The sequence below is a fragment of the Salmo trutta genome, chromosome 1, assembly GCF_901001165.1.
Source record: "Salmo trutta chromosome 1, fSalTru1.1, whole genome shotgun sequence".
Taxonomy (NCBI): Eukaryota; Metazoa; Chordata; class Actinopteri; order Salmoniformes; family Salmonidae; genus Salmo; species Salmo trutta.
In genome coordinates, this window is record NC_042957.1 from 48,730,143 (window position 1) to 48,858,622 (window position 128,480).

A 128,480-nucleotide genomic window follows, 5' to 3' on the forward strand; every position below is an offset into this window, starting at 1 on the left:
CTCTCCTCAACTTTGAGCCAGTAGAGATTGACAAACACCGTATTGATATTGGCCCTCTATGTACATTTAATGCCAGTCGTGCTACTCTGCTTTGAGCCAACTGGAATTTGCTTGTGTTCTTTTTTGTGGCACTTGACCATATAACTGGGCAGTAGTCCAGGTGTGATAAAACTAAGACTTGTTTTGTTGATTGTGATGTCAAGAAATAAGAGCAGCTCTTTATCACAGACAGACCTCTCTCCATCTTCGCTACTGTTGAATCAATATGTTTGTTTGCAATCTAGGGTTTCACCAAGTAGTTTAGTCTCCTCAACTTGCTCAACTGCCATATTACTCATTACAAGATTTAGATGAGGTTTGGGGTTTAGCGAATAATTTGTCCCAAATACAATGCTTTTAGTTTTTGTTATATAATAGGACTAGCTTATTACTTGCCACCCATTCTAGAACTGTCTGCAGCTCTTTGCTAGCTGTTGCAGTGATTTAATTTGCTATGCTAGCTGACGTGTATGATGTTGAGTCATCAGCGTACATAGACACACAGGCTTTACACAATATTACTGGTAGGTCATGAGTAAAAATTAGCAAAAAAGTTGAGGGGGGGAGGGTGGGGGAAATATGGGAAGGGAGAATGAAGGAAATTAGGGAAAAACGGCAAAGAAAATGACTTTCTGCCGCTAAATGGTTCCAATTATCTGTGCCATCTATTTGGGAAAACACTGGGGTTTGGATGTACTGAGAACACTGGAGTTGTGCAGATCATTAGAGGTTAGTTGTGTGTGATGAGACTGCACATATTAACAAGCCACTTCATGCACAGTTCATTACAGCAAATGAGCCAATGATTGAAGAATATTTGTTTTTTAAATTGAGTCTGAACTAAATTGAGTCTGAAACGCTCTACTAAAATGTGTTTATGTATGTACATTTAACAGTTATAGGTGTTTCAGAATCTAAAGTAAAAAAAAAAACGAATGTTTAACAGTATGTGCTTTTGGTGTTGCGCTGTGTGTATGAGTTTGGACCTGGTGTTGTGCTGTGTGTATGGGTTGGACCTGGTGTTGTGCTGTGTGTATGAGTTTGGACCTGGTGTTGTGCTGTGTGTATGAGTTTGGACCTGGTGTTGTGCTGTGTGTATGAGTTTGGACCTGGTGTTGTGCTGTGTGTATGAGTTTGGACCTGGTGTTGTGCTGTGTGTAGGAGTTTGGACCTGGTGTTGTGCTGTGTGTATGAGTTTGGACCTGGTGTTGTGCTGTGTGTATGAGTTTGGACCTGGTGTTGTGCTGTGTGTAGGAGTTTGGACCTGGTGTTGTGCTGTGTGTAGGAGTTTGAGCCTGTTCTGTAAGTGTGTGTTTGTGGGAAATTAGGCCAGGGTTCCTAGGGTAGCCATGCAACATTTCAGGCTTGATGATACCTCTGTGTGTGTAATGAGAAGAAATTAGGGTCGACTGGCGATGTTAACCCACTTATAAAATCTGCCTCCCTTTAAAGGGTGTTAGAAAACCACAATTACCCCCCTGACATTTTTTTCTGCATGATTTATGAAGTGAACATTGCTTCCCCCTCCTCTAGCCCCAGCCCCCGTTTCCCCAGGGAGAGCAATAAAGGGAAGTTAAGGGACAGTATTGATCAAGAAAAAATTGTCTTTGATTTGCCTGGGAGAGAGGAGGGCTACTGATGAGTTTCTCTCCATCCTCCCCACCTAACCACCACCCAGGGCCGTGTCTATCCTTTTGGGGGCCCTAAGCAGGCAAAACATTTTAGTGACCCTCTTGATAGTGGAGAGAAAATGTACATTTTAAAGTGAATTTCCTGCAATACACATTTTTCCTTGACTTATGCCATGTTAATGATATCAAAGTGAGAGTGACTAACAAATCAGTGGTGGTCCCCTGGAGGTCAGGGCCCCTGGGCACGTTCCCCTGCATTGCGTAACCGGTCAGTATTAGGCCATGATAGGTGGCTAGACTAATTTACCAATCTAAAAATTGTTAGCTGACATGGCTAATTGAGTGACTGACATAACAAGAGAAATTGCTGATGCGCAACCAAATGTTGAACTTTAACCTTGTGTATTCTACTATTAAAACTCAAATTTTATTTTTAATTTCACCTTTATTTAACCAGGTAGGCCAGTTCAGAACAAGTTCTCATTTACAACTGCGACCTGGCCAAGATAAAGCAAAGCAGTGCGACACAAACAACAACACAGAGTTACACATGGAATAAACAAACGTACAGTCAATAACACAAGGAGGTAAGGCAATAAACAGGCCATAGTGGTGAAATAATTACAATTTAAAATTTAAACAGTAAGTTGAGACGCTGACTGAGTACCTAAAAAATACGAATAAAACTTTTTTGGGGTTGAGGGCCCGCTAGCGGCATGGGGCCCTAAGCGACAGCTTATGTCGCTTATACCTGGAGCCGGCCCTGCCACCACCACCCACCCCTTCTTCCCACTCCACCTCCTCCCTCTGGCTGTCTGGCCACCCGCCACGTGTGAAGAAGCTTTCAACTCAGATCATCGTCTCCACTTCCACCTTTAATTGGCCATATGTGTCACCACTACCCTGCTGTTATTGGTGGAGAGGAAAAGGGATGGGAGGGCAGAAGGATGTGACAGGCTGTGTGTGCAGACTTATTTGGTTATTACAAATGCTTGTCTGCATCCCAAATGGCACCCTGTTCATAGCCGCAGGAAGTAGGGGTGCTGAGGGTGCTGCAGCACCCCCTGAAATGTTTTTTTTTCTCACAAAAGTAGTGCACTATGACACTATTTGCTTACATAGTGCACTAATGTTGACCATAGCCCTTGTGGAACCTATTCAAAAGTAGTGTACTACTGTAGGTAAAAGTATGCCATTGTGTGCAGACCTTGACCGTAGGGGAGGGGAGGTGTGTTACAGGGATGAATAAATGAATGAATAAAGGAGATGGGGATAGAGATGCTCTAACTTTAAGTGGTCTCAGCAGACATGATCTAGAGCATCAGTATGAATGGCACATACTGGTACTACAGTACAATACCCACAGAAGCAGCAACACATTCCTCATGACATTCAGCAAGCATTCATTAACATGCATTAACCTTTACTCCTGATCACAGGAAGTGAAGCAGCAGTTACCTCTAAATTTTAAGGCAGGCGTTTATTTTCCTGTGCAGTGAGGATACTGAGAAAGGGTATTTGAAAAACAAACACACGAGTTGAAACAACAGCTCACATTCAGAACAACCAGCATGACGCGGTGAAGTGCATATTGATGACATCATCCGAGCTGGGTTCGTTTTTACCCAGTGTCAGTTATACTGTACTGTCTCCAGACATGTCTGTGATGAAGGAGAGAGGGATAGAGGGAGGAAAAGTCAGGGGGTTTTGGATAAGGGTCCACCCTCCTTCCCTTCTCTAAATGGCAAATGTCACAGCCAGGAGATAGAGATGAGAGAGAGAGAGAGAGAGAGAGAGAGAGAAGGATGATTGGCTGATGGGAGAGTGGTGGAGCAGGAGCTTATACAGAAGCCAATATCTCTCTGCAGTGGGGGTGATCAACCAAAGCCAAGCAGTGTGGCTGGCAGAGTTCGCAGAGTTGGCAGTGCCAGGCTGCTGGAGGGGTAGCCTGCAGGGTCTAGGGACACATGGTGGAGAGCACATGCAAATACACATACAGTATAGTGACCTCAGCCCATACACACCCCCTACCTCACCCACTAGTCCTGCAGCTGACACACATCAAACCTGGGTGGGAGGGCTAACAAATCTCTTGGAAACGATTTCAAGGTTTTACTGCTAACCTACAAAGCATTACATGGGCTTGCTCCTACCTATCTTTCCGATTTGGTCCTGCCGTACATACCTACACGTACGCTACGGTCACAAGACGCAGGCCTCCTAATTGTCCCTAGAATTTCTAAGCAAACGGCTGGAGGTAGGGTTTTCTCCTATAGAGCTCCATTTTTATGGAATGGTCTGCCTACCCATGTGAGAGACGCAGACTCAGTCTCAACCTTTAAGTCTTTACTGAAGACTTATCTCTTCAGTAGGTCCTATGATTAAGTGTAGTCTGGCCCAGGAGTGTGAAGGTGAACGGAAAGGCTGGAGCAACGAACCGCCCTTGCTGTCTCTGCCTTGCCGGTTCCCCTCTTTCCACTGGGATTCTCTGCCTCTAACCCTATTACAGGGGCTGTGTCACTGACTTACTGGTGTTCTTCCATGCCGTCCATGGGAGGGGTGCGTCACTTGAGTGGGTTGAGCCACTGACGTGGTCTTCCTGTCTGGGTTGGCGCCCCCCCCTTGGGTTGTGCCATGGCGGAGATTTTTGTGGGCTATACTCGGCCTTGTCTTCGGACGGTAAGTTGGTGGTTGTAGACATCCCTCTAGTGGTGTGGGGGCTGTGCTTTGGCAAAGTGGGTGGGGTTATATCCTGCCTGTTTGGCCCTGTCCGGGGGTATCATCGGATGGGGCCACAGTGTCTTCTGATCCCTCCTGTCTCAGCCTCCAGTATTTATGCTGCAGTAGTTTATGTGCCGGGGGGCTAGGGTCAGTCTGTTTCATCTGGAGTATTCTCTTGTCTTATCCGGTGTCCTGTGTGAATTTAAATATGCTCTCTCTAATTCTCTCTTTCTCTCTTTCTTTCTTTCTCTCGGAGGACCTGAGCCCTAGGACCATGCCTCGGGACTACCTGGCATGATGACTCCTTGCTGTCCCCAGTCCACCTGGCCATGCTGCTGCTCCAGTTTCAACTGTTCTGCCTGCGGCTACGGAACCCTGACCTGTTCACCGGACGTGCTTGTTGCACCCTCGACAACTACAATGATTATTATTATTTGACCATGCTGGTCATTTATGAACATTTTAACATCTTGACCATGTTCTGTTATAATATCCACCTGGCACAGCCAGAAGAGGACTGGCCACCCCTCATAGCCTGGTTCCTCTCTAGGTTTCTTCCTAGGTTTTTGGCCTTTCTAGGGAGTTTTTCCTAGGGAGTTTTTCCTAGCCACCGTGCCTCTTTCACATGCATTGCTTGCTGTTTGGGGTTTTAGGCTGGGTTTCTGTACAGCACTTTGAGATTTCAGCTAATATACGAAGGGCTATATAAATAAAATTTGATTACAATTAGAGAACATTTTCAACAGTGCTCTTACTGCAGAACGTTTTGATATGTCAAGATTTGTTTAGAATGTAACTGTTACACTGTCAACGTAGGATCCATTAATTATAGATCGTCAAGTAGGCTCTGCATGTCCGAGTTAGATCCCTTATACCATGGCAACAACAGAAATGACGACACACGCCAATTTATCTGGCAGGGATCTGAATGTCCAATAGCTAGTAGAGATAAGACACAACAGAATGAAAATCAACAGTAGCCTAAAGATAATGCTACAAATAGCTGGAATTCCAGTAAGCTAGATATTAAACCTTTGCCAAACAAAGGCAACTCCCTCTATCAGCTTTTAGCGCCAATGTGATAAATGTCTGGGGATGTGACGTAAACAACTCCATTTTATAAACAGATGACAGGAAGTATAAAAATAGCTAAAAATAAACACTGAAATGAGTCAATGCAGGCCGAACTGTACCACCTCTTAGCTAACCCTCTTGACACTCGGGCCAGGTTTTAATCAGATCAGCGGTAATCCACAGTAACTGACAAACGCATATCTTGTCATTGGTTTTGTTTAGGCGGTTTCGGATGTTCTAACTGCATTGGAGCTGTCAAATCCACAAGTGGCTCCCGTCGCTGTACCTATTGCAGACATCACCAAGTCACATTAGTAGAAATCCACTCCTGCTGTGTTACACGTTCTAACACTGGAATGTGGAATGTACTCTACACCTTGATTAGGCTGATACAAATCCTTATTATTAAGTTAAAAGATTTTGAATTTGAGAGTCATTATTTTTATGTAGCCTTTCTCTTTCTGAACTTCTAACGCAGTTAGGATATAGGGACGGGTGTGGTTTCATGGCCTAAAGAGACGCCGCTCACCGATTTGACAGCTCTAGCGCAGATATACCTCCAACACCCAATGAAAAGCAACGTGTTTGTCAGCTGAGCAGGGTTAACGCTGATCTGATTAAATCCTGGCCCAGATCCACGGGTAAGCACATTTCAGCCAACTGCTATCCTTTATTTGTCTCTATGTACATCTAGGTACTGTAGAACCAACCCATCAACACCTGGAACTACCCAGTAGAAGTTTCTAGAAGCAGGCAGAGGCTAACAGAGTCTGTCTGTGTGGTGGCATTGCTCTCCTGTGCAGGGGCTTATTGAGACACAAAGGACCTTTGGAAAGACAGGGTGCCATATGATGTCCATCTACCATTGTCCGTCTGTTCGTCTATCTATCCATTCGTAAAATAACGGTGTTGAAATAACATTTACTGCTGGTTTGGTATGGATTTGCTGACACACAGAGTAAATGGTCAACTTTTCATTTTTTGAATGCAACCCTCTCTAATTTAAAAAAGGTCTGTCTGTCTGTCCCTCCATCCATCCATCCATCCATCTGTCTGTCTGTCTGTCTGTCTCCCTCGCTCTTCTCACCACTGTCTCCTTCTCTCTGACTCGCCCTGTGTCTGGGCTGTCTGGGCTGCTGATAGATGAGTATCTGCCCTGGGATTATGTACTGCGAGCTGCTAATAATGTTGAAGAGCCTCCTGGGCTCTCAATCCCTGAGCAACGGCGCAATAAAGCCGGGAGCTGGGAAATACATGGCTATTTAATAGAATCGCCTGTCCAGGAGCTGAGGGGAGCTTCAGTGCCGAGCTATATTTACAGTTAGCCCCCATGCCTCTTCCGTGTCCGCCTCGCCTCGCCTGCCAGCCCCCTCAGAGGACAACAGGCATCTTGCCGCTCCGCTCGGCAATACCTCGATGCTTCCTCCCACCCACGCCACGCGCCACCGCCACGAGCACACACTCTGCTCACACAGCCAATAAAGTAAAAGGCAAAGAGTATAGAGTCAACCAGTCACGTGTCGGAAGTGGCAAAAGTCAAATGGGTGACACGTGATGGAGGTGAGATGAGCTAATGCTCCCACGAAAGCTGTCAGATAGACAGTGCCACTTTGTTAACAACAAAGTGGGTTGTTCACTTTTGGTTGCCGGCGCCGCAGTTGTTACGTCTGTCTTTTTCCAGACCTTGTCATTAATTTGCACCATCTGTCTCACACCGAAGTCAAAAACAACTGTGACACGATGCGCCGCTTCTTCCATCTTCTCTTTCTATTTATACTGCGATAACGAGAAATCAGCACAGGGATGGCATGGCTCTGGCTGCCTCACGGGCACACACCTCCATCTTCCAGGGCCATATGGCTCATCAACAGCAGGGGGGACGTTGACTCCTCTGACTCTGGGGCGCGAAGGGGCTCAGACCTTTACTTCATCCAGTCTACAGATTTGACATCGAGATCCACAGCGCCACATATACTCTATACTGAACGCCCTAACATCAATTCAACTCACTGTGTGTCTCCATGATAACCTCTGTCTCACATCTCCTTGTAAGTGTTATAGCACAACAACTGACAGGTGGGGTGATTGTGTGAGAGCGGTGATGATTCGTTTCGTTGAGAAAGTCGTTGGTCTCGCAGGCAATACGAGCCGTGTTTCTGGCCTCCGGACATGCTAGGGGTCTTGGTCGTCCTTCCTCCATGCGGGACGCTGTGTCCACACGCGTTGACTCCGGCACTGGGCTTGTGTGTGCGCAGTGTGTCAGGACCGAGAGCGAGCGACTCCGCGTGACTCATTACAAGCTCTTGGACTGTTTTAACGGACACAGATTGACAGCCGAACACATGCTATTTTTAAGGCAGCATCCCGGCACGAAATCGTTCTAATCTGGTGTCAGACCCGCTCCAGAACAGCAGGCATTGGCACAGCCAACTGTCTTATATCCCCACAGTAAGATACACACACATAGTCTCACATACAGTACACACACACACACACAAACAATCGCAAACAGACATACAGGACATAGAAAGCTATGCATGCAGACAAACTCCCACACTCACACACACAGCAGTTCCTGATGGTCGGGAACACATCGCCTGGCCACAGCATAGTGACTCTTGATTCTGGATTCAGTTGAGCACTTCCCTTGCCTCAGTCGGCATTCTGATCTCTGTCTCAATTGATTCCTTGGAGGAGGTGGGGAAGCTCAGCTCTCTTTGTTCTGGGTGGAACTTACTTGCCCTCCATTGTGCACAGGGTTGACAGAGGTTAGTAATTGAAAGCGACATCATTACGCAAAGCTTTGTCATGCTTCCCGCATCCATTCCCAGAACCCTCTCACTCTCTGGTCGCCATCTCGCAGGCTATTGTCTAGGTCAAGCGCTGGAACACAAAACGCTGCACCGAATCACCTCGGCCGTCTTCCTCGAACCCGACCAATCCAACATTTCAAACAGCAGTCAACTTGTTTTGTTTTCCTTATTTCTTCCTTCCCCTTGGTCTTCATCACAATCAGCAAACATTTAACCAGCCTATTCAGTTCACAACTCAGGCCATTGTAGATAGGCATGGCTTGAGTCATGCAAGTACTATACAGTCCCCACTGTGTGTGTTCTAAGCGTCCTTCCTACACACACTCTGGCTTTTGTCAGGGAAGGCCGTGTAGAGGTTTGAATTTCTGGGTGTTTAAAAAAAAAATGAATTTCACTTTTGCAACCTTGAGCGACAATAATAATATTACTGAAAGAAAGTTGAACTACAGTATTGGTTAACACTTTATTTGGATAGTCCATCTGTAGATGCTCTACAGACTATCAGTACAATTTCAACTAACTATCTACTAACACTAGTTCTAACCATAAACCTTATCCTAACCCTAATCTTAACCCTTACCCTAACTCTTATTCTGAACCTAATCCTAACCCTTACCCTAACTCTTATTCTGAACCTAATCCTAACCCTAACTCTTATTCTGAACCTAATCCTAACCCTTACCCTAGCTCTTATTCTGAACCTAATCCTAACCCTTACCCTAGCTCTTATTCTGAACCTAATCCTAACCCTAACTCTTATTCTGAACCTAATCCTAAACCTTACCCTAACTCTTATTCTGAACCAATCCTAACCCTAACTCTTATTCTGTACCTAATCCTAACCCTAACTCTTATTCTGAACCTAATCTTAACCGTAACCTTAGCAGGTATTTGTTGTCAACGGATAGTATGATCATCTGTAGAGTATGGTGTGAGTATGGTGTGAGTATGGTGTGACCAGTACAATGGCATAGACAGTCATCTTTTCATGATTTTATATCGACAGTAGGTTAACCAAACCTACCAAGGCTGAAGCAAAATAAAATATTTTGGGGGCAGAGTAGATAAGTGGATATTGAAAATGTTAGATTTTTTTAAACAGTCAGACAGAACCCATGACTAAGGCAGGAGATGAGCACCACGACTTGGAATGCCCAATTTCTACTGTAATGTTAAGAAAAAACAGAAACCCTGTGTACAGCAGTGAGTCAAGATAAAGTGCTGGTTTTGGCAGGTACAACTAGTATTCAAAAACATGTTTTTTTACAATTGTTTTGTGTACAGTAATATACTGTACTAATGGTTACTATAGTACAGGATTAACTAGGTTGGGCTAACTCAACTGACTGCACGTTCCCCTTGCTCTCCCGCAGGGTATGTCTGGTAGTGACCCGATCCAGGGTCCAAAACCCAGCTGGATCCCAGCTCTGGCAGGAAGCCCAGCCCCACACTGACTCTGGCCCTCTGTTTCTGGGCCAAGACCAACACCAGCAGACACGAAACAGTGACCCCCATGGAGCACCAAGCTGACGGAGCAGCCAGCTGACCATGCAGGGTTCACTGACCACGCTAAACACAATGACCACGAGGCATTGACCAAGAAGTAATGTCCAGCAGAGATATTCTTATGACACAGCCAAAGTCAGTTACTCTCATTCTGATGGACCCCTTCAGTCATTTCATAACATCGCAGTCTCCCTAAAGAGAAATACAGTTGTAGTCGGAAGTTTACATACACTTAGGTTGGAGTCATTAAAACTCGTTTTTCAACCACTCCACAAATTTCATGTTAACAAACTATAGTTTGGGCAAGTCGTTTAGGACATCTACTTTGTGTATGACACAAGTACATTTTCCAACAATTGTTTACAGACTTACAGTGAATTATAAGTGAAATATACAATTGTTGTATCACAAGTCCATTGGGTCAGAAGTTTACATACACTAAGTTGACTGTGCCTTTAAACAGCTTGGAAAATTCCAGAAAATTATGTCATGGCTTTAGAATCTTCTGATAGGCTAATTGACATCATTTGAGTCAATTGGAGGTGTACCTGTGCATGTATTTCAAGGACTACCTTCAAACTCAGTGCCTCTTTGCTTGACCTCATGGGAAAATCTAAAGAAATCAGCCAAGACCTCAGAAAAAAAATTGTAGCCTCCCACAAGTCTGGTTCACCCTTGGGAGCAATTTCCAAACGCCTGACGGTACCACGTTCATCTGTACAAACAATAGTACATAAGTATAAACACCATAGGACCACGCAGCCGTCATACCGGTCAGGAAGGAGACGCGTTCTGTCTCCTAGAGATGAACGTACTTTGGTGTGAAAAGTGCAAATCAATCCCAGAACAACAGCAATGGACCTTATGAAGATGCTGGAGGAAACAGGTACAAAATTATCTATATCCACAGTAAAACGAGTTGACATATATCGACATAACCTGAAAGGCCGCTCAGCAAGGAAGAAGCCACTGCTCCGAAACCACCATAAAAAAGCCAGACTAGGGTTTGCAACTGCACATGGGGACAAAGATCGTACTTTTTGGATAAATGTCCTCTGGTCTGATGAAACAAAAATAGAACTGTTTGGCCAGAATTACCATTGTTATGTTTGAAGGAAAAAGGGGGAGGCTTGCAAGATGAAGAACACCATCCCAATCGTGAAGCACGGGGGTGGCAGCATCATGTTGTGGGGGTGCTTTGCTGCAGGAGGGACTGGTGCACTTCACAAAATAGATGGCATCATGATGAAGGAAAATTATGTGGATATATTGAAGCGACATCTCAAGACATCAGTCAGGAAGTTAAAGCTTGGTCGCAAATGGGTCTTCCAAATGGACAATGACCCCAAGCTTACTTCCAAAGTTGTGGTAAAATGGCTTAAGGACAGCAAAGTCAAGGTATTGGAGTGGCCATCACAAACCCCTGACCTCAATCCTATAGAAAATGTGTTGGCAGAACTGAAAAAGTGTGCGAGCAAGGAGGCCTATAAACCTGATTCAGTTACATCAGCTCTGTCAGGAGGAATAGGCCCATATTCACCCAACTTACTGTGGGAAACTTGTGGAAGGCTACCCAAAACGTTTGACCCAAGTTAAACAATTTAAAGGCAATGCTACCAAATACTAATTGAGTGTATGTAAACTTCTGAACCACTGGGAATGTGATGAAAGAAATTAAAGCTGAAATAAGTAATTCTCTCTACTATTATTCTGACATTTCACGTTCTTAAAATAAAGTTCTGATCCTAACTGACCTAAGACAGGGAATTGTTATTGGGATTAAATGTCAGGAATTGTGAGAAACTGTGTTTAAATGTATTTGGCTAAGGTGTATTTGTATTTACTGTGTGTCTATAAGGCAAAGTACCATTCATACTCGTGTTCAGACGTGTTTATAATCCTGTAGAGTTTCTCTGGATAGGCCTGAAGTGTTTGTTCTCCTCTTGGTCCTTTGTTACTTTCCAGAGGCATCTCTATTGATCTCAGCCCCACAAGGGAAAGAGCATTGTGTTTGTACCCGGTGAATCAGACACTTTCCCTGGGCAAGGAGGCTTTGAGTTACCCCTTCTATGAACCCAAGTCCCTTCTTCATCAACCATTCCTATCCATTCTATATTGTTTCTCTATATCTTCTGAGAGAACTCTAGTTTCACACTGTGCTATGGCTTCTGACACGTTAGGCTATGGAGGGTCATAATAGAGAGCCTCTGACAAGTTAAGTATGTGTGTGTGTGTGTGTGTGTGTGTGTGTGTGTGTGTGTGTGTGTGTGTGTGTGTGTGTGTGTGTGTGTGTGTGTGTGTGTGTGTGTGTGTGTGTGTGTGTGTGTGTGTGTGTGTGTGTGTGTGTGTGTGTGTGTGTGTGTACACGTTTTACTATACTTGTGAGTACTAGAAGTCCTCACAAGAATAGTAAACCAACTAAAATTCAGAGAAGTAAGGACATTTGGCTGGTCCTCACTTGTTAAAGGGCTATTTTAGAGTTTGGTTTAGGGTTAGAGTTAAGGTTAGGGGTTAGGATTTTGAATGGGAATCAATTGTTGGTCCCAAAAAGTCCTCACAAGTATATTAAGACATAGATGTGTGTGTGTGTGTGTGTGTGTGTGTGTGTGTGTGTGTGTGTGTGTGTGTGTGTGTGTGTGTGTGTGTGTGTGTGTGTGTGTGTGTGTGTGTGTGTGTGTGTGCTCTGTATATATGTGACACCACAGAGACCTGAGGAATGACAGACTGCAGGGAGTACGTCACTCCTCAGGTGATGCCCATGCGGACCGGAGACAGATCATGGCATTGTATGAATTATACACACTCTGGGATCCGTCTCCACTCAGGGTCGTGTGAGAGAGGAGAGGAGAGCAGCAGCCAAGGGGGACTGAGAAGCAGGTCTCGTTGCATTGATCCTGCCAGAGCAGCAGCGTCGGGCTCCAGAGCGAGGCGGAGAAGAAGCACTTTTCCATTTAGCGCTTGACAATATCCAAGCTTTCTATTCATTTCCTGTCTTTCAGGCCAGAGGAAATGAATCAAAGGGCTGTCAAGGATAGGCTCAGGAGTGCTCCTGCAATATGAGGTGTTGAGGAAGAGAAAGTAACTTTGATATTTAAGGTTTATTAACTCTTTATGGACTCTAGGGCTATGATATGGGACCACGTTGCTACACTGTGGATACTAAAGCTAACAGAGCTTCCTTCTGCCCATCTCTTTCTTTCACTCGCACGCTCTCACTCTCTCTCTCTCTCTCCCTTTGTGTCACTCCCATTTAATCACAAACATCAGGCTATTGATTCTTGGTTCAGGCTTCTTCAGAAAATATCACTTGACTGACATGGCTTCAATGACCAAAACATCATTATCTCTGTGGATGTGCACACACACACACACACACACACACACACACACACACACACACACACACACACACACACACACACACACACACACACACACACACACACGCTTAGTTATACCAAAACAATGTGGACATGTGCAACATATACAGGTATACAGTGTACATGCAAGTGCTGTCATGACATTGTATGTGTATGCTTACATAGGATGTATTCGGGTACAGTGCAATATGTACGCAGAGGGATCTGTGTACAGATGGATTTATTAACTACAAAAACACGTGTTTTTATTTTAATGCCTTAGCCACTCTGCACACACAAGCTTGTTAGCTGGTCCAACATTTTGCCAATTCTCTGAAGTTCAAAGACATTCAATGTCCCTTCATCGAAGCCGCTCCTCCTGTGGGCCTAATTCGGAAAATGCATGTCATAACAACAAGATGCCTACACCCTCTCTCTCTCTCTCCCCACCATCAACATTTCAGTTGCATCTCGCGCCCTACACGGTCCATTTCATTTAAATAGCTTGCTCGCTCCATAGCAAGCTGCTGTATCTGCCCTGTTTGGTGATGTCGAGCTAATTGTAAAAAGAGGTTTAAAAAGGAACAGAAAGGAACAATATAATCTGTTACTTTTTGGGGTTGGAACTTTATTTTGCTGTTTGGAACAAAAAAAAGAATGCTTCTGTTCAGAACGAAACGATTGGGAACTAATTTTGGTTCCAACCCCTTTCTTGTTAGGGTATATAGAGGAAAGGAGACAACATTGTTCTGAGTGAGAAGGGGGTCACAAGACCGAGGGAGACCAAACAAATAAAATAAAAACTCACACAACTGTGATTAATTAGCTGCCCGTCACAAGAGCTGCAGATAGTGGGGATGGATGGATTGCCTATTAGGCCTGAATAGAAGAGATGGGGTTGCAGCCAGGTAGCTCGTCTGGAGTTGACACCTGAAGACAATTCACAGAGAGTGCATCCTTCCCCAGTCAGCCACGGCAGAGCAGAGGAGAGGCCCCACTCCTATCTGTATTCTCCATCCGTCTTGTCTTCGCAACTCTCACCTGGCAGCCCATTAATTGAAGGAGAGTGAATGGACTGGGCCGTGCAGCTCTGACGCCCTATCTCCCATTCAGACTCACTGGAAGACTTAAAGGGGCATTCTGGGATTTCTACATCCATTTTTTGACTTCTATATTAATGGTATACATTATACCCACTGATTCTTGAAAGAAATCTTTAAAATGCCTTATGAGCTTAGTTCAACTGTCGTACCCCATCAGAACCCAAAATATGAGCTTGTTTTACCCCAATGTTTGTAAACAATGTAAATGTAAACAAATACTGTATAGCCTCAAAACATGGTTCAAACTATAATGTTGATACCAATGATGGTCAGTCCTTGCATCCAGAGCTCTGTCTTTGAATTTGACAGTGGTTGCATTTCTTCAGCCCCATCCCTCAGCTGGTTTAGAACGTGGGCTTTCTCTACACTGGTCATGGTGTTGGCGGTGATGATGATTGAATATTTGAGAAGTGCATTCTCATCTTTTATTGCTTTGGCATTGGTTCATTACTGCCTAATGTGCATTGGACATTACTGAACTATTAATGGCAAAGTCCTATTTTGTTTTGACTAGTTTGACTATTTTGTATGGAGAAAAAACACAGTCAAAACCGAAGGTCTCCATCAATGTCAAGCTGTCAGAACCTAGGTGCCAAATAACACAATCTCTATCTCTCCGTCTCTCTCTCTCTCTCGCTCTCTCTCTCTCTCTCTCTCGCTCTCTCTTCTGGGGTGTTGCTGTGAGACCTTAATCAGGGACCCACTGTTGTTGCTCTTCTCAACCTCTCACAAACAAAGATATTTTAAGGTCTGCCAGCTGCAGAGGTGCCAACACAGAAACAGGCTGTAAGTTTCCCTGTCTCCAGATCAATCTGATTATTCCCCAGGTTCCTCTCACTGGCAAGACAGCCCCATCCACCCCCACATACACACTTACTGACTTTCCCCCCCAACGTGACCAAAACAATTACACATCCAAAGTCATTCAGTTAAAGCAGAGGGCCTTTGGGGAAGTTCGGCAGAGATTAAAGCTAATCGGGGGAAATAAGTCAATCAAATGTAGTGTTTATTTTCCAGCTACAGGCATTGACTCGTTTTTTCTAATTCAGTAAAGACAAATCTAATGTACCCTCACTTGGCCCATTCAAAGGCAATATAGGTATCATGTTCCCATTTCAGTCAATCTTATATTGATAAATGTTACTGTTTCTCTCCAGAATGTCAAGAGCTTCCTTTGATGCTACTTAATATGGCTGGATCAATCAATCATCTCTTCTAGACACAACAGTAACTGTATCATTATGGTTTGGGTGATATAACGTGGGCTGCTTGGGATATTTTTAGCTCAGTGGTGATGACCGCTTCAACAGAATGAAACCCTCTTCCCCCTCTTGGCCTTTCAGTACAGTCACAGCTATTTTCTCAAAGCCAGACTGAATGTGACTTTGGCTGGGTCTTCAAACTGCTTTTGTGTGTAGATAGATCCAGACAGATCTACCATTATCCTCAGCTGACCCATCACTAACGACAAAGCCTTAATGGTCTCTGTGTTTCCCACCATCCATATCTCATCCTCACAATCTCCCTCCATCTCTCTTTCTCTCTGGAAGAACAAGCATCCACGATCCACATATCCAGACATCTTTCTGTATGTTTCATGGAAGTTATGAATGATCTCCTTAACAAACTGTCTATTTTTTTTACACCCTTTCTCTTCTTCTCTTGAAGCTCAGTTATCAGAAAGAGGCTAATTGGCTTTTAACTTCCCAACGCCTTCCCTTTCTCAGAGAATTCCCTTGAATGTCAATTGTCATCTGTCTCTTAATTGCTGGCTGCTTATTCACTGCTTATCTCTCTCTCTCTCTCTCTCTCTCTCTCTCTCGCACTCTCTCTCTTTTTCTCTCTCTCTCGCTCTTTGTCTCACTCACTCACTCACTCACACACTCACTCACTCACACACTCACTCACACACTCACTCACTCTGTCTTTCTCTCTCCCTCTCCAGAGCAATTCTCTCACTGTTTCTGTGTGCTGTTAGGTCACAGTACTAATGGAAAAGAATGCTTATAGAGTTAAGAGTCTACGTTAAGATCAATAGTCTGGTATCCTCTGGGCTAAAGAGCGGGCTGATTATTGCTGATTGGGAGCCTTAGTGGATCAATGCTCCTGATTGGTCCTGTCGTTGTCTGATGGATACTTTGTCCCCCCGCTATTGGGCAATCAAGCCAATAAAGAAGGGAAACCGATGTTGACCAACATTGAGTGTTCATGTAATCTAACATTCATACACATGCTAGAGCTTCAGGTTCCTCTGTGTCCACATCACTAAGGATCTATCATGGTCCACACACACTAACGCAGCCGTGAAGCGGGCACGACAACGCCTCTTCCCCCTCAGGAGGCTGAAAAGATTTGGGTCCTCAGATCCTCAAAAAGTCCTCAGCTGCACCACTGAGAGCATCTTGACTGGCTGCATCACCACCTGGTATGGCAACTGCTTGGCATCCGAACGCAAGGCGATACAGAGGGTAGTACGTACAGCCTAATACTGTACATCACTGGGGCCGAGCTCCTTGCCATCCAGGACCTCTATACCAAGCGGTGTCAGAGGAAGCCCTACAAATTGTCAAAGACTTCAGCCACTCAAGTCATAGACTGTTCTCTCTGCTACCGCACGGCAAGCGGTACCGATGGACCAGGTCTGAAACCAATAGGACTCTGAACAGCTTCTACCCCCAAGTCATAAGACTGCTAAGTAATTAGTTGAATAGTTAACCAAATACTGTAGCTACCCGGACTATCTGCACTGACCTTTTTGCACTACCTTTTTTGGACTCATCACATACACTGCTGCTACCGTTTACTATCTGTAACTTTATTCCTATATCTACCTCAATTATCTCGTACTCCTGCACATCGACTCGGTACTGGTACCAAGTTATCGTTACTCATTGTGTATTTGTTATTAAATATTAATTTTATTATTACGTGTTTCACTTTTGTATAATTTCTCTATTTTCTTTCTCTCTGCATTGTTGGCAAGGGCCTATAAGGAAGCGTTTCGCTCTTAGTCTGCTCCTGTTGTTTACGAAGCATGTGACGAATAAATAAAATGACATTTGATTTTAGTAGGGTATGCCAGTGTGACGGCTGTGGCCACATCACAATGTCACTCAGACAGACAAAAGACAAACCCCAGACGTTATTGAGTCACTAGCTACATATTGAGAAGCTCCACCAGGGATAGAGCCAGTATCTAACCTACAAATGCTTGAAAGAGGAAATAAACAATGGAATTAAATTGCTCAGTGGATAAACACACATGAAAGAAGCACTCAAGGGCCTCTCTGTGTCTCTGAGCAGGTTGAGTGTCATTGCGCTCTCTAAACGCAGCATGTTTGGAGCACACTTGACATTCTGTGAACTGGCAAGCTGAGCTAGGGAGCTACAGAGAGACAGAGGAGCTCAGTGCACCTGCCTGCCTCTCCGTTTGGCCAATGTCTGGCTCTGATGTTAACACCCACTATTTTGGTTCTACCTCATCCTCCTCCAATGGAGAGTGAGAGAGAGAGAGAGAGAGAGAGAGAGAGAGAGAGAGAGAGAGAGAGAGAGAGAGAGAGAGAGAGAGAGAGAGAGAGAGAGAGAGAGAGAGAGAGAGCGAGAGAGAGAGAGAGAGAGAGAGAGAGAGAGAGAGAGAGAGAGAGAGAGAGAGAGAGAGAGAGAGAGAGAGAGAGCTGTATTATGGGAATTATTTTTCATTTATCGCTGTCTCCCTTTGTTGTATAAAACCCACCTTAATGAATCAGGCACTCAAGGGTCCTCTCCAAGTAGCTCGATCGCCATGGATGGCAATCATGGCAGGCAGATCTGTAAACGTTTTAGCACCCACACTACACTGTTCACAGGCTGCCTCAAAATGAGCTTGTTTCTGTTGGAGTGGGATCATACTCATCCCTCTTTTCTCAAGTTTTCTTGAGTGGAGAGATTTTTCTTCTTTTTAGAAACATGCACCTGGCATTGTTTTTGTTTTTTTGGGGGGAGCAGGCTTCATTGTTTTCGTTTTTTGGGGGGAAGCAGGCTTCATTGAAGCTGAGCAGCTGTGTCAACAGTGATGATGGATTTCTCAAGTTTAAGGGGTCGTTGGCGAGAAGGAGAAAGCAGGAACTTTGACCTTCAGCCTCTGCGGATGCCAGGTCATCAGCAATCAATAAACAATAGATGGTGTTAGGGGTAGAGAATGATTCAATGTCCCTGTCTTCAGATATAATCTGGTACATTTCTCTTACCATCTCAATCATGTCTACAATTTCACGCGACTGCTACGTTTGCAATTACTATAAGTGATAAACAAGAATAGACATACTGTGGCAACTATAGAGAGCAGTGTCTTAAAACAAATTTGAATTTCACTCGATAAATGATAATTAGGCAAGTGAATTGGTTACTATACTGTATTAGAAAAGTGGGATTATTTCCCCCTTACTGACGGTTAACCAAGAACTGAAGAAGACAAAAATCACATTGATGGAATGATCACCACTCGCCAGTCTCAATTACATGAAAATCACATTTCTATCAAATGATAGCAGTTTGCATAGCCCATGAAGTTTACTGTGCTCTATTAAATTAGATTTGACAGATGTATTACCGAACGGGCCTAGCATTTCAACATGCCTGAAAGGTTTTCCATTTGAATGTGTACAGGCTCATACTGCATGTATCTTCTGTGCTCATATTCCAAAGTATGACATTTAAATATCATTGAAACGTTTGTTAGAATAATTATGCCATTAACCTCTCCTTCTGGTGATTCAAAAGCAGGTCTCGAGAGTTGAGGACCCTTTCTACTTCAGTGTGAAGCAAAGTTTAAAGGAGAAGTTTACCCAAAATCAAGAAACTCCCAAGTGATTCCATAAATTGAAACTAGTTCAGTGGCGTTTTCCCTCTCCCCTTCTCGCTCCCTGGATTGCAGAACTGAGACAGCTGCAAAAACGGGCCATATGATACGTGCCATAGTTGGACCCAGTCCTCGCTCTTCTCCGTTGTTACTGAATGCATGATTCACAAATCTGCAAACTTGACAAATTCATTATTTTATTGAAAGCGGTCAAATGAGCTATTTTTGTCAAACGTAAAATGTGTACTTCCCACCTAAAACATTTGTGATTATTTTATATACGTATTTTATGTAGCATGGGTGACAACTGTGTGCGACCTATGCGCAACTATGTGCGCCGTCCTGGGGGGACTCCCTGCTCACGATATGTCCTTATATGGTGCTTGATGTCACAATTTTACTTTTGGGAGAAGGAGCTGGTGCGAATGTTCATAGAGTGAGCCCTATGACAAGTAAAGTTAGTTATGCAAAGTGGAAAAAGAGATGGTAGCAAGAGCAGGCTGGTGTTTGCTCCCTGGCTGCACTTTATACAGGGAATAAAGGGAAGAAGACACAAAATGTCACAGTTTTCCGGTAAAAGATAGAGATGCAGAAGATGGTTAGTAGCAATTAGAAGTAGTAAATACGATGTACAAACTCCTGCAGCGAACTTTACATCGCTGTGTGTGTGTGTGTGTGTGTGTGTGTGTGTGTATGTAGCAAGCACTTCAGCGACGATGCAAATGAATGAGATACGTAATCTGAAATGATGGGGACAGGAAACTGAAGGGTACTAAAAGATACAGCTCTTTCTACTGTATTTCTACGGACTGGATCTGGCACAGTGTCAAAATACAAAGGTGTGTTTGAGAAGAGAAAGCAAGCGTTTGGGTTTATGTGGCCTGATCCTTGACGTTTGAGGTGTTCTTATTGTGTTCTTACCATTACACCGTATCATACCCCGTTCAAAGGCACTTAAATCTCTTGTCTTGTGCATTCAACCACCAGACTGTGTTGATCCTGGGGAAGGGTTTCTAAAACGGCGGCTGCCATCTGAAGTTCAATTTGCCTACATTTTTTTTGGTCAGAATAGGCTCGTCTGGCTCAACTAAATAAGGTTCGACAACGTCAACGTCCCTCTAGTAGGCTACTCTTCCTCCTGACGTCGTCAGACATGTCCTTGGTTGTTTTTCTTAAGAGGACTATAATGCCACTGTGCTGTCTTCCAGGTGAAACGGAAAGCGTAGAAATAGTGCACGATCTACTGCTTCTTAGACTTGCTTTCAATGAGAGTGACAGATCTATAACCCTCATTTATTTGATTTTTTTCTGGTCACCCCAACATTTACATACTGCATCTTTCAATATCCTCACTAGTTCTACCCCCCAAAAAAACATGTGACACCAACCTCCATATAAGGGCATATCATGGTGCCGTTTCTAAGTCGCAGGGTGTCCCCCACGAAGGTGCTCATGTGCAGTTGTTACCCATCTCCACTGCTGTGGCAATCTGCTACATAAAATAATGATTAAAAAAATGGCTAATATTTTAGGTGGAAAAGTATACATTTCCTGACTCAAAACTGATAGTACTTCTAACAAAAATAGCATATTCATCTGTACACTTTCAATAAAACAATGAATTTGTCCACAGTTTGCGGATGTGTGAATCATACAATCACTGACTGCGGAGCAGAGTGAGGCCTGCAATCAGCAACGTCACGAGTCACGTGACCCATTTTTGCAGCTGTCTCAGTTCTGCACTCCAGAGAAAGAGGGAGAGAGGGGATACTCCACTGAACTAGTTTCAATGTATGGAATCACTTGGAAGTTTTTGGATTTTGGGTAAACTTTTCCTTTAAAGGATCGGTGGGTCCCCTGCGGGATGGTTGAGCTTACGTAGGCTAATGTGATTAGCATGAGGTTGTAAGTAATACAACAAATTCCCAGGACATAGACATATCTAATATGGGCAGAAAGCTTAAATTCTTGTTAATCTAACTGCACTGTCCAAGTTACAGTAGCTATTACAGTGAAAGAATACCCTGCTATTGTTTGAGGAGACTGCACAGATAATGAACTTGAAAATCAAAAGCAATTAGGCACATTTGGGCAGTCTTGATACAAAAAATGTAACTGAAATGCAATGGTTCATTGGATCAGTCTAACACTTTGCACAAACACTGCTGCCTTCTAGTGGCCAAAATCTAAATTGCGCCTGGGCTGGACTAATACATTATGGCCTTTCTCTTGCGTTTCAATGATGGTCCAGAAACAATGTGCTCTTTGTATTATCTTTTACCAGATCTAATGTGTTATATTCTCCTACATTAATTTAACATTTCCACAAATGTCAAAGTGTTTCCTTTCAAATGGTATCTAGAATATGCATATCCTTGCTTCAGGTCCTGAGCTAGAGACAGTTAGATTTAGATTTGGGTATGTCATTTTTGGCAACTTTTTTTTTAAAGGGGCGGATGCTTAAGATTAAGGGGACCTAAAGAGAGGGTTGAGACTGAGTGTGAGCAAACATTAATTATTAGATGATTAAAGTGTTTGTTAGTGTTTGGGTGACACAATTGGACTTGGGTTGGGTAGACTCTTTTCAGGGCCCACAGCCTTCATGCTGCCCTGCTCCATCTCAACCAATGGCATCCGTCCATCAGTACAGCTATCACAGCTATCACACTATGACTGACACTATAAAGACAGAAGGAACCGTAACTAGGGGTGATTCAAGGAGGAGAGAGACACTCAACAACAAAAAAACACACCCTTTTTGAGAAAAAGTAACACATACTCTCTCCACCAAATACACACACAGGTGCAAAAGAGATAGCCCAGCTCATCCAGTGGGAAAAATAACCATGGAGACAGGAAAAAAAAACATCCATTGCCTCGTGCCCTTTTAAACTGTCAACTCATGATTTAGGATGAGTCTGAGGCACATGTCGCCCTTTCTTCAAGCCAGGTCCCATCACTTCAGAGAGCGGGAGTGAGGAAAGTGGAGTAGTGTGGGAACGCAGGGAAAAGAAATCCATATTTACGCCCGTTCCGTCGCTCCGAATTCATCTGCAGTCAAAAGCAAAATGTCACACCTTTCATCTACCCGCCCTCTGCCGCCGCTTAATTGCACAGGAGGAACCTGGAGTGATCGAAGGGAATATGGCGTAGGAACAGGGGTCACGGGTGCAGGAAGGGCAGTGGGGGTTGGCCAGGGATGGTGGCAGATAGCAACAAGAGAGTAAAGCAATAAAACTGATAAATGATGCCAAACTTCTCAGAGGCTAGATGTCCCCCCCACCCACACCCCCCTCCACTACCTCCATCAGAAACACACCTATCCACTACAGCAGTCGTTCCCTCCCTGGGGTGCTCAGCGCCTCCTATTGAGCACCAGTCTGTTTACAGAGCAACACTTCCCGTCGGCTTTTGGGTCAATGGGATTATATTTCTTATAAAGCAGGATGGAGGACTGAGCGAAGTGGAGGAGGAGGGGTAGGAAGGAGGGGAGGGGACGGCTTGTGTTTGTAGAGGGGACTTGAGTGGCAGGGCATGGGTTGGGTTGGGGGGATTTAAGAGAAGGAAAAGCCATTGCACAGAACAAAGATGGTATGGGCAGTGATTTGTATTGATCTCCTGTCTGTCTTGCTGTCAGAGGATCAGTCCCAGACAGAGAGCTGGCGTTCATCATTTAGCCAATGTGAGGATGAGAGAGCACAGTCTGAGGATATGGAAATACACAGCAACTATTCAATAGAACCTTTTCGCTTACATGCAGATCGTGTGTAAGTGTTTAAAGGTAATTCAGTAAATGGCCTACGCAAGCCACTAATTACTAAGTGTATAATGTCGTGTATTGGTCTTGCAACAAGGAAGAGGAGAGGAGAGGAGGAGAGGAGAGGAGAGAGAGAGAGAGAGAGAGAGAGAGAGAGAGAGAGAGAGAGAGAGAGAGAGCGAGATGTTGAGTCCTTTTACATGGACTATGGAAAAACAAAGATACTCCCAGCAGAGCCAGTGTACAGTATATTTGAGAGAAAGACAAAGAGTGTGTTTGTGTGTGTGTGTGTGCATTTTTGTTTTTGTTTTGGCATAGTTAATAATTAAGCAGAAAAGATCTGTGCCCATTTGAAAAAGATTAGCCATTACTCAAATGAGGGTGAAAAACACATATGGGAGGAGGGTGAGAAAAAAGTGGATGCTTGCCAAACATTAGATGGAATATGCTTACTTGAACAATGCTTGTTGAATATATTTGCATATTTAGACAAATCAAATGCAGGAGCTTCAATAGTTACTGATTCCTAAACTGCCAATTTGAATTTTCTCTTACTGAGTTCTAACAGATTGAAATCACATTGGGAGGGATGTGGACGTGAAATAGAGCTGTTAGTATTCGATTTGAAATATGTTATGTCTTGTTATGCCTGTCACTAAATGGACTGAAGACAGTTGGGCCTATGATTTTAAATTCCATATTGAACTGGTTTTGCTCCCAATGCCTTCTTACTTGCCCAGGCTTTCCTCCCTGGATCAGCACTGATCGTTTGGAAGGTGTGGGTTTTAGTCATTTTGATGTGTGTTGTCTAAACCCATTTCCTGAGCAAGGTTTCCTCTCCTTGTCCCCTCGGCAGGCAGTGACACAAATGTATTCATACAGCACAGCGCTATTGATTTCTCTTTGGAGGGGGAATTAATCCATGCTGAGCACAAATAATCTTTAAACCAGGCATTTATTCACACTCTCACTCCAAGTGCACCACCGTGGATGCTTTTAATCGCTCCGTAATTTGAGAAGGGGGATGCACTGGCATGCCCTGTCAAGTTAAAGCCTCCCTATCTTTAGTCCTCCTCTTCTCGCCCTCTTGAAAACACACGCAGGTCTGCAAACACACACACACACACACACACAGAATAAATGAGATTAATGTCAAGGACTTTTCCCCTCTGCTGAGAATTCTAACATTTGTTAGAGGAGATTTACAAACACACAGGCAGCCATGCACCTGGACTGTTCAGGGTTCTCTCCCCCCCCCCCCCCCCCCCCCCCCCCCCCATCCCCTCATCCTTTTATTATCCCTTTTTCAAAGTGGCACCAAGTGTAATCCCCCTTAATGGACGTTTAATATTTATACTTATAGCATAATCACTTAAACATTCATTTACGGGGCCATATTTGGTTGTTCGCGGGCCCTGACAGCCTATTCATCAAAAAGGTAACGTGCAGAACCTTGCGCCCCCTGCGGCAATCAATCAGCACGCTCCTCTCTCTCCTCTCTCTCCTCTCCCCGCTTTACCACCATCACCAGAGATAGGTCTCAGGCCAAAATGAATCACAAGCTGAAGTTTACATAATCCCCCTCTCCTCCCGCCTCCTCCTCCACCCATTACCCCATGTTTGAGAACCTTTACCTTTTACAGACTATTCCGATGGCTTGAAGGATTCATCAAAATAGTTCATTCACAGAGACCTATGCATTTATACGACTTCTGCACAGCCATAATATGATATGGAAATGGTGAATTTGCATACAATCATTGGATCACAATCCTTGTTGATTAGACAATTTAGCATTTCTTCTATACTGGAATGAAGCATTCAATGTGTAACTGGCGGACCATTAAACATGTAGGCCCACTGACTGACTGGAAAGTTACATTACAAGGATAGTATAGATAGATAGGGTTTAGATACAGGAAAGATTGAACGTTTCCTGAAAATTGAATGCTTAGTCATTGGTAAGTGCCAGGTAACGGCAGGCTGACTGGAACTGTTCGCACTAAGTTGAAGTTCACAGACAAAACAAAATACATATTGTTTTTAAACTCTTGTTTCACATGAACTACATGTTCACTCATTACATGGTTCTCCAATAGAACATGTTCCCGCAAATGAATACTTAGGCATTTAGATTGATATTGTCGTGTCTTTGGCATCATTAAATTGAAGACTGTTATTTTATCAAATCAATTCTCTGTAATTATTATTACGTGATTAAACTAATCATGTAAATGTAATTAAGTAGGAAGTCGGGGCACCAAGGATAATCTTCAGATTACAAAGTTATAATTTTCCTAATATAACTCTTCAGATATTTTAAAATCTGATCAATTAGTCTTCTAATTAATGAATTATTCTTTACCTCACGTTAGTCTCATTCTGAACGTCTTAAATCGTTGGTTATCTGCACGAACCCAGCCTTTACTTTGAATCATCCATGCATCAATTGTCTTAATCATTTATTTACTAACTAACTAAATAATCACAGAAATGCATAAACAAACAAACAGTAGATATGGTTACAAGGAAATGATAGGGGAGGTTCCCTAGTGGGCTAAGACAATATGACGGCTTGGTGGACAAAGGGAAGTGGGTGTGGACTGAGAAGGGCGGGAATAACAAGAGTCACTACACAGTTGATAATTATTAATTGAAATGCTAATCCTTTGCACATGAACGCTCACTTATTCGGGAATCATTGCAATCAATATATATTTACGCTCAGTGTGTCGTCAGAGATCTCTGTTGGAATCGTCCGTCTTTCTGTTGTAAAGTTCATCCGAACATCTCTCTCCTTACCTGGAGTCTTTTGTGGTTAGAATGGATACTTCAGAGTCCCATTCTGAAATGTTCTTATAGAATAGATTGTTTTGGCGGTTGTCGGTCTTCGCATTCCATGGTACATAAATCCTAGCTGCAGGCTAGTAACTAGTATCGAAGATTTGCTCTTATTCTGTCGGTATCAATATTTTCAGAGTTTCAACAACCATTACAACCTTAGCTTCTACTGAGGTTTTTTTGTGGTCTCTACTCAACCTTCGCTCCCTCAGCTGACCGAGGTAGGCATGGTCTGAAAAGGATTCCTTCAGGTGGGGGTTTTATTCGGAACAGTAGAAGAGGGCTGTCCCATGATGCCAGATCAATGTCTGTGCTCACGGGGGTGGGCCAATGACTTAGTTAAACTTTGAAGGGAATTTCACAAATAGTTTCATCTTTACTCATTCATTTTATATAATAATTAGATGCAAACCTCATAACGGAGGCTCCTGTATAAACAGAATTATGGTAATGTGGCCGTATTGTCTTTCCACAATCATAAAACAAAACGGACCGGGTCATAGCTGGCTTCTCCACCGACCGTTTACACATTCTCCAAAACATGGATATTGTTCAGTTCTCAAGTTCTGTGATGTAGAACAAGTTCCTTTGTTCTACTGTGAAACTCTCTCTCTCTCTATACTGCCTGGTCCTGAGGAGAGTCTCCTCATGGAATTTACGACCTGAGATAACAGAACCTGGGTGTAGGGGGAAGAGAGAGTTGGTGAGAGAGAAGGGGGAGGGTACTCGCAATACCAAAAGAGGGCCACGTCATGACAATATGGATTTGACGTTTAAAAAACATATAGATGAGCCGGTTAAGAAGCTAAGATTTAAAGTTGGCTTTTCTACAGAGACAGATGGTGCCTTTCTCTAAGCAGTAGGAAGCAGATGATTCAGTCAACCTTTTTATCTATTCTTGACTATGGTGATATTATTTATCAAAGTGCAGCTGCTAATAGTCTTAAACCTTTGGATTCTCACCACCAAAGTGCCCATCGTTTTGTTACAGGTGACAGTTTTGATACTCGTCACTGCATCCTGTATCAAAAGGTTGGCTGGACTTCACTAAAAGACTCGTAGATCTCTACATTACTCCCTTTTTGTGGGCCCTACATCATAAACTTCCGTCTTATCAAACTTTGCTGTTGAAGTATAGACACTTGAGTTGCCTAACCCATTCACAGGATTGGTTAACTCTTGAGGTTCCTATGGTATTTTAGTTTTTATGCACCATATTGCTTGAACAAAATTACAAATGCATTTAATCTTGATGTTCTAGTGCCTTTCGGGCAATTTAAAGTATTGACTGGAGAATTATTTGTCGAGGAATGTAACTGTTCTTCTGGGTGATGTTTAATTTGTGCTACCCATGACTGTGTTTTTGTATTTTTTTAAATATGTACAGTGAGGGAAAAAAGGTATTTGATCCCCTGCTGATTTTGTACGTTTTCCCACTGACAAAGAAATGATCAGTCTATAATTTTAATTCTAGTTTTAAATGAACAGTGAGAGACAGAATAACAACAAAATAATCCAGAAAAACGCATGTAAAAAATGTTATAAATTGATTTGCATTTTAATGAGGGAAATAAGTATTTGACCCCCTCTCAATCAGAAAGATTTCTGGCTCCCAGGTGTCTTTTATACAGGGAACGAGCTGAGATTAGGAGCACACTCTTAAAGGGAGTGCTCCTAATCTCAGCTTGTTACCTGTATAAAAGACACCTGTCCACAGAAGCAATCAATCAATCAGATTCCCAACTCTCCACCATGGCCAAGACCAAAGAGCTCTCCAAGGATGTCAGGGACAAGATTGTAGACCTACACAAGGCTGGAATGTGCTACAAGACCATCGCCAAGCAGCTTGGTGAGAAGGTGACAACAGTTGGTGTGATTATTCGCAAATGGAAGAAACAAAAAAGAACTGCCAATCTCCCTCGGCCTGGGGCTCCATGCAAGATGTCACCTCATGGAGTTGCAATGATCATAAGAACAGTGAGGAATCAGCCCAGAACTACACGGGAGGATCTTGTCAATGATCTCAAGGCAGCTGGGACCATAGTCACCAAGAAAACAATTGGTAACACACTACGCCGTGAAGGACTGAAATCCTGCAGCGCCCTGCTCAATAAAGCACATATACATGCCCGTCTGAAGTTTGCCAATGAACATCTGAATGATTCAGAGGACAACTGGGTGAGTGTTGTGGTCAGTGTTGTGGTCAGATGAGACCAAAATGGACCTCTTTGGCATCAACTCAACTCGCCGTGTTTGGAGGAGGAGGAATGCTGCCTATGACCCCAAGAACACTATCCCCACCGTCAAACATGGAGGTGGAACCATGGAGGTGGGCAAATGTACAAAATCAGCAGGGGATCAAATACTTTTTTCCCTCACTGTATGCATATATACAGTACCAGTCAAGAGTTTGGACACACCTACTCATTCAAGGGTTTTTCTTTATTTTTACTATTTTCTACATTGTAGACTTCAAAACTATGAAATAACAGATATGGAATCCTGTAGTAACCAAAAAAGTGTTAAACAAATTTGAGATACTTCAAAGTAGCCACCCTTTGCCTTGATGACAGCTTTGCACACTCTTGGCATTCTCTCAACCAGCTTCACCTGTAATGTGTTTCCAACAGTCTTGAAGGAGTTCCCACATATGCTGAGCACATGTTGGCTGCTTTCCTTCATTCTGCGGTCCAACTCATCCCAAACCATTTCAATTGGGTTGAGGTCGGGTGATTGTGGAGGCCAGGTCATCTGATGCAGCACTCTGTCACTCTCCTTTTTGGTCAGATAGCCCTTACACAGCCAGGAGGTGTGTTGGATCATTGCCCTGTTGAAAAACAAATGATAGTCCCCACTAAGCGCAAACCAGATGGGATGGTGTATCGCTGCAGAATGCGGTGGTAGCCATGCTGGTTAAGTGTGCCTTGAATTCTAAATAAATCACTGACAGTGTCACCAGCAAAGCACCCCCACACCATCACACCACCTCCTCCATGCTTCACGGTGGGAACCATACACGCGAGATCATCCGTTCACCTACTCTGCGTCTCACAAAGACACAGTGGTAGAAAACAAAATGTTCACATTTGGACTCAGACCAATGGACAGATTATAAAAAAAGGAAATGCCTGACAAACTAGTCTGACATTCCAGATATACTATAGATGGATGTGACTGCTAGTATCAGTCTTGGATATGGTGCATCAGGGATGGGGCAAGATACTGTCTCTCGCTGTCTGCCTCTTTCTCTCTCTTTGTTCTTTATTTCACTCTTATTTTTATCTATCCTGATGCCTAGTTACTTTACCCTGCCTTCTAGTATATATCTACCTCAAATACCTCATACCCCTGCACATTGATCTGGTACTGGTACTCCCTGTATATAGCTCCACATTGATCTGGTACTGGTACTCCCTGCATATAGCTCCACATTGATCTGGTACTGGTACTCCCTGTATATAGCTCCACATTGATCTGGTACTGGTACTCCCTGCATATAGCTCCATTCTTGTCTACTTTATTTAATTCCTTTTCTGTTATTATCTTATTTTTCAACTCTGCATTGTTGGGAAAGGCTCATAAGCAAGCATTTCTCAGTAAAGTCTACACCAGTTGTATTCAGCGCATGTGACAAATAAAATGTGAATTGATCTCTCTCTCTCTCTCTCTCACTCTCTCTCTCTCTCTCTCTCTCTCTCTCCCTCCCTCCCTCCCTCCCTCCCTCCGTCCCTCCCAATCTATATTTTATTCCCAAGGTGTGTAGTGTGCAATGTGTAGAACATTCCATAGCAATTTGCCATCAACCAAGCAGAGCACATGATTGTCTTTCATCAAAAGATGTGTACAGTAGGTGTGTTAGGTCAATAAGAAATGGTTCTATATACAGAACTACATTTCCGAAACTTTGAGCTTCTTTGCATGAGTAATAATAGTGTAATATGCAGTTCTTCAGTCACGGATGAACTCCAGCGACAAAGATAAAAGACAATCAAGGCGTAAACTATAACAATTACTGTGACCGACTATTGGATGTTCACTGCATCTTGTTGAATGTTTATCATGTGTTCAGCTCTTATCCGGTTGTGGTTTTTAGTTTTGGGTGTGTAAGTTTAAAGAGGACTTTGAATGTAAATAATATGACTAATATGATTAGGTTGAGATTTTTAATTAACATATCCCATTTACACAAACACAATTACCAAGATGCATTTAACATTCTGACTCATTCATACAGAAACAATGCCTTATTCTAGTCCTTATGGCTGAAGGTTGCTGTGTGTCCTGTGTTCACAGCAGTGGAGGCTGCTGAGGGGAGGATGGATAGTAATAATGGCTGGAATGGAGCAAATGGAATGGCATTAAACACCTGGAAACCATGTGTTTGTGGTATTTGATACCATTCCACCAATTCCGCTTCAGCCTTTACCACAAGCCCGTCCTCCCCAATTAAGGTGCCACCAACCTCTTGTGATTCACAGTTATTGTTATTGACCATAACATGAAATTCAGAGGAAATTACTGTACTGTAAAGTACTGTATAAAATCTGTGCAGGAATAAATGTTCATTTCTGATATTGAAAGGTCAAAGGGGTAGGTGTGGTTTATTGTCAAAATACAACACAGAAGCAGCGGTGCATTTCTGAAAGCATTGCGACCTTGGTAAAGCAAGTTCCGTTTGTCCATAAGGCTGACCATTCAAACTGTAAATGCATGTTTGGCGCCATCTGGTGAAGTCTGAAATCTGGCAGCACTATTACCGCAGTCAGCAACGGTCCAATTACACCAGCACATCTCACAGCATTTAGTGTGTCCCAAACGGCACCTTACTCCATTTATAGTGCCCTACTTTTGACCAGGGCCCATAGGGATCTGTTCAAAAGTAGTTCACTATATAGGTAATAGGCTGCCATTTGGGATGCATGCAACCTTAGATAATTACATGGGTTTCCAAAACACACATTTGTAGCTCTTGTTCATTCAGTTGCCATTCCCAGCCACCAATAACCAACAGACGTTCTGGACATCCAGTATCCACTGGGTTTCTCAATTAACGCTGAGTAATTATTGCCCCACTCAGTTTTTACAATTAAAGAAGGGTGTGTTTCTTTTTCCATTGACAAGTGTGAGTGAGGGAGAGGTTTGTGAAGCTGGGGTGTGTCCAAGGATGTGTCACAATGTATTGCTGTGATAGGGTGGTACCTGGCTGTGAGGAATTTGTTACAGGTCGGTACATGCATATGTACAGATGCAGAACCCACATCTTTCCCAGACCTGCAGTGACAGCAGCAGCAATTTTTTCAATTTGTTCTCCCTCATCATGTCAGAGCACAAAACACAGTACTACGGAATGTGCTATGAGTATTGTAGCGCTGGCTGTATGGATAGCATTTATTACAACAGTCTCATTGGCACAAATCCCTTACACTTTATTTTTCATCTACAATATCTCCTATAGTATTTGATGTAATAGAACTAGCAGCAGCCAGTAGAACACCAGCAAATACAGGAAAAGTCAAAACTATTACATTGGTATGCAGTATTTCCTGTTCTTCGTTCAAAAGTATGCCTCATTTTCTGTGTTCCGTGCCACACCTGTGTTTGTGCACGGACACGCAAAAGTGTAATCAGAGTAGGTGTGACTTCAGCCAATTCCTCCTCTCCTCCACCAGTCTGGGGAAACACGAACCTACTCTACTCTGCCTGACACAACTGGAGTTTTCTGAACTTAGAAGGTGAATATCTTTACATTGTCTTCATCATAATTCACATCTTCTGCCTGCTACAATATTTAGCAAGCAATGCATTGGGATCAGAACGGTTTGTTCGCTACCTTGCCTAGACTTTTAGAAACATGCATCTGCCTACAAACCGTTCTGAGGTTCGAGTTTGAAAGGGAAGATTAAAGAGATTTTTAATGAATGTTATTTTGATTGTGTTGGCAAAGCAACTCTCATGAGAGAAATATTATGTATTCAGCTGTCATTATCTTTACACTCCAGACGTACTCTGTTTCCACTCATCTAAATACCACTGGGCAGCTTTTTTTCCTCTCTAACTCACTCAGACCAGCCAAGATGCCAGAGAACGCAGAGGCCGTTTCAGCCACTCTAACCACCAACAGGAACTGTACTATAGAGCTCACCAATGTCACCACTGGTTACTGTCTCATCAACCCCAAGTATGTTGGCATTCAATACTCTAATCTCCTTACATTTCATACAGTATACCACTATGGAAAATACATTCATTAGCCAAATAACAAACCAGCTGTACATCCCCAGATTGTTTGTTACTTTTCGGTGGAATTTCCCAGAGTAAATATATTTTATGACAGGCTTCTCTTGGATGGGTGGTTTTCATGTGTAACGTGGCTTTGAGTACATCCACCTATCCATCATGAAGTGACACAATGTGGCTCATTGCACACTGCATGCTGGCTCCCTCTGTGTTGCTTACGAATCCATAGCAGCACTCACACTCCATCTATCAGCACAGAGTGGCTGGACAGAAAGAAAGGAACAGTGAAATGACTAAAAGTAGAGGGACGGTGATCGTAGAAGTTAAAAAGTGTATTTTCACACAACTTTAAGTCCAGTTATAAGGTTTAGCATTTGATCAGCAACATGAATGTTCAGATAATTCATTTGAACTTTAATGACACCCCATTCCCATTACTAACCCCCCAGGGTGTATATGTATAGTGGTTACTGCTACCACCCACCCCAGCCCACCGTCCGCACCCCCAAGACAGAGGTGTGCTCCTTCACCAAGGATGACGACACAGCCACGGGCGCCGTGGGGGTCCTGACCTACGACCTTTTCCACATTCAGAGCCGCGTGTGCTCAGAACGCATGGCCATCATGTTCTCCGTGCCCTACGACTACAACTTCTACAAGAACTGGCTGGGGGTGGGCGTCTTCGAGGTGGCACGCGCCTGCGACAAGCAACTGTACAACCACATGTACAAGGAGAAGGACTTCAGCAAGTTTGTCCGATCAGAGGCCAGTGGGTCAGGGGTGGAGTACAAGGCCCAACACGTAGACCTGAGGGCCACCATGTCCACTGTTGGGAAGTCCATCATTAAGGTGGAGCTCTATGATAAAATGGGGCACTAATAAGGGTAGACAAGCTGGTAGCTGAGCCATTTTACCCAAAAGCAGGGAAAGAGTTTATATTTATACATAATCATGTACTAAATATAATAATGAACGAATCAACTAACTTAGGTGGTTAATGTTATCCAATTCATAAATATTTATCAACTGGAAGATATTACTGTCTAATTGTTCACAATACTTGATTCAGTGTCTTTTTCTGCACCTGTACATGTTTGTTTTAATAAAACATTTAACAATGAATTGGTGTAAGATGTTTTAGTGATAACCTTTAACATGTACTTGCATACCTGATCTACTGAACAGTTTCATGTATCATTAATATTTGCCATTAAGAATAAATGATTGTACATTGAATTCAGATTCCTAGAACTGTCAGTTTGTAATGAATCATAAAGAGACTTTATACTAACCAAAATACAATAATCCCATGTGATTCAGTGACTATTGGCTCAGAATTGATCATTATCCTGTCAGGGTTCATATGGTTATTGGTCTCTTGCCTTGTCCATCGCCCTGGAGAACTGCACCATATAAGAGATGAGCGTAGCTTCAGGGGTGCATGTATTTACTTGTTCAGCTTATTCAGTGCCTCTGTTGCACAATGCCATTGCAACGAATTACCCAATTCCTCCAAGTCAGTCAAGCATCCAGTCACACACAATCTATCATGAGAAACGGAGTATGCTGCAGAGTGACTGCTCCCTGCTTACATAATGGGCCTTTATCCACCAGGAACCATCTATTGTTCTGGTCTGCCAGCTCCAACCCAGATTAGGGTGTGGTACGAACTCGTTCCCACAGAGCTAGACAACATAATGTTGGCTATAGACATTATACTGTACTTTAGTATGAGCCCCAAGATGTAATGGTGGCAGTGTGTGTGGGAGGAGGGTGTTTTTTTGTTGGGGGGGGGGGGTTCTGAGGGTGTTTGACAGAGTACTGAAACTGTTTCCTGGTTTGAAAAAAAACGGTCCCTCCTTTCAGGTGCGTTTTTACTAAACTAAACTCTAGAGCTGAGAGAACACGCTGAGAGAAGTCTTTTACAGGTAAGATATTACTCATTTTCATGACCACTATGAGTATTACTGGAATAAGTAGAACTAGAGGTTATATAGAAATTGTAAGGGTGGCAGTATTCCACCTACATTTGATCACTTTCCATGATCTATTTTTTAACACAAATCTTATTTCCATTTGGTTCTCCCCCCGGTAACCATTGGTATGATGACAGTTTATAGATGCATTATTGGGCATATGTGAATCTATTAGTGCAGTTTACATGTGAGACATCCGTTTGATTTGTAACCGTTTCCCTGCAAATGAAAGTGGAGATGATTTTCCCCAGGTTTCCCCTCTCTAAACTGGTTATTGCACGGTTACTTAGTAGTGTAATTAAAGAGCCAGGCTTCCTAATGAGCCGAGCAGAGTGAGCAGCCGTTCTGTTATCGTTGAGAACTGCCTTGAAATATTCCTTATTACACACAGGCTCTCAGGCTTTTCTTTCATCTCCCGTTCTACACTGGCTGTTTAATACCTGTGTGTGTCGTGTGTCAATCAGGCAAACGGCCAACAGAGGAGAAGAAATTGCTGTTGAAATCTGAAAAGACTGTTCTCTACTGTATTTGATTCTGAGGAAAACCTCTTGACACTGAGCAGGGCATGTCGTAACAAAGAGGGAAGGGTTTCAGAGGGACACTTACAGTAACTGTATTCCACAGTATATTTTTGGACGGAATTGGATCAGATATGAATACAGATCCTCTTGGCATTCCAGGGGGTCAACCACAAATATATTTCTGCATAGCAGTCTAACTAAAAGGCTTAACCCTGCTAGTCTCTGTATTGTAGAAATAAAGAGGTACATATCAGAACCCCTCCAAAATGGCAGAGACAGCAGAGGCCGTGGTAGCTAACCTGAGCAGCAGGAGGAATGTCACCATTGAGATCACCAATCTCACAAACAACTACTGTCTCATAAACCCAAAGTGAGTACACACCTTACCAAACGATTGTTATTGTCACACTGTACATTCAAGGAAATGTTGAGAGCATAACGTTGTGCGTGTGTCCTCACTAGGGTATTCCTGGAGAGTGGGGATACCTACCACCCTCCCCAACCCACAGTGCGGCCCCTAAAGACCGAAGTCTGCACATTCAGCAAATCAAGCGCCAAGGCAACGGGCAGCTATGGCGTTCTGACCTACGACCTCTTTGAGAGGTCCCGGAACGACTACATCGAGACGGTGGCCCTCATGTTCGGTGTGCCCTGGGACTACAACATCTACAAGAACTGGTTCGCCGTGGGCATCTTCAACAAGGGCCGAGCCTGTGATGTGTCACTGTATAAAGAGATGTACAACGAAAAGAACCAGAAAGGTTTCATAAGAGAAGAAGCCAATGGCTCAGGGATCAGCTATGAAGGGAACTACCTGGACATCAAGGCCACCATGTCCCCCATGGGCAGGGCCATCATGAAGGTGGAGGTATGGGACAAGCTGTTCACTCCCAGCCAGCAGGCCCACTAAGGGGAACCTCCAGCCTCCACCCTCTCCACCAGCACTACAGTATACCTCTGCTGTGTCGTACCTCTGTAACCAATCCATCCACCAATAGATATTACTATCCTGCCGTACTGCTACTGTTTGTATGTTTTGTTGCTTTCATGTCTGAATTTCAAGACATCACCTTTCAGTAAATCTGCTTAAGATCAGTTTAGTTTGCTTACGAATCCAGGCAGAAGCGATATCCGCTCTTTTCAGTAGAAGTCACTGTTCTGTTCATCTCTCAGTAGCATCCTCTTTCAACTGGCATCTTCTCTAGAAATGTAAATCAAACAATGACTCACCAGAGGACGAGGGTGCATAGCTTACTTAACAACACATGGCTCTGTATCTTCTTATGGCAATACTAGTCTATGGAATAAAGGTTGTTTTGCTAAAGCTATTTGTGTATGATGAGTTTCTCTCTATTTATTGAGCCTGGAAATATTATGCAACACTGCCCCTGAAGGAAAATTATACTGGCCTTTAATGGATAGCTGTGACGTTCGTCGTTAAAGGTAGACCAAGGCGCAGCGTGAGTTGGGTTCATCATACTTTATTTTAAATGTGAACCAGCAAAAACAATAAATAGAAAAACAAAAATCTAGGCGTGCAAACATATGCAACACCAAGAGAAGATCCCACAACTGACTGTGGGGAAAAAGGGCTGCCTAAGTATGATTCCCAATCAGAGACAACGAATGACAGCTGCATCTGATTGGAAACCATACTCGGCCATTTAAAGAAAAACCAACATAGACATACAACACATAGAATGCCCACCCCATGTCACACCCTGACCTAACCAAACAGAGAAAAACGGCTCTCTCAGGTCAGGGCGTGACAATAGCTAATACTGATATGAAGTCTTCAACTTCTGAATAACATTATGCATTGCATACCATGCAGGTTATGTGCAGTGGTGGAAAAAGTACTAAATTGTCATACTTGAGTAAAAGTAAAGATACCTTAATAGAAAATGACTCAAGTAAAAGTGAAAGTCACCCAGTAAAATACTACATGTGTAAAAGTCAAAAAGTATTTGGTTTTAAATATACTTAAGCATCAAAAGTAAATGAAATTGCTAAAATGTACTTAAGTATCGAAAGTAAAAGTATAAATCATTTCAAATTCTTTATTTTCAGCAAACCAGATGGGGCAATTTTCTTGTTTATTTATTGACGGACAGCCAGGAGCACACTCCAACACTCAGACATAATTTACAAACAAAGTATTTGTGTTTAGTGAGTCCGCCAGATCAGAGGCAGTAGGGATGACCTGGGATGTCCTCTTGATAAGTGTGTGAATTGGACCATTTGTGATCCGATTCAGGAGATTCAGGAAACTAGGCGAGTCACAAGTCATGACTTCACAGGAGAGCCGTTTGAACTTAAAAAATAATGTTTTATCAAAATGCGTTTTTTTGGCAGAAATGCCTTCTCGAACATGTGAACTTTTATGTGCCTTAATAACAAACTTGTATGCCATCTGTAAATATGAATAAAATTGTTACGAACCTTGTTGGTTAAGCCACAGAAATGTTTCCCCGTCTAAATGTAACGAGTACTTTTTGGTGTCAGGTAAAATGTATGGAGTAAAAAGTACATTCTTTTCTTTAGGAATGTAGTGATTAGTGCAAGATGAGTTTCTCACAGAGTTGCGGTGAGTCAATGGCCATGCCTGGCACACCCTATTCCACCACAATATGCTTTCCTAAAGTGTTTCAAGGCGTAATGCACAGTTTGCATTATAGTAACCCTTGAGAAGCACAACCACGTCAATATTAAACCTCTATTGAAAACAAATGTAGCATTTGAAAGGCTCTTCAGAGGAACAGTAGGCCTGCCGACTGCTTCGAGGGCCTGACGGAAGAGATGACAGCCAGTGAATAGGAAGTCTATTCCCCCTAACAGCTATCATTCACTAAATACCAACACAGAGAAGAAACCACTATCACTCCTACTTACAGTCTAATTCTAATTCCCTAGGCCTATAGGCAGAGGCATGGGTATTTCTCAAAAAGCTATCAGACCATCAACAATACTGCACCAGCCCCACAATGGGAGTGACTTACACACATCGAGTACACACTTATTATGCTAATAGTACTGCTACGATTGGAGGGACGCAATCATTAACCTTGTGAAAATGAGGGCACTGCTAGGAGAGAGCGCTGCAGAAGCTCTTAAATCACATCCCAGCCAGATGTTATTGCGTTTCTAACAGCAAATCCACTTACAATTCCAACTCTGCATTTCTAACTCTGTTTCCCCCCGCGCGGTAGATTCATTCTGCTTTAGCTGCGTTAACTGGTTACCGCCACAAAGAGGCCCTGATCAAAGGTTTCTCTTCCCGCTGTAGCATTTACATAATATAGAAGCATAAACTAGCTCTATTAAGGCTCAATCTCAGAAGCATTGTTGAGTGGTGCATTGAAACAGCGACAGGCACCGCCGCCTATAACAGATGGGGCCACTCGGCAGCGCTAAGCAGGGCTTTTTGTCTGTTACATCTTTGAAAGAGGATAAACTCCCTCACTCCTTTCACATTCTCCCTCTTTCAATCTCCCACATGTATTCACTCATACACCTGCATATACTTATGCATGCTTTCATGTATTGTGTTGTATGTGATTGTGTTTTGTGTGGGTGCAGGCGTGCAGGCGTGCGTGACTACATTCGTGAGTCTGTTCGTGTGTGTGTGTGTGTGTGTGTGTGTGTGTGTGTGTGTGTGTGTGTGTGTGTGTGTGTGTGTGTGTGTGTGTGTGTGTGTGTGTGTGTGTGTGTGTGTGTGTGTGTGTGTGTGTGTGCATAGACTCATACAATAGTAAGCTTGGCATTTAGTATATTTCCTCAAAAACAGCCAAAGCACAACAACATATACATAAGCCAGTATCACAGGAGTCATTTGGTAGTCAGCTAAAGTCCCTGCTGATTTCCTGTACTTTTACTCTTTGATTTGAGGAGAATCCGTTGATTAGAGCTGAGCATTCTCCTGTCACTGGTGTTACACATAACACTGGCAAGATAATAATGCACCTTCACCTGCTAAAACATTCCATGGCCTGAATTAACTTATCCTAGTGCTCTGTATTACTGTAAAGTGCTGAGAGCCATCTTTATCTGCTTTCAAAGACTGCCACCTAGAGGCTGTCCCAGGTAATGACTCACACTGCATTACAACAGAACACTAGGGAGCATTTATCTAACTAATACTGGGCACAATATGTAGAGGTTCATCTAACTTGATGGTTAGCTGCCATTGAACAAAAATGAGGAGAAAATAGCAGGAGAAAGTTCTGGAAAAATCCCAAATGTCAGCACAATGAACCAACATCTCATGATAACAGATTGCAAAGGACACAATATCCTCAAGACAGCCTTCATCAGAGAGGAGGAGGACTGATGTCGTACAGAGAGTCAAGGGGTTAGAGTTGAGAGGCCAGCTCACCCAATGTCTCGTCCCTTCAGCAGCCTGCGGTCTTGATGTCCAGCCGGGCCTGGTACTCCTGGGAGCTGCGCTCTGTGTCTGCCATGATCTGGGTCAGCCGGCTCTCCAGACCTGTCACTGACGCCTGTAGGCTCATCATCATAGCTCCGTAGCAAGCTTCCATCTCCGCAAGGTTCCCCTCCATAGAGCCTTCTACAAGGCCAGGGCCACAGACACACTGTGAGAACTGAGCTAACTCTGATTCTTCATTCCTTTTTGGTTAGGTCTGACTTGGACACTTTTTTTCTGGAGGTCATTTTGCATTTTATTTTCCAAATAGATGTATGTTCAATCTCTACAGCAGACAAGTAAATGGGCAAGAGTTGTGATGTCTTTAGCTGAAGTGATCCTTGGAACTGTAAAAATCATTTGTGGCTTGTTCTGAGTAACATGATGCATGATGTAAATCATAGGGTCCAAACTGAGAGTTATAATGTGATAGGTAAATGAGAAACTAAAGTGCTTCTATCCAAGAAGTTCTAAGTCTGCCGTGCTGGGTGTGCCACCTTACCATGGAACTCTACATCGGTTGTGTTGGGAATGCCACTTTACCACAGAGTGGGGACACTGCAGCTCCAGTTCCAGGTCTCTGGCGGTGGACTGGCCGCTCTTCAGCTCTACACTGGTGGTCTGCAGGACCTCGGTACTGGAGCTCACCTCCTGCTGCACCACTTCAGCCTGAGGGAACCAACACACACAGGTCAAAATCATGAACTCATGAATAAACGTTTCATCGGTATAAGACATATATAAAATAGATGATATGAAAACATAATAAAAAAAGCCACAGAAGTATTCATTATTGAGCATCGGTACTGTTATTTCTTGAATAGAAATAATATTCTTGAAATGTTATGTATTCAGATCCCTGTAGTCATACACTATGTCTGCATCCCAAATGCACCCTATTCCCTACATAGTGCACTACTTTTTACCAGAGCACTACGGGCCCTGGTCAAAAGTAGTGCACCCTACAGGAATAGCGTGCAATTTGGGACGTAATCTATGTCTGTGTGTTTGTCCCCTTGCCTTGTTCTTGAACCAGGCCTCGGTCTCTCTACGGCTCTTTGACACCAAGCCCTGGTACTGCTCTCTGATCTCAGTGATGACAGTGTTCAAGCCCTGGGCCGGGGCCGCGTCCACCTCCACCTGCACCTGACCACTCATCGGGTCACGGAACCACATGGTCTTCTAGGAAACAACAACATCAACAACAACATTACAGTAGTATCAGCATAGGAGTTGACTAGACAGCAGAGACAGATCTGGGACCAGGCTACCCTACAGTACTACGAGACCCACCTTCTTACGGTTCTTCTTGAGGTAAACCACCTCCTCCTTCAGGTCCTCCAGCTGCATCTCCAGGTCGCTCCTGGCCAGGGACATCTCCCCCAGCATCGTCTGCAGCCCCCGATGTCAGCCTCCACAGACTGGCGCAGGTCAAACTCACTCTCAAACCTTGTGGTTGACACTTAGTTTGGACTCCAGTTGATCAAATTATACTATAAATATATATCTATGATATCTGACTTTTCAGCAATTGTAATGCTATGGAATAATGTTGTTTTATTCATTCCTGAAATATTCAGATCAATCTTGAGTAAAAAGGGTAACTAATTGCTAATAGCTTATATGTCAGACTCACTGGATTCTGAAGCCAGTTTGGTGTTATCCACCGGTAGGGCCAATTCAGCCACCACAGTGCTGGTTGCCAGGAACTTCACACAGAGAAAAGTATCAGGTTTCAGGTTAGATTATCTCACGGCACTGGAGACACCTTTCAATTTCATCATTAAATAGTTTGGCATGACGCCAATGTTATTTTGCATACGTCACAATATGTAATGAATGCATCAGCGCTCAGTAAATGCAGAAACGAATTGCAGACACTCTAGTTAATCCTGTGCATTGTAAAAGTCTTGGCTGGCGGCTGCTGTAACCTGGGAGTTTAATGAATAAAGGCGACCAGCACTACACAAATTATATTCATGCCATGTACAGTAACACAACAAAATCTATCAGTATTTGTGAGTTTTCTCCATCTTAATTCATGCATGTTTTGGCCATGATAGTAAACCTACAAGGAACATACCTTGGAGCGGTGCTCGTCGATGGGTGCTGATGTCCCTGGTGTCGACCTTGACGTGGCTGAGCCCCCGCTCCCTGAACTGCAGCTCTGGCTTGGTGTTGGCCTCGTCCAGGGTGGCAACCCTCTCCAGGTATATACCCAGGCGCTCCTCTGCCTCCTCCAGCCCCACCATCCATGGAGAAGCCACCGAAGATCATCCCTCCACCACCTCAAGAGCCAAAGCCCCCACCCATGGAGGTGAATCGGCCCCCACCAGCAGAGGAGGAGGCTGTAGTGGAGGAGATGCCAATCCCCGTACCCCCGGTCCCTGTGTACACACTTCCAGACCTCCCGGAAATCATGGACATGCCCATATCAGAGCATGAGGAGTTGAAGCTCCCGATGGAGGCTCCTGAGCATAGCCCGACTCCAATGCTAGAGAAGCTGCTGCCGCGATTGGAGAATGTGGCCATGATGACTTCAAAGAGCGCAAGAAGCATGGTCTCTGGTGGGAGATGCACTGCAAGCGGGGTGCAGTTGTGGTCTCTCTGTGAAACACTGTTATTAATGGGCATTTGGAATGTGCTGACTTGGGTCTGCCTTGAGCGATCTCTGTATTTTCATGTTCACGATCACAGGGTCTCTCTCTCTCTCACACACACACACTCACACACTCACACTCACACACTCATACACACACTCATACACACACACACAGACACTCTCTCTCACTCTCTCTCTCTCTCTTTTTCTCTATCAGACATACACTCTGACCCTGCTGGGAGTATCTTTGTTTTCCAGAGTCCATGTAAAAGAGCTATGAAATAAAATAAATCTGTTTCCCTTTGCTTGCTATGTGTTCTGCCAACTTGTCATATTGGGGATGAGTAACATCTCTCTTTCTCTCTGCCTTTCCTCTGCCCTCCCTCATTGCAAGGCAAATACACTACATTTCACAATTACTTATTAGTGGCTTGTGTAGGCCATTTACTCAATTACATTTAAACATTGACACACGATCTGCATGTAACTAAGCAAAAAGGTTATATTCAGTATTTCGCTATGTATTTCCATAGCTCTCTCATCCTCACATTGGCTAAATGATGAACGCCAGCTCTCTGTCTGGGACTGATCCTCTGACAGCAAGACAGACAGGAGATCAATACAAATCACTGCCCATCCCATCTCTGTTCTGTGCATTGGCTTTATCTTCTCTTAACCCCCCCAACCTAACCCCACCACTGCGCACACACTGGTTGAATCAATGTTGTTTCCAGGTCATTTCAATGAAATTGAATAGACGTTGAATTGACGTCTGTGCCCAGGGGACATGCTCTGCCACTCAGTCCTCTCTGTCAGCTAGTCAGCCCATCTGCAGGATGTCCTCTAGCTCTTTCACTCACAAACATGCCACTCCCTCCCCTCCTACCCCCTCCTCCAAATCTTGCATGTCCAGACGTGCAAACAAGAATGATAGGGTCATAGGTCAGCACTACTTAGTGGAAGCTGCTGAGGGGAGGACGGCTCATAATAATGTCTGGAATGGAGTCAATGGAATGGTATCAACCACATGGGAACCCCATTGTTGATGTTGTTCTTCCATGTGTCCATTCCACTGACACCATTCCTCCCCTCAGCAGCCTCCACTGACAATACAGTACAACTGCAAACCGCAGTAACTGCACATTTGGTCCAAATTTAGTTAAAACCGAAGTCAGGTTTTGTAGTATCTGTTTTATCTTGTGTCCTGGTTCAATTATCTTCAGTTTCAGAGAAAATACTGTAGAGTGTCAAATTTCCAGTAACTACAAAATCCAAATAAAACCCAAGGCAAACAGCAGTAACTTAAGTTGCTAAGTGAAGTTACTGCACTCTGGGTTTGTTCCACTGTGTTTTGACTGCAGTTACTGCAGTTTGCCTATTCTATCGAGTTCAGGCCATCCCGATCGTGACACACACACTCACCATAAGACAGGCAGTGATCCAGTTATTACCAAAATAAACAGGGCACAGACCAATTATGGCTGAACTCGCATTGAAATGCAAATACCCAGATAATGTATACATTGTTTGTGATCTTGTACCTACCTATTTAGTCACAGATTTTGTTCCCTAATGCAATTGGTAACCTTAATGTCATCATTTAAATATTGCATCCAAACACATTGTTGGATCTGTTTGGATGTGTTTACAGACTAAGCTTCTTCTGCCTTTAGGTTATCCCACCAATGCGAAATGAAAAGATTTGAAAAGCATAAATGAATCCAAGTATATGTCAGATATGACTGGTGTTACGTAAGTGAACGGGTCCACAGAGGGGTGTGTACACCATATGGATGAGATGATTAATGACTTGAGCCAGCTAGCTTGACAAAACATTCAGAAGTAACTTCATGTTTTTTAGAAAGATGCCCTTCGAATGGGCATGGTCTAATTGAATCAACAATCAAATATACATATCTGGGTTGAGCTTTCTTAATGAAACATCAAATCTATTGTTGTTTTGGGTTGTTGATCAAAGTCAGCTGGCTAACTTATTGATCCTGCTTTGTAGCATAACCCTCTGGTCCTTTCCCAGGGAGGGAAGCAGGGAGAAGAGAAGAGAACAGCCGCCAGCAACATGTCTATTTCATCCCGACCTTGTCATAACACAACTGATTGGCTCAAACGCATTAAGAAGGAAAGAAATTCCACAAATTAACATTTAACAAGGCACACCTGTTAATTGAAATGCATTCCAGGTAACTACTTCATGAAGCTTCCTATGGCTTACGCGAAGTGATAGGCCACATTGGGACAGCCAAGTGCTGTCTGTCCTCTGTTGCAACAGTCACTACTGAGTTCCAAACTGCCTCTGGAAGCAACATCAGCACATGAAATGGGTTTCCATGGCCAAGCAGCCGCACACAAGCCTAAGATCACCATGCGCAATGCAAAGCGTCGGCTGGAGTGGTGTAAACCACTGGAGCAGTGGAAACGCGTCCTCTGGAGTGATGAATGACGCTTCACCAACTGGCAGTCTGACGGACAAATCTGGGTTTTGCGGATATCAGGAGAACGCTACCTGCCTGAATGCATAGCACCAACTGTAAAGTTTGGTGGAGGAGGAGTAATGGTCTGGGGCTGTTTTTCATGGTTCGGGCTAAGCTCCTGAGTTCCTGTGAAGCATACAATGACATTCTAGACGATTCTGTGCTTCCAACTTTGTGACAGTTTGGGGAAGGCCCTTTCCTTTTTCAGCATGACAATGCCCCTGTGCACAAAGCAAGGTCCAGAAATGGTTTGTCGAGATCGGTGTGGAAGAACTTAACTGGCCTGCACAGAGCCCTGACCTCAACCCCATCGAACACCTTTGGGATGAATTGGAACGCCGCCTGCGAGCCACGCCTAATCACCAAACATCAGTGCCTGACCTCACTAATGCTCTTGTGGCTGAATGGAAACAAGTCCTCTGTTTCAACATCTAGTGGAAAGCCTTCCCCCCTTTGAGATGTTCGACAAGCAGGTGTCCACAGTGCTGGAGATGATGAAAATGATGTTGAAAAGAGGAGGAATTGCCCTTTAACATCATGCTGTTATTGTTTATGCGTGTAGATTAATCTCATATCAAGTGTTTGTTTTTGCTGTTATATGATCAAAAAATACACAAGAAGATCTCTGTATGAAGAGCACTGTGTTAAGGGTACAGTTGGTTTGATTATGTGATTTTGAAGAATAAAGAAACAAAAGGTTTTACAAAATGTTGTTCTCACTCCCTCTATCTAGCAGATGAGTTGCTCCTAGAGACACTAGAATCCACAAATGCAAGCTCTGTTTTGATATAAGGCATATTCACTGGAGTGTTGACAACTCAGCTGTTGGGATTGGTTATTTTGGAGTATTGTTATTGATTGATCTGTGACGCTATGATGGAGCAGGTAAAATGTATTTGGGTGCCTGGGCTGCTGGAAGTGCAACGATAGCAGCCGTCCAGAAGATCTCACCTATGCTTGAGGCAGAATCCACATTAGGGGCTCTGATGGGGCCAGTTTGGGCAGCTGGGGTGTCTCGTGTTGCAGCAGGAATTGCAGGAAGAAGGTTTGGAGTAGGAGCAGCAGGAGCAACTGGGACAGCAGTATGGGCAGCACTTATTACTTTTTTGTCTGTTGGAGGACAGGTGAGAACGTAGAGGATGTTACTAAAGTTGGTCTGCCGCTGAGATTCCACTCATGACGGCCTATTGTGTCAGAGTGAACTGAGTACTTTGTGAAAGAGAAATGTGCTCAGAGAACTATCTCAAATTGCTTACATTATTGGTATCGAATTAGTTTGGGATTCAGATTAATCATGTATGTTTAATGACATAATAGTTAACTATACTAACCAGGAATTTAGATATACCTGGTATATGTATCAAAATGTATCTAATATTTATCATCTTGAATCGAATGAATGAGGGACTGAACACAGACCCAAAGTGTCTTTGCGTTTCAAAGGGTTTCAGTCTTTGATGTTAAATGACATATGTAACTTTGTTTATTTTTTTTTAATTTAGAAATTTGCACATTTAAACTAAATCAGATTAATTTAAGTGTCAATAAGTCTCAATCATTTTGAAGGTCTGGATGGAATAGCTTTGAAATGTTATTTGAGAGACTAACCTCTAGAGGGCAATGTTTTGCAAGAAGAAAGAAATCACTTTTTTCAAGTAGTCTAGCCAAGCAAGCCTCTTAAATGACTCCTTACTTACTTTGCTTAAGGTAGTCCATCGCATTTGATGATGACATCCACGACTGCTTGTGGGTTTGCTGATGACTGTATAATCTGATGTGGTATGCCCTGTTTGCCACAGTCAGAGCACACAATGACCTGTTCAGTCCTTTTTTCCGCAGCCAACTGCACACCTTGATGGCAGAGCCCACGCCATGTGGAATGATCCGTGGCAACAGTCTCGAGGAAGGCAGAGTTTACCCCACACTTCTTTAGTGAGTGTCTTCAAGGGATCCTTTAGAGTGCTTTTTCTGCCCAGTGCGACGGCCCAGTTGTAGCTGTCTGTACTGCATCCTTCCAGGAAAACGGTCCTCTAGCGTGGCTGAGTTATCTAAGCTGCTGGTGTGTGATGGACACCTCAATGCTCCTGCTTTTGTTTCTTTGCAGGATCTCTAAGTATGAAACACGGTCCTGCCAGGTCACTTTCAAAACGCGTTGGAGGCATTTTATGTGAAAGGATTCCAGTTGTTTTAAGTGTCGACTGAAGACTGTCCGTGTTTCACATCTATGAAGGACTGTAGATACACACGCTGCCTGATAGACTGAAACATTGGTGTCTAGGTGCAGGTTGCTCTTGTTAAAAACTGCTTCCAAGGTATTTAAAGTGTTGTACAATGGCAAGTGAGGAGTCTGAGAAGAATGTGGGTGGTACAGGTGGAGGATCACATGACCTGACATAGGACCTCTGTTTTTGGGATGTTAACAGACGGCGCCATTCTGCTGTATTCTCTCACAGCTGCTGTGAGGGTGGCTTGTAGAGCTTCTAGGCTATGAGCGCAATCGTTCTCCAATCATCCGCCTACTGAAGCTCATGTCTCTTTAATGACCCCTACAACCGCTGACACAAACACACACCTCACCAATGGCTTGGTGTTGGAGCAAAAACCTTAGCAAAGGTAAAAGGAGGAGAGGTGGGAAGCCAGCCGCTGATGTAGATCTCTACATGTATTATGAGATCTCTGCATATTGGGTCCTCGCAGAAACATGGGCAGCTCTAACTGGCTGGTCCTGCATGGTAAGGTGTGCTATGACCATAACACATATAGTTCACAGAATGCCCTCTGACCATGGGACACAGAGTATGCCCTCTGACCATGGGAATGTCCATTCTAGAAATTCCAATTCTATGATTCTGACCCACTGGGACCTGAAGAGTGACACTGGAAGTGGGTGAGGTCACTAGGAGGGCGGGGGTGAGGATGACCTGACTTCTGGAGAGGAAGTGGGTCATCAAACACACTTTCCCACCCCACCCAGCCAGACAGACACAGAGATCCACCCAACAGTCTTGTCTACGCCAGATAAGGGTGGAGATAACACAGCTGCTGCCGCTTCTTCCTTCGAGAGGAGACCTCACACAGAAACACACAAGCAATGTTCTGTGACTAAAACAACTTCAATGGACTCTTGCAGGACTGCAATAAAGAATGGTGGAAATGCCACCCATGCAGTCACAAGACAGGGAAAATACTTTTTTATTTATTATTTTTGTATCTACAAGAGTTCCCTATAGGGTGAAGAGGCAAAGGGTCTATTTGGAATTCACAATAACACCCATCTCTGCACTGGGTCTGAATGAGTAAAAACCTGATGAATCATCCATGGCATTATCAGCTGTGCATTCCACTAAGGCAGGGGGTTTAAACCAATTAGATCCAGTTAGGATACTTCACTTTGGACCTTCTGCGAATTTCACAAAAACACAATACATATCTCTGCAATCCCTTTCCGTAGCGTACAAAACAAAGTCAAGCGACTAGGCATTTGGCTTTAGCATATTTAATTGCAAAATAGAATTATATACAGTACATTGCGTAAGGAAAGAGGCTATGCTTTGACTAAGACCCACACCCCTCTCACAGACAGTACAAAGTCCAGTAAGTGTCATGACCAGAGTAAGAGCAGAAATACAATACATAAGCATACATATTTCTTTGTTTCTGAAACTGAATGCAATTCAGTGCTTTCAGTGTCATACACGACAGCATAATAAAAGGGGAAAGATAGACATTTGGTTTTTCCTTCTGTCTTCAGTCAGTGCTCATTGTTACACTGAGCCGGGGGGAAGACCAAACGTCTGTAGTCTTGATCTAATGCTTGATTCATCTCTCAGGCAAGCGTCAACTGGCTCATCATGGGCGACAGTGGGGACCGTCATCGTCAAGAAGGGGAGAGAGAGAGAGAGAGAGAGAGAGAGAGAGAGAGAGGTTGAGGCGCTGGGCCCTTAATGCTGGGAAATAGACAATTCCTGGAAACAGATTTCATGGACTACATGTTGGGCGTAGGCTACTCACACATTGTGTCTAGTCCCTGACCCTAACCTTCCTCACAGACTAATGCTTGGCCAAACCCCTTCATCGTGGCCCCATACTGCATACATTCTAAACCCTACACTCGGGGGCAAAGAGGGCTCTCCAGCAGCATCATACAATTCCAATATACACAAAACCCATTCAAGGACAGGAAAGCTACCAGGTGAGAGGGTACATCACATTTTGTTCTGTAGTTACATACAGAAATAAACATAATGGAGATCCTATACGGATAACTACACTCTTAGAATAAAGGGTTCCAAAAGGGTTCTTCGGCTGTCCCCATAGGAGAGCCCTTTTTGGGTTCCATGTAGAGCCCTCTGTGGAAAGGGTTCTACTTTCAACCCAAAGGGGTTCTATTAAAAGGTTTCTACCTGGAACCAAAAAGGGTTCTTCAATGGGTTCTACGAGGACAGCCGAAGAACCCTTTTAGGTTCTAGTTAGCACCTTTTTTTCTGAGTGTACAGTAAATGGAGAGTTGGAATTCCTCAAACAGAATGCCTTTGTCATTGGTTATCAACTCAATTGGAATGTCCAGCAATGTGAGACTCACGTTTTCCCAGCCAGAGGGTAGGAATTCCACTAACAAAAATCGCTTTTCCGCCATCTTAACAAGCTTGACAGCTTCTGTCATCCTCCCCTAACCACAATAATTCCACAAATGCTGAAGAATATCCTGACTTTTGCCATTCTTTAATCATATATATATATATATATATATATATATATATATATATATATATATATATATATATATATATATACACACAATTAAAATATTGTAAAACATGTAACCATAGTCGCTGTCAGGGTTCACATCTGGGACAGGATGGAGTGTGTCATGGAATGGATTGTCAAGAATGACATAAGTCCATAAACCCTACTATCTTACATACTTTCCTAAGGTGTGTAGGGAGTCGAAACGTTTACATGGCTGTCGCCACTTTTGGTTAGAGGAGCATCGAGGAATGTGGAGAAGATGAGTTTTCAAGAAGCAACCCAGAGGATGTAGACCTGACACGCTACACAACACAGACGGACCCTTTCTTGAACCCCTGTATCCTTGGACGATGCCGATGTGGTACTACTCATTCTGTACCAGTGCATCCAAAAAGGTCATGTGTCAGGTGTTTGGGCTGTGAGATTGTTTTGATAGGACTCCACAGAGCTAAGCCAATCATCAGTGGGTGGAAGACAATAAGCAGTTCTCTGTAAAATAGTTGAGTCAATGGCCCTAGTGTTGAATCCTCGGGGGATGGAGAGAGTGAGTCTGAACATGGAGGTGAGACAGGGTGGATGAGGACTGATCCAAGACGTCCTATCAGGAGCTGCCATCTCCGTTCTTGGTCTTGAGCACCACCAGGACCACCATGATGGGGATGAGGCAGATGGGGGTCATCACCAAGGCAAACACGATGCTGGGCGGGGGGTCGCTCAGCGCCTCGTTGGGACAGTCCCGGAAGAACCTGGAGTGGATGTTTACAAACTCATTCTCCACCATCCTGTTGGGCCAGGGGATCAGCAGACACTCTGCTATCTCCTCCGTGCACATGGTGAAGGTGTTATACTTCCTACAGGGAGGGATAGGAGGGTTACTATTAGTACAAGAGAGGGCAACGTTTTGTGCTCTGAAAGAGATTATTAAGAGTTTCATGGTATGGACGTGCCATTAATGAGTGAGTTAACTCTGATTTCACTAGACTATGTGTTGGGTTTCTCAAAACTACTGTTTGAACTAAGCATGTGATAATGCAAGACCAATGGCATGATAAATTGGATCAGAAATAAGTTAAACAGAATAATAAGTGGATTAAAATAAGCATTTAGGCCTACCTCTTCACATTGTTCCAGTTGCACCAGTCTGTGTTGTTTACTGACTCCATGGCACCTACAAAAGGCCTGTAGCAGATTTCCTCAAATAAGGCAGCGTAGCACTCGATCCTTCTGGGAATATACGTACAAATGACACAGTAGTGTTCACAGTCAACATACGTATTCCCACAACCTGTACAGTAAGAGAAAGAGAGAGAGAGAGAATACTGTAACGTTAGAAAATCAGTTCTTTAAAATTATTCAATCATCTAAAATGAATCCATAAAATGAAGGATTAGAAGAATGTCTAGAAGATTCATGGTTACACATTATTACTAACAAGTCCCAGTCTAATCTTATGTTGATTTAACAGCAAGCAGAAACAGCAGCGTCACCTCTGATTAAACACTATTAACTAGCCTACAGGTAGAGTCATAAAAGTAATAATGGCCCACCTAATCCACTGGAGAATCCGCTCTCTTCGAGGCTAACATCTAAGAAGAGAAAAGGACAATACATGTGTATACATTTGACTGACCAATGGTTGTAATCACAACAGAAATGTCTGAACAGCTGTGTCATTCAACATCTTTTTAAAGAATGAACAAATCTTCTGAAAATGTTTTTTTTTAATGATCAATGTAACATTTAAGATCCCAAACAAAACGAAGCATGCAATAAATGTTATCTTTACTGCCGCACATCGCGTCAGCAACTCAATCTGACTGTCCAGCAACGTGAGACGTGCGTTCGCTGCCGCCCGGGGCTGAGCCCACACACTCACCAGAAAGAACAGAGAGGAGCATCCCAAAGAAAACAAGCGCTCCCTTCATGTCAGAGAAAGTGAACATAGGAGAGTTTCCCTCACTGACTGACGACCATCTAGACTGAGCCTGAACTTCTAACACCGAGCCCTGCAAGGCATAACAGGAAACTAGACATCGGTGGAAGCAGCTAGACGCGGCATTACCCTCGGTTACCAGATGTCAGATCGGTGTTACCCGCGGTTAGGTTACCAGATGTTCCTCGAGGATCTGTCTGCCCTGCGCCTTGGCAGCAAGCTCTTCCCCTCTCCAGTGCATTTCTTTAGGATTGTCTTGCCTTTTAAAGGGGTGGGCTCAAAAGATTGTCCTCTCTCTCTCTCTCTCAAATTAAAGGGAGCACACCCAAGTTGGGCTGGACTCACATCTGAAAACCTTTTACTCTTTAACTCTCACAAACTTTTTAGTCTCCATTTCTCACAGTCAAAGGCCTGGCTGACTTGCAGCTTGTGATTTATTTGCCTTGAGGGCTGCCTCTGCCAAATCGGAAACATAAGTAAACATTTAGGACTAGGGCGTTTAGGGTGGAAGTAATCATGACTCCGCACGGTGTGCTATGCAGACAGCTGTGGATTCATATCTGGGTTAATGTGATCATATCTGGAAGATGTTATTAGAGTCAGCCAGCTGTTTGCAAAGACCAACTCTCTATCTACCCCACAGCCACAGGCAAGTAATGCAAATCTCCAACTCACTAGGACTTTCAGCGTTCACACAATAGGATAAGCCTGGGAATATGGGTGGACTCCTCCTGGATCTTTATGTAGTACCTTGAGCCATGTGGAGCTGCATGACTGTTACCTCAGCAGACTACTGTCTCCGTTTCATACTGCTTTTCAAAGACAATGCATTAGACCACTTCTTCATCCTCACTAAAACGATTATTCATATCTCAAGCTCCTTACCAAAAAGGTTTTCAAAGTTTTTCAAAATAACAAGTCTTTGTCGATTACTGGGATGAAATAAAAACATTTAAAGTGACTTTAAAAAGATTTAGAAGATGTATTCTCAGGACAATCTATGCTACACAATGGGGTTGGGCCCCTGAACACATCTGTTTGCTGAGCAACGGTTTTGATTTAGTAATGACATCAAGAAATGTGTCTTTTCAGCAGAGGAGGAGCTCAGAGTTGGAGGGGAGCGGAGAGAGAGAAAAAGGAAATCGTAGGGTGAGGAACAGTGAAGGGGAGCTAGCTGCTCCAAAGTTCCAGTTGTTTCACAACTCTAGAGTTCATGTGTTGAACACAGCCGTCACATGGGGCGAATGGTGAACAAATACAGGAAGTGCAGCCCAGTTGGGGGGGGGGGGTTGCCTGTAATGAGGTTTCAGTTAACCTTCGGCCCCAGACAATTATGGGCCTTGTGTCAGCTGCTGCTGACCCACCACTGGTGGGGACCTCCCCACAGGTTTGTCTTGGCTTCACGTTATGCTAGAAGCCTAGGACTCTTGGCAGAGAGCTGCATCTCGGTTGTCTTTATATTTTTTTAAGAGGTTGGCGAGTTTTGTTCTGAACCCATGTGTTTACAGTGCTTGTCCAACAGAGTCCCCAATGGATTCAAATATAATTTCACATCAAAGTGTTGCGCGATAGCGATGACGAAGGACAAACCTCAACGGTAATGTTTGTTTAGAACATTAATGGGGTGTTTCACCTTTACAAACATTTCAAACATAATCCATCTATGATCATTATGTTTTGTAATACCAATATTGTGAAATAGGTATTAAAATGTTGCCTAAAAAGTTTTAAATGAATCTGGTAACTTACCATGGTTTTGGTCGTTTGCATTTTTTGTTGAGTCATGCCGTGAAGTGAAGCCTAATTGATGAGAATAACATACTGTTTAATCAAAGTATTGATATAAATGTAGTTATCATTACATTTACATCTTATCCAGAGTGACTTGCAGTAGTGAGTGCATACATTTTCGTACAGGTCCCCTGTTGGAATCAAACCTACAACCCTGTCGTTGTAAGCGCCATGCTCTACAAACTGAGCCACACGGGACCTCAATGGGACCCCAATCAAAGTGAAGACAGTCTAACAAAAAAACATTTGTTGTTGTTCCTTTGGTCTAGTTGACATTGATGAGTTGTGTTAGTTGATGTAGAGACCATGTGAAGAGGACAACAGTCAGTTACCTGGTGTGGTAGCTTGTGGCGCCTCGTAATGTCCTATCACACCAGTTGCTGTAGAGCTCAGTGCTACAGGGACAGACACGAAACAGGGCCAAAGTCACCGGAGAGTTCTTTACAGAAAAGTGTGCACTCACATTCTCACACGTGCACAGTCAGAGAAATAGACAAAGACAAACACAAGCAAGTAGAAATACAGAAATGAGTTGACAGATGTGTATTTTTTTACATATAGAAGACTGATGAACAAATAGGACAGACAGAAAGAGAGGAGTGTGGGAAAGAGAAACAAATGAAGAGAGAGAGCTGGTCAGTGGCAGGGAGTGTATCCTCCCTTTGTTCTCTGAATAAAGTCTGAAACAGTTCAGCCATTTCCTCAAACACAAACTATTTAATGTAGTCTTTGGATAACTTGATTTGTTTTTTGTTTTTTGAAGGAGAGTGATCTAGTCTGGGAAATTGAGTCTAAAGTTGAGGTGTTCCTTATTAAACGGTTATTGTGACATTGTGTTCTGTGAAGACTGTGATTATCTCAACTACATTATCTTATGTATTTGTTGGTAGAAACAGATCCTCTAGATTAGAACAACAATCTGCTTAAAATCTTCAAGAAAGACACCAGATCCATAACATCATCATACCTATATTTAACCTCTGTTTCTTCACCATTGGAGCAAGAAAATGTTTTTAACAAATCAAAATCACTAAGTTTAGGCTACTTAAAAAAAGTATCTAATATTAGATCTGCCAAGCTCTTACTACAATCCCTTACTTTACTGTGCGCTTCTAAGCATTCCACTTTCTGTAAGAGGTGAAATCTAGGGCAATATTGTATATACTTTTTCCCTCAGTAATTCAACATACTTCTCCATACCCCTGGCCCTTTTTATATACATATAGTACTCTGTAAATCATCTACTTACCCCAGAGAAGAAGAGGTAGAAAGCAGCAAGAAGAAGAAAACACGGGAGACGGATTAGGGGCTTTCATTTCTGCCTGACACTGCTCTGTTCCTCTTCCCTGGTGGACCCAGATTACATATCTCAACCTTTCTGCAGGAAAGCTCTATAAAACAACAGGAAGCTCTCGTTTCCTAGGATGGGCGGCTTGGGCGGGTTCCCACAATAGGGCAGACAGCCCCAGATAAGGGGAGAGCTACTGTAGCCCACTACCACTTACAATACAATTCATCTCTCTCCTACTCTCTCTCTCTCCTCACTCGACTGCTCTCTCTCTTTCTTGTGCTCCCTCTCTCCCTCACACTCTTTTTCCTAGTTTCTCTCTCTGTCTCTCTCTCTCACTTCTATTCTTTCTCACACTCTATCAGACGTTCAGTTTGGAAGGAACAGACATCTATCTGTACAGTGGTCACTAAAGGTCTTCGTTTTGAAAATTGACTGCTGACAAGCTGATGACTCTGTACCTTTCTCACTTGCTCAAATCCTGTGAGTAAACTGATTTGCAGATCAATATGTGTTCCAATAAACTGTAAAACCATTTTTTCTCTAAATGTGTTGATTCAACTTAAAATACTCACAGCAACCAGCTGCAATGCGATTTCCAATTTGTTCAACATTTGGGCATATTATCGACGACGTTGAAATGTCAGTTGGAGCATAACTAGAGTATGTGACTTTCTTTATGTTTACATATTAGCTAAACCAACATAAATTCTCAAGTTGAATTGTATGTTCGCTCAACTTTACATTTTAGGTTGAGGGGACATACAATTCAACTTGAGAATTCATTTTGGTTCAGCTACAATAATATGTCCAAATGTTGAGCAAACTAGAAATCACATTGCAGCTGAACTATTTAAGCTGAACCAGTGTAGAGAATTCAGGCATAGCAACAACCAGGACACAAACCCTGGTCCAATGACTGTCAACCCAATACCTTAGAAGTTACGCCAAGAGATCCGAAGTTGGGGGAACTATAATATAGATGATTGTTCAACTATGGAAATTATTTTGTTATAGACAGATGGCAGTTATATTTCTTATTATGGTTGAGTAACGTATGTTAATGACATAGAGTCCCCATTGACTCCTTTCCAGTTTCAGTCATGTTTCAATTAATGGACCAGACAGTGGATTATTTTAAATCACCGCAAACCAGATAAACAGGTAAAACAATCTCAGTAATGGTTTGAGAAAACAGTGTCACGTCCTGACCAGTATAGAGGATATTTTGTTATTGTAGTTTGGTCAGGACGTGGCAGAGGGTAGTTGATTTATGTATTACTGGGTTTTTTGGTCACTGGATTATGTTTGTATTACTATGGGTATGTTCTAGGTTAGTTTTTCTATGTGTAGGTTGGGTGCTGGACTCTCAATTGGAGGCAGGTGTTTCTAGTTGCCTCTGATTGGGAGTCCTATAAGTAGGTGTGTGTTTTGTTTGTCACTTGTGGGTAGTTATTTGTTAGCACTGCTTTTGTTGAGCCTGCTGCTCTGTTCCTGTCGTTAGTTTGTTTATTGTTTTTTCGTGGTGTTCTCATTTTTATAATAAAGATGTTGAGCACGCAACCCACTGCGCCTTGATCCCGTTCTATCTTCCACGACAGCCGTGACAAACAGACTAACTTGTTTTGCTATATGTGGTTTAATGCATCATATTTCAGCCTCTGAAGTAAATGGTTTAGTTGTAAACTGGTCCCTCAAATTCAACTGACAATGACCTAAAATCATTGGGTTAGAGTAGTATCATGCCAGCTCAACAATTTACCAATTCCAAGTCCAGTCAGAATGGATATGTACGCTCCGGGGACATTTTTCTGATTTGCATTCTTTACACAGATATCTTTCTCTGAAACACAAAAATACAGCATTCTAGACTTCAGCTGTCAAAAAGGTGTGGGTGTTTATTCATAATGACTGGATATACACTGAGTGTACAAAACATTAGGAACACCTACTCTTTCTATGACATAGACTGATCAGGTGAATCCAGGTGAAAGCTATGATCTCTTATTGATGTCACTTGTTAAATCCACTTCAATCAGTGTAGATGAACGGGGTATGAGCGGAGTATGGTAGTAGATGCCAGGTGCACCGGTTTGAGTGGGTCAAGAACTGCAACGCTGCTGGGTTTTTCACGCTCAACAGTTTCCTGTGTGCATCAAGAACGGTCCACCAGAAGAACATCCAGCCAACTTGAGACAACTGTAGGAAGCATTGGAGTCAAGGTGGGCCAGCATCCTTGTGGAACACTTTCAACAACTTGCAGAGTCCATGTCTCAATAAATTGAGGCTGTAGGGCAAAAGGGGGTGCAACTCATTATTAGGAAGGTGTTCCTAATGTTTTTACACTCAGTGTAGCTTGCTTTAAGTGGAAGACTATTTTTAAGGTGTATCCTCAGTGTTGATTCATCGTAATTGAGATAACAAAGGCTGAAATGAATAGCTTCAACATGCTCTTTGACAGCACAAACTGTCAATAAAACAATGTGATGCTATTTTGTTATGTCTCAAGGCTAGAGCTCCTCGTGAGAAACAGACGGAGCTGAATCAAGTTTGTAAGGAAACTTACATCAACTTCACTTTGTTCGTAGGGAAACGTTTATTAACTTAACACTAACAGTGAAGTGTACATCAGTCAAATACGATTTGGGTTTTCTGTCACTGTCAGCAGAAGGAGTGTCGGGGAGGTCCCAGCTGGTGACGAAGGGAAATATGTTTTTGTGTTTCTGTATTTATTGTGTGAGGTAATGGCTGATGACAAATCTCTCCCCCCAGCAGTAGTTCCGTGGAATGTCTCACCCCCTGCAAGGCTGTCTTTGGCATATCCACAGTGCTGCTGTAGTACATTGAGACACTGCTGGGCCCTCCAGTACACACAAAGAATGACGCATTCATGATGCATTCATCCACGTCACTGATGTACTGTCTGCCTCAGCTGGGACTGAGCTTGCTAGGACTCTGGGACAAAATTACTTCCACATTTCAACACAGAACAATGATTTGTTTTCTTTAAACAACTGATTGAATAAACCTCCAACGTTTAAGGACTTGAGTACATTAGCTCATCTGAAGCTGCGCAGAGCCATCAAGGGATAATGCAACACATGTCATCTGTACGATTGGTGCCATCGTCGAATTTTCCCCATAAACTCAGCTGCACTTCTTCTCTCTCTAGCGCATCAGCTTCTACCGAACGATTCCATTGGGAGGCTCAAATAAATGTTCAATGGGCTACAGGACACAAGCATATTTTGAGGAATGGCGAAAAACGCTTAGCTCAGCACCTCAATGAGAGAGTTATTTGAGATGATTAATGACTGTGTAATGTATTTCACCAGCTGCACTGATAGGCAGCTGATATTCTTTAACTTACTAGTATAAACTCGCCACGGCCCAGATCAAGCACCAATGGGGATGTGCCAGGAAAGAGAGAGAGCGGGCAAAGAAAAACGCACCGTAGAAGAGCACTGTATGTGACACACTGAAACAGCCTTACTGTCTGCAGTGTCAGAATTACAGATCAGGGGCTGTATGTATAAACATCTCAGAGTAGGAGTGCTGATCTAGGATCTAAAAGGCACGTTAGCAAGTCAGCGCTCCTACTCTGAGATGCTTAATGGCCCCAGGAATACACAGCCAGTAACTATGAGTGAGAATCAGAACTAATTGTACACAAAAATGATGCCATTGTAGGTGGACCGGCCATACTGTGCTAAATGTGAATCAATGATCAATAAATGATCAATAAGGCCCGATGATACACAGTAAAGACTGAGCATATGGTTTACGTCAAAAGACAGCAACTAGACACGTTTTGAAGATTATTTCATTACTTAATCACAATTTTATTCTGGTTGGGCCTGGTGTTTTGAAGTAGATTATGTTGTCCTTTTCCATCCTGTTGCTTATCATTCGGCCCACCCCTGCTCTATCATTTACACTATCACCCAATGGCCCGATCATAGACTTGTCATTCTACACCCTGGAAGAAATATAGGCCTAATATAGTGATATTGGTACAACTGTAATATAATGGAGAACTTTAATAAAAGTAGCCCTACAGTGCCATCTTCTGTATGAAAAAAAAGACAGCAGGGTTCACGTTCACCAGCAGTTCTGTTAGTTTTCACTCCTACCTGCACAGAGCTTCATTTATAAAGCATTTACATTGCCATCATGATGTAATATGTCTCTATTAACTGTTTCTAAGGTATTTATGAACACGCTATAATAGATGATGCTTTGCATAGAGTATTTTCTTTCTATCTTCCAGACAGTTATTCGCCATTTAATTTAAACAGACATAGTGTATCATAAAAAGCAGTACGTCTCTAATGCTAGGCCAGGCTACTGTTTAATGAGCGCTGACTGTTGAACACAGCTAACGTGGGCCTGGCTGGTCCGCTGGGTTGTCTGCGTTACTGGACCAGGCGAGTTCTCCTTCCTCAGAGAACCACGTGACTGTGAGTAGAGTGCCACAGCCCCAGCTCGCACTGCGCACCCGCCCCTTGAGAGGAGGAAAACAACATGCGCTAGACTGGAGGCTGGAGGCTTCCTCTTCCATGATCAGCATGATATTCATCTACCATGAATGACGGAGGAACAATACTCATTGATAATATATGTTTATTATTACCCCTGTAGAAATCTGAATGACATGTATACATGAATGATGGAGAAATACAACAGGGTACCTTACCAATAGACAGTATGAGAGCAAAGGTTGTTGGTGATGAACTAATGATACACTAACCTTCCCAAATACCATCACCTGACCCTCATATTAAAATGCATTACATCCATAGAGGATATAGGAAATCCATATAGGCATTTGTTATATTTTCCTTTTTTTTAATGATATCTCATTATATGAACAAATAATAAACATTAAACATCATTATTATGACTACCTATCAACTGTAGCATTTTGATAAATTAGTATTATCCACTAGTTATTAGTAGCCTATAGTAGCTTAGTCGCCTATGTAATAGTTGACTAATAGTAATAGTATTCTGTTAGTAGTAATAACGTTAGTAATAGCCTTATACTAGGCGTGTAGCCCTTGTGAGTAGAATCATTCATAAGCTACATGTGGGCTATCCAAATGTCCATATACTTTCAAGTCGCACGCTTTTTTTACCCCAGTCCAGCTACCAAGCACGGTGTGATCACTATAAAGACGTCACTCTTTAACTGAGCCAGTTAAGTGCGCAGCTTTTAACTGTACAACTTCAATTTCAGCATGCTTGCGGACGACATAGGAATCTTCGGATCCCATCGGCGTGTGAACACAAATACACGGACCCTATTATTTACTTCGCGTCCGTAGCGAAGAAATCCGTATTTTATGGTGGATTTCATACGGGGAGTTCAACGCTTTAGTGGCGAGCACAAGTCGCTACAAATAAAGAGGACACGAGGATCCTTAAAGGTATTTCTAACTGCGACACTGTATCAAAACTGGACATGTGTGCGCGCATCCCAGAGAAGCACATTAGAAATATCACATTATAATGTTATTGGTTGGGCGTGAAAGCTGTCCATTGCGTAAAACGAACACAATTGAAACGGGTAGGCGATGCACCAGCGTATGTGACTTCTGTTATCGACTGTTGGTGTAGGATTCTCAGGGTGTATGATTCGAAGGAAGGCTAATGTCTGGTACGGTTAATACGACTCATTTGCCCTGAAAACGAAAAGCCTTTACGCAGCGCGACATTTATTTTGTGGGATTGGTTATAGAATTCTGCGGAAGATGTTACGAAATCCTGGAAAAGTGTACTACGCACTTAGCTGCTCTGTTTTCATATTGGCTTTCAGAAGAGAAACGCCCACTTTTACTAATGTATGTGCAGGGGAGAACGTGTTTTTCAGACTGCCATTTCGTCTGGGTATATGACAAGTTTGACGTGCTTGCGGTTTCACTTTATTATAGGCCCGTTATTTTATGATTCCGTTGTTCTAGTCCCACACGATACGATTACGAATGGCACATTATAGCGCTGACCAGGATGCACTGGAAGGTGTTTTTTTAAAAGCCTTTTTAATGCAGTCCTTGGTGCTTTTGCTAACAGAAGGGGGCGGTGGTTCGCTCACGCACACGCATGCAGAAGTTTGAGTCATGCGTTTCGTTTGGCTGCGAGAGTGTGTGTGTGGTGGGGGTGGGGGGGGGGGGGCTGAATCACTTCTCTTACGGGAAGCTCTTGGAAAATTACTTTTCCAATTGCCATTGATGTTATCACATCCCAGATCCAAGTAAAACGTGTTTTTGGAGTTAGGCACAACCAGTTCACACACCACATTCACACGAACAGTGATATCCTCCTTTAATACTACTTTTAACAACACACAAATGGACCCTTAGGAATTGGTGAAATAGAAAAGTGTTCTTTAGCATGATTGACCAGGGCACTTCCATGTGTTTCGTCTTTGTGTCAGTGCCAGTAACTCCAGTCATTTCTATCATTGTGCAGGACCATGGAGGAGGCCCCAGAGGTCCCTGTCTCATACCCAGTCCCGGACCCGGCCCTAATCCTGACCCCAACACCTTGTCCCGCCTCCAACATACACTCCCGAAGCCTGTTGGAGTGGAGGAAGAGGGTGAAGTCTGAGTACATGCGCCTCCGTCAGCTGAAACGCTTTAAAAACGCAGAGGAGGTCAAGGTAAGGATAATGAGAGAGAGAGAGAGCGAGAGAGAGAGCGAGATTGTGTGTATAGGTATTACCAACTCTTCTTACATTTCCTGTCTTTTCCAGGCCTTGTTCATGTCCAACCGGCAGAAGATAGAGGAACGTACCAACCTTCTGAACGAGGAGTGGTCCAAGCTGAGAATCCAGTCAGTTCCCCTGTCTACCCCAGGTGGAGCGCTACCCGGCAAAAAGGTGAGAGAGAGAAAGAGAGAGACAAAAGGATCAAGAGAAATACAGTAGGAGGCGACGCATCACATTTTCTGGCCTATCCAGACAAAGCAACGATTTCCTGTGCCAGTGAACCTCGTAGCTGCGCTTGCAATAGCTCTTACGAAACGGGAGAGTCTAGCAGATGCAACAATAGCAGTTTCATCTCCCATTGATGTTCTCAGATGGATTTATAGCTCTCAACAGGAAAAAATCCAAAATAATTTTGTAGAATTGAAACAAGACCACTTTCTCTTGGTCACAGATGGACAAAATCACTTCGTGCTTAAAAATGAGGTTGTAACGAGTCTGCACCAAATACTTAAATATGTGTAATTTTGTCTTTGAAACATTTAATTGAAATACTTTAGAATTCATTTCATTCCTATGGAGGACTGCTCCGACTGTGGAGTGCCAATATGGCCGACCGGTTGCTTCAAAGCCTCTCAATGGCCAATACATAGCATCAGCAATCCAGGGTTTGTAGACATTGTTGGTCTGCACACATTTGAATGGTGTCTCTGGATTGCCCAGAGAACGTTTGTGTGATCACATTTATTTTACAATTATAAGAAAGGTGAAATCTTACAGTAAGTCGTTTATAATTTGATTGTTACTATATTTAGAAAGCATTTCAGTAACTTCAATCCCTGTTGTGCCACTTTTGTTGAACAGGAAAAAAAGAATATCCGATTTTTCATAACATTTGTACTATGTACTTGAGTTTGTGTCCTCAAAGGGAGTACACCTCAGCAATTTATAAGAAAGATACGTTCTAGACCTTTCAAAAATGTTGCAGCACTACCAGTTATTCTCTATGGCCATCTCATGAAGAATATTTACTTTTGTGTATGTGTATTTAAGGGGAAATCTACATTTTGGCCATGAACTAGCCCATTCTGGCTCCTGCCTCCTCATTAACCAGGCCAGGGTCTGCTCTCCCATCAGGCTGACAGGACTGTGATGTTTCATCCCTTTTCAGGGAGATGCTAAGCTGCCAAAAGGGTTCATGAGACTGCCTTACTGAGGTCAATAACTAAACTCTCTCAGAACCTATGATGAAAACAGCCTGGAGGCAGACAGAGCAGCATCTTGTGTTCCTGAAACTCTCGCTATGCTCTTCTCTAGTGTCTTGGTATTTGTTTCCTAGTTCATTTCAGAGTAGTGTCAGTGGATATAGCATTGTCTTTATTCATTTGGGTAATAGTAGCCTACCTGTTGGTTATAATCCAGTGCTGGTCTGTCCTCCTTTGTCATACTCACCCATCTGTCTCTGGTCCAATCACAGTTGTGCATGGTGGAGTTTGGCTTCCCAGCGTTTAAAGCTCAGGCGGTTGCCATGCGGCCCCTGACAACCGTGGCAGGAATCCCCTTCATGTACTCCTGGTCCCCTCTGCAGCAGAACTTCATGGTATGGGGCTTTCCCGACAACACACACACACAGAGAAACACACACGCACACACATTCAGTATACACTACTGGTCAAAAGTTTCAGAACACCGACTCATTCAAGGGTTTTTCTTTATTTTTACTATTTTCTACATTGTAGAACAATAGTGAAGTCATCAAAACTATGAAATAACACATATGGAATCATAGTAACAAAAAAAGTGTTAAACAAATCAAAATATATTTTAGATTTGAGAATCTTCAAATACCCACCCTTTGCCTTGATGACAGCTTTGCACACTCTTGGCATTCTCTCAAACACCTTCATGAGGTAGTCACCTGGAATGCATTTCAATTAACAGCTGTGCCTTCTTAAAAGTACTTCTTTGGAGTATCTTTCCTTAATGTGTTTGAGCCAATCAGTTGTTTTGTGACAAGGTAGGGGGGTATACAGAAGATAGCCCTATTTGGTAAAAGACCAAGTCCATATTATGGCAAGAACAGCTCAAATAAGCAAAGAGAAACGACAGTCCATCATTACTTTAACACATGAAGGTCAGTCAATATGGAACATTTTCAAGAACTTTGAAAGATCCTTCTGCAAAAACCATAAAGCGCTATGATTAAACTGGCTCTCATGAGGACCGCCACAGGAAAGGAAGACCCAGAGTTACCTCTGCTGCAGAGGATAAGTTCATTAGAGTTACTAGTCTCAGAAATTGCAGCCTAAATAAATGTTTCACAGAGTTCGAGTAACAGACACATCTCAACATCAACTGTTCAGAGGAGACTGTGTGAATCAGGCCTTCATGGTCAAATTTCTGCAAAGAAACCACTACTAAAGGACACCAATAATAAGAAGAGACTTGCTTGGGCCATGAAACACGAGGAAAGGACATTAGACCAGTGGAAATTTGTCCTTTGGTCTTGAGTCCAAATTGGAGATTTTTGGTTCCAACCGCCGTGTCTTTGTGAGACGCGGTGTGGGTGAACGGATGATTTTCACATGTGTATTTCCCACGGTAAAGCATCGAGGAGGAGGTGTTTTGGTGTGGGGGTGCTTTGCTGGTGACACTGTCTGTGATTTATTTAGAATTCAAGGCACACTCAACCAGCATGGCTACCACAGCATTCTGCAGCGTTACGCTGTCCCATCTGGTTTGGGCTTAGTTGGACTATCATTTGTTTTTCAACAGGACAATGACCCAACACACCTCCAGGCTGTGTAAGGGCTATTTTACCAAGAAGGAGAGTGATGGAGTGCTGCATCAGATGACCTGGCCTCCACAATCACCCGACCTCAACCAAATTGAAATGGTTTTGGATGAGTCAGCCTGCAGAGTAAAAGAAAAGCAGCCAACAAGTGCTCAGCATATGTGGGAACTCCTTCAAGGCTGTTGGAAAAGCATTCCAGGTGAAGCTGGTTGAGAGAATGCCAAGAGTGTGCATAGCTGTCATCAAGGCAACGGGTGGCTATTTGAAGAATCTCAAATATAAAATATATATTTGTTTAACACTTTTTTGGATACTATATGACTCCGTATGTGTTATTTCATAGTTTTGATGCCTTCACTATTATACTACAATGTAGAAAATAGTCAAAATATAGAAAAACCTGTGAATGTGTAGGTGTTTTAATACTTTTGAACGGTAGTGTACATACACATCAGGAAAAACACACGTCCTTATTCCACTTGTGTAATAACAATAAACGCTCAACCCCATCTCTATGCAATAACAAAGTCATTTCTCAATTACTGTGCAACAACATGATAGGTCGCTTCTAACGTTACTACGTTGTTATTACACAGGTATCAAATCCCTAATATGAACATATGCACACAGATTTTATTCATGTACCACATTAACACACACCCAGCCAGATGTGACAATGTGTTTGTTGAATTGGAGTCCCATAGGGCGGGGAACAATTGGCCCAGCGTCGTCCGGGTTTGGCCGGGGTAAATAAGAATTTGTTCTTAACTGACTTGCCTAGTTACATAAAAAAAAGACAATAAAAATGGTTTCCTAGGTGGAGGATGAGACGTTCCTCCATAACATCCCCTACATGGGAGACGAGGTGTTGGAGCAGGACGAGGCCTTCCTGGAGGAGCTCATCGACAACTATGACGGTGTCCATGGAGACAGAGGTGACCTGCCTACCTACCTAGACTAGGGCTATCATCCTTTCTGTCCTGTTTCGATTATGCACACTGTCAGTCTGATCTATCACGGAGTTATATTATTGGAGACGTGGGGGTTAGGCGTGCTCCAGGATGTCATCGGTACAGTACGTGCGTTGATGTGTGCTGCTGGGGCAACCTAAATTGTTTAGGGGATATGTGCTGACGTATATTGCATGATGTCATCAGTAGGCGCTGACATGTTGACTGTGGGGTTTGTCTCCCAGAGGGAGGGTTCATCAACGATGAGATCTTTAAAGAGTTGGTGGAGGCCTTGAGCCAGTACTCAGACCAGGAAGAGGAGGAGGCGGCGGAGGAGAAAGGGGGGAAAGAGGAGGAGGAGAAGGGGGTGAGGAAGAGCGCTGAGGAAGGGACTGAAGAGGCCAAGGTGGGGCCCACAGCCTTCTTCAGGAGGAAGAGGAGGAGTGTCATAGAGGGTAAGTGTCCTCCAGAGTCTTGACTGGAAGATGTAACCACAATTAACCTAGATGTGATTGGATGCTTATCTAACAAAAGGCAATACGTGCTGTTTTCTATATGAGAGTCACTGGTTTTACTATGCTGGACTATCTGAAGTGAAATGTGCATGCTTATTTGTATTTGCTATAGACTTGTCCTCCTACTCTTATCAGTGACATGAGAGAACAGAGGGTACAGGTCAGGTTGATCACTGTGACTCTACTGTACCCCATGTTGTACAGGAGCCAGCAGGTCGCTCTGTCCCAGCACGGTGGCACTGCCTGGCATTGTTTACCTAGAGACTGTCCCAGTCCCAGGGACAGACTGGGTGGATGGGGAACATGTTTGGTCATAACACCAATACAATACGGCCAGGTTCTTGTTACAAGGCCCTTTGACCTCTGGCACATAGAGAGCACCAGGGATTATGGGGAGGGGGTGTGACACTCACATAGAGAGATATTGTGTCATCAGACACTGAACACATCAGTATGACACACCCATTGGCACTCTCTCAATACACAGAGCACATGGACAAACAGTCCTTCTCAATAGGATCGGGACTTTGCAATCGTTCCAATAGATTGCTTACATGGCAAAAAGTGCAAATACAATTACATCTCAATGGGAAATTGGAACTAGAAAAGGGGTGGTTGAGTTGCTAATTATCTGCTCTTTGCTTTTCTTTTCACTACCTTTCTTAGTGAGGGATTTGCCTGCCAATAAGAAGATCCCGCATGATAAGATATTCACGGCCATCGCCTCGATGTTCCCCTACAAGGGTACGACGGAGGAGCTGAAGGAAAAGTAAGAAAAGTGCCCAACAACTGTGCTGTGCTTAGCCGAGCGTTGCTTAGTGTTCACCATGGAGATGGGAGCTCGCAGGGACATGCTAATAATGCTCTCTTCCCTCTCTTCTCGCGCTCAATAGAAAAGTTGTTGCATCCCCATCTGAAAGGCCTTTTTCTTCGAAAATACCGCAAACTTAACACTCCAAATCCACCTGCAAATGAGCATAGGCCAGGGGTCGGCAACTGGGCCCCGCAAAGTTTTTAGTAAAACAAAGAATAATGATGTTTTGTTTTTCGTAAAAAAGAAAAGGACTGTAAAATCACCAGGAATTCAGCAAAATATTTGTTTCATTTAGGAAATCTGTTCCCAAGTATTCCCACAAATACATTTTTTTTTACTTGATCGTGTCTCAATGTAATCAAGGTATGAAATTATTGTTATTTCCAAATGCAGGTTCTTTTTGGGCTTAGTTGTGGTCTATTTGCAATGTACAAATTATTATAATTATCTTCCGGCCCCCCAACCATCCGCTCCGACAAAAATCGTCCCGCGGCCTGATCTAGTTGCCTACCCCTGGCACAGACCTACTTGAGTCAGAATACAGCTACTTACTGTAGTTTCCCACTTCTACTGTATATCATGCCATATACCATGCTCATACAAAATACAATCCTAATACAAAGTTATATTATGCATGGTAAGGCTATGTTTTGTTTTATCCCCTTCTTCCCCAAATTACACCTCCCTAGGTACAAGGACCTCCTGGAGCCCCCCAGCCCGGTAAAGCTGCCCCCCCTCTGTACCCCTAACATAGACGGGCCGTTCGCCAAGTCTGTCCAGCGGGAGCAGTCCCTACACTCCTTCCATACGCTGTTCTGCAGGCGCTGCTTCAAATACGACTGCTTCCTCCACCGTAATGTGTCCTATGGGTTTACTCTTTTCTTTCAGTTTCTGTATCTCTCTAACTCTCTCTCTCTCTCTAACTAACTCTCTCTGTGTTTTTAACCTATTGACATCTGTCAACATGTGGCTTTTCCTCTAGATTTATGTTTTTCTTTTTTCTCTCTTTCTTTCTCGGACTCTCTTGGAATCTCTAGTGTTATAATAAATGCATTATTACTAGCCAGGACAAACATATTTTCACGATTTCACTAATATCATCAAAATCAATGAATCGTAGCACGTTTTTGGGCTCATTCAGTAGTTTTTACCTGATAAAGTAGAATTCAGTTTAAAAATCATTTTTAAAGTACCGTTTGTATTCCTTAAAAAACATTGAAAATGTTTTAAATGTCCAAATTCATAATCAATATGCTGAAATACTTGTGATATTTTGAAGACCAATACATAAAAGTTACACGTGTCACACATGTTCAGAATACTTGTATTTTACTAAATGGTTAGTGCGTCGGGCCAGTAACCGAAAGGTTGCTGGATCGAATCCCCGAGCTGACAAGGTAAAAATCTGTCATTCTGCCCCGTTCTATTTTTGCTTACCCAAAGTGCCTACTATTTAGAACGCAAGTATGGGTATTTGGACACTGCCACTGGTACTAAACCAAAGATCTGTTTTAAGCGATCGATTTTGTGAGATCATGCTGACTATAAACTGTAATACTAACATCACCAATCTGAGGTAAAAAGTATGTGTATTTCCTGCAATTCTTGTGTGGTGAAAACATTAGTATGTGTAATGTAGTATCACGTTCTGTCCACCATTGGGGAATTAGCATAATGTAACCTAATTAAATATGTCAAAGTAATTCAATATTTTTATATATGATAATAGTAAATGTAGCAGACTCACACATTTTTACAACAATGACATATATTTCTTCCTACTTTAACCATGGAGAGAATTTATATGCTCCTAAGCACAGTTTAACCAGGCGCTCTACACTAGAGTGTCCATAGGGTCTGTGCAGCAGGCGAAATGTTTTACGTCCCTAGTATTACTGTTCTACTAACATACAGTATATTGTTACTATCAGTATACTAATAGTATGTGTCTTTCCAGCTTTTCACGCTACGCCCAATGTTTACAAGAGGAAGAGCAAGGAGATTCGCATGGAGACAGAGCCTTGTGGTCTGGACTGCTTTCTGCTACAGGTGAGCTCAGGTCCTCTACATGTCCTCTGTGTTTAACTGCCCGACAACAGACAGACAAGCCAATGATGACGCTCTGATCCATTCATCCCTTCTTTAACACTTCTATCTCTTCATTTCTGTCCCTCTCTTCCTCTCTCCCTCCTCTAAAGAAAGGGGCCAAAGAGTTTGCGGATCAGGAGATGCTCCGCTCCCAGAAGTCCCGGCGGCGGCGGCGACAGCCACGCCCTCCCAGCTCCAGCTGCCCTGGCCCGTCAGGCACCACCGAGGAGGCCAAGGAGGTGGATAGTGACCACGAGACCACCAGCTCCTCAGGTAGCTTGGGGAAACACTAGCATTATAAGGGACAAGACAGACCAACACGAACGCCAGCGGTGCACAGTACAGCACCTGCTGGGTGTCGGCAAACGGTGGCGATTCAACATGTAGAATCGTTGGGAAATGAACAGAAAATGACGACCGATGTTCTGTGGTCAGAGGCAATAGGACAGCCACCCACTGCACACGGCCGATGTTCATGTTAGTCTGTCTGGTCCGTAAGTACTTTAAGAGACAATTATGGGAAAGACTAGCTTCTAAGGTACTAGTCATAGGTTGCACCTCCGTCACTCGGTTGTGTCATGCCATTGTTATGAACGTTCTCAAGGCGCTCTCTACCGGGCGGTGCCATAGTGGTGCCCTAAAGTGGTGATAAGCCCAGTCATTCTGGACGGAGGCTAACGACTGTTCAGTCTAAATTACACTATTGTGCCTGGAAATACAACAAATTGACTTTAGACAGATGGCAATGTTGTCATTAGCTGGCAAAGTTTTTTAAACATAGCTATCAATGCTAACGTAGCTAGCTAAAATCCGCTGTCCTCCCCTCAATCTTAGCTAAATAGCTAACGTTATACTGCATCTAAAGTCAATCTGGCGACATCAAAATGATGACAAAAGGTTTTTATTTATTTGCCTTCTTTTTTAATTGCGTTGTATTTCTAAGCCACTGTAATTCCCCAGCTAGCGATGAGGAATCGGCCCAGAAGCAGTCCTCTTCCGGGCGGCCGGAACTGATTGAATTGGCCCGGAATTGGGTGTCAGACTCGGCCCGGAATCAAAATGAATGACTGCCCAGAATCGGCCCAAGTACATCGGGCCATTTCCGTCTACCAGAATTCAGCCGACTTTGCCGGCATCTTACCAGAATCCACCCAGAAGCAGCCCGATGCAAGTGTAAATAAATGTATACAAAATTACCTGATTTAGTCATTTTAAATATTATTATTTTACATTATATACATACAAATTATACCCATCCACAAAAAAACATTTTGTGTCAGAGGAAACACCTGGGAGTCGCCACGGGAGTCGCTACAGAGCGATGGGACAAGGACATCCCGGCCGGCCAAACCCTCCCCTAACTTGGACGACGCGGGGCCAATTCTGCGTCACCTCATGGGTCTCCCGGTCGCGCCCGGCACGGGTCTCGAACCAGCATCTGTAGCAACGCAGTTTGCGCTGCGATGCAGTGTCTTAGACCGCTGCGCCACTCGGGAGCTCCATCCACAAAGTTTGTAATGCTTATCAATTGCCTTGCACAAAGTATCAAAATACTACACAGGACTCTTAAAGAATTTAATTTAAATGTTAATTGTATTTTTGATCACAGAAACAATGAGAAAATCTGGAAAAATAAATAATGAAATGTTCATTCTATAAAGCAGCCCGTGTAATCATCTGCCAGAGAGTAGCCCCAATCGGCCTGAGCCCCAAGTAATACATTTGGGCCAGATAATCACACCGGAATCGGCCCAGATCCACTGTGCTAGCTGGGGAACTTTTAATTACATTTTCATCGGCGCTCATTGACAATACATTGAGTAGGATGCTCAGTTGGGCATCAGTCGAATGTTCAAAACAATATTGTGATGGAAGATGCAACCCATGAATAGGAGACTACCAGCTTCCTGTCTTCTCAGGTAGGAGAACACTAATGCCTCAGCTGCTACGGTACTACAGTATATCTGTCATACCTCAGTGTATTAATGACGAAATGGATCGACTAAGTTCCCCATAATGCTCATCTGCCAGAATGGATCATCTGTGCTGAATGCAGTTCATCAGAAAAGAGAACCTTGGCTGAAGATGGTTATTATTATTTTTAAACTATTCACTCTCACTCGCTCTCCAAACACAAGAATCCAATCATGGGTTTCAGCCCCAAAACCAATAGATCCTTCACTCAGCCTCTCTCCCTGCTTTTCCTCTTTCTGTTGACAGACTCATGTGGAGAACAGTGGGAGGGGAGAAAGAGCACTCTCCTCAGGCTCTCGTTTTCTCTGTCTTAATCATTCACTCACTCTCTCTGCTGTCGCTCTCTGCTGTCGCTCTCTTGCATTCAGTTTGGAAGGAACTAATATCTGTACTGTGATGTCACTGCAGCTCTTCATGTTGAAGACAGACTACTGACTTAAGCTGGTGGCCCAGAGGCCTTCCCCACTAGCTCAAATCATGTGCAAAAACAGATTGGTGAGAGCGGACTAATAAGCATTCCCCAGTCATAGCATGTGGTCACAGTAACACAGCGTTGAACCTGTTGCCAAGCAACATGTCGCTCTCTGCCTTTAGCAGTGGGTGTATGTACGTGAGTCTCAAATGCCCCCCTCTCTGTGCCGTGTGTCTGTGTGCGTGCGCATGTGTGTGTTTTTGCGTCCGGTCAGAGAGCAACTCTCGCTGTCAGACCCCCACCAAGCTGTGTCCGGGGGAGGAGCACGAGGAGCAGGTGGAACCTCCTGTCCAGTGGAGTGGGGCTGAGGAGTCTCTGTTCAGAGTGCTGCACGGAACCTACTACAACAACTTCTGCTCCATCGCTCGCCTCATCAGCACCAAGACCTGCAAACAGGTGAACCACCAAGATCCTACACCCACCAGATGTTCATATACTCTATTGATACGCCAGTTAAAGCTAGTCTCCTGGCCAACACACTAATGACCAAAGCAGATTACAGACTAGTACAGAACCGACAAGATAACAACGAAGTGGTGCTGTGACTGTGTTGCAGTGTGTTGGCATTGATACAAGTGTCGTAACTCATAATACTGTGTGGAAAATTGGGATGATTACAAATGGAATGTAAACAACACGCGGAGTCATAAATTAGGACTTTTACGACATGACATCTTTGTTATTCTCCGAGACTCCGTCACGGTCTCCGGGCTCAGACGGCTTATAGCAAACGGATCCCTTCCTAGCTGAGGTATTGTGGGGATGTTATGTGTCTCTACTATGGGGGAGTTATGGGAGTATTGTATGGGGAACATATTAGGCCTTCTGATCAGATTTACAAAGCTATTGAGAGACACGTTCCAATCCTTCAAAACAAAACAGAGAGACAAAGACCGAGAAACAAAGAGGGGGAAGCGCGACGACAGAGATCCGCCGCAGACATCGCAAAGTAGCTTTGCCCCCTGCAGCAGCATCCCGTCCCCCAACACAATGCCAGTGTGACTCTATAGCATGGCCCTGTTACCCCTCAGAGAGCCTGTGGTTTGGCTGGATGGAAACGCCGCTGCTACGAGCTTCCCAGTCCCTCCTTCTGCGTAATGTGTCTATGTCTGTTTTAGGGAGGAAGCCAAATCTGTTTTCTTTGGCAGGCAGAAGTGGTTTGGGGCTTTGCGGGTGTGTGTGGGGAGTGGGATGGCGGGGAGGTGTGTGTGTGTGCGTGTGCGCGTGTGCGTGCATTACGCTGAGATGGTGGTGGGTTCTGATAAGGGAGGAGAGGGCCGGGTGTTTTATGGAGTACTCACATGCAGCGATGCGCTTCCCAGCTTAATTTGAGAGACACTCAACGACACAATGGGACCAAGTCCAGAACCACACAAGATTCTGCATAGTTGTGTATAGTTGTGTCATATCTGTGTGTATGCGTGGACAAATGTGCCTGCATGTGTGTGTGTTTAATGTGTGTGTTCCCTCGCTTCTTCAGGTGTATGAGTTTGCTGTGAAAGAGGTCCTGATCCATCGTGTTCCGTTGGAGGATGGTGGCAACTCCCCTCAGAAGAAGAAGAGGAAGCACAGGCAAGATGGCCGCCGACTTTTACACTCACTCACTCCCAGTCCCTGTTGCAGCATGACCTCATAGGAATGTAGTGAGAATGGACACTGATACACAGATCAGTGGGAGAAATAGATGAAACCTTGCAGAAAATGAAAGTTACTGTTCTTTTTCAAATACCTTTGTACAGAAATAGTCATGATTATTGAAAGTGTCTTTAATTTTTTCTGTAGGTTATGGGCAAAGATACAGCTCAAGAAAGGTGAGTTCTTCACTTGACTGAAGTATTGAAATAGTGAAATTAACATTGTCAAATGCATTTCTTATACACTAATTCAGAATGATGTATTTGCTCATTGTATAATTAAAGCCTTTGTCCTCTCTAGATAACTTGTCCAATCAGGTGTACAACTACCAGCCATGTGACCACCCGGACCACCCATGTGACAGCTCCTGTCCCTGTGTGATGACCCAGAATTTCTGTGAGAAGTTCTGCCAGTGTGAGCACGAGTGTGAGTGTCATCTTACCCAAACACACATCCACTGCTACCACCATGTCCTAACACACATACACACCACTTCCCAACTCGGACAGACCCTTTGCAGAAGTCCAAGACATATCAGTATAAAAATATTTCAACACATACTGAACATTCCTTCCACTAAACTGGCTGTGGTAAATGTTTACTACAATTACCTGTACTGACAGCGAGAGGTTTCACAGCTCAACTCTGTAATGGGAATAGGAATGTGTTCACAGGACAATTCTGCTGAAGCCTAGCTCTCTTTCACTCGGTGGATAAAAAGGCCCTTTTGACAGGCCATAATAGACAGTGGAACAGTGTGTAAGGCGATCCTCCTCGCTGTGTGTTCGCAGGATAAGCTGTCCTCTGGCAGGCAGGGTTTGGTTAGCTGCATGGGCATCTGTTCAGCATGGGGCTGTGTTCACAATCCTCTGACACATTCATCCCAGGAGAAAGGAGCCAGAACCGCTGGGCCCACGCACTTCCACAAATGGCCACAGGGCGGAAGGAATGTTGAGAGAGAGAGAGAGAGAGAGAGAGAGCGCTTGGCTCTGAATTCACAGCTTTGGCTCATTTTGTGTTCTAATAGAAATACAGTTCTCCCTCCCCCCCTTCCTGGTTCTGACAGGAAGCAGCGTATGGAGGTTTTTATGTGTGAGCTCCACAGCCCTGGAGAGGAATCAAAGAGATGTGACAGGCACGGTGCCTGAGCTACAACATCCATCCCTACATTTATACGAGACAGACCGCTACGACTGAACACTGCTCGGTGATGCACACACAGCCACACAAACTGTAGGGAGGAAGACTTAGGAAGGAGGAGAGACAAGACTAATGTTACTGCTCTGGTTATGGAGTATTGTCCTCCAGCTAAACCTGTTGGAGAGGAGAGGGACGTTTTAAGTTGTCTGCTGCTCGTTTTCCTTCTTCCTCTGCCCGGAAGGCTTTCCATTACTCTCAGCACAGCTGTATTTCAGCATAGCTGCCAGCAGAGGTCAGTGATTGATGAGTTACATTACAGAGCAGCAGCTTTTTTTTACCGTTGAGGCAGCGTTCATTAATGAAAATGCGGTTGCCGTTCGCCACACAGCCACAGAGAATTCTGTTACAAAATAGTTTTCTAGTCCACTGAGGCATATAACTCATACGGCCTCTCTGTTACAGCAGTATGTTTCTATGCTGTTTCTAAAAGCGACTATAAACCTCTCCGCTGAACGTTCCCCTGTCTGACTCTGAACACTACCCTGGGGTGTTATGTTGTTCTCCAGGCCAGAACCGTTTCCCGGGCTGCCGCTGTAAGACCCAGTGCAACACCAAGCAGTGTCCCTGCTACCTGGCGGTGAGGGAATGTGACCCAGATCTGTGTATGACCTGTGGAGCCGCGGACCACTGGGACAGCAAGGTAGTCTCCTGCAAGAACTGCAGCATCCAAAGGGGGCTCAAGAAGGTAGGCCAGCGGGTCATGTTCCAGTCCAAAGGAATAGAAAATAGAAGCTGGTTTTACAGGTAGCTTGATAGTTGATGATGTGCTGTATCTGAATTCAGGTCAGAGTCAGAACCCATATTAACATGCTTATGACTTGCTGAGGAATAAAAGGCACAGTTGTATTGTTCCAGTGTTGTCTTGGCATTTTGTGTAAATGTCAGCCAACTTTAACCTCTGACCTTTCCCAGCACCTCCTGCTGGCCCCCTCAAACGTGGCAGGGTGGGGCACCTTCATCAAAGAGTCAGTTCAGAAGAATGAGTTCATCTCAGAGTACTGTGGAGAGGTGAGGCTACGTAAAACTGTTGATCGTAGCTTTCTTTATCATGTAATGGGGTATAGTTGGGTGTGGGGTTTATACGGTATCAGTATGCGTTTGTATGAACGTCTTTGTATTAATGTATAAAACATTTAGTCTGACCATCACACTCTGAAACGGTCTGTGTCTGCAGCTCATCTCGCAGGATGAGGCGGACCGACGGGGGAGGATCTACGACAAATACATGTCCAGCTTCCTCTTCAACCTGAACAATGGTAATAATGACTCCTCAACACTCTGACGCACAGTTAACCCTTTACAGGGCATCACAGTCGCTGTGTTCTGTGATCGCTGAGCCGACACTGTTCCTGTTATGTCTCAACAGACTTTGTGGTGGACGCCACAAGGAAAGGGAATAAAATCCGATTCGCGAATCACTCGGTGAACCCAAACTGCTACGCTAAGGGTAGGATCACGTAGAAAATTACAAAGCCTTGTGTTGTGGGATGATTTGGTTTGGTGACGTGTACAAATCAGTGATGTGATGGCTGTTGTTGTTGCAGTGGTCATGGTGAATGGAGACCACCGCATCGGGATCTTTGCCAAACGGGCTATCCTACAGGGGGAGGAGCTCTTCTTTGACTATAGGTAGAGCCTTGTGACCATGGGAACACTGGAGCCTCCGATACAATACGGTATCGCAGTCCTTCTTTGGTTGTCTCTGATATTTGTGGGATGACTTGCATGTTTTTTTTTTTTACACTGACGCTTCACACTGTCCTGACTCTCTGTCTCCTGCCCCTTACAGGTACAGCCAGGATGATGCCCTGAAGTATGTGGGCATAGAGAGAGAGGTCGACGTGGCCTAGCATTAACCTGCTGCATTTCAACCACCCGCACTGACCCTTTGCTGACTGACCCCCCCCCCCCCCCCCCCCCCCCCCTCCGCCACCTGGTAACGCTTCTGCTCCTCCCCACAACGCCACAACAAACAGAAGCTCTATTGGCCTCTGTGAAACATTCACCATGAAGGAGAAGAATTAAAATGGCTGATCTATGTTACTGACAATGGGGGCATTGACAACAGTGCTGTGACTAAATGGTTTTCTTCTCCCTTGGTGACAATTTCCTCCTGCTACCACATCAGTGAAATCACTTCTTCTCTGTATGACACACTTCCCCACTGCTTTATCACTCACCTATCGAAACTGTGTACGGGAAGCTTCTGGAACGAAACAAGCAATTAGAATGGCAACAAAACCTACTATCTACAGTATATATTCAATGTATCGCTTATACTGTACCATCAGCCTCACGGCATTGTTGTTATTTCTAACATGAAAACATGCTGTGTGTTATTCTCTCTGTATTTTTGTTACTGTACTCACATCTATTAACTATTGCTTGTCCTCTCAATGAGCAACGCTAGCTTTTAGCCTACAGTGTATCTATTAACAGTGCAAGACAGCGCACGTGTTGTCTTTTGGTTTAAAATGAACTGTAAGCACATTAGCAAGATAATTAGCTTTTATTTTCAAATGCAGCTCTATGGAGGAGCTCAATATCCTGTCATGTTACCTTTCCTGTTACTCAGAAATAGCCTCTTCCTGGTAGCTTTTGGAGGCAATGCTAAACTCATGATAATGCTTAAGCTCTGTATCTGATCTGTCTCTGTGGCTATAGCATCAACACCACCCCTTCATACATAATGAAATAACTTGTGCATTTATATCAATGTTCTTCAAACAAATATGCCCTACCGTACGAGAAACCGACTAACTGAATGTGAACTCTGAAGTGGTGGTTGAAGGGAGAGCTCATTCCTCCTTTAGTTTGACAACTCTAGTCACCGGTGCCATTGGTACTCAGTGATATGTATACTTTATGAAGCATTTGCCATTCAGTTTACATGAGCGTCAGCTCTCCTAACTCCAAAAAGACTATATTCGTATGTAAGAACCATGAACACTATAGTCTTCCCTGAACTAGCTGTGAGTGCCAAATGAATCTAAACTGAAAGAGAAGGGTTGTCATTATGGTGTTTGTATTGTATATAATGGACAGGACTGTGTTACAGGTAACCATTTTACGGTTATACTCGTCACGGGAAAATGAAATAGGAAAAATAAAGTTTTTTTGACAATTTCAATTTTCAGGTGCCCCACCTGGATGTTGTGTACGTACAACCATCCATCTGATCATGTTGTCACACTATATAAAAGTGAATTGTGGAACTGACATCCAGGTCTGATATTCACCCAAGATTTTATCCTTAAGTCCAAAACATTTACACCCACGACAAGATGAGATCTTTCTGCACAGAGATGACTGAAACAATATGGAATTTATCATTATGTACAACTTATGCCTATGAAAATAAAACTTTAACTTTATACATTATTACTATATGCATCTTGTCGTTGAGTACCATTGTCAGTCAAAGTGAGGGAGCGGGGGAGCGCTATTTCGGGGGGGTGGGGGGCTAGGATGAGTCAGGGTTGAACATACCCTAGTCTCAACCACCACCCTAAATGTAGCCTCAACCACAGCCCTAACCCTAGTTTCATGTCCACATCCCGGTTCAACACTAATCCTCAACCATAACCCTAGCTTCTTGTCCATATCCTGGTTCAACACTAACCCACAACCCTAGCCCACACCCTAATTTCATGTCCACATCCTGGTTCAACACTAACCCTCAACCACAACACTAGCCCTAACCCTAGTTTGATTTCCACATCTCAGTTCAACACTAACCCTCAACCACAACCCTAGCCCTAACCCTAGTTTCATGTCCACATCCCGGTTCATCACTAACCCTCAACCACAACCCTAGCCCTAACCCTAGCTTCTTGTCCACATCCTGGTTCAACACTACAGTCGTGGCCAAAAGTTTTAAGAATGACACAAATATTCATTTTCACAGTCTGCTGCCTCAGTTTGTATGATGGCAATTTGCATATACTCCAGAATGTTATGAAGAGTGATCAGATGAATTGCAATTAATTGCAAAGTCCGTCTTTGCCACGCAAATTAACTGAATCCCCAAAAAACATTTCCACTGCATTTCAGCCCTGCCACAAAAGGACCAGCTGACATCATGTCAGTGATTCTCTCGTTAACATGGGTGTGAGTGTTGACGAGGACAAGGCTGGAGATCTGTCATGCTGATTGAGTTCGAATAACAGACTGGAAGCTTCAAAAGGAGGGTGGTGCTTGGAATCATTGTTCTTCCTCTGTCAACCATGGTTACCTGCAAGGAAACACGTGCAGTCATCATTGCTTTGCACAAAAAGGGCTTCACAGGCAAGGATATTGTTTCCAGTAAGATTGCACCTAAATCAACCATTTATCGGATCATCAAGAACCTCAAGGAGAGCGGTTCAATTGTTGTGAAGAAGGCTTCAGGGCGCCCAAGAAAGTCCAGCAAGCACCAGGACCATCTCCTAAAGCTGATTCAGCTGCGGGATCGAGGCACCACCAGTACAGAACTTGCTCAGGAATGGCAGCAGGCAGGTGTGAGTGCATCTGCACGCACAGTGAGGCGAAGACTTTTGGAGGATGGCCTGGTATCAAGAAGGGCAGCAAAGAAGCCACTTCTCTCCAGGAAAAACATCAGGGACAAACTGATATTCTGCAAAGGTACAGGGATTGGACTGCTGAAGACTGGGGTAAAGTCATTTTCTCTGATGAATCCCCTTTCCGATTGTTGGGGGCATCCGGAAAAAAGCTTGAAGACGAGGTGAGCGCTACCATCAGTCCTGTGTCATGCCAACAGTAAAGCATCCTGAGACCATTCATGTATGGGGTTGCTTCTCAGCCAAGGGAGTGGACTCACACAATTTTGCCTAAGAACACAGCCATGAATAAAGAATGGTACCAACATGTCCTCCGAGAGCAACTTCTCCCAACCATCCAGGAACAGTTTAGTGACAAACAATGCCTTTTCCAGCATGATGGAGCACCTTGCCATAAGGCAAAAGTGATAACTAAGTGGCTCGGGGAACAAAACATCAATATTTTGGGTCCATGGCCAGGAAACTCCCCAGACCTTAATCCCATTGAGAACTTGTGGTCAATCCTCAAGAGGCGGGTGGACAAACAAAAACCCACAAATTCTGACAAACTCCAAGCATTGATTATGCAACAATGGGCTGCCATCAGTCAGCATGTGGCCCAGTAGTTAATTGACAGCATGCCAGGGCGGATTGCAGAGGTCTTGAAAAAGAAGGGTCAACACTGCAAATATTGAGTCTTTGCATCAACTTCATGTAATTGTCAATAAAAGCCTTTGACACTTATGAAATGCTTGTAATTATACTTCAGTATTCCATAGTAACATCTGACAAAAATATCTAAAGACACTGAAGCAGCAAACTTTGTGGAAATTAATATTTGTGTCATTCTCAAAACTTTTGGCCACGACTGTACCCCTAGCCTCAGCCACAACCCTAACACTAACCATGGAGTATTGTACTATATCCTACTTTACTCTTTGAATACCATGAGGTGCTGGAGCTTGGCTTCAGGTAACACCAACTTAATTTCCCCACTGGTTTCATCTGCGGTGTTCCAATTTTCCCTATACCAACATGGATTTATTATGACTGTACACTAGACAGACACATTGTGCCTTTGTTAACAGGTAAAGGGAAAATACACCATTTGAATTTCCTTCAAGATTCTTTATTGAAGTGTCAGTTTGGTTTTGCTTTGATTAACATAGTTATGGTCATTTACAGTGAAATTATTGCAAAACAAAACCAACATAACAGAAAGGGAGAGAAAAAAAAACTCCACGATTTCAGTGTGGTCACAAACACAAAGTCCTGCAGTCGGTCACCACCTTCAGCAGGGTTTTAAGAAACCTGAAACATCCGGTTTTCAGGGATACAGTATCTTCAACCTAGCTTCTTTTCCCCCTGAAAACCAGATGTGGGGACCCCGCTCAGGCATTTATTTTACACCTGCTACATTAGGTCATACAGTCACTAACTGTCTGGTGCCTCCTCTTGCAAGATTCTATAGGGTAGCGACCCACAGAGGGGTCTGGCCCTCTTAGACTCCCCTGCCTGCTCCTCCCTCTAGCCTGGCCCTAGCTCTGTCTGTAGGCCACGTCTGTCATATGATGACACCCTGCTTGTAGGACGGAGAGAATCCTCGTCTCCTTCACCCTTGTGCCCACTGCCTCAACCCCTTATTACGTGTGTCTCCTTTACACAGAGAACCTTAGCTGCTCACCCTGGCGGTCACCCTGTAGGGATGGCCAAGTTTAAGTTGATATTCCACTCTTGCTATATAGAACCATAAAGGGTTATTTGGCTGTCCCCATAGGAGAACACTTTGAAGAACCCTTTTTGGTTGCAGGTAGAACCCTTTTGGGTTCCAGGTAGAACCCTTTTTGGGTTCTACATGGAACCCAAAAAGGTTCTCATATGGGGACAGCTGAAGAACCCTTTTTTCTAAGAGTGTAAGGTAGGGAACTTGCTATAGACCGCCAATCAGCACAGATCTAAGAGCTGATGGTGTCATACAGTGTAGTAAAGGTTGTGGTCATATGGAAATCCTTAAAAATACTGATATTTTGACCTGATGAAGATCTGGTTCAGATCAAAACATTGTCAATAAAGCGGTGAATTGGGAGCATAAACAATGTTCTGGTCTTCCTGTTCTTTTCAGTGTAGTCACTGATTACCAAAAGCTGTAGAGCAACATCCGAGGAGGGAGGAGCCTGTCCGGACAGCACCCAATCACTATCTGCTCACTGTTCTGCTATTGGTGGACAACAACAAGTGAGTTGGATCATTCACATCATCAGTGCAGAGACTATCCTCATCATCAGTAGGGAGGGTTAGGTGACAAACATAACTGTGAACACACAAACCAACACGTCTACTGTACATTCAAGCACACACACTCCAGGGACCACGCATGGATGGACTAGCTAAGGTGTGGCATCGCAGTGATGCTAGGCAGGATGCGCATGTACTGTAGTCCATTTCAAATAAACGCATAGCAGCGTAGACATTTACATAATATATCAATAAGTCGACTATTTCCCTAAAAGGCTTCAAAGCACATTTGACCCAGGTTGTTGACTGGTTTAATATGAACTCTGTAACAGGTGATTGTACATCTCTGTACAAAAAAAAAAAATCCTATTTCTCCAGAGGTGGAACATGTTACTACTCTAATTGCCCAATGCTAACATTTATACTATTGAAAATGGTACATTCTTACAAATATGGCTTGGGAAAAAGCCAGGCATTGCCAATTCTATCTTATAATTGATTGTAATTGTAATGCTTTTTACAATCTAGTCTTAACCGGTTAAACCAAAGATGTTGAAATATGTCCTGTGATGTTTCTACTGAAACGTCGGGAGGGTACTGTATTGTCCACATCCTGAACATGTGAGAAAGCTATGCTGAATAGTTTTCTGTTTAATGAGTGTACATACCATACAGAGCACACACACACAGAGGAGCAGAGCAGGTCTTGCTGCAGAGCCTGTCCATATTACAGGGTCATGATTAGGATTTACATTCAAACCTCTCAGCCTCATTTTCAACTGTTTCATACAAACCATAGGAATGAAAAAGTCGATAAACACCTTATTAATATATTCACATATACATATTATGTCTAGGATCCTAACTGCTGCAAGTTGCTGCGAACGGAACAGACACAAAAAAAATATCTTTAGGTGATCTGCGCTGGAAGCGGCTGATTTTATTGCATTTCATTGCAAGGTGCGATCATCATGCTCTATATATGCATAGCTTATGATTTTCTCTCTTTTTTTCTATGATGTATTACTGCTTTAGCTTCAAAGGGCGCTGGGTGATGATGTCAGAGACCTAAGCTTTGGTTACCACGCCACACATTACATGGGTCCAATGGCATTTCACCTACTGGGAACATCTTCCCTGACCGTAACCTCACCCACCGTCTAACCTGAAATCGTGACTTTCCAGACAGGGAAATATCATTGGACCTAAAGGAAGAGAAGCACCATAAGAAGCACCTACCCACTGGGCACAGACGTCAATTCAACGTCTATTCCACGTTGGTTCACCGTAATTTCATTGAAATAATGTGGAAACAACGTTGATTCAACCAGTGCCCAGTGGGTAAGAAGCAACAGCAGCGGGGGCGGCACAGCACAGTACTGTCCTACAGAGCAGTCAGATGCAATAATAGTCTAGTGTGGTGAGAAGAAGTACAAGACTGGCATTGACATTGTTGTGGTCCTCTATACAATATGCCAGTGTGTGTGTGTGTGTGTGTGTTTGCATGTCCGGATGTTCATGCGGAGCAGCTCTTTTCCTGAAAGACATTTGTAATGATTCCTGACCAGGCTGGTCGACAGGGCTGCCACGCCAGGGCCTCTGAATCTGAAATAGCACCCAGATTTTGGCTGCATTTAAAAAATATATATATATTAAAAAAAAACGATTTTGGCTGCATGTTCACTAGCTACTGGAAGTCAAACAGAAAGTGAAGCTTGGAATGAGGATTAATAGCAATAAGGAGTCCTGTCCCTGGTTCGGTTCAACACCTCCATTCCATTTTCTGCAGTGCACCAACGGTCAGTATCACATTAACACGACAGCACTACCGTTGGGGAAAAGTCAAACTACCACGGCCTCTGAGCGCTACCCACCCATTTCATATGTTACTCTGAGGATTCTGAACAAGAATATGGCGATCGTCTTATATACCCAGCCAAATGTCACATGTCTTCAGTGTGTTTTGTTGGTCGTACATGACTGCTTAATTGATTGGTTGGGAATCGGTTAGGAGTCGCAGAGCATACTGTAATTGGCAAAGCTGCTATCTAATGAAACTAACCATTAATACATATTCCTCTTTTGTATAGGTATGCAATTTCATAGGCTGCAATACAACAAATATATGTTTATATACCTTCCGTTATTCTTTAGATATGTCATCTCAAAGCTTAGAGCTCCATGCTTTTTATAGTTTCTTCAATTGGTGTTAAGCAGGAAAGACTGTTTGCAGATGCCAGATTGTGCTTGTTGTTGTTGTTGCTGTGGTTGCAGCATCTCTCTGTGGTGAATCCTGGCTCACTAGTCAAAGGATGGGGCGAGTGGGATAGTTTGGATGTCTTTATCAAAATGGCTGCAAGAGTGGATTGTCGGAAAGAGTTACACAGTAGATGGCATTGATCTATCAAGTGATCTCAATAACAGACCTAAAAAACAGAAGAGGCTGCTGAATACGTGTTACTGCATGTGAGGATATTAGTAAGATGTAAAAATGTCACAATTCAACGTGACCTGAAATCTAATTCCCTCAGTTTATGTCTCAAATCCTGAATGAACTCATGGGGTTATTTCTGATCTCGTTTTGCTCTGTCGAGGCACTTCAGTTGGTCAACCCTTCAATACAGTGTGAGCTTGGTCGGTCGTCACTCACGCAATAAGGGCTTGATTTGATCTCCGAAGCCTGCGAAACTATGAACCCATCAGAAAAACAACACTATGTCGAGCACCAGGCTTAAGATAACACATGCCTGGGGAAAGGAAAACAAAACCGAAAAGTAAATCAAAAAAGTTAAAGGAATTATAAAACATAAACAGGTATTGTGGTTGTTGTAAGCCCCAAAACCTCCCCACTTCAATCCCTCCCACCCCCTCCTCCCTCCCACCATTCCCCAGCCTGAGGCTAGTCACTCCGAAAGTCTTCCTCTATCTCTGGAAATCGCTTCTTCTCCAGGGTCCCTGTCAGGGGCCTGGAGCTGCTGCCTCCAGGGGACTCCAGGAAGTTCTTGGGCTCGTTGGTGTGGTAGCTGCCCTTGTACCGGTACAGATAGATGTAGATGCTGTACAGACCTATGAACAGCAATATCACGGCCGCGATGACGACAACTAGAGGGAGAAACACACACAGTCAAGGTGTGGTTAACAAAGCAAACAGCTGAAAATCCATTGTTCGTCACAGTAGGGTTCTATGACTCACGTTGGAATTGTCACTGTGAAAAGAATATACCTGTATCTCGATGGATGACACAAATATCCCTTTCAATCAATATCGTTATGACTCAGTTGGCTCTCTGCCAAACTCACTTAACTTCACTTTAGAGACAAGAGGTATCATTTCTTATACAGCCACATATTGTTATGGAGGGAGCCATCCATCTCAAATGATGTCCAATAACTGGAGGAGGTCGGCAAGGGGACAGCAGGACCGGCCCAGACATCAGAAATCAAACTCAGATGTTCTGCGTTACCATAACACCCCTGTACAGATTTATCCAGTACATTAAGCTGAAGCATATATCTGTGATGAATAGTGGAGGGAGGAGCAGCTCTAAATATAGTTGATCCAGTGAGGATCTCAGACAGGGATAGAGTACAGACTACAGACTCTCTGAGCTTCTGTCTGGTCCTCGGCTTCCTTCGCCTCTCATATTCAGCAGACACGAGAAAATATCCTTCTACATTCCAGCATTTGTTCTGGTACACGTCACATTTTTTTGCTTTTAGCGTGAGGACGTAAAGCCTATTCTGGAATCTGATAGTCTCAGATTTTAGGATTAGGGGATTTTAGGAAAATAAAAATGAGAATTTCAACTACCGCCGATCTGTGTCAGTAGGGGAGAGAGAGAGTGAGCAGAAGAAAAAGAGAGCGAGAGAGAGAGAGAGAGAGCGGTAGCAAGAGGAAGAGAGAGAGGGAGAGAGTGAGAGAAGGCTTAATCTGAATCTAGAGGTAAACTAAGGTCAGGACTCACAGATGGCAGACGATAGATGAACACAGTAATAGATTTCACAAAAATCATCAAAGTATAGTTTCATGAGAAATGATTCACATTATTGTGAATCGTAAGCAGTAAAGACTTACCTGTCAACCAAAACAGGCCTAGGTCATCGTGGATATAGATGTATTCTGAAATGAAAAAATACATCAATGGTGTTATTATGGGGAACGTATACTATCATCACTAGGTCATGATTGCTGATGGGATATGTAGTCCCGTGTAAAGTAGATCTACTGAAGGCTTCTGGGATATGTCGTCTCACCTATAGAAGTGAACCAGTGGTCCGCCTCCCAGGGGACATATCCATGGACAGGAGGGAAGGCCCCACAGTTAGACTCGGAGACGAAGCCCTGCACGGTGACCGGCGGTTCCGTCTCGTTCGGCCGGAAGAGGGTCTTAAGAGGGGCGTAGATGTTGTACCTCACCCCAGATATACAGCCCACCAGACCAGGACTGTTATGCCTCTGGATCTCATAGTCAATGTCACCCACCTCTGAGGGGGTTAGAGAGAGGGACAGAGGAGTTACAATGTGCACATCCACCTCAGCTAACTCCCAAACGTACAGTGGGGACAACTGATACCTTACTTCCATGGGTAACAGTTTATTTGGATAGTCCATCTGTAGATGCTCTACAGACTATCAGTAACATTTCAACTATCTACTAACCCTAGTTCTAACCCTAACCCTTATCCTAACCCTAAACTTAACTCTTACCCTAACCATTATTCTAACCCTAACTGTAACCATAACCTTAGCAAGCAGTTGTTTATCAACAGATAGTTTGTTGATAGTATGACCATCTGTAGAGCACCTACAGATGGACTATCCGGACGATTCAAATAAAGTGTGACCAAATCAATTCTCAAGAGGGAAGCAGAAATGTTTCAGCTGGGGGGGGGGGGGGGGGTGCAATGTATTCTTACCCATCACTCTCCCCAGGAAGATGTTCTTGGGCGAGTCAAACCTGCCGTCCTCCACTAGGGTGATCTTCTCCACTATCGGCTCCATGTAGTCCACCTAGGAGTTACACACATCAACACAAACACATTGATATTCACACACAACCATAAACCTGTCAACATGAACAAATAAGTCAAAGACTGAAAATACACAAATGCACACAACTTACGAACCAAGCAATGTGGTACCAGACAATCCTGATTTGTGATTGACTTTTAAACTGTGGTGAAGGAGGTAGGTAGTGTTAACAGGTGTACACATTTGGGGTGGAGCATCAGCGCACCTGTGTCTTGATGGTCCTGTTGTGTCTGGTTATGTTGACGTAGTGGGGGTATCCATCTGCCAGGTTCCTGAAGGACAACTGGTACTTGTGGGTAATCAACCCCAACCTATACCTCATGTCTAAGGTTCCTGTGGAGGGATGGTGCAACAATACACTCCACAGTTCATAATGTAAGGCATTGTAGTATGGCTTGTGGCTGCTTTGCGTGATGCATCGTCGTCTCTACCTTCTTGCCCTTTTTGCTGTTGTCTGTGCCCAATAATGTTTGTACCATGTTTTGTGCTGCTACCATGTTGTGCTGCTGCCATGTTGCGTTGCTACCATGTTGTTGTCATGTTGTGTTGCTACCATGCTGTGTTGTCATGTTGCTGCCATATTGTTGTCATGTTGTGTTGCTACCATGCTGTGTTGTCATGTTGCTGCCATATTGTTGTCATGTTGTGTTGCTACCATGCTGTGTTGTCATGTGTTGCTGTCTTGCTATGTTGTTGTATTATAGGTCTCTCTTTATGTAGTGGTGTGCTGTCTCTTGTTGTGATGTGTGTTTTGTCCGAAAACAAAATGTTATTTAAAATCCCAGCCCCTGTCCCCGCAGGAGGACTTTTGCCTTTTGGTAGGCCGTCATTGTAAATAAGAATTTGTTCTTAACTGACTTGCCTAGTTAAAGAAAAAATTAATTAAAAAGATTGTAAAGTACAGTGATATATTTTTGTCCAAGTCCTATTTTGCTTTGTGTTTCCACTCAAATAAATGGGATGACTAAAGAACATACCAAAGGAGGTTGGTGGCACCTTAATTGGGGAGGACAGGCTCGTGGTAATGGCTGGAGCGGAATCAGTGGAATGCCATTCCATTTGCAACCTTCCAGCCATTATTATGAGCCGTCCTCCCCTCAGCAGCCTCCTGTGGAACATACAGTAATCCAACTTCAATCAGTGACAGTAAAATCTTCATTCAAAAGCCAGTTCAACCGAACACACTCTGCCTTGAATCTTAACCATAATAACCATAATGTTAAAGCGCTCCTCCCTGCCGAGCGTTCCTACCATCTTTCTTCAGGATGACAGCCATGTAGTCCTGGACGAAAGAGCTGATGTAGAGCAGTACAGCCGGCGTCTGGAAGGTACTGAAGCTGAACTCTATCTCATCACTGGTGTCGTTATAGCCCAGGCTGAAGTTGTGGTAGTGGGGGTCCAGCCAGTTAGCCCACCACTCCTCATTGGTCGTAGGCTTCTTTCTGATGTTGTAGCGCAACCACGAGCCTATCTCAAAGTAGGCCCCAATGTCTAAGGGGGTACAAACAGGATCAGGTTGAGCTAAATGCATATTTCTATTATGAGACTTTGTGGTTATCGCCAACACTGTCAAAATAAATCAAGGTTTTTGTTACTGTAACCCAGTATGCTTAAGGCAGTCTTAGTGATTCTGGGGCTCCATGAATAACCGAGGTAACCCAACCTGTGTAGAGCTCACCTTTGTGGCAGTAGAATCCGTCGAAGGCAGTGTTGCCGCAATCACAGGTGTAGGCCGCGTAGCCCTCGATACACTGGGCAGCGTTTCGACACGGTATGGTTGCGTTCAGACACTGGCCCGTACAGTTCCGCCGTATACCCTGTTCCTCATTCGCTTTGCCTTCCAAGTCAAGGGTTACACCGTTCATTCGTAACCCTCGGAGACAGCCCAGGAATGGCCACAGCGTGCGATTGGCTGCGCCTGGATGTATTGAGACACCATCAGTTAATCATCACATTGCAAAGTTTAGCATTTTGGATTAAGAAGAATAAATAAGTGTTCGTTATAAGAACAACAACAACAAAAAATGTCTGTTTCCCGTGCTGTAGCGCTCCCATTGGACTACATCAACCAATGGGAGAAGTCCAAAATCCTTGTGGACCACCACCCCGCCCTCCCCAGCCCCAGCAGCCAGGTGACCTACCCACGAGGAGAGGGTGGGTGAACTCCATGGTGACAAAGGTCTGGCCAGGGAAGCGTCTCACAGCCCATGGCTGGTAGTCCACCTTGATCCTGGCCAACTTGACGTTGAGCTCTGCCTGGACAAAATGCCACTCGTTGTCGTTTAGAGGCACCGGCGAGCGTAGCGTCACGTTGAGGATGCCGTCTCCCACCATGAATATGAAGACCAGGTTCTGGGTGGCTGGGAGAAGAATGAAGAAGAGACAAAAAACAGAATGAGGGATGAAATATATTATAGAAATAAATACCGGAAAATATTGATAATATCATTTGTAAACCTTTTCATTCATTCAAGTTATAAGTTTCATTGCAAAAAAAAACATTTCGGAAATTGTAATTCAGTAATTATGTTTCTTGCCTTTGTCCTATGTGGCTCAGTTGGTAGAGCATGGTACTTACCATGCCAAAGGTTGTGGGTTTGATTCCCGCTGGGGCAACCCTTATGTAAATTGTATACACGCATGACTGTAAGTCGCTTTAGAGAAAAGTGTCTTTTAAATAGTGTATATTATATGCCTATATATGAGTAATTTCCTATGATTCACACTAGGTAATCTGTGGTAATTTACTGTTGAGCTCAATGCGTATGAAGTTACGGAGCCAGTCGTCCGAGTTCTCCAGGAAGACTCCGTGAGGGCGGTAGGTTTTAAAGTGGAAGGAGATGTCGACGGTGCTGCCTGGCCTGAAGGTGGGGAACTCGATGTAGGTGGGCTTGGTGAACGATATGGTATTCCAGATGCTCCCTGTGAGGACAAAGAGGCCATGAGATCCAAACCAGAACCACGATCAAAAATCATTTGACAAATGATATACCGCAGAATGGTTTTACTACAACTCACTGTCGCCGTGGCAACGTAGGGGCCCGAGGCTGATGTGGGCCTTTGACCCGGTCCTGTTGGTGTCCCCTACCACCACCTTCCTCACTGGGAGGTGGTCCTTCCACATCAGATAGCCCTTGTCTGAGTACCTGCACAACAGGTTCCATTTGTACAGTAATGTATATCAATCTATGGAAACACTTTTCTAAAAGTTATAGAAAAGAGTTGTTCAAATCCTTTCTCTCTCACCATTGGCGATAGTCAGCGTCACAGTTACAGTGAAACCTGGCGTCAGTGCAGGTCTGGTTTATAGCACAGCCACACTTCCCACTCTCAGGGAAAGCCCCGCCCCAGTACTCGTGACTCTCGTTATTTCGACCAATCCAGAAACTGTACGGTCTCCCATCTGAATGACCTGACAACAGAGCAAAGGAATGTGATTATTATGATTTAATCATTGAAATGTTCTATGATATATATATATACAAATAGGTACAGATTCAGGTGCTTTCAATAGCTACCATTGCCCATAGGCCCTAACCACTCCTACTCACTGGACGTGTTGAGGATGCGTGACTTGTAGCAGGAGTAGTCGATCCACTGTTCACAGTACATGGAGGTGTTGGCCAGTGCTGTGACATCGTCCCAGGAGGCATTCCAGTAGTTGACGTCCCCTATGTAAGGACGGTCCACCGTGCTACCGGTCACCTTGATGCCGTCGATACGGTCGTGCATCACTATCGTCCATGCCTTGTCGGCTTTGTCAACAGACAAGGAAGGGGTCGACATGAAAGGGTAAAAATGTATGATTGCGTAAGTGAGAAAGAGAGAGAAAACTAGCGAGAGACAACGTGAGAGAAAGCACATCTACTACTGAGGAATCTGTTTTTGTGCCATGCTGTGTCCAGAGATCTGATATTAATCACAGACAACTCTAACGCAGTAGACCCTGACTAATCTAAGGGATTTACATGGAACCTACAGTAACAGGTTTTGGTTAATTGGATAGGGTTGGATGGAGAATACTCTGTCCCCACAACCAATTACTGATCTGGCCCCAAACTGGTTCTCCACTGTCCTTGTTGGAGTTCATTATTACATGATCAACATCCAACAGATGGATCTGCTGTCTCCTCTGCTGCTGCTGTTGCTTTTTCATTCCTCATGGAACATAGAGTCAACATTCACCTCAACCTGAACACAGTTTAATATCAGGGTCTCTGCCTCAATACGTTCAAGAAGAGTCCATTTCTAAAAGGTACTGTAAGCGCTGACTACCGTTATGTTCCATATGCACCATGGAGTCATGTTGGTCAGATGGTATAATATCACTGTATGCTAGTACATTTTATGAATGTAGAAAATACATTTGAAAAGCCAGTTACTCACATTTCATCGTGCAGTACACCTCGAATGGTTTCAAGGGTCCGCTCAGGTCCGGGTCTATGGTATAATTCCCTGACCAGGATTTGCCAGTAAGTCTGTAGGCCTCACACGACTCTTTGTAGACCGCTGTTGGGGAAGAGAGAAGCAGAAGTAGTGTTTTAACTTACTTAATGATGACATGGGTCTGTCTCACACTACCGCAGGATATAGGCCTCAACAAACTGGTTGTTACACTGGTGAGGTTACGACAACATGCTGTCATTAGTACTCGCAAACAACATTAGGCTCTCTCAGGAAATACTCACACATATGGCACACCTCCCCTTTGTAGCCTGTGTTCTCGCATAGACATATGAAGTCATCCCAGGACTGGATGCATCTGCCCTCATGTTCACAGGGGTTTGGAGTACATCTAGAGAGCATACCATGCAGGAGTGTGGGTAAAAGGGAAATGGGGCATGTACAGTGCATTCGGAAAGTATACAGACCCCTTGACTTTTTCCACATTTTGGTACGTTACAGCCTTATTCTAAAATGGATTAAATGATTGTTTTCCCTCAATAATCTACACACAATACCCCATAATGACAAAGCGAAAATATTTTTGGGGGACATTTTTGCAAATGTATTTCAAATAAAAAACAGAAATACCTTATTTACATAAGTATTCAGACCCTTTGCTATGAGACTCAAAATTAAGCTCTGGTGCATCCTGTTTCCATTGATCATCCTTAAGATGTTTCTACAACTTGATTGGAGTCCACCTGTGGTAAATTCAATTGATTGGACATGATTTGGAAAGGCACACACCTGTCTATATAAGGTCCCACAGCTGACAGTGCATGTCAGAGCAAAACCAAGCCATGAGGTCAAAGGAATTGTCCGTAGAGCTCCGAGACAGGATTGTGTTGAAGTACAGATCTGGGGAAGGGTACCAAAACATTTCTGCAGCATTGAAGGTCCCCAAGAACACAGTGGCCGCCATCATTCTTAAATGGAAGAAGCTTGGATCCACCAAGACTCTTCATAGAGCTAGCCGCCCAGCCAAACTGAGCAATCTGGGGAGAAGGGCCTTGGTCAGGGAGATGACCAAGAATCTGATGGTCACTCTGACAGAGCTCCAGAGTTCCTCTGTGGAGATGGGAGGACCTTCCAGAAGAACAACCATCTCTTCAACACACCAACAATCAGGCCTTTATGATAGAGTTGCCAGACGGAAGCCACTCCTCAGTAAAAGGCACATGACAGCCCTCTAGGAGTTTGCAAAAAGGCACCTAAAGGACTGTCAGACCATTAGAAACTAAATTCTCTGGTCTGATGAAACCAAGATTGAACTCTTTGGCCTGAATGCCAAGTGTCACGTCTGGTGGCAGCATCATGCTGTGGGGATGTGCAGCGACGCTCCCATTCCAACATGACAGAGCTTGAGAGGATCTGCAGAGAAGAATGGGAGAAACTGCCCAAATACAGGTGTGCCAAGCTTGTAACGTCATACCCAAGAAGACTCAAGGCTGTAATCGCTGCCAAAGGTGCTTCAACAAAGTTGGGTCTGAATACCTATGGAAATGTGATATTTCATTTTATTTATTTTTTGCAAAATATTCCAAAAACCTGTTTTTGCTTCGTCATTATGGGGTATTGTGTGTAGATTGATGAGGAGGAAAAATGATTTAATAAATGTTTTGAATACGTCTGTAATACAACAAAATGTGGAAAAAGTCAAGGGGTCTGAATACTTTATGAATGCTCTCTCTGTACACTAAGTACACAAAACATCTCTTTCCATGACATAGACTGACCAGGTGAATCCATGTGAAAGCTATGATCCCTTATTGATGTCACTTGTTAAATACACTTCAATCAGTGTATATGAAGGGGAGGAGACAGGTTATCAAAGGATTTTTAAGTCTTGAGACAATTGAGATATATGGCTTGTGTGTGCCATTCAGAGGTTGAATGGGAAAGACAAAATATTTAATTGCCTTTGAACAGGGTATGGTAGTAGGTGCCAGGCACACCGGTATGTATCAATAACTGAAAAGCTGTTGGGTTTTTCACATTTTCCCGTCTCCCCTAATCTGCATCGGATGCACTCATAAATGCATTGCTACCGACAGAATGTTTTAGAAATACTGTATCAAGTTATGATGCTGTGTGCATTTCAGCAAATGTTCGCAGTCAAACAACCAATAATACTGCACAACTCCTAAATTGAACTCTGGTGTGTTTACCACCTTAGTTCGGATAGTTTGGACTTGTGTGAATACTCTATCCGCACTAGGGCGCACACTAAACAACGCACCGTGGTTCGCTCAAAAAGGCTGGTCTCGGTCCAATTAAATTTGTACCATGGTGCGGTTCTTGCAGGTTAGAACGCAGTACAGACCAAACAGGGGGAAAAAAACAGAGTCGGGGAGTATTATTGGTTGTTTGACTGCGAGCATTTGATGAAAAGCACACAGCATCATAACTTGAGGTACTTGAAACATTCTGTGAATACCAGCGTATTTATGAGCGCAATCGATGCAGATTAGGGGAGACGGGGGCTATAACGGAGATAGACAGTGGGATACTGAATATAGGCTATTCACGTTGTAGTTAGAGCGGTTATTGCGTTGTTTCCTCCCGCATGTTGTTGGAAGATCTAAGCAAAAATAATATGAAGATTGGGGCACACAAGTGATGCTTGATGATAATCATAGAGAGATTTAACGTGAGCATTTTTGTCCAATAAATAAATGGCTTACATGGACACGTGGTTTTGGTTAGGAATTTTTGTTTGTTTGATATTTGGCAATGTGAAACCAACTGAACCAAATGAAAAAAAATACAATGTAACAAATAATCAAACTTTGATTCGAACTATAGCTCAAAAACGATGTGTGAAAATACTCTGAAACACCAGGAAGACTCTGAACCACCAGGGTTGACTGCTCAACATACATAGTCATGCTGATACCCTCGTGAAACAGAGAAGGCACCAGAAAGTATCATAAATCATAAAGCAGATGAATATGTAACATACTGATGTAAGCATGTGATAAGAATACATACTAGTACACAAAGGTTTTGAACACAATGGTCTTTGCACATTGTTTTGGAGAGAAAATGGCGCTCCCCCGAATCTTTTTTATATGGAGGATGAGAAAGGAGAGATTGTAGAAAACTGTGGACTGAAGTTTAGTGCTACATGACATTACATTAACGTTTTTCTAAAATGTTGATCTCGCAAACGTTTTGCAGTGAGAGAGGTTACATGTGGCGCGGCCGTCCAAAAAACGTTATATCATATACCTAGGATACCATAACAAGGATCCTACTCTGATGTAAATAATCCTCCCTGTCCAGGCAGGTGCATTCAACTGAGCATAGCCCCTGTCATCTCCTGGAGGTGTGTCTGAGTGTTAGAAGTCCCACGTATGCCATGGGGGATGAGATGAGAGGCGTTCTCAGAATGATTCATCCCTATAGCAATGAGCCTTGACTCTGTCTGTCACATTGGTCCATCAGGAATCAGGATGGAACATTCCAACACTATCTCTGCACTCCACTGATATTACAAGGCTGAGTATAGCGTTTAGAATGCATCCAATCAGTTTACCCATGGATTCATCATGGATACTGTATGTAACCTTTGCCCTTGTGCTACTACTGTCTAGCCCAGGCTTGGGCAAAGGCCGGCCCGGGGGCCGTATGCAGCCCACGACCTGATTCAATACGGCCAACGGAAACATGCTCAGATAACATAAAGAATTTGCGATAGTAAAGTTTTGAAAAACGTATTTGTTATTCAAATTAAAAGCCCAATGAATACTCGCCTTTGTGTAATGATTTAACTCCCACCGCTTGTGGGACATTTATTTTGAAGGCACGTATAAATAACGACTGCAAGAGGACAGACAGTGACTGACAGGCTGACACACACGTCACAGTTACAAATAGTAGCTAGCTAGAAATTGCTAAGATTTCAAAGAAAAGGAAAGTAGACAATGAATGTAGTGTGTTCCAGCAAGAGTGAACATCGAAATATTTATTTATTGAGGTATCAGGGAAAGCTGTGTGCTTAGTGTGCAAAGAGAGCATCGCTGTCTTGAAAGACTACAACTTGACCCGACACTTCCAGACGAAACATGCACAGAAATATAGGAATATGTCTTGTGAGCAGAGGGCAAGTGCATCGAAAGAGTTGCTTTCTTAGTTGCAAAAGCAGCAAGGACTTTTCACAAAACTACATTCAGCAAACGACAGAATTGCGAGAGCTAGCTATGTACTGTCCCACAAAATTGCTAAACATAGCAAGCCATTCGCTGAGGGTGAATTCATTAAAGAATGTTTCATTGACTCTGCAGCAATACTTTGGCCCGACAATAAAGAGCTGTTTGAAAATGTTTCCCTGTCAAGACGAATAGTTACACGTCGTGTTGAGAACATCGCAGAGAATATGAAAAACAGTTGAAAGACAAGGTAAAGGATTTCACCTATTTCTCCTTGGCCCTGGATGAGAGCAGTGATGCATGTGACACGACCCTGTTGATGAAATTCTTACAAGGCATAAGCCCAGACTTTGAAATTACAGAGGAGCTTGCTTCAGTGCAGTCAATGAAGAGCACAAGGAAAGATTTATTGGAGGAGGTTAATAAGTGTGTGGCAAAGCTGGGACTGAGATTTGAAAAGTTATCCAGTGTGACCACTGATGGGTGCCCAAACCTGACAGGAAAAAAAACATTGGCCTTTTGAAAAGGATACAAAATCAAGTAGCTGAGCTGAACCCAGATCATTATTGCATTGTTCATCAGGAAGTGCTCTGTAAATGTGTTCTGAAAATCAGCCATGTTGTGCATACAGTCACTAAAGTGGTACACTTCATAAGAGCAAAATCTTTAAACCACAGGCAGTTTGTCGCACTGTTGGAAGAGACAGAGTCTGGTCATGCAGATCTCCCCTACCACACAAACGTGAGATGGCTGAGTTTTGGGAAGGTGTTTAAAAGGGTGTGGAACCTGAAGTCAGAGATTGCTGAGTTTTTGCAAATGAAAGGGTAATATGTGGATTCCCCTTAACTGCAAGATAAAGAATGATTGGCTGATTTTGTCTTCACCGTGGACATCATGGCCCTCATGAATGAACTGAATTCCAAACTACAAGGGAAGGGCCTTTTTTCACATCAGATGTACAGCCTATAAGGGCACAAGGCGAGACCCAGATGCAGACACGGGAGGCAGATGGTTTGAGTCTTTGATATTTATTACATCCAAAAGAGGTAGGCAAGAGAATGGTTGTGGACAGGCAAAAGGTCAAAACCAGTTCAGAGTCCAGGAGGTACAGTGTGGCAGGCAGGCTCAAGGTCGGGGCAGGTGGGTACAGAGTCTAGAAAACAGGCAAGGGTCAAAACCAGGAGGACCAGTAAAAGAGAATAGAAAATGAAGGCGCATGGGAACACCACACTGGTTGACTTGAACATACAAGATGAACTAGCACAGAGAGACAGGAAACACAGGGATATATACACCAGTGATAACAAGCGACACCTGGAGGGGGTGGAGACAATAACAAAGACAGGTGAAACTGATCAGGGTGTGACACAGCCTTGTCAAAGCCTTGAAGGGAAAATTACTCCTCCTGACCAGCCAGGTAGAAGCCAACAATCTCACCCACCTTCCGACACTACTAGTCTGTTCCCTATCAGATGACCAGTGGGAGAAGTATACATCGCTACTACATGCTTTGAACGGTGAGTTTTCTCGTCGTTTTGAGGATTTCTAAGTGTTGGAAAATGACATGCTGTTGGTTTCCTCTCCTTTCACCTTCAATGTGGATAACGCTCCCACTGACCTGCAACTTGAGCTTATCGATCTTCAGTCTGATGCAGTGATTGGAGAACTATTCAAAACAACGTCACTGACGAGGTTCTATGCATCTCTCGCTGAACAAAACTTTCCAAAGATTCGGAGTCATGCTCAGAAGATGTTTGCGTCAACCTATGCATGTGAACAGACATTTTCAGTGATGAAAGTCACAGATCATCTCTTACTGACTCTCAGCAATCATGCGCATAGCGACATCCGAACCTATACCTGATTTCACAGCTCTAGTCGATGCCCATCAGAGACTTCACTCCTCACACTGACTGAGTAGTTTAAATGTAATGTTGAGCTCTCTCTGTCTTGTGTTTTTGTGCATAACCGTTAACTAGAGTTCTGTCCGTGGTGCTGAATGCACAGTGTACTTTCCCTTGGTGTAGTTCATTGCCTGTTTAATAAAGAAAATACCTACCAAAAGGAGAACATGGATGTGGCTTATTTCTGTGCGTTTTAAAGTAAAATAAGTAGCATATCTGGATGTGATTTACAGTAGATATATGTCAATACAGTCATACACATGATGTATGATTCTGGCCCGCGATGGCAAAAATATATTCTAATGTGGCCCTCCATGGAAAAGAATTGCCCAGGCCTGGTCTAGCCTGTTGCAAACAAACCATTTCACCGTAATATCTTAGTCTGTGCCTCTGCCGACCTCCTCTTCCGTATATATGTCTCTGATGCCCCCCTCCCTCTGCTCTGTCACTGATGCCCCCTACCTGTCAGTGATACCACAGGTGCCCAACAACAGTTCAGCGTAGCGTCCCCAGCGTCGCTGCAGGATGATGTCGATGTCCACCGGCTCGTTGTCGATAAAGATCTGCTGCATGCAGCCGTGGAAGTGGTTCAGCTTGGTCTCACACTTCCTGATCGTGTTGTTAGTCTTCGGACACCCTGAGGACCAAAGCACAGAGGGAGGTGTGAAGATATGTTCCTATTGGGTTGTTATTTTGATAGTGAGAACATCAAAATGGTGGCTAGCGCTTAAGAGCGTTGGGCCAGTAACGGAATGGTCACTGGTTCAACTCCCCAAGCTGACTAGGTTATACATCTGCTGATGTGCCCTTGAGCAAGGCACTTAACCCTAATTGCTCCTGTAAGTCGCTCTGGAGAAGAATGTCTGCTAAATGACAAAAAAAGTAAAAAATAATAAATATAAAACAAATTATGTAGATGAACAGTGTTCTGGTATATAAGAGCAAAAGTAGTGCACTAATAAAGATAATTGGGTGCCATTTGGGATGTACCCCAGGTCCGGTCAACAGCTCACTTCCAGTGGTTGCTATGGCAATGTATGTTGATGTTGGGAACAGTAAAGTGAAGAGCCAGAACAGGTGTGGTGAACAGCTCACCTCCAGTGGTTGCTATGGTAATGTATGTTGATGTTGGGAACAGTAAAGTGAAGAGCCAGAACAGGTGTGGTGAACAGCTCACCTCCAGTGGTTGCTATGGTAATGTATGTTGATGTTGGGAACAGTAAAGTGAAGAGCCAGCACAGGTGTGGTGAACAGCTCACCTCCAAAGAAGTAGCGGTCCCCTGTGCGGACAGTGAAGGGGTTGGTGATTTTCAGAGGAGAGCCCTCCTCCTCATCTATGGTGATGGACAGTAGGTTGTCCCTGGCTGCTACGTCTACCGTGTGCCAAAAACCATCATTCAAACGGTAACCTGAAGAGGAGAACAAACAGAAACACTATTAGAACAGCTTTAGATGTAATGAATGAGCAATCAGTATGAATGCAACATAATACAGTATTCATTTGCCAAAGCTGCCTCTTCTACCCTCTCAACAAATGTTCTGCACATTACTTATAATTTGTAGAAGGGTAAGAATTTATTAACGAGGCAGGGTGAGTTCAGTTCCACATTTTGGCTCACCTGCTGCGAACTGTAGTTTCTTCTTGCCTGGCTGAAAGAGTGTGACATTGACCTGTCCCTCACTCAGGCCCAGCTCCAAGGCTCCCAGCTCGTCAGCGAAGCGTGTGAACATCAGCAGGCCTGTGTAGTCCCAAGAACGGAACTTAAACTTGACAAACATCCGAGGCTTCCTGAAGAACCCAGGCACCTGCAGGTAGTTGTTGGGCCCGGCGAAGGTCATGGGTTTCCACAGGATGTCACGGCACGCGTAGTGCATCTTTTTCTGGGGAAAAAAGAACACGAGGTACGAGGAAGAAATAATTGCATTTACAACTAACTACGAAGAAAGATTAGCGACATCACTGTAGGTCACAGGTAAATCGTGTGTGTGTGTGTGTGTGTGTGGGTAAACGAGTAGGTGATGCAGAGGTGAAGTCTGATGAGAAGCTACACCTGCCGAGGGATGCGTATCTCAGGCTCCTGGTCCTGGGCCATGTTGATGACATTGATCCCGTTGATGAAGACGTTCTCCAGGCAGCCACGGAAGTTAGGAACCTCTGGGAGGTGGGGCACATTGGGCTCAATCACTCCGCCCACATACATCTAGGAGAGTACCAGCAGAGGAATGAATTAAACTCATGTACCCTTATGACCAATGGAATATTATACTCAAAGTCGCACATTTATTTGTAGGTTTAGATCATGTTTTATATCAACAAAGTACACCCTGAATGACTAGCAGGCGCCAGGTAAATAGTAGGCTGATCCCTGTCTACGACCATTGACCCCTTCAATGACCACTTCATTCCTGTCATTATGGACCACTGTCACAAGCCTGACTTCAAACTCTCCAGGCCCACTACCTTCTAATGTTCAACAACAAAAAAACATGTCCAGACACACCTTAGAGTCTAGTTCTACGACCAACCTGAGTGTCCAGGTCAATGTAGTTGAAATCTCCTTTGCTAATGGCCGTCTCAGTGTGGGCGTCGACTGTGAAGTTGACCTGTCGACCGTAGCGCTTGATGGTGACGTAGTGCCAGTGCTGGTCATCTAGTATGTTGCCAACGGTCATTGTGGTCCGACCGTCCACCTGGTTGACCGTACTGCTTCCTTTGATAGGAGAACAGAAATGAATGACGTAAGAATCTGATAGGATGATGGGAGTACTAATGGGTAAAACTCACTCAATAATCAAGCTCGCTATAGTTCGCTATAGTTCAAGCTATACTGTATGCCGTTTAGCAGATGCTTTCATCCAAAGCGACTTCAGTTATGCATGTATACATTTTTCTATAAATGTTTCCTTTGGAGAAGGTGGAGCTGAAGTAATCGCTATACCAACCTGAGTTCTCCTCACAGATACAGAAGCCTAATGTCTACTTCAGCAGTAATGGAGGATTGCCAGCGATATTCACGCCTTGTTTTTCATCCAGTAAAGATAATCTAATCTAGGAAACTGAACCCCTAAACCACATCCCAGCCTATCAGATTGTATAATCACCCCACAACATGAATATTTATGTTCCATTAAGCATTTCTTTGTATCCTGTATCTTGTGTTTATGACAATAAACAGATTGCATTTCCTTTGACTTCCATTTATTCGATTTGATCCTTCACAGACCAGAGTTCTTCTTATCTGTCCTCCATCCATGGCATACAGCACTCTGACCTGTTTAGAGTCTCTGCCCAGCCATACCCCACGCATTCCAGCTGATCCTACCTAGGCCGATGGTGAGGACGAGGCGTCCTTTCCTCAGCTCCAAGGTCAAGATGTCTCCCTGGACTCCCTCACTGTGTAGCAGCAGCCCGTCCTGCTCCAGGGTCTTAAAGTTCACGGCAAAATGGTCCTGCAGGGTCCGGAACCTCTTCCCTGGGAACATGTAGGCCACCGAGTCGTCCCCGTTCATCTGCATCACGTAGGAGTCTGGCCGAGAGAGAAGGGGAAAGTGGTTAGATGTTAGAGGTTGAATGGCACATTTGTGATCCTATGAAGATTCAAATGGTTGAGAGGGCCTCAAAAGCGTTCCTGTGATATGGTGTAGATAGATGTTTGATAGATACTGTTTGACGTTGGTGTCATTGAGTTGTGAGGGTTGACTCAATTGACTGTTGAGGTTAGTTACAGACTGTCAACTGTGTTAGTTGCATGACTGTTGAGTGTGCTATCTTGAGATTTCGAAGAAGACTCCTACAGCAAATTATAGTTCCAATGATTCTGAACGATGTCCTTACCGTAAGCACAGCCAAACACCTCCAGCCTGACGCCGATCTTGCCTCCGTTCTCTGTGTTCCAGCCCAGGGGCAGGAGGCGGATGTGTTTGGCTGTGAAGGCGTAGTGGAACACATTCCTCTTCACCTGGTGGTAGTTCCAGTTCCCAGGCATCGTCTGTGCACAGCAGAGAGAGAGAGAGAAATATATATGAGAGACAAGAAGAGTTATTATTCACTAATAAACAGACGAAAACAGATTAGTGTTGTCAGACTCTCTCACTGAGGGATAATGTGGTAATGTTGTCTCTAACTGTTACTCTGTGGTGAACATTTCTAAAATGAACATGAAATCAAACAACCCACTGGGAACACACTGGTTGAAACAACGTTGTTTCCACGTTACTTCAATGAATTTCAATGAAATTCCGTTGAAACAACATGGAGTAGACATTGATTTGAAGTCTGTGCCCAGTGTGAACAGACTGCCAAGGATTACATTTGAATGACTGTTTTTTTTTACCTGAAAGACCCCAACCTAAATGGATAGTTCACTCAAATGTCATAGTTTAATCATCTTCCTACCAGTCACTCCTAGCCTGTAGACAACTTTCAAGCAGAGAACAAATAATAAATAATTTGAGTAAATGATGCCCCCTCTCCCCTCCCTACCGAGTTCCCTCCTTTCATAACGTAGGGTGTCCAGGAGTCGGGGCGGTCACCATAGAGAAGGGTGTACTTGGTGACCCAGTCATAGGAATTGAAGGTGCCCTGAGTGGCGATGGCCTGGATGCGGTACTTCCTCTTCAGATCAATCTGCAGCCAGGGCTGTCTGTCCCGGGGGGACGGGGACCAGCCACTGCTTCCTGGAGGAGGAATGCAACACACACACACGTCATCAACCAGAATTCAAACTCTGACTTCATTACACACAAAACACACACATAGATATAGGCAATATTCACACACTGGCCATATACACACACACACACACACACACAGTTCTCATCACACAGAACACATACATACTGTAGATAATAGGCAATATACACAACATAAATCATCCAATCACATACACAACACCAAATAGTCTACATAAAGACATAAAACAACAAATGAATCAATGAAGTAGAAAACTAACCATACAATTTGGCAAAGTTGGCAGAGTACAAAAAGTTATATCTGGAAGAGGCCAAGAAGGAGTTGGCATAGAGCGAAGATACCAAGGGATCAACACACTCATCTAGAACAAAAGATGAGCGAGAAGAGGTGGTTAAAGACAGAGATTACAGTAATACTCAGACTACACAATACATCATTCTCCAAAACCGTACAAATCACATGATAACATGTGATTAAAAAAACGGATTCAAAATACACGTCCATCTTCCCTGAACTGAACAGGACCCAACTGTCGCGACTTCCCCCGAAGTTGGTGCCTCTCCTTGTTCGTTCGGCGGTCGACGTCACCGGCTTTCTGGCCTCCACCGATCTACATTTCTTTTTCCATTTGTTTTGTCTGTACCGTACACACCAGGTTCCCATTTCGTTTGAGTTATTTCCCTATTTAACCCTCTGGAGCCATCATGGTTTTGTGCGTGTTTATTGTTGTCAGTTGTCTCGTTTATGTGATTCTGGATTTTCCTTCTCCTTGTTGGAGCATTATTTTGGAGTAAAGTGACTATTATTACTCATTTCTGTGTCCTGCGCCTGACTCCGCCTTACCCACATCACCTAGACTCTGACACCGACACGTCTAGTGGTGCCTCTCCTCACACAGATAAGGGACAGACGTTGGATTGCAACTAATAAGGCACTGCATAATCTGTCCTGTAGCTGGGCACAAGCTATGAACATTCAAAAAGTCTGATTTACATTCAGAGGCAGGAAAATAAAAGCACCGAATAATTAGGCCTCTCTGTGGTGGGCAGTAATAACCCTTCCACAATATGACCTCCCATCTGCACAGTGCATGGTGCAGTCATCTGTAATGCTACAGTATAAAATGGCTCCTTAAGAACAGGTGGAGCTATACTGATGAATCTAACCATCAATCCTCCCAGATAAAGATGCAGAGACCTAACTAATGTCTTTATTTAAGCAGTAATGGATGGTGGATTGAGTCAGGCATGGAACCAGAAGCCAGTAAGTATTTTTCCACTGTGCCTGTGAGATGAATGATCATTATCAAGAAGAGAACCTCCACCCGTCCCCTTTTTATTGAGCTAAAGAAATAAATGGAATATGCAGAGGGTTTTCAGCTTTGCAAACACATTTGGAAATGGACGGTGTGTATGTGTATGTGTGTGTGTGTGTGTGTGTGTGTGTGTGTGTGTGTGTGTGTGTGTGTGTGTGTGTGTGTGTGTGTGATCATCTGTTTTGCATGAAATAGTATGCAGTTAATGATACTGACTGTCTCTCAGGGAGATAGCTGGTGTTATTCTACGGGTGCCTAGTGGACAGATAGCAGCAAAATAAATCAGAGGCATTCCCTCATCGTCTCATCAACCGTCTGTCTCATCCGCCGTCCCCCCCCTCGATAAATACCCTCAGCAATTAGGAATCACTATAATTCTGCCTAATCTTGTCATTGGCACAGATAAACCCACTATGTCCTCGCCACGGCCACTAGAAAACACTGCCTTATCTTCTGCAATGTCATGACATGTCTTTTACTCCTCCGCCCAGCTCAGAGTCATGTAGATGGGTAGAAAAGGAAGAGACAGAGGGACAGATGGACAAACAGGCTGAGAAGATGGAGAGAGAAAAAAAGACAAGGGGGGGAAAAAAGAGAGCCCCAAATCTCACAGTATAAAACCTGGGGAGGCTAAAACAATGCCCCCCCCCCATCCCACACCCCCACCCGCATGTCTTGAGTAACCCTCTCTGTGACACGGTTGTTGTTTAAAACTAGTTTTACCATTGTAGCTTCTATTAATACAGCCTTCTCTGAGGTCAAACCGATGAGGGAGGGAGACAGGGAGCGACAGAGGGAGGTCGAAAAAAAAGGGAGACGTTCGCAGAATTAGTATTCAGCCTGCGGAGGGAGGGAGGGAGGGAGGGAGGGAGTAGACTCATCTATTGGAACACCTCTTGAAGAGGGAGAAAATAAATGGAGACAGGAGCGTCGGAGCGGAAGAGCTCAAACAGGAACAACTGTCAGGGGATAACCTCAGCTGAAGAATTAAACCTTATCTCTGTACTCTCCATACTACCCCACAGTATGTGAGACAGCATCATTGAACTGGTCAGGCAGAGAGGTCCTTGTCACAACAGTCAGTACTACACTATGCCACTCACTCTGAGCCTAAACACCTTCCATTTCATTTCCCACCGTCAAAACAGCTCAATCTGTCACGGGACCGTGAACGCTGTCATCCAAGGACAAGTCCATTCAGGTGGAAAGAAATCAGCTGAGCCAGAGACATGTGCTGCCTTTGACCTTGAGTGTTATAGTATACGGTCTCTGTCTGGGTATCTGAGTCTGGACTGGGTGACCTTTCTGGCCATGTCCCCTGATCCTCTCCTGCAGACGTTACAGACTGAGAACTCGCTGTTAATGAAGTACGTCATGAAGTACAAAACTCTGCTGCCTAAAGTTTCTTAGTCGGCAGGGTAGCCTAGTGGTTAGTGCATTGGGTTAGTAACTGAAAGGTTGCAAGTTCAAATCCCCCAGCCGACAAGGTACAAATCTGTCGTTCTGTCCCAAAGCAAGGCAGTTAACCCAGGCTGTAATTAAAAATAAGAATTTGTTCTTAACTGACTTGCCTAGTTAAATAAAGGTAGTCAAGTCAATGATTCTTCAGCTGACGCCTATAACTAGCCCTACACTCATAGAAGTTTAAGGTACATAGATTTTTGTTAATTTCCGTGGTGAGCAGTGTAGAGGGTTGTAGAGGGTGGAGAAGAACTACAGGTATTAAAGGTGGCAGGGTAGCCTAGTAGTTAGAGTGTTGGACTAGTAATCGAAAGGTTGCAAGTTCACAATCCCCGAGCTGACAAGGTACAAATCTGTCGTTCTGCACCTGAACAGGCAGTTAAACCCACTGTTCCTAGGCCGTCATTGAAATTAAGAATTTGTTCTTAACTGACTTGCCTAGTTAAATAAAGATATAAAATAAAAATACAGAGAGCCAATATGACTGCTGGAGATTAACCCAGGCCTTGCCACTCAATGCCCACCCCCTACTGAAAGGATGCTCTTCTCTCTTCCTCTCCATCCGACTCCAAACCTCCCTCCACCCTCTTCTTTCTCCTCACATCACCTATCCCTCCATCTCACTCAGCACGCCTCTTCTTTTCAATCTCTCTCTCTCTCTCTCTCTCTCTCTCTCTCCTGAGCCAAAATCATGAGGGAGCGCCTTACCTAACACCTTCCCCCTCTCTTCCTCTCATTTTATCTCTTATCTCAAATACCTCTCGAGTGAGTGTCGCTGTGTCGCAGTTACTAAAAGATGTACCCAGAGCTTATCCAGAACATTCCACCCCCCGCTCTCTCTTCCTCTTCTTCTCTCTCCCTCTCACTTTTTTTTTCTCTCTCTCTCTCTCTCCTCTCCTCTCTCCCTCTCCATCTCTTTCTCTCTCACCCTCTCTCTCGATCATGCTACTTCTCTCTCACCCACTCCCTCTCTCCTCTCCCCCTCTCTCTCTCTCTCTCTCTCTCTCTCCCTCTATCTCTCTCTCTTTCTCTCTCATAAATTGTATTTAAGGTTTTTATTGCATGGGAAACATATGTTAAAATTGCCAAAGCAAGTGAAGTAGATAATAAACAAAAGTGAAATAAATGATACAACTTAACAGTAAACATTACACTCACCAAAGTTCCAAAATAATAAAGACATTTCAAATGTCATATTATGTGCAAATAGTTCAAGTACAAAAGGGAAAATAAATACATGTAAAAATGGGTTGTATTTACAATGGTGTTTGTTCTTCACTTGTTGCCCTTTTCTTGTGGCAACAGGTCACAAATCTTGCTGCTGTGACGGCACACTGTGGTATTTCACCCAATAGATGTAGGAGTTTATCAAAATTGGATTTGTTTTTTCAAATTCTTTGAGGGTCTGTGTAATCTGAGGGAAATACGTGTCACTAATATGGTCATACATTTAGCAGGAGGTTAGGAAGTGCATCTCAGTTTCCACCTCATTTTGTGGGCAATGTGCACAGCCTGTAAAGCCTGGCAAGGTCTGCCTACAGCGGCCTTTCTCAATAGCAAGGCTATGCTCACTGACTCTGTACATTCTCTCTCTCTCTCTCTCTCTCTCTCTCTCTCTCTCTCTCTCTCTCTCTCTCTCTCTCTCTCTCTCTCTCTCTCTCTCTCTCTCTCTCTCTACACCACCACCAGGGGTTCTCTCAATCCATCTATCATTAAGGGCTTGGCTCAGTTGACTATAAGTGTGAAGAGCTGCTGCCGGCTTATCAGAGATGCTGACGCATCAGTCTAGTGTTACTGTGGGATGGAGAGGCTGCAAGGGGCTGTCTGGGCTGACACATCACAATTGCTGTGCATATTGAAACAGCCTCCTTCGGTCACATCATGCAATGGCCCATGATAAATGACGTACAGTGTGATGAATACTCTGCTTTTTCATGTGTGGTTAGGAGATAAGAATCCTAATGTTAAATGCCAGAATGTTTTTGTATTGGGGTTGTGTGGCACACAGAGTGGAAGGCAGGTTGGTGCGTGTTAGAGTGCAGACTGAATTATTCATAGCCAAAGTCAGGCCTCACAGTGGGGAGTGTCTGCCTGGCGACACGGAGGACAGAGGGAAAGTTTTTTAAAAAATGGCTAAATATGTAAGACATCAAAGCCCCAAAACATCTCATATACAGGACCATCGTCCCACACACACACACACACACACACACACACACACACACACACACACACACACAGCAGGGCAGCTGCACGGGTGGTAGCATAGTAGGAGTGCTCCAGCAATGCTGTGTGTTAGCCCCACCCCAGATGAGCATGTCCCAGGAATGGAGTCTCCATTTTAATCTGGCTCAGTTCCACTGTGTACCTCACATCCCATCCACAGCAGATGTAGAGTATATGCCTGGCTGCCTGCCTGCCTGCCTGCCTGCCTGCCTGACTCACAGCCTGAGTCGTGGGCACTGCCTCATATGCCTGCCAGCACCCAGATACACAGGCCGGCAGGCCAAACTACAGGGGGTAAATCACCACAACACCATCACAGTAAACCAGTCAGCTTCCAAACACCGTAGTGTGATTCTACACCCCTAATAGCCAGTACTTACAACCAACTTCCCTCAATACTGAAGGCATACAGTAGTAACGCAATAGACCACAGAACAAAATGCCAAATACTCTACTGGTGTAAACACATCTAGAAAAACTGACCAGTGTGGTTACCCCAACACACACATGGATTCTATAACACCACCTAGTTACCCAAAATGGAATCCATGTGAGACCACACCAAAAAAATACATGTCGCACCACATGACCATAACAAGTGTTCCCAACGTATTTATACAACCAAATGTACCATACATGGACATACAGTACAACTCACCACAATATCACACCCAAATGCCCCAGATATTTAAATCCCACCTTAATCAGTCTATCTGATAGTCCAGCAGCGCAGGATAGCCTGCCCATGTGATCCTCTTACAGTAGGCTAACACCGCCGCAGCACCAAGAGGGCACTGGGGCACTAAGTATTCACTAGTAATCACTAATACAGCCCAGAGAGAGAAAAACAAACTACCTGCCCTGTTTACTGTACTATATGCAGTGATATGAAGTGAAGTAAGAATGTTTTTCAGAAGTTTAGACCTTTACACGGTACATCCAAATATCATGGTGTCAGGTGGTCCTAGCCCACCGTCCCCCCTCTCTCCCTCCACCCTACCTCCCTTTCCCTTTCCCTCCCCCTCCACCCCACCCTATCTTTTTTTTTAAACTGCTTGGTGAATCACGCTGCAGCCTTTAATTCATTCATGATCAATGCAGTTCAGATATTCTGAGGTAATTGTTTCGACATTGATGTATGGAAAAAGACACCACCAAGTTTCCCCCCCCCACATGCATCTCAAATCCATCTCCCTATGACCTTGCATGTTGTACCCCGCTGTGCAACCACGTCAAAAAGCGACTATTAAAAAACGATATACGTCATTGATCACGGAATTCCTATTAGGAATTTTTGCCGCGTCATGCGTGTTCCTACATGAAGGGGACGTTTTGCTCGCGGACAGGTGATGAGCACACACTCTGCGAAAGTACTGCAGTGGGGTGGTCCCGCACGCGGCAGGCAGGTTAGGACACGGCTCTAATCCTTCCTTTTGCTTTTACAGATAATAAAGCACATTTTCAGAGCCATCATTATCACACAGTTTGGGATATGCTCAATGTCACAGTGGTTATTTGGCATGACCGTTACAAGAGCGCTAGAGAGGTGGGCGGGAAATGAACCATGCGATGCAGAAACTTGCACGCTGGCGCGAGAAAGCACTGCAATGCAGAAAGCCCAGTACGAGACTGTAACCGCCGCGCGCCCTCAGCCCGCAGGAAACATGCCACTTGACTTTCCTCAGAATTCAAAGCAAAAATATATAGAATATGCAACTGTGTAAAACATAACAGCCATCATTAACCCTTATACAATGTTTTGATGATTATTGGTCATTTGAAATCAGATGTTCTGCCCTTCAAAGACTAGATGCACCTATTGCCCAGAGATTTAAGCCACTTCTTTCTTGATTCACATTTGTACAATGAATCCCTTTTTATGTCAATATTGTTATCGATATGCTGCATATACATGCTTAGGCTATTTCATTCTTCTGAAAGCAATAGGCTAACGAAGGACAAGACACTGACAGAAATGACCATTACTGTTTCACAAGACTTACGTGATGAGCATTCTTGAAAACCCCAAAATAAAAGGCTTATGCTCAATATTTTGCAAAACATCCTTTACAGAGGACACGCGTCTCCGCACATGCTATGTTAATTAGATCGTAGATTGTGTTCTCCTATCCACAGGGCACGGTAGCATCCTTTCGCCCCCCTTTTCCAACTTTAACTCGCGCAGCTCCAACTCCTCTTCCCGGGATCTCGGGTAGCCTCTGCCGGGGCGGGGACGCGCATCAGTTAGTGGTGCTGATGCTGCGCTTCACCGAGAGCGCGCACTGCTAGGCTATATTTTATGTAAATTGTTTCTAATAAAGGTCACATATAGGGGACACATTTCCAAGTGATCAATGTGATCTCTTTGTGGATGTGAAATAATGGCAACGCGTGCTTTGACACTGTGACTTCTGTGGATCCTCCAGAATTCAGCGTAGTTTTTGGTCCAGAGGAAGGTAGGAAGGAAGGAAGGGGTGGGAGAGAAAAAAAACTTTTTTTTTTGTCCAGCAAGCTACTTCTGTTTCCCAGTAGGTAATTTTAACGCTATACGTTTGACTTTGTTGTCAATAGTTCCGCAAATACACCTAGTCAGAAGCTTAGTAACCCAGGATTTATGCGATTCGTTTTACCGTCGTAGAATAAGGTTGTTCATTTCCCGCATCGTTACACTCGTATACCGCTTTGGCATCTCCCATATTCCATCAGTGGGCTTGGCATGCGGTACTTCTCGCGGCCTCGCACTGGTCACAGGCGCACTGAGCCTATCAGAGAGCATCATCAATTTGGTCAAAAGCCTCTTACTCCCCTGAGACCAAAAGGCCGACGACAATTCTGACGTTTATAATGTCTGCCGTTGCTCCCTAATTATGTGGTCGAGAATAATACTGTGCTGTACAAGAGAGAGTAGTCTACAGTAGGCTACACCGCAACCAGTTATGTGGAGGACTGCCCTTGACCTACAATAGGGCCCTGAATAGGTACCAACAGAATGACAAGAGACTGATAATGTGTGGCCCAGGTTAGTGACTGCCAGTTTGTGGTTGATGCTGAGACAGGCAGAGGCAGAGAGGATAGGGTGGGGGCGGGCTGGTCAGATTGACTGGGGGATTTATCTATGACATGGGTGGCACACTGGCCATAAACTAAAAAGGCTTTGGGATTAAGAAGTGGGTTTATGGGACAGCGGGCAGCGGCAGTGTCAGTGCCGGGATGGGGTGAGATTGGACGTCGAGGCCAGTGTGGGATTTGCATTTTCAATCAAATCAGATTGGCATTTTGTAATCTCTCTGCCTCCACCTCCCCCAGCAATACCAAAACATACTATATACCTCTGGAAATGGAATATATGAAGCCTATACTCTCTAAGAAGATGAGGAGGAGGAAGAGGAGGAGGAGTAATAGTCTAGAGTTGTTTTTCTTCACACTAATTGCTTGAATAAAGCGTAATAATCTTTGGTTTTAAAATGCACGTCACATTGATTGGATTGGTTCTCTCATCAAAGCACTGGTTGGTCAACAACAGTGATAAAAATAGAGTTATGGGCCATACGGCCAAGGAAGATTAGATAAAACCTAAAAGTCATAAATTAAAAAAATTGCAGACAGACAAACACACTCGCGCGCACACACACACACACACACACACACACACACACACACACACACACACACACACACACACACACACACACACACACACTAGAAAATGTTAATCTCTCTCATTCACACACGCGTATACATTCAGGTTGGGGTCAGCCGTCGAACTGAATGCAACATCCATCTTGATTACCATCTGTTTACAGGGTGACCTTGACCTGTCTCTTCTTACAGTTTGTGGTGAATTTTCAAAACAGAACTCCAAACTGTTAGCATTTGTAACACAGACAGTATTACATTAAAAAAAAACTTTCATTGTGCATTCATTTTGTTTGGAGACATCTTTCACCACACAACCATTGATCCAAAATAGAAGTTTACTGTGAAATATAATGAGTACATTAGTTTAAATCACCTGAACACAACATAATGATATCTTCTCAATGTAGTTATTTTAACTACCAGTTAATCCAATAGAAAAAATGTAAGATAAATGTTTCAAAATCAAAAAATGGGTAGGGGCGTGGATCAGACAACCAATCAGTATCTGGTGTGACCACCATTTGCCTTATGCAGCGCGACACATCTCCTACGCATAGAGTTGATCAGGCTGTTGATTGTGGCCTGTGGAATGTTGTCCCACTCCTCTTCAATGGCTGTGCAAAGTTGCTGGACATTGGCGGGAACTGGAACACGCTGTCATACACGTCGATCCAGAGCATCCCAAACATGCTCAATGAGTGACATGTCTGGTGAGTATGCAGGTCATGGAAGAACTGGGACATTTTCAGCTTCCAGGAATTGTGGACAGATCCTTACGACATGAGGCCGTGCATTATCATGCTGAAACATGAGGTGATGGTGGTGGATGAATAGTATGACAATGGGCCTCAGGATCTCGTCACGGTATCTCTGTGAATTCAAACTACCATTGATAAAATGCAATTGTGTTCATTGTCCGTAGCTTATGCCTGCCCATAGCATAACCCCACCGCCACCATGGGGCACTCTGTTCACAACGTTGATATCAGTAAACCGCTCGCCCAAACGACGCCATACACATTGTCTGTGGTTGTGAGGCCAGTTGTACGTACAGCCAAATTCTCCAAAACGACGTTGGAGGCGGCTTATGGTAGAGAAATTAACATTCAATTATCTGGCAACAGCTCTGGTGGACATTCCTGCATTCAGCATGCCAATTGCACGCTCCCTCAAAACTTGAGGCATTGTGTTGTGTGATATAACTGCACATTTTAGAGTGGTATTTTATTGTCCCCTGCACAAGGTGCACCTGTGCAATGATCATGCTGTTTAATCAGCTTCTTGATATGCCACACCTGTCAGGTGGAGGGATTATCTTGGAAAAGGAGAAATGCTCTCTAACAGGGATGTAAACAAATTTTTGCCCAACATTTGAGACAAATAAGCTTTTTGAACATATGTATCTTTTATTTCAGCTCATGAGGCATAGGACCAACACTTTATATGTTGTGTTTATATTTTTGTTCAGTGTAGTATACTGGTCTATGACTGGCCCAGTGGATATTAATTAAACCATAGGGACTTTACACTCTAGTCTATGTTACATGACAGGCTATAATAGTTAATGAAAGTAATGGATCAACTGCTTAACAAACCGTTTCATAGAGCCTCGTCGCACCGAAACGTCCCAGACATCATACTTAAATGTCCCACAGACATCATAACTAAATGTCCCAGACATCATACCTAAATGTCCCACAGACATCATACCTAAATGTACCACAGACATCATACCTAAATGTACCACAGACATCATACCTAAATGTCCCACAGACATCATACCTAAATGTCCCACAGACATCATACCTAAATGTCCCACAGACATCATAACTAAATGTCCCACAGACATCATAACTAAATGTTGCTCCAAGGACGTCATATGAAACAATCAACATTCCAAAATATGTTTTGAAGGCAAGATTCTGCATACTGAAATTGACTACTATTTACTTGATCAATGTATTCTTTTTTTATTCATTTGTATGTATAGCATTAATGAGTTGAAAATATGTGTTGAAAATAATGTCTGTCTAGGATTCGTTGCATTATTGTGTTATACATCAACTGACCACTAGATGTCACCTGAGGCTCAATGTTAAAGCTCAGTCCCTGAAGGATGCAGGCTGTGACTGCTGCTGTCCACATCTCACCTTGACTATTCATCACTAGACTTTATTCTCCCCCTCAAAAATGTGCCTTTTTACTGACACTAGGAAATGTATGAAAACTGAACACACTGGATGAATAATGTGCAAATAGCTACTGGGTCAATATGCTACTTCAAAATTGTTACATATTCCTAAAATGATCATTTTTATAGTTCAGCACTTTTCTCATTCTCACTCTCACTCTCTCTCTCTCTCTCTCTCACACACTCTCACTCTCACTCTCACTCTCACTCTCTCTCTCACACACACACACACACACACACACAGACTCATGCACACATCCCCCTGCCTGGTCCTATATTTGTGCATTTTCCATAGGGGTGCCACTGTACAAGGCAAGGGACACAAGCTGTGTACACACACACACACACACACACACACACACACACACACACGGTCCGGTGCTGCAAAGAAGGACCTACAAAAACTGTAGCTGGCCCAATACTATGCATGCCAGTCTCTCTCGTAAGTATCGCTACTTGTTTTTATAGGAAACATTAATGTGTTGGCACACACACTTACCGAACCATACATTTATTTTCACAGCCCCCAAATCAAGTGAACAGAAATCCTGGCTTTAAAAAACAGATAAAGAAACACCTCACAGCACAGCACCTCTCGCCTGTTTTACCTAAATATTTGGTGTGTATGTACTGATATGTATGTACCAGTGGAGGCTGTTGAGGGGAGGACGGCTCATAATAATGGCTGGAACAGAACGAATGGGATGGAAACCATGTGTTTGATGTGGTTGATACCTTTCCACTGATTCCACTCCAGCCATTACTCCGTGCCTGTCCTCCCCAATTAAGGTGCCACCAACCTCCTGTGGTATGTACTGATATGTATTGTACTGGTATGTATGTATGTATGTATGTATGTATGTACTGGTATGTATGTACTGGTATGTATTGTACTGATATGTACTGTACTGATATGTGTTGTACTGATGTATATGTACTGGTATGTGCTGTACTGATATGTACTGTACTGGTATGTGCTGTACTGATATGTATTGTACTGATATGTACTGTACTGATATGTACTGTACTGATATGTACTGTACTGTATGTGTAACTGATAGGCTACAGTAGATGCTACTGAATGCAAATGTCATATATCTAAATGTAAATCATAAATGTTTGATTATTAATGTTCTGTATTATGTAAATCATAAATGTAGGCCTCGAATATTAATGTTCTGTATTATGTAAATCATAAATGTAGGCCTCGTGTGGACCCCAGGAATAGTAGCTGCTGCTATCGCAACAGCTAATGGGGATCCTAATAAAATACCAAAAATACTGAATACACACACAAAAACATACACAATACACAACGGGGGATGCAGACAAGTCCTGACGCACACCCACATGTTCCCCAGAGATAGTTTCACTGATCATGGATGAGTGCTAGATGTCATGAAGACGGATGGAAGGAAAAACGGGGTATGATGAGCACGTTCTTCATTTATATGTGTATACTGTGTGACAAACAAACAATGAAGTTACAGTAAATTGAAGAGGACCTCTGTGTGTGTGCGTGTGCGTGCGTGCGTGTGAGCAAGTGTGTTTCCATCAGAGAGAACTGAATGTCTCTCTTTATGATGTTGAAGTGTACTACACATTATAGCAGGGTGCTTTTTGTACACAGGCATTTCTCCGGCCCCCACCCATGGGAGCCACGAGGACCCCACACACTGGTGGCCTGTTGTCCACCTGTGTGACCTCCACCGGTATGACTAAGTCCCAGCTGAGAGCATGCCCAGCAGGGGGCATCCAGACTGGGATCCCACCTGGTGTCAGTCCCCCTCCTGGTCCAGCCACACTGTTAGCTCAACTGGTGCCTCCTGGACAGCTGCTACAACAAGCAGAGCCCGCTCCAACACTCAGGACTTAGAGCGGACATAGACAAACAAAATAAGCAAGCAAACACGCTTAAAAGAGTGATTTCCCAGCTATCCTAAAAAAAAAATGGAATAGTTTACTTTACAATTCAGGAAGTGTGTACAGTGCAACAGATATCTCACAAGTGCATCTCCAGTAACTTCCTAAAAATGCTTTGTGAATTTCTTCTTACGTGAAATAACTTCCCCCTAAGTAAAGTTTCCCCGATGGCACTGAGAGGAACTAATCCTTTTTCGTCTTTTCAGCCAGAGCAGTAGAGGTAGGGTTATAATAAGCCTTGGCCAGTATTCACTGCTCTATCATCACATTCCACTTTACTATGTTGAAGTGCCATGACAGCAGCATGGTGAGGTTCACTCAGGTCACGTGACTGGGGAGTGTGAACACTGTCTGGGTGTCACTGGGCCTCCACCAACACGCTGCTAATGAAGGACCACTTCATCATCTTTCTCTTACACATTCGCACGTGCGCACACGCACACACACACACACACTCGCTCTGTTCATTTCCAAATTGTTTTTGCAAAGCTGAAAGTCTTCTGCATATTCCATTTCTTTCTTTAGCTCAATATTAACCGTTCACACACACATCTCCAACAAACACTCAAACACAAGGAGACGACGGAGACGCACTGGTAGCTTCACAAAGACTGCCGCACCTGCACTGAGTTTAAATACCAACAGCTGTGGCCTACTGGAGCAAGAGCTGAGGCTCTTTTGTTCCCACTGTTTGCTGCCAATCCCACACACAGACAGACACACATGCACGTTTGCCCGCACACACACACACACACACACACACACACACACACACACACACACACACACACACACACACACACACACACACACACACACACACACACACACACACACACACACACACACACACACACAGACTCATGCACACTTCCCCCTGCCTGGTCCTGTATTTCCCCACACGCCAGACAAGCCATTCGTGTTTAGTCTGTCTGCCAGTTTGTTTTCCCCCTGTCTTCTCTTTTTGTTGCCCTGTCTTCTCTTTTTGTTGCCCTGTCTTCTCTTTTTGTTTGATGTTGATTGCTGACTGTAGCACTTGACAATTGCAGCTGGGACGAGAGGGTAAAGGAAAACAGATGGGATCAGGTGACCGAATGTGAGAAAGGACTGGTTTGAGTGATGGGAATTCAACTTAGCACAACACAAACAATGAGTCTGAGTATACAGTACGAGACTGTTTCCAGTGCAGTTTGTCAACAAAGGATACCTTGTGCCTGTGGAACAAGATCTTAGATAACGGACACAATGAGGTGGGAAACCCTGTAATTTACTTGGTTTGGTCTCACTAACACTGTGTGTTCATCCTCAATGTTACGACAGTTTTTTACAATCAGATTGGCGCTAATTTCAGAACCTTGTAGTCATTTTTCAAAACTCTAGACACAAAACTCACAACCAGTCATCACTTGTAACACAGGCTGTCCAACGTTCAAAACATTGCATTGTGCATTCATATCTTTAAAGAAACCTTGCACTTGCAGAATCATTGGTTCAAATAACTCACTTATCATGAAATACCATAGGAACATTCATTTCGATCACCCACACACCAGATACCGATAGTTTCACTGTGTAGTTGTTCGTACAATCATTAAATATTGTAGTACGAAATATGTGATGCATGTTTCATTATGGCACTACACGTAAATACATCACTGTAAAAGGACTAGTAGAGAGAATACTACAGATACAGTGGAATCATTGAACAAAATCTGAAATGTATTGATGAAATACAATATAATCACAACATAGGTTTCTTTGAGTCAAGCAAAAATAATTAGCTACAAAAAAGAAAAAACTACAGTAAAATGTGAACTGCAGTGTTCCTCACCTGGCTTACTGTAAAAAGCAAAACAAAGAATTGATTACTGTACTTCTATATTTCCATCAACCCTGTCTTGTGGATTTGGCCACAGGTTCTCATCCACATCACAATGGATGTTTTCATTAGCCAAACATCTTTGGAAGAATCTTCGGGCATGGCGAATTCAGGCCTGACACTGGTCTGCCGTGATGTCATTGCATGCGTCATTCATGGCCTGGAGAAGGGTGGCTTGTTCGTGAGGGCGCCTATCATATACCTTCCACCTCCATGTGGAGAAAAATTCCTCAATCAGGTTAAGGAAAGGAGAGTATGGGGGTAAGTACAGGGTGGTAAATTGTGGATGGACCTGAAACCATGCTTGCACCATTTGTGCATGGTGGAACCTGGCATTATCCCACACAATGACATAAGGGGCGGCAGGTAGCCTAGTGGTTAGAGTGTTGGACTAGTAACCGGAAGGTTGCAAGATCAAATCCCCTGAGCTGACAAGGTAAAAATCTGTCATTCTGCCCCTGAACAAGGAAGTTAACCCACTAGGCCGTAATTGAAAATAAGAATTTGTTCTTAACTGACTTGCCTAGTTAAATAAAGGTTTTAAAAAAATGACATAGGTCATGCCATCAGCTCTACAGACCTGATTTAGCTCATCAAGGAAAGTTACAAGGAGAGCTGCATTATATGATCCAGTACAAAGTCTGTGTCCCACCACACCATCTTCCAAAACACACATGGTGATGTTGGATCCAAAACACACATGGTGATGTTGGATCCAGGCACTTGGACGGTTGCCCGCTGGCCAATTTAAATTCCGACCTCTCCTCCTTGACTTGGCCAGGTTGAAGCCTGCCTCATCCAAAAATAGGAATTTGTGATGGTTTTCATCAGCATCCAGCTCCATCACCCCTCTAAAAATACATTTTGGAAAGAGAATTACTGATTACAATGATGTGGAATTTTGGGGGAATTTCTCACAACAGGCATCTTGAAACTGAACATACCTGAACGTACTCAGTCCTCAGTTGCTTCATTCTGTCTGCATTTCTTTCAGAAGGCCCACGGTACAGCTGTTTTAGAGACACCTGGTGCCTTTTCAGCATGCGTGCAATAGTCGGCAAACTTATGGCTTCCACATTGTTGAACGTGTCATCTTTGTCCAAGATGTGCAGCCGAATTTCTGTATGGCGAATATCATTTCTGTCCCGAGCCAAATCGACCACTCTTGTTGATCAGTCAGAATTTTAACTCTGCCTCCCCTCTTTGGCCTAGTCTCGATTCTGCAGGGACAATGACAGTAAGAACACATTTAGTCACATCACCAACTCTGTGGTACACACTGGCATGCAGCATACAGTCGTTTGACAGTTGAGAGTAGCCTAATGTTTAGTGCATGCTGTAGACTTACCGGTTCTCATTGAGGAAAGTTCTGATGATTGAGGCCACGGTTGATCTTCTGAGGTTTGGTTGAATCACTGTAGCTGCCTCAGTTATTGTCGTGCCATGATTTACCACATGGTCTGCAACTATTGCTCGGATTTCATTGGACACTCTTTGCTGTTGCTGCCGCTGTCTTGGTCCGTGGCCTTGTCCTCTACCACGTTCCCAACACACCTCTCAAACGAGGCCCACGACCACCTCTCAGAAGGGGTGCTTGTCCCCTGCCATTCATTTGACCACTACGTCTTCCTCGTCTTCCTCCTCCCACTGCTTGACCTCTATTGTGACCTGGATCACCTGCCGGCTCCTTGTTATTGCTATGTTGTTGTACGTGGATACGACTCATTTTACTATATACTCGTACCACAATGTGAAATAAATCATCACTAATGAGTTGGCAGTGTTGGAAAAGCAATTACAAGGTCCTGCATACATACACTCACTGAGCACTTTATTAGGTACACCTACGCGTTAACGCAAATAGCCTGCTCCTTCGAACAGCGAAACATGTGGCTGCCTGCAACTCAATATATAGAGTAGAGAGCTTTAGTTGTTGTTCGACCTAACATTAGAACGGGCAAGATGCGTAATCTAAGCAACTTTGACAGTGGTATGATTGTTGGTGCCACACATGGTGGTTCCAGCATCTCAGAAACAGCTGCCCTCCTGGGATTTTTACGCACCACAGTCTCTAGAGTTTACAGAGAATGGTGCGATAAACAAAACACATTCAGTGAGCGGCAGTTCTGTGTGCAAAAAAACCTTGTTAATGAGAGAGGTCAGAGGAGAATGTCCAGACTCATTCAAGCTAACAGAAGGACACAAATGCTCAAATAACAGTCGTTCAAAACAGTGGTGTGCAGAAGGGCATCTCTTAACGTACAACACCGTGAATAATTCAGGTTGTTGTGAAGGCAAAAGGGGGTCCTACCCAGTACTAGATAGGTGTACCTAATAAAGTGGCCAGTGAGTGTACAGTAATGTCAAATCTGAAAACATGGTCTGGAAAGTGGTACATGGGACCATAGAAACAGTTCTGATAAAGAATGATGATGAAATATTACATCCATAGATAATGTAGTCCAATTGGTTCATGTTCCACGGTAATTGGTGGCAATGGATCTCATTATCCTGAAACGTTCAAGATCTAAACATGGAATATTGTTCGTCAGTTTCCATAAATCTATGCATTAAGAGTAATGCAACAGTGTGAATTGCATTTTGAAATGGTAATACTTTGATGTTAAGTTGTGTCATTTTGAACAGGTGATTTTAGTTCAATGAACAAATGATCTTAGCTTTATGTGTATTGTATCCAAGCAATTGGAAAAAGTGTTAGAGTTAATCGGTTGTGAGGTTTGTGTCTAGAAAAATGACATCAAAGTTCTGAAATAAGTGCCAAAGTGATTGTAAAAAACGTAATGAGACTCAAAGCAGAAAGGCTTGAGGTGATCCATGGGTTCACCAAACATATTTACTTGGAATCTCCCACACCAACCCCCTCAAACCACCCTAGACACACTCATATGCGCGCGCGCGCGCGCACACACACACATACACACACACACGCATACACACATACACACACACACACACACACACACACACACACACACACACACACACACACACATACACACACGCATACGCACATACACACACACACACACACACACACACACACACACACACACACACACACACACACACACACACACACACACACACACACACACACACACACACACACACACACACTGAGACCTGAGACACACACACAGAGTTGGCCAGACAGTCCTACAGGCCTTTTCTCCTTCACCCTGGGCCAGTGCTGATTCCTTTTCCTTGGAGCAGAGAGCTGAGCTCAAGTAAAGTACCTCTGGCAGTACGGCCTGTCCTCTCAGCGCTGCAGATGGCCCCCACTCAGCCCAGAGCACACGGTTGTGTGCGTGTGTGCGTGTGTGTGCGTGTGTGTGTGTGTGTGTGTGTGTGTGTGTGTGTGCGTGCGTGCGTGCGTGTGTGTGTGTGTGCGTGTGCGTGTGTGTGTGTGTGGGGAGGGGGGAGTGCTTCTCTGGATTGGCTGCTTTTCCTCTATCAGGCCTAGCAGGGCAGGCAGACTAGTGGCAGAATAGGATTTTAAATGGAAAGTAATCATGTGATGTTTCTTTAATCCAAGCAGGCTTGTGTTGCACCAGTTGTTTGCAGGTCAAACCCACATTGAGCCTGTGTTAAATGTCTGATACTGCAGTCTGTGTTCCTGCATGATGAGAGAGAGAGAGAGAGAGAGAGAGAGAGAGAGAGAGAGAGAGAGAGAGAGAGAGAGAGAGAGAGAGAGAGAGAGAGAGAGAGAGAGAGAGAGAGAGAGAGAGAGAGAGAGAGAGAGAGAGAGAGAGAGAGAGAGAGAGAGAGAGAGAGAGAGAGAGAGAGAGAGAGAGAGAGAGAGAGAGAGAGAGAGAGGAGAGAGAGAGAGAGAGAGAGAGAGAGAGAGAGAGAGAGAGAGAGAGAGAGAGAGAGAGAGAGAGAGAGAGAGAGAGAGAGAGAGAGAGAGAGAGAGAGAGAGAGAGAGAGAGAGAGAGAGAGAGAGAGACCTCACAGTGAACGGTGGCCATTCTGACTCTTCTGGTCAAGCCAAAGAAAAATAAGTCCATCAGTATTGATTGGTGGGGATGTTAAGAGATGGATGTTGCTCCTAGCATTTATAGAACTGTTGCTTTTAGAGGTCACAGTGCCTAGCAACATTCTGGATCTGGGCCTCAGAAGAACCTGAGACAACACACACACACACACACACACACACACACACACACACACACACGCTTACAGTATATACATGGAAGACATGCTGACGAGCTTTTCAACCTTACTACCTTACATTGAGCTAAACACTCCCACAGGCAGAACCAAATCAAAGGAGCAGAAGTTTGCAAAGGTCCTCTGTGAAGGTTCTTTGCTAAGTTCGAGGTACAGCAGTGGCCACTTGTTTTCCCATATTCAATAATTATACTGCTTGTATTGCTAAGAGCCTTTCTCAAGGCTGATATCAAAACACAGGAAACCAGGGCAAAACCAACTGCAGATACACAGGCATCGTATTAGTCGCACAGGGCAAAGGGTTTCCACTGAATCTGCCAATGTTTCTGACATGACCATCTTTCAGCAACACCCTGTTGTGACTACCAGCCAACACATTCCCCCACCATGTATACACACACACACACACACACACACACACACACACACACACACACACACACACACACACACACACACACACACACACACACAGTCACGCACACACACCTGCACACACACACACACACACACACACACACACACACACACACACACACACACACACACACACACCACACACACACACACACACACACACACACACACACACACACACACACACACACACAGGTCGGTCCAGAGTTTTAGTTTGGCAAAGTCCCACACATTCTGTATTCTGAGTACTGAGCACACAGTCGAAAGAGCTAAAAATAGCTCAAGGACCCTGGCCATCTGCCCAGTCCCTTAACTCTCAATAAGTTATCCTCTCTCCTCTCTCCCAAACACTGAGCCTTTAACCCTCCCTTGATTCTCCACAAACCTCAGTTTGACTGCGTCCTTCTACCTCTCCAATCTCCACCATGCACGGAAGAGTGGCATTGCACGCACACTAACTCCAAAAAAAAGATTTGAAATGCTGTTTTGGCTTTTGAGCAGTGAGCCTTGCCCGAGGACAGAATAGACGGAGTGTAACTGTATTGAAGTGCGCAGTGTGCATTCCATCAAGCCTTATCTCTCCTGCCTTTTCCCTTTAATGTGAAAATACCAGGCAATATGAGGGCGTCTGGCCTCTGTCTCTCCTCACTGTTTGCTTGGCTTTTTCCTTGTTTTGTCTTCGACCTCTTCATCGCAAGCCCAGCATCTGTCCTATCCCGTTATCCCGTTATCCCTCCTTCCCTATCTCCTATCTCCCTGTTTTTTCTCCCTCATTTTGCCTCAAGGCTGTGAAGTTCTTTCCTGCCTGTTTTTTGGTTTAAAGATTAAAGTCGATGATAAGGGAGCTTAAGCTTTTGTTTCTTGTCTTGTTTTCATTTTTTGGTCAGTTGAGGAATAAGTGCCTATGGAATATTCCTCTATGTATGAGTAACGGGGGGCAATGGTGTTCTGTTATGTAATTCTACTGAGGGCACGCACGTCTTCGGTGTCCTTGGAATAGCCTTATACTTCCTCCGAAATACTTACAGCACTGTGTGCGCCTACTGTAACTCAGCTCAGAGAAAGATAACATGTTTTGTAAACTCAGATTAGCTTTTTTATTTTTCAGCAGAATACCGTTTAAAAGGAGATAAATCAATGTCTCCAGACTCCTAAAAGAGTTCAACAGAACCCAGGGGAAAGTATTAAATGTTCCCTACTCTGACTGAAGGGGCGGAGGGTGGGGACAGAGATTTCTATTGTAACTTCTAAACTGTCCCTTGTTTTATTGTCCAGAGGGTGAGGTAGCAAAACGCTGGGTTAGTTTGTGTATGCTCAGTCAATACGCACACAGCCAGTCAGTTCAACTCCTGACCTACTGTGGGCATACACCACAGTGGCCTGCTTAAACAGAAGAGGGCTCTTTAAAACAAACCATTCCTCACGCAGTAAACTCCCATCTCTCAACACAACACTAGCAGTGTACCAGTAAGACAGTATAACAGGAAGTATCTTCCAGTCCAGATTGAGGGGTGTGCTCAGTGTGACAGGCAGGTGTGCTCAGTGTGACAGGCAGGTGTGCTCAGTGTGACAGGCAGGTGTGCTCAGTGTGACAGGCAGGTGTGCTCAGTGTGACAGGCAGGTGTGCTCAGTGTGACAGGATGGTAGTGCTAGGGGTATTAATACCGTACTGGAGCCAGAGAGGGGTTGTGGGTTAACTTGGGCGAAGGGGTCAGAAGTTTAAACTGGGAATGTTTCCCCTTCTCGCCTTGCCCTGGCCCTGACACCAGTCTCTCTGCTCCACCACAGGCTCCCTCTCTTTCTGGGAACAGATGTGCCCGCGGCGACAGTTCAAAACCCCATGATCCTCCACTGCTAGTTAATATGACCCCTCAGGCCGGCCAGGGAGACCTGCTGTACACACACACACGCACAAGCATGCGTTACACATGCACATACATACACGAGACAAGAGCTTATTATACTCGCAGTCCACATCGTCATTCCTTTAATTCTCTTTTCTTCCATCACATGGCCTTTCTGTCACATAGTATTGGGTGGTGCAGCGGTCTAAGGCACTGCATCTCAGTGCTTGAGGCGTCACTACAGACACCCTGGTTCAAATCCAGGGTGTATCACAACTGGCCGTGATTGGGAGTCCCATAGGGCGGCGCACAATTGGCCCAGCGTCTTCCGGGTTTGGCCGGTGTAGGTCGTCATTGTAAATAAGAATTTGTTCTTAACTGACTTGCCTAGTTAAATAAAGGTTAAATAAAAAAAAAATATATATACATATACAGTATATACAGCAGGATATTCCTCAGAGGGAACTTCCGGTCAGGTACTGTAGTTAAAGGGCTCCACAATCCACTATCCAGTACATAATGGGCCAATAGCGCAACACCCCTCTATTCACCAACTAACTGTAGCCTCATAGCGTAACCCTCCAGCAGACCTAACAGCAGTAGGGTGAGGGGTGAGGGGTGGGGAGATGAGATGGGGTTAAGTTCAACGCTTGACCCAGTGGGGACTCAGGAAGTCCTGTAAGTGACTGGGTTGAGAGGTCAATAGGGTAAAGTAGATAGTCTAAATCCCTATTTCAGAGGAATGAGATGACCCCTGACCTTTGAACACTGGGACAGCATCTGTAAGATGCTGGTTGTAGCTAACTCTTCAAAGACAGATCTCCTTCCAAAGGAACCTCCCTCCCTCCTTTCACAGCGTCGACCAGTCATAGCTTCATTTGTTGTTGAAAATCTAGATTGATCCAACTTTATTCAACTTCTGCACCTGTAAGTAAATACCTCAATTTTGCACCAATAAATAATACCCCTCTCCAATCCTAACCTATCAACTGCTCCAATCTCTGACAAGACCGTAGGGTCCACTAACTTCCACTGACTTTTAAAGCTTCACGGAAACGTTGATGTTAATAATCAGTCAAGTACACCCCCATAAGACGTGTGCAGTAATCCTACATGTAACTGGATGGTGCACAGAGAGACTGTGAACAACAGGGCCTGCTCTGCTCTGTCTCCCATCAGCCTGACATGTGTGACTTGGGACTATTCTACAAAACGTCTCCCTTGGAAACACCAAACCACCAATGTCAACAAACGGGCTGGGGGCGGCCGTGGAGAGGAGAAGAGAGGAGCGGAGAGGTAGGAAGACAGGAAGTGGGTGGGATCAGCCAGCAGAAAGGCTTGGGGGAAATATGTGATGAATACCCCACCAGGAGAGAGAGAGTTAGTGAGTGAGTGGGTTGGGAGAATGAGTGGAAACAAGAGTAAGAGATATCTTTATGGTTTTAGAAGACGACCCCTACCCTGTCTGTCTCCCTGTGTGGACCTCCTTCCCAAGAATGACTACAAATACTAGAGCGATCTCTCCTACACACCTATAGTCTTTTTCCAGGGATAGCAGAGTCTGTCCCAATCTCATACATACCAACCAAGCAGCACCCCCACCCCATCATCACAGAACCCCCCCCCCCCCTCTCTCTCTGATCTCTCACTACAGAGACACACATCAAAAAGGTCAGATAGAGGGTGGTTATATTTGTCCTGTTTCACACATGTACAAGTGTGTGAAAATGCATATCCCAATCCCCCTGAGACACGCTCAGAGAGTGGAGTCACAGACATGGTTCCCCACTCCACAGGCTAGAGAGGAGAGGAGCAAGGCTGGCCTGTGTTTGCACTGGGGGGCCCACTACCACATTCACCAGCCCCACTAACTCTCTAGTAACTTCCCCCCCTCATCCACCCCCTACTCCTGATCCGGTGTGTCAGCCTGAAACACTGTATCAGGTTAGCCTGCCTGAGTGAGTGGGTGTGTGCATGTGTTAATGGAGCATCATATCTCAACTGAGGGAAACTGAGAGGCAGGAGAGAGGGGGGCCTGAAGGAGGAGAGCAGTGGGAGAGGGAGACAGAAGGGGGAAGGGGAGAGATGGGGGAAGCGAGAGAAAGAAAGAAAGAAAGAAAGAAAGAAAGAAAGAAAGAAAGAAAGAAAGAAAGAAAGAGAGAAAGAAAGAGAGGGGGGCTGGGTGAGAGTAAGACAGTTTGGAAAGAGACTGTAAATGAATGGGATCAATGGCTTTGTGTTGGCACACAGTGATGCAAAGAGAGAAAGAGGAATATTGAATATTTTGGATGCTCCTTCCTTCAGCAAACAAAGAAAAACAAATCTGACACACTTTGACTGTGAATTCTCTTGGTCTATGACGGTAATCATAATAACAGCCGTTCACTTTCTGTGACACTTCAACTCTCAGAAACCGTATGGAGGGAGAGGCCTTTCTTTTTTTCAGTTTTATTGCGTTGGCGTGGGCAGAGCGAGCTCTAAAAATAAAACATATGTTCCTGCAGGTCTGTGGGAGCTGGGCCTCTGGGGTATTGTTCTGGGAGATGGGGGAGGATCTGGCCCAGAGAGAGAGAGAGAGAGAGAGAGAGAGAGAAAGAGAGAGAGAGAGAACTGAGAATGGATACAGATAGAGGGGGAGGTGGGGGAGGGCCGTTCACTCAAGACAAGGAGAGAATTACTGAGGAGAGCTGCTGGGGAAACTCTCCACACATCCATAAACACTCACATACATACGCACTATAAACAGAACACAAACTTCACGCCCGCACCTCAGGCCACCCCCCCCCCACTCTCTCGCTCTGCCTGTGTCATGGTACAGTTGTTGTGAAACAGTGAGCAGCTCCTCTCCTCTCCCCCTCATAGTGCTGGGGCTGGGGTTGGCCTGCGGGGCTGAGGGAGGGAGGCAGGCAGAGAGCTTACGGTACATGACAGCGTGGCGCTGCCACTCGGCAGAACAGGGACATCCATAGGCTTTTAATTGAGCTGCTGTGCTGCACACAATAATGAGAGTTCATCCCTCACAGCTCTATGGAGTACAGAAGATGTGGGGGGTTCACAGAGCATGGGGGGAGACTGTAGTGTGTGTGTGTGTGTGTACACATGCAGACATGTATGGTTACGCATGTGCTTTAGAAATGCTAAAGGGATTGAGCCAAGAGCGGCATGTACACAACCAGTAGGGAATGATCCTCAGACAGACCAGTAGTCTGCAGCACACAGCGATCCCTACTGAATGTCCCTACAGTCAAGAATGAGTTAAGGCCGGCTGAGCATGAATGCACGGGGGAGTTTGCTCCAAGCAGCGCAGGGGAAATGAAGGGATATTAAGGGAGAAATGAGAGTGAGCGCCGAGGGGTTTAGAGAGATATCACATGTCTGGATTTAGTACCAGTCACTCTGCCTTCTACCACGGCACCTTTACAGAGTGCTCAGCAAAGTGGAAGAGGGGAAGGTGGGGGGGATTGGGGAGTGTGTGTGTGTGTGCGTGTTTGTCTGTATGTGTGCTTGTCTGTGTGTGTGTGCGCGTGTGCGTGTGTGTGCGTGTGTGTGTGCGCAGGTGTGCGTGTGTGTGTGTCTGTGTGTGTGTGTGTGTGTATGTGTGCGTGTCTGTGTGTGTGTGCGTGTTTGTGTGTGTGTATGTGTGTGTGTATGTGTGCGTGTCTGTGTGTGTGCGTGTGTGTGTGTGTGTATGTGTGCGTGTCTGTGTGTATGTGTGTATGTGTGCGTGTCTGTGTGTGTGCATGTGTGTGTGTGCGTGTCTGTGTGTGTGCGTGTGTGTGTATGTGTGCGTGTCTGTGTGTGTGTGTGTGTGTGCGTGTCTCTCTGTGTGTGTGTGCGTGTGTGTGTGTGTATGTGTGCGTGTCTGTGTGTGCGTGTGTGTGTGCGCAGGTGTGCGTGTGTGTGTGTCTGTGTGTGTGTGTGTGTGTGTGTATGTGTGCGTGTCTGTGTGTGTGTGCGTGTTTGTGTGTGTGTATGTGTGTGTGTATGTGTGCGTGTCTGTGTGTGTGCGTGTGTGTGTGTGTGTGTATGTGTGCGTGTCTGTGTGTATGTGTGCGTGTCTGTGTGTGTGCATGTGTGTGTGTGCGTGTCTGTGTGTGTGCGTGTGTGTGTGTGTATGTGTGCGTGTCTGTGTGTGTGTGTGTGTGTGCGTGTCTCTCTGTGTGTGTGTGCGTGTGTGTGTGTGTATGTGTGCGTGTCTGTGTGTGTGTGTGTGTGCGTGTCTCTGTGTGTGTGTGCGTGTATGTGTACGTGTATGTGTGCGTGTCTGTGTGTGTGCGTGCGTGCGTGCGTGTGCGTGTGTGTGTTTGAGGGCGTCGAAAGGACAGTATAAGAGTTAGAGTTTGGGTTGGACAGCAGTGGAATGTTGTAGTGTGGAAAGAGTTTTACTGACACAAATACAGTGAAATGCCTTTCTTACAACCTCTTTCCCAACAACGCAGTAATCAATATCCGTAGTACTATCAATTGAAGTAAAGTAGGACAAAAACACATGAGAAATAGAAATAAGAAGAACACGAAAAAGTAAGTAAGCTATAGACAGGGTCAGTTCCAGGGTCAGTAGCTATAGACAGGGACAGTTCCAGGGTCAGTAGCTATAGACAGGGTCAGTTCCAGGGTCAGTAGCTATAGACAGGGTCAGTTCCAGGGTCAGTAGCTATAGACAGGGTCAGTTCCAGGGTCAGTAGCTATAGACAGGGACAGTTCCAGGGTCAGTAGCTATATACATGGTCAGTTCCAGGGTCAGTAGCTATAGACAGGGTCAGTTCCAGGGTCAGTAGCTATATACATGGTCAGTTCCAGGGTCAGTAGCTATAGACAGGGACAGTTCCAGGGTCAGTAGCTATAGACAGGGACAGTTCCAGGGTCAGTAGCTATAGACAGGGTCAGTTCCAGGGTCAGTAGCTATATACATGGTCAGTTCCAGGGTCAGTAGCTATAGACAGGGACAGTTCCAGGGTCAGTAGCTATAGACAGGGTCAGTTCCAGGGTCAGTAGCTATAGACAGGGACAGTTCCAGGGTCAGTAGCTATATACATGGTCAGTTCCAGGGTCAGTAGCTATAGACAGGGACAGTTCCAGGGTCAGTAGCTATAGACAGGGACAGTTCCAGGGTCAGTAGCTATAGACAGGGTCAGTTCCAGGGTCAGTAGCTATATACATGGTCAGTTCCAGGGTCAGTAGCTATAGACAGGGTCAGTTCCAGGGTCAGTAGCTATATACATGGTCAGTTCCAGGGTCAGTAGCTATAGACAGGGTCAGTTCCAGGGTCAGTAGCTATATACATGGTCAGTTCCAGGGTCAGTAGCTATAGACAGGGACAGTTCCAGGGTCAGTAGCTATAGACAGGGACAGTTCCAGGGTCAATAGCTATAGACAGGGACAGTTCCAGGGTCAGTAGCTATAGACAGGGTCAGTTCCAGGGTCAGTAGCTATATACATGGTCAGTTCCAGGGTCAGTAGCTATAGACAGGGTCAGTTCCAGGGTCAGTAGCTATAGACAGGGACAGTTCCAGGGTCAGTAGCTATAGACAGGGTCAGTTCCAGGGTCAGTAGCTATAGACAGGGACAGTTCCAGGGTCAATAGCTATAGACAGGGACAGTTCCAGGGTCAGTAGCTATAGACAGGGTCAGTTCCAGGGTCAGTAGCTATATACATGGTCAGTTCCAGGGTCAGTAGCTATAGACAGGGTCAGTTCCAGGGTCAGTAGCTATAGACAGGGACAGTTCCAGGGTCAGTAGCTATAGACAGGGTCAGTTCCAGGGTCAGTAGCTATATACATGGTCAGTTCCAGGGTCAGTAGCTATAGACAGGGTCAGTTCCAGGGTCAGTAGCTATATACAGGGTCAGTTCCAGGGTCAGTAGCTATAGACAGGGTCAGTTCCAGGGTCAGTAGCTATATACATGGTCAGTTCCAGGGTCAGTAGCTATAGACAGGGACAGTTCCAGGGTCAGTAGCTATAGACAGGGACAGTTCCAGGGTCAGTAGCTATAGACAGGGTCAGTTCCAGGGTCAGTAGCTATAGACAGGGACAGTTCCAGGGTCAGTAGCTATAGACAGGGTCAGTTCCAGGGTCAGTAGCTATATACATGGTCAGTTCGAGGGTCAGTAGCTATAGACAGGGACAGTTCCAGGGTCAATAGCTATAGACAGGGACAGTTCCAGGGTCAGTAGCTATAGACAGGGTCAGTTCCAGGGTCAGTAGCTATATACATGGTCAGTTCCAGGGTCAGTAGCTATAGACAGGGTCAGTTCCAGGGTCAGTAGCTATAGACAGGGACAGTTCCAGGGTCAGTAGCTATAGACAGGGTCAGTTCCAGGGTCAGTAGCTATATACATGGTCAGTTCCAGGGTCAGTAGCTATAGACAGGGTCAGTTCCAGGGTCAGTAGCTATAGACAGGGTCAGTTCTAGGGTCAGTAGCTATATACAGGGACAGTTCCAGGGTCAGTAGCTATATACAGGGACAGTTCCAGGGTCAGTAGCTATAGACAGGGCCAGTTCTAGGGTCAGTAGCTATATACAGCGTCAGTTCCAGGGTCAGTAGCTATAGACAGGGTCAGTTCTAGGGTCAGTAGCTATATACAGGGACAGTTCCAGGGTCAGTAGCTATAGACAGGGACAGTTCCAGGGTCAGTAGCTATACACAGGGTCAGTTCCAGGGTCAGTAGCTATATACAGGGTCAGTTCCAGGGTCAGTAGCTATAGACAGGGTCAGTTCTAGGGTCAGTAGCTATATACAGCGTCAGTTCCAGGGTCAGTAGCTATATACATGGTCAGTTCCAGGGTCAGTAGCTATATACAGGGTCAGTTCCAGGGTCAGTAGCTATAGACAGGGTCAGTTCTAGGGTCAGTAGCTATATACAGGGACAGTTCCAGGGTCAGTAGCTATATACAGGGACAGTTCCAGGGTCAGTAGCTATAGACAGGGTCAGTTCTAGGGTCAGTAGCTATATATAGACAGGGTCAGATAGACAGGGTCAGATAGACAGGGTCAGTTCCAAAGGAAATTTCATACACTAGTCTAGTATATTAGTCTAGTGTCAAAGCTATATTGTCTAGTAATTACTGATCAATATTCCCTCTCTGGAACAAAACAACAAGCATAATTTGCCAAATGTATATTGGCTAAAAACACATCTAGATATAATCTGATCAAGTCTGGTAGTCATGACTAAGAAGTTCCAACCACAAAGTAATACACTGATGAGTTCAATCTGATATCACAAGTAGAGAAAAATGCTTTCTTGTAGCACAAACCCGAACAAAGTCACAAACAGGCTTATCTCTGTTAACAACATTTGGGAAGAAGAGCTCTGTCTATTAGTGATCAGTGATCACCATAACTGCCGGTAAAGTCATTGAAGGGAGTTTACTGGAATAGAGAATAAAGGGAGAGAGTCCATCTGCTTCCTATTGAGGCAATTCTTGTGTTTCCCAGGGCAAATGCCTGTATTAACGTCACCATTAGGCACGCACACACACTCGCATGCACAACACACGCGCTAAATCAACCAGAAAAAACTGCCATAAAATACACAATTACACAAATACTGGCT

The 128,480-nt window shown here is 44.1% G+C and overlaps 5 protein-coding genes and 1 pseudogene across 9 annotated transcripts; 3 read left to right on the top strand and 3 right to left on the bottom strand.

Annotated features, from left to right (window-relative positions):
• Window positions 1–30,988: 30,988 nt before the first annotated feature.
• On the top strand, window positions 30,989–33,040 carry LOC115198143 (bryoporin). Of its 2 annotated transcripts, none has more exons than XM_029759867.1 (3): window positions 30,989–31,413; window positions 31,746–31,859; window positions 32,368–33,040. In XM_029759867.1, exons 1-3 carry the CDS (start codon window positions 31,244–31,246, stop codon window positions 32,795–32,797), a joined length of 714 nt encoding a protein of 237 aa, XP_029615727.1. In that variant the 5' UTR covers window positions 30,989–31,243; the 3' UTR covers window positions 32,798–33,040. The 2 variants fall into 2 exon arrangements, with proteins under 2 accessions (XP_029615727.1, XP_029615736.1); XM_029759876.1 differs by having other exon boundaries at window positions 31,012–31,413; window positions 31,720–31,859.
• Window positions 33,041–33,691: 651 nt separating this feature from the next.
• Window positions 33,692–35,743, top strand: LOC115198151 (DELTA-stichotoxin-Hcr4a). Of its 2 annotated transcripts, none has more exons than XM_029759890.1 (3): window positions 33,692–33,846; window positions 34,649–34,785; window positions 34,878–35,743. In XM_029759890.1, the coding sequence occupies exons 2-3, from the start codon at window positions 34,682–34,684 to the stop codon at window positions 35,323–35,325; spliced, it is 552 nt and encodes a 183-aa protein (XP_029615750.1). In that variant the 5' UTR covers window positions 33,692–33,846; window positions 34,649–34,681; the 3' UTR covers window positions 35,326–35,743. The 2 variants fall into 2 exon arrangements, with proteins under 2 accessions (XP_029615750.1, XP_029615759.1); XM_029759899.1 differs by having other exon boundaries at window positions 33,713–33,846; window positions 34,635–34,785.
• Window positions 35,744–38,806: 3,063 nt separating this feature from the next.
• Window positions 38,807–41,090, bottom strand: LOC115194245 (keratin, type I cytoskeletal 13-like; annotated as a pseudogene).
• Window positions 41,091–47,409: 6,319 nt separating this feature from the next.
• LOC115198176 (receptor activity-modifying protein 1) lies at window positions 47,410–53,866 on the bottom strand. 2 transcript variants are annotated; one of them, XM_029759933.1, is made up of 6 exons: window positions 53,652–53,866; window positions 52,735–52,797; window positions 52,361–52,411; window positions 50,226–50,264; window positions 49,792–49,963; window positions 47,410–49,529 (listed from the first exon to the last, which is right to left on the bottom strand). In XM_029759933.1, the coding sequence occupies exons 1-6, from the start codon at window positions 53,716–53,718 to the stop codon at window positions 49,280–49,282; spliced, it is 642 nt and encodes a 213-aa protein (XP_029615793.1). In that variant the 5' UTR covers window positions 53,719–53,866; the 3' UTR covers window positions 47,410–49,279. The 2 variants fall into 2 exon arrangements, with proteins under 2 accessions (XP_029615793.1, XP_029615802.1); XM_029759942.1 differs by lacking the exons at window positions 52,361–52,411; window positions 52,735–52,797; window positions 53,652–53,866 and adding an exon at window positions 50,555–52,322.
• Window positions 53,867–58,839: 4,973 nt separating this feature from the next.
• On the top strand, window positions 58,840–76,219 carry LOC115198163 (histone-lysine N-methyltransferase EZH1). Of its 2 annotated transcripts, none has more exons than XM_029759921.1 (20): window positions 58,840–59,119; window positions 60,162–60,351; window positions 60,445–60,570; window positions 61,874–61,996; window positions 64,008–64,125; window positions 64,386–64,595; window positions 65,322–65,424; window positions 66,159–66,322; window positions 67,427–67,518; window positions 67,668–67,830; window positions 70,218–70,399; window positions 71,484–71,575; window positions 71,786–71,814; window positions 71,939–72,064; window positions 73,345–73,523; window positions 73,751–73,846; window positions 74,013–74,094; window positions 74,205–74,285; window positions 74,383–74,514; window positions 74,628–74,756. In XM_029759921.1, the coding sequence occupies exons 2-19, from the start codon at window positions 60,166–60,168 to the stop codon at window positions 74,469–74,471; spliced, it is 2,241 nt and encodes a 746-aa protein (XP_029615781.1). In that variant the 5' UTR covers window positions 58,840–59,119; window positions 60,162–60,165; the 3' UTR covers window positions 74,472–74,514; window positions 74,628–74,756. The 2 variants fall into 2 exon arrangements, with proteins under 2 accessions (XP_029615781.1, XP_029615772.1); XM_029759912.1 differs by having other exon boundaries at window positions 58,841–59,119; window positions 74,383–74,467; window positions 74,628–76,219.
• A 3,687-nt stretch (window positions 76,220–79,906) lies between these two features.
• On the bottom strand, window positions 79,907–107,543 carry LOC115198187 (contactin-associated protein 1). Its single transcript, XM_029759952.1, has 24 exons — window positions 106,843–107,543; window positions 100,097–100,198; window positions 99,628–99,821; window positions 98,980–99,133; window positions 98,468–98,671; window positions 97,671–97,855; window positions 97,196–97,345; window positions 96,764–97,025; window positions 96,404–96,553; window positions 95,607–95,781; window positions 89,332–89,438; window positions 89,030–89,152; window positions 88,195–88,398; window positions 87,890–88,055; window positions 87,662–87,789; window positions 87,392–87,565; window positions 86,785–87,003; window positions 86,322–86,561; window positions 85,895–86,134; window positions 84,849–84,976; window positions 84,529–84,622; window positions 83,866–84,096; window positions 83,687–83,731; window positions 79,907–82,713 (listed from the first exon to the last, which is right to left on the bottom strand). The coding sequence occupies exons 1-24, from the start codon at window positions 106,901–106,903 to the stop codon at window positions 82,511–82,513; spliced, it is 3,939 nt and encodes a 1,312-aa protein (XP_029615812.1). The 5' UTR covers window positions 106,904–107,543; the 3' UTR covers window positions 79,907–82,510.
• Between the last annotated feature and the right edge of the window lie 20,937 nt (window positions 107,544–128,480).

Excerpts from the sequence above, each read along its gene's own strand:
- LOC115198143 (XM_029759867.1), top strand. The coding sequence starts at position 31,244 with ATGCCTCATTTTCTGTGTTCCGTGCCACACCTGTGTTTGTGCACGGAC. Across the intron at positions 31,414-31,745 it reads GAGTTTTCTGAACTTAGAAG|ACCAGCCAAGATGCCAGAGA; the intron begins GTGAATATCTTT and ends TAACTCACTCAG. Across the intron at positions 31,860-32,367 it reads TACTGTCTCATCAACCCCAA|GGTGTATATGTATAGTGGTT; the intron begins GTATGTTGGCAT and ends CTAACCCCCCAG.
- LOC115198151 (XM_029759890.1), top strand. The coding sequence starts at position 34,682 with ATGGCAGAGACAGCAGAGGCCGTGGTAGCTAACCTGAGCAGCAGGAGG. Across the intron at positions 34,786-34,877 it reads TACTGTCTCATAAACCCAAA|GGTATTCCTGGAGAGTGGGG; the intron begins GTGAGTACACAC and ends TGTCCTCACTAG.
- LOC115198176 (XM_029759933.1), bottom strand. The coding sequence starts at position 53,718 with ATGAAAGCCCCTAATCCGTCTCCCGTGTTTTCTTCTTCTTGCTGCTTT. Across the intron at positions 52,798-53,651 it reads TCTACCTCTTCTTCTCTGGG|CACTGAGCTCTACAGCAACT; the intron begins GTAAGTAGATGA and ends CTGTCCCTGTAG. Across the intron at positions 49,530-49,791 it reads AACTGGAACAATGTGAAGAG|GAAGTATAACACCTTCACCA; the intron begins GTAGGCCTAAAT and ends CCCTCCCTGTAG.
- LOC115198163 (XM_029759912.1), top strand. The coding sequence starts at position 60,166 with ATGGAGGAGGCCCCAGAGGTCCCTGTCTCATACCCAGTCCCGGACCCG. Across the intron at positions 72,065-73,344 it reads CTGCCAGTGTGAGCACGAGT|GCCAGAACCGTTTCCCGGGC; the intron begins GTGAGTGTCATC and ends GTTGTTCTCCAG. Across the intron at positions 73,847-74,012 it reads TCTCAGAGTACTGTGGAGAG|CTCATCTCGCAGGATGAGGC; the intron begins GTGAGGCTACGT and ends CTGTGTCTGCAG.
- LOC115198187 (XM_029759952.1), bottom strand. The coding sequence starts at position 106,903 with ATGTTTTGCAAAATATTGAGCATAAGCCTTTTATTTTGGGGTTTTCAA. Across the intron at positions 88,056-88,194 it reads ACGCATCCTCAACACGTCCA|GTCATTCAGATGGGAGACCG; the intron begins GTGAGTAGGAGT and ends CTCTGTTGTCAG. Across the intron at positions 84,977-85,894 it reads TGTCATCCTGAAGAAAGATG|GAACCTTAGACATGAGGTAT; the intron begins GTAGGAACGCTC and ends ATCCCTCCACAG.